The sequence below is a fragment of the Pholis gunnellus genome (genome assembly GCF_910591455.1).
Source record: "Pholis gunnellus genome assembly, chromosome: 9".
NCBI classification, from domain to species: Eukaryota; Metazoa; Chordata; class Actinopteri; order Perciformes; family Pholidae; genus Pholis; species Pholis gunnellus.
Window position 1 is genome coordinate 5,025,556 of NC_136535.1, and position 133,062 is coordinate 5,158,617.

The following is a 133,062-nucleotide window of genomic DNA, read 5'->3' on the forward strand; positions in this document are numbered from 1 at the left end:
ATTTGTTGTTTATTCTCTAATGTTTTTTAGAATATGCAAAGTCCAAGCAAGTGGGCCAATATAAACCATCCGGAGGTGGAGGCCGTTAGGCAGGGCATACAGCTGCTCACTGTAAGTTTTAAAGGTGGTGGTGTTTGTGTTGTTAGTATTCATCTGATTGCTCTGCAGTTGTGCACAATGTAAATAATTGTAATGCAATGTAAATGTTGGAATTTCATATCCTCATGTCACATGTATGACAATGCTAATAGTTATTGTGTTCATATTAAGTTATGTAGCTACAGAGTGGTAATTATCTCATTAACTTTTTAAGCAGAGAAGCCCAACCAGGGACAGGGAAAGTACGTATTCATTTAATATATTAATATTGATGTGTACGTTTGTTGTTTTGTAATTGCAGTACAAAGCGAATGATCCTGTTGTGCCGCGCCAGGATGTCCACGCTGGTCTGGTCGAGGTTGGAGGCCAGATGATGGACGTCCTGGTGCGGCATGTCCGTATAAGCCGGGCGGAGGAGCAGAAGGTGGTCCTGCTGCGGAGGGAGCTGGCCAACAGAAAAAGAGAGCTGACAGCTCTGAAGGGGAAGATGGCCAGCTTCCTCCAGCAGCAGGAAATTGAGCAGAGCCTCGCCTGCTTCAAAGCAGATGGTAAGTGTTAATCTTTTTGCTGTACTTTGATTGTTGTCACAGTATGACTGTCACTGAGGGAATGACTAATAAAGTACACCATTTGGCAGGATTTTCCACTCTGGATGTTAATTTTACAATTATTAGGATAGTAAATTGAAGCAGTCTTCAAGTATTGAACTCAAAGCTGGCTTAACCATGTCATATGATATGTTACTTCAGCAGTCTGTAACAAGAAATGAATACGGTAGCAGTAAAAAAAAGTGATGATGAACAGGAATGCACATTATAAACACAAGTGAATAACATTGGGTCTCAATTTTGCACATTGGGTGTGTGAATTGGGCTGATAAGATGGTTTGTCTCAATATATATTTTTCTGTTTGATTGCATTATTAAATAATTAACATGAAAAAAGCAACGCCATATTTAATATGTTTGTATTTTGTTGGACATATGTGCAGATGTGGTTCACGCCAGTACGCAGACTGGGGAGGAGGAGATGACAGAGGAGGAGATGGTGGTGGAGAGCTCCAGTTCACTTTAGTTTCATTTATTTTTGTTAATGGTTTTTTGTTCATTTTAAATAAAACTTGTTCATTTGGTTCATGTGTTTTTTTCTTTTCTATTAGGGAACACTTTTGAGAGTATGTGTTTAGTTGTAATTTAGATAGATAAGGGAGGGAGTAACATGTATAGAGAGTTACCTTTTTATATACTATGGATATTATATATTCTAAATAAGAGACCGATGTCATCCCAAAGCTAGCTATGTCCAGAAATCCACAATTGAGATGCAATTTCCCTTCATATTGAGAAATACCAGCAAATAGTGCTTTTGGCTGCAAGAATCACATGTGTTGACAGTAAATACAGCACATATGAAGACAAAACATGTTATAACATAAAGTATTATTGATTATCCGCAGTGTGACTTTAAAAAAAAAGTTAAATATCAGCTCAGTGACAAGGTTCAGGAAGTCCATTTTAAATCATACAATACATTGTTATTGTCACTTCATACTGAAATGTATTTACATTGTTAGGTACTTGAGTTCAACACAATTTATTTTATGTTCTGTAATATTAGGCATCCACGGGGACGTCACAAAGACTATGTCGTACTTGCTATACGCAGTCTATAGTTGTGACTTATAAGTCAAAGTGTTGCTGGGATGACGTGAAGGTTATTTAACTATTATTAAATCACTCGATTATGTGTACAAAAAAAAGTACTCTTATTTTGACAACTTCCGCCCAATCAGGAAATGAATGTTAATTCCTGAACTTGTTGCGTGAAGGTCACGTTGCTTGCTATCGCTGCTCCAAAAGTATGACGTTTTCATAAATGGAGCTATCTACACTTTAGGTTATTTAACTATTATTAAATCACTCGATTATGTGTACAAAAAAAAGTACTCTTATTTTGACAACTTCCGCCCAACTTGTTGCGTGAAGGTCACGTTGACTATAAATATCACGTGGTTGTGTTTCGCCTCGTCTTTTACGTTTTGTAAAAGACTCGGAGAGACAGTTTGAATTCGAATTCCGATTTGAGTTTGAATTGAGAGACAGAGACACATACAAACCCACATACACACCCACATACACGGAGTAAGAGAGAGAGAGAGAGATTTTTCAAGGACGCAGTGCGAGTTTCAACTCAAGGTGAGTGCTTTTTTAAACTGTTTTAACTGTGATAAAGGGGACCAGAAGTAGCCGTGCTAGCTTGTTAGCATGCTAATGTCAGTATCTGCTACATAATGTGATGTTACTTGTGAATATGCTGCTGCTGTGTGTGTCTTTGAATGCTGTTAAGATAACGGTAGTTGCTATCACAGGTCTGTTAATTACTCGGCAGTCAGAGGAGAACTAGTAAGCGAGTAACACAATGCTAACGTTCGCTAATCGTAGCTAATAAAGCTAAGAGCTAACGTAGCTAATAACTGGCAGCATGAGTGAGCGTTTCTGTTCTAAATCATGAAGGTTATCACTAATTATAATATTTGTTTTTAATAGTAATTAGACGCTATCAGGGGACATTAACGTTAGCTGTTAGCAGCAGGTGTGTCGCTGCATTACATAATTGCTTGACCGTTATCTTTTTAAATAATGCTTCGAGCCCGCGTCAGACAAAGGCGCGCTGTGATGACGCGGCGTATTTTTTTATGAATGTTATAAAGATATTTATATAATTATAATGTTTGTTTTTTTCATCATTGTTTTAATTGTGCTGTAGGAGAAGGGCATAAACCACAAAGTAATTAGATGCTATCAGGGGAAATTGACGTTAGCTGTTAGCAGCACGTGTGTCGCTGCAGTGCATGACTGTTATATTTTTAAATAAGGCTCCAGACAAAGGCGCGCTGTGATGACGCTAACGTTAATGTTACTCAGCGCTCAGAGGAGAGATAGTTAACGTTAGCTGTTAGCAGCAGGTGCTTAGCTGCAGTAACATAAAGCGTTTCTGTGCAAAGGCATGATGTTTATATTTTTAAATGCTTTGAGTGTGAAAGCAACGGCTGTCAGACAAAGGCGTGCTGTGTGTGTATGTATATATATATATATGTATATGTATATATGTGTGTGTGTGTGTGTGTGTGTGTGTGTGTGTGTGTGTATATATATAATCTTTTTTTTTTTTTTTTTTCTGTGTTGTTAGAATGGGCAAGAAACCACAAAGTGTGCCATCAGTATTTCTGAGCTTCTGCCTAGCATGCTGATTGTCTATATAAAAAGGCTCAATGCCCTAACTGAGTTATTGTTTAATTATAGTTGATGGAATCGTAGGCCAAAAGTGTCTCATAATGTAATAATTGATGTTCCACCTAATTTTAGATGCCGCGCGGAAAGTCATACCGCAGTTCAGAGGCAGCAAAGCTGAGGATGGGGGAGCAACGTCGTGTCAGCTTGCCTCGTCAGCAGCTTGGCAATGCCAGTTTTGCACGTATGTATATCAACCATTTTTCTGATACATTTTTTCTTTCTATGTATTGTTGTGTACGATTGTAAAAAATGTTTTCCTCTTTTGTACAGTTTTCCTAATAAGTAGATGTGTAATTGTTTATGCAATGAATGATTGTAAAGATACATTCGGTTAACTTAGTCTTTTTGTTTGTTTATAAATAGGCTGTGGTACTGGTAAACGCCACACCGTCGTGCCATGGCCAATTTCCCCCTTAACTGGGAAACAACGGAAGTTGGTCATTCTAGACCAGTCTCCAGACAAGAAGGTAGTGTGGTCTTAGAATTTATCAACAAACTACTTGATGTAGAAGAGTTTGTAATTTGTATTCTCAAAATGTCCTTTCTTATTTTCCAGCTTGTACTTGTCATTGGAGCCTCCCATCTGCGGGCTATTGCAGATGGGTTCGTGAAGATGCCAGAGGGAGAAATCGCCTTTGGTGTCCTGTCGATGCCGGGGGTCTGCGCTGCTCAGATTAAGACCGAGGTAGAGAACGCTACTCTGTCTCGGACGCCTGATGCAGTGTTTGTTTGTGCCCCTAGCAATTATTTGACTGCTTCAAGGACCATCGACGAGGCAGGGGCGGACTTTGGCAAACTCCTTGCCAGCGTCTGCTACCGCTGGCCTAACGTAAGCATATTTTTTTATTTTATTTTTTTATTAGTTTTTGTGTGTTTGGTAATATAAATAGTTTATTTGAATGAGCTGCTGTACTATAATGTGCGAAATGTAATAAAAAAATCTGATTTATTAAAATCAAACTTTGGTTTTGTGTAGGTTTTTGTTCTGGACTTTCCACTGCGTCTGAACGTGGACAAGGCCTACCAAGACGCCATGCGACAAGAGTTCCATCGCGTGGCGGCACGTAGGGGTATGTTTATCAACACAATTATATGTATAAAGAGTCATACCTTGTTAGGTAAACCGATTAAATACATGTCAAAATGTTAATTTGTTTTGTAATTTACAAAAAAAGAGTGACAATATGTTGTAAAAAAAGTAAAATAAAATATATACGTATGGATATTGAAATGATTATTTATGTTTTTTTTTAAAGGTGTGAAGTACTTTGCTACGGCTGACCAATTTCCATTGGATGACCTCAAACTGTGGTCCAGAGATGGCGTAAGTATATGCTGTTGTGAAATGGCAAATGGAAATGTTTCATATACACTTCTCTGTATTTGATATGACAGTAGATGTATATTGAGATCAAAGTATGTGTTTTATAAATTAACTTGTAAGTACTTTTTGCAGATTCACCTGAGCGATACTTATGGGATGCCGATACTGGTGCAGTTGCTGTTCAACCACGCTTCTGATGTAAGACTATCTGTAAATACTGTGTCTTAGTTTAGTGAAATTTATGTTTCCTTGCTTTAATTCTTGTGTTTATATGATGTGTATGTATGTAGGTATAGTTTATTTATTCTGTATGTGGTGCATGTTGTTACTGTGTATATAGACAGCTATATAACAAATTCATATTATTGTTCTTATTATTAGCAAGTCAAGACACCCCCAGCACCAGAACCTAAGCCACAGGTTATTCCCAGGCCATCTCTGCCAAGAATCAAACCACAAATTGTTGTGACGGGAGAGGTCATCGCACCACGTCGACGCGATCCCTCTGAATGGACGCTTGTTGGACAGGACAGGAAGGTAATGGCTTGCACACTTTAATTGGTTGGTTAAGACTTTTTGAAGAAGGGAAAGAGTTGATGTTAGTAATGGTCAAAGGGTAGCTATTTGTGAAATATAAACTATGCTATTTGTCATTACAGAGGAACCAATCTGGGCAACTTGAGCCATCATGTGGTGCACCCAAAAGGAGGATGTTTCAGCTTCAGGTTTGTTATGTTTGTATGGTGTTTCGATTTAAATAATGTTTATTGGTTATACCAGTATGGTTTGCTTTTTGACGAGAGAAATTGACAGCATTATTCCTTTTTCATGTTTATTTTGCAGGACTGTTCCATCCCGCTAACCCCTGTCAGGTTTAGCAGCGCCCTGTTGGTTGAGACTGAGTTAGGTTGTAGTTTGCCTCAAAAGACTGTTCAGCCAACACTTGGCTGCTCCAACAGTCAGAGAGGTGAAAAGGGTAATGTTTCACAGGGAACGTGTAAATTAAAGCAGGTAACAATGAGTGCTGTTAAACTAGCGACTACGTTTGGCTCTAATTGGATTCAAAATAATGCTAAGACAATACTTGGCTGCTCCAACAGCAGAGGGGAAAAGCGTAAGGTTTCAACGGGAGCTTGTAATTTAAAGAAGGTAAAAACAAGTGGTACTGCAGTTGATTCAGACGTCATATTTGTCAGTGATGTCACAAGTAAAACATTGCAGTTTGATCCCCTTCGTAAGGACGTTGCACAAGCGCTGTGCACACTGTTGAAGGTAGAGTCGGAGAAAGTAGATTCAGTATCTACAAATGTTGGTGTGTTAGGGGCACCATGTATGAAGGACAAAATTGTTGGTGATGGAAACTGTTTCTTTAGAGCAGTCAGTCATGCTGTGTGTGGTACACAGAAGTATCACAGAAAAATTAGATTTGCTGTGGTTAAGCAATTAGAAAGGAATGCTCAGGCATATAAGACTTTTTTGAGAAGTGAGTATTCCTCAATGGCAGATTACCTCCGTATGTCAAAGATGCACTTTGTTGGCAGTTGGGCAACAGAAATGGAGATTCAAGCAGCAGCAGATTTTTTAGGAGTCGATATTTTCACATATCATAATGATCGCTGGCTTGAATATAGTTGCACAAGCACGAAGTTGTCCAATCAGGGAGTGTATTTGGAAAATTGCAATGGTAACCATTATGAGACGGTTGTTTGTGTTCAACAACCTGAAATGCAGAGTTGTTATGGTTACTGCAAAGTCAACGCTTCTTGTTCTGTAGGGTACAATATTAGACAGAAAAGAGGTGGTAGTTTAAAGAGTCCGAGTCCAGTTGCAACTGCAAGTAGTGTGGTTGAATTAATAGATGATGATGATGTAGTACACCAGCCTAGTACGCAGTCTACAATAAACATAGTCGCGTTCAAATTTAATCCCTTGAGCACTGAATTAGCGAAAACACTCTGCAGTAAGTGTAAATTAGACTTTGAAAAGCAAGATGTAAAAGGACCAACAGTGTCTGGGTCTTTAGGTGCTGTTTGTAAGACACAAAAAATTGTAGAGGATGAAAATAGTTTCTTTAGAGCAGTAGCTGAAGTTATCAGTGGCTCTCAGAAGAGTCATCGTAAAATTAGACTTGCAGTCGTTAAGTTTATGGAGAGTCACAGTGAAGAACACTTTAAATTAGTGGGAAAGGGATATTCTTCCTTAGCAGACTATATTAATAAGACAAAGATTAAGTATGTTGGCAATTGTGCCACAAACATAGAAATTCAGGCGACAGCAAATGCATTTGGAGTAGACATATTTACATACAGTGGCGGAAGATGGATCAGATACAGTAACAGTACAATGTTGTCAAATGAAGGTATATACTTGAGACATTGCGAAAATAATCATTTTGAGCCAGTGGTTTGTGTCAAACATGTAGATAAACAAATTTGCTTTGATTTGTGCAAAATAGGTAATTCATTTGAGACCAAACGTAGAAGTGTAGATAAATGTACTGAGAAGGGCACTTCAAACGAGAATACACAGAGTGGTGCAACTATCTGCAGCCCAAGTAGTAGGCATTCACAATATTGTAAAAGGAGACGAAATGTCCTAATGAAAATGCATTATAAGAAAAGCATAATTTACCAGCAAAAGGTTAGGGATGCGTCTGTAAAAAAGTATGCAGATGTAGATTATCGAGAGAAAGTAAAAGTTGGTGTCAAGATAAGGTATTGTAATGACGCAGACTACAAACACATGATAATTGCAAGTAGTCAGTTAAGATACCATGGGAATACATTACATAAGCAGATGAGAAAGGCTTTCAGTCAACGTAAATATAAATTGAATGTCTTGCACAAGGATAAAGTAAAGGAAAATGTATTAAAGAAGTATCATGAAAATGATTTGTATAAGCAAAAACTAAAGAAAAACAGTATAAAGAAATATCGTGACAATATGTTGCATAGAGACAAACTTAGAGCATTCAGTACATTCAAATATAGGGAGAATTTGTTGCATAGATCCAATGTAAAAGCTCTGAGTAAGGGAAAGTATCATAGAAATCCAGTGTACAAGAAACGTGTTAACGCTGGTAAAAAATTAAAGAGGCAAGAAAGGAAACAAAAGAGTGAGCAGTTTGATTTTGTTATGGAGCAGTTTTTGGCTAAAGTAGAAAGTGGACCTGTTTTTGTTTGTTGTGTCTGCAATCGATTGTTGTTTAGACATCAGGTGTTGAATTGTAAAAAACACGATTATGGTAAGCGTAAAGACATTGGTTTAATAGCGAAGAAATGCATCACGGAAAATTATTTACACAGATGTAATGATGATTGTGAAGTACCGTGCAAATTGCAGGATATGGGTAGAGGGCAGCTTTGGATCTGTCACACCTGTCACTCTAAAATTAAAAGAGGTGTAATGCCACCTGAATGTGTACTGAACAATATGGCAGTACATCCCATTCCACCAGAACTGGCTTGTTTGAATAGCTTAGAACAGCATTTGATAGCTTTGCACATACCGTTTATGAAAATGTTAGCATTACCTAAAGGAGGTCAAAACGGAGTACATGGACCAGTGATGTGTGTTCCAGCCAATGTTGTTCAAACTAGTAATTTGCTTCCTCGTTCAGAAATAGACGGTTCTCTGTTGCGTGTAAAATTAAAGCGTAAGTTAACATACAAAGGTCATTACGAGTATCAATTTGTTGATACTATGCACATTAGAGAGGCATTGCAATATTTAAAAAATACAAATATGCATTATAAAGATATAGAATGTAATGAAGTTTGGCTGAATGAGTTCTGTAGGGAAGAAGACGATGTTATAGAAAATACCACGATTCCAATCCACAAAGTAATGCAACTTCTACAGATTCTGCCACCAATTCAAATCCCCAAATTAATCAAACTCCTCCAGTTACTGCCACCGATTCAAATCCAAAAAGTAATGAAACTCCTCCAGTTACTGCCACCGATTCAAATCCCCAAATTAATGCAACTTCTACAGATACTGCCACCAATTCAAATCCCCAAAGTAATGAAATTTCTCCAGATACTGCTGAAGATGAGCAGTTATATGATAGGCAACAGCATTGCATGCATCAGGACACAGCAGAGGTTAACATTATCCCGTTATTTAAACCTAAGACTTTTAAATGCAGATGGAAGGTTTGGTCAAAATGTAGAATACATCTTTCATGCACAGTATTTGTCAGAGGTGCAACAAGTAGTGTCGAGTGTTTCTATAGCATTACGAAAAGGGAAAGCAGGTTTTACATCTGAAAGACTTGATGGTGATGTGCTGAAAGATCCGGAATCTTTAAATAAGTTGTTGCAGTTTGATCAGGGGTTCCGTTTCCTTAAACCTATTAGAGGTACCCCATCTTTTTGGCAGGGAGCACAGCATGACCTCTTAGCTTGTGTGCGTCAGCTTGGTATCCCTACGTGGTTTTGTTCTTTTTCTTCTGCAGATTTGCGTTGGACAAACCTTCTCAATAGCATTTTAAAACTGGAAGGTAGAACACAGACTGTAGAAGCTTTAGAATGGGCAGATCGGTGTGAACTGTTGCGCCGTAATCCTGTCACTGCGGCAAGGATGTTTGATTTTAGATGCCATTGTTTTTTGAGAGTAGTACTTATGTCTCCATCACAACCAATTTGAAAGATAGTTGACTATTTTTATCGTGTAGAATTTCAACAGCGCAGTTCGCCTCATGTTCATTGTCTATTCTGGATTGAGAATGCACCTCAAATTGATAAAAATACAGATGAAAAGGTAACTGAATTTATTGATAAATATGTCACATGTGAATTACCATCAGACGATGACCCCTTAAGGGACATCTGTACAAAAACATTCTAAAAGACATTCAAAAACGTGTAAGAAAAATAACAGTTTGTCGGTTTAACTTTCCCAGGCCAGCATCCACTCGTACCTTTATATGTCGTTGCGCTGATGAGTGTGAAAAGGAATGTACATGTAATTTGACACCGTGTAGATGTGAAAAGCAAGAACCGAGTTTAGCTGATAAAGTGAAGAAGAAGGAATGGGCAAGAGAGATTATGTACGCTATTAAAATGGCTCTGTCAGATGAGACTGCTAGTTTTGGTAGTGTGGAGCAATTGTGTGATAGTTTATGGATAGATCAAACTCTCTTTGAGGCTGCATACAGATGTATTGGCAGAAAAACACATGTATTAAAGAGAGAGATTGAGGAAGTATGGACAAAAAAAACTCAACTGACAGCGTGTTTTCATGGCAGTCCGACGATCTGGATAAAGTTGTAGTTTCAGGCGACAACTTGTATTCTTCTTTGTTTGAGAGCAACTCCATCAGTTGCGGGTCCAACCTGCTTTGTGTTCCAGATCTGCCCACAGAGGCCGTAATCGATGGACACAAGTATGAGTTTGCATATGGTGACCATGTTGCCGGAGATGTTGATGTGGTTGAGGGAGAGTTTATTAAGGCAGGTGCGCACACCACTTTAAAAAAAAGGATTAGAAAAGATGTGCATAGACTATGACACATGCTTTCTGACATTGAATGGCAATACATGTGCCATCATTGGTCAACAGGGAAAATACGCAGTGGTTGACTCCCATGCACGCAATGCACTTGGGATGGTAGATAATAGAGGACGAAGTGTTGTTGTGTATTTTAGTTGCCTTGAACATGTGTTTAATCACATATGCAAATTCGCAACAATATTGAAGCAATCTCAAAAGCAATTTGAGATTGCTGGAGTTCTCGTCATTCACAACGACCCAGCTGAAAACAGGCAATTGTCCTTTGGGCAGAAAGTCGCTGTTGTAACAGAGACTGAGTTAGGTTGTAGTTTGCCTCAAAAGACTGTTCAGCCAACAGAGAGTCCTACCAACATTACACTCTGCAGATACATACAACATTCAACCTCCTTCACAAACAGATTAATGGCCACTTTCAATATGAAAGGAGGTGGTCATAAGAAAAAGAGGGCCTTCAGGGAAACTGAAGTCTACGTCGTTGTTAAAGGTAATATATGTTCTAATATGAAAAATACATTTAATGAATGGTTGTACAGTCAAAGTCTCTCATTTCATGATCTACTATATTCAATAATGCTATTCTCCTAATTTTATAGAGGCTGTCATACGGTCCGACCAAAGTGCCACAGAGTCAGCAGTTGACAGAGCCATGGCAGACCATCTCAAACAGGCTCCTGGGAGGTCCGGTGGGGGTGGCTTTTGAAGAAAAAAACACGTTATGTTTACCCCACACTGGGAGCTAGCTGATTTCAGCAGAAAATAGTTTTATTTCCATAGTTGTTCAGCTGTAATATGTTATTGTGCTTTTATTTAATAAATATAATTCTTGTTATTTTTATATTGTTCATTAATAGATCCAAATGTTAATATATTGTATAAAAGAAAGTATCATGAAAATCCAGAGTACAAGGAACATTTGAAAGCTGGTAACAAATTGAAGAGGCAAGAAAGTAAAATAAATAGTGAGCAGTTTAATTTTGTTATGGAGCAGTTTTTGATAAAAGTAGAAAATGGGCCACATTTTGTCTGTAGTGTCTGCAATAGATTGTTGTTGAGACAGGTGTTGCATTGTAAAAAAGAGGATTATGGTAAGCATAAAAAAATAGGTTTAATAGCAAATAAATATATTACAGATAACTATTTACATAGATGTGATAATGATTGTCAAGTACCGTGCAAATGGCAGGATATGGGTAGAGGGCAGCTTTGGATCGGTCACACCTGTCACTCTAAAATTAAAAGAGGTGTAATGCCACCTGAATGTGTACTGAACAATATGGCAGTACATCCCATTCCACCAGAACTGGCTTGTTTGAATAGCTTAGAACAGCATTTGATAGCTTTGCACATACCGTTTATGAAAATGTTAGCATTACCTAAAGGAGGTCAAAACGGAGTACATGGACCAGTGATGTGTGTTCCAGCCAATGTTGTTCAAACTAGTAATTTGCTTCCTCGTTCAGAAATAGACGGTTCTCTGTTGCGTGTAAAATTAAAGCGTAAGTTAACATACAAAGGTCATTACGAGTATCAATTTGTTGATACTATGCACATTAGAGAGGCATTGCAATATTTAAAAAATACAAATATGCATTATAAAGATATAGAATGTAATGAAGTTTGGCTGAATGAGTTCTGTAGGGAAGAAGACGATGTTATAGAAAATACCACGATTCCAATCCACAAAGTAATGCAACCTCTCCAGATACTGCCACCGATTCAAATCCCCAAAGTAATGAAATTTCTCCAGATACTGCTGAAGATGAGCAGTTACATGATAGGCAACGGCATTGCATGCATCAGGACACAGCAGAGGTTAACATTATCCCGTTATTTAAACCTAAGACTTTTAAATGCAGATGGAAGGTTTGGTCCTTACCTCCTTATCCCTCACTCCCTACCAGATATTGTGACAAATTAAGTGTTTGAATTGATAGTTAATAGCTAATTCTTAACATGCATTAGCAGTCATCCTTTTAATCTGTTGGAACGCTACGTCGACGCACATGTTTGTTGAAGAATTGGTATCCAGTGCCTGAAATCCGTGTTGATAAAATATAATCATTAATGTTGTGTGTTATTGATTTGTTGTTTATTCTCTAATGTTTTTTAGAATATGCAAAGTCCAAGCAAGTGGGCCAATATAAACCATCCGGAGGTGGAGGCCGTTAGGCAGGGCATACAGCTGCTCACTGTAAGTTTTAAAGGTGGTGGTGTTTGTGTTGTTAGTATTCATCTGATTGCTCTGCAGTTGTGCACAATGTAAATAATTGTAATGCAATGTAAATGTTGGAATTTCATATCCTCATGTCACATGTATGACAATGCTAATAGTTATTGTGTTCATATTAAGTTATGTAGCTACAGAGTGGTAATTATCTTATTAACTTTTTAAGCAGAGAAGCCCAACCAGGGACAGGGAAATTACTTATTCATTTAATATAAAAAAATGAGCCTGGCTAGAAATGCTACAGTATATGCAACACATTTGTATTATGTTATTGTTATCTGTATGTTTTTTTTTAACAAACCTACGTTGTTTGATGTGTTTTTTCCCTTCCCTCTAGTTGTACTTGTATAAAGTCCTCATTCATGTTCTACGATTGATGTGTACGTTTGTTGATTTGTAATTGCAGTACAAAGCGAATGATCCCGTTGTGCCGCGCCAGGATGTCCACGCTGGTCTGGTCGAGGTTGGAGGCCAGATGATGGACGTCCTGGTGCGGCATGTCCGTATAAGCCGGGCGGAGGAACAGAAAGTGGTCCTGCTGCGGAGGGAGCTGGCCAACAGAAAGAGAGAGCTGACAGCTCTGAAGGGGAAGATGACCAGCTTCCTCCAGCAGCAGGAAATAGAGCAGAGCCTCGCCTGCTTCAAAGCAGATGGTAAGTGTTAATCTTTTTGCTGTACTTTGATTGTTGTCACAGTATGACTGTCACTGAGGGAATGACTAATAAAGTACACCATTTGGCAGGATTTTCCACTCTGGATGTTAATTTTACAATTATTAGGATAGTAAATTTAAGCAGTCTTCAAGTATTGAACTCAAAGCTGGCTTAACCATGTCATATGATATGTTACTTCAGCAGTCTGTAACAAGAAATGAATATGGGAGCAGTAAAAAAAAGTGATGATGAACAGGAATGCACATTATAAACACAAGTGAATAACATTGGGTCTCAATTTTGCACATTGGGTGTGTGAATTGGGCTGATAAGATGGTTTGTCTCAATATATATTTTTCTGTTTGATTGCATTATTAAATAATTAACATGAAAAAAGCAACGCCATATTTAATATGTTTGTATTTTGTTGGACATATGTGCAGATGTGGGTCACGCCAGCACCCAGACAGAGGAGGAGGTGACTCTGTCAGGATTGGAGATGGTGGTGGAGAGCGCCAGTTCCGTTTAGTTTTATTTATTTTAGTTTTATTTTAGTTGTTAATGTTTTTTGTTCATTTTAAATAAAAGTTGTTGATTTGGTTCATGTGTTTTTTTCTTTTCTATTAGGGAACACTTTTGAGAGTATGTGTTTAGTTGTAATTTAGATAGATAAGGGAGGGAGTAACATGTATAGAGAGTTACCTTTTTATATACTATCAGATGTATGTAATGAAGCCAAGAGCTTTCCTGTATTGTTTCCACAGGGATGCAGTACTTACCTTGATGATAGGCAGCAGAGGTTAACATTGTCCCGTTATTTAAACCTAAGACTTTTAAATGCAGATGGCAGGTTTGGTCAAAATGTAGAATACATATTTTATGCACAGTATATGTCAGAGGTGCAACAAGTAGTGTCGAGTGTTTCTATAGCATTACGAAAAGGGAAAGCAGGTTTTACATCTGAAAGACTTGATGGTGATGTGCTGAAAGATCCGGAATCTTTAAAGAAGTTGTTGCAGTTTGATCAGGGGTTCCGTTTCCTTAAACCTATTAGAGGTACCCCATCTTTTTGGCAGGGAGCACAGCATGATCTCTTAGCTTGTGTGCATCAGCTTGGTATCCCTACGTGGTTTTGTTCTTTTTCTTCTGCAGATTTGCGTTGGACAAACCTTCTCAATAGCATTTTAAAACTGGAAGGTAGAACACAGACTGTAGAAGCTTTAGAATGGGCAGATCGGTGTGAACTGTTGCGCCGTAATCCTGTCACTGCGGCAAGGATGTTTGATTTCAGATGGCATTGTTTTTTGAGAGTAGTACTTATGTCTCCATCACAACCAATTGGAAAGATAGTTGACTATTTTTATCGTGTAGAATTTCAACAGCGCGGTTCGCCTCATGTGCATTGTCTATTCTGGATTGAGAATGCACCTCAAATTGATAAAAATACAGATGAAGAGGTAACTGAATTTATTGATAAATATGTCACATGTGAATTACCATCAGACGACGACCCCTTAAGGGACATTGTGACATCTGTACAAAAACATTCTAAAAGACATTCCAAAACGTGTAAGAAACATAACACAGTTTGTCGGTTTAACTTTCCCAGGCCAGCATCCACTCGTACCTTTATATGTCGTTGCGATGAGGAGTGTGAAAAGGAATGTACATGTAATTTGACACCGTGTGTATGTAAAAAGCAAGAACCGAGTTTAGCTGATAAAGTGAGGAAGAAGGAACGGGCAAGAGAGATTATGTACGCTATTAAAATGGCTCTGTCAGGTGAGACTGCTAGTTTTGGTAGTGTGGAGCAATTGTTTGATAGTTTAGGGATAGATCAAACTCTCTTTGAGGCTGCATACAGATGTATTGGCAGAAAAACACATGTTGTACTAAAGAGAGAGATTGAGGAAGTATGGATTAATCAATATAGCAGTTCTTTGTTAAAATGCTGGAATGCCAACATGGACATTCAGTATGTAGAGAATCCATATGCTTGCATTGTATATATTATTTCATACATGTCAAAGTCGGAAAAGGAGATGGGATTATTGTTAGGGAACGCACATAGAGAAGCATCCAAACAGGGCAATGTCGACGCAAAGGATGCAATGAAAAAATTAGGAGCTGCTTACTTACATAACCGAGAGATTTGTGCTCAAGAGGCTGCGTATAGAGTGACAAATATGCGCCTTAAGGAATGTTCACGGAAGGTTCAGTTTGTGCCAACAGGGGACAATGTTGTGAAAATCAGTTTGCCTTTAAGTGTGTTAAAACAAAAGGCAAACTCAAATAGTCTTACCACAGAGGACATGTGGATGACTAGTTTTGCGGACCGTTATAGGAGTCGGCCAAATGACGCTGATTTTAATGATATGTGTATGGCAATGTTTGCATCACAATATCGAGTTTTGTCGAAAAGTCAAGAGTCAAAGAATAGCATTAAGCTACAGAATAATTTAGGTTTCGTTGTAAAAAGAACGAGAACACAACCGGCAGTAGTGCGTTATGCTCAGTTTTCGAAGACAAAAAGTCCTGAAAATTTTTATCGTAGTAATTTGCAGATGTTTTTGCCCCATCGTGTTGAGGAAGAGTTAAAACCAGCAACTTGTGAATCATTTGAAGACTTTTACATGACTGGTCATGTTAGATGGAATGATGGATCCAGACCGTCGGTGAAGTCAGTAGTTGACCATAACAAAGGTTTGTTTGAAGTTGATGCAGAGGAATTGGCTACTGTGCAACAGTCTGTTGATAACCATGGCATTTTAGAAGATGCGTGGGCTGAACTGTGCCCAGAACAGGAATTGGAGCGTCTAGAATGCGAACAAGAGCGCAAAGAGACTGAAAAAGCAGATGACGAGCACATAGAAAGTATTCCTGATCTTTCAGTTAGTCATCAACAAGTTGGACATTTGGAGAAGACTAATAACATTATGTGCAGAGGTGAAGGTTTAAAATTAATTAGGTCACTAAATGAATCTCAAATGTCTATATTTAATGAGGTAAGACAATGGTGCCTAAACAAGATAAATGGAAAAAATCCAGACCCAATTCATGTTTTTATAACGGGTGGTGCAGGGACAGGAAAGAGTCATTTAATTCGAGCGCTACAATATGAAACAACAAGGTTACTGTCAACATTGTGTCGTCACCCTGAGGAAATGACTGTATTGTTAACTGCTCCGACTGGCATTGCAGCATACAATTTACATTGTGCAACAATCCATTCGACATTTAGCATTGGCATAGATACCAAATTACCATACACACCTTTAGGTGAGGAAAAAATAAATAGTCTGCGTGCCCAATATAGTAATCTGCAAATTTTAATTGTTGATGAAATATCCATGGTCGATCATAAATTGATGGGATATATTCATGGCAGATTACGGCAAATCAAACAAAGTGGGAATTTTTCCCCATTCGGTAATGTCAGTGTAATTGCTGTTGGAGATTTTTTCCAGTTACCTCCAGTAAAAGGGAAGCCACTGTATGTTGACGACGTAGGCGTTAATCTGTGGAGTAGCTTATTTAGCGTTGTTGAATTAACGACTATTGTTCGGCAGAAAGATGCTGTGTTTGCAGGGCTATTAAATAGGTTGAGGACCCGTTCAAAGGGAACTAAATTGCAGGCTAGTGACATAGATTTGTTGAAGAAATGTGAAACTGGTGAAGAGAATTCATCGCTCCACATTTTTCCCACAAATGCTCAAGTCAATTGTCATAATTTTGAGCAGTTAATGAAAACATGTCCCGAATATGTAGAAATTGATGCTCAGGATTATGGTCGTAATAAGTCAACAGGTCATTTGGAGTTAAAAGACGGCCATCACAGCAAAGTCTATAACACATGTTTAGCTGAGAAACTGGTTCTGGGGGTAAATTCGCGTGTAATGTTAATTAAAAATGTGGATGTGCTGGATGGACTTGTTAACGGGGTCTGTGGCACAGTGACACATGTAGTTCATTCAGCAGGTAGTAAGTTTCCTAAAACTGTGTATGTTGAATTTGATGACGAGCAAGTTGGCGCACAAAGGAGGAAACAATCTATATATGCCTTAAGCACTTTACAGACCTCTACGCCTATTGTTGCAGAAGAGGATAGGGTCAATAGCAAAGGTGGATTGCGTCGGCAATTTCCACTTAAATTGGCTTGGGCTTGTACAGTTTACAAGGTACAAGGAATTACGGTTGATAGAGCTGTGGTGTCACTGAAGAAGATTTTTACTGCAGGACAGGCCTATGTAGCATTAAGCCGTGTTACAAATTTATCGGGGTTAATAATTCGTGACTTTAAAGATGAGGTAATCTACTGTAGAGATAACATTCAGCAGGCAATTCAGTGCATGCCACCTTTTCTCAGTGACACTAGGACAGTTCAGAAAGCAGGCACACACAGTTTTACTGTGTTTTTGATGAATGTGCAAAGTTTGCCCCGCCATGTTGCAGATCTGATGATATGTACACAGCATTTGCAGCCTAACTGTATTGCTGTTACTGAAACCTGGCTCTCTCCTACTTACTCGTTGGACTCGGTCAACATTAATGGTTATTCATTTGATAGTGGTCCCAGAAGTTCATCTTACAACAGCAACAACCCCACATTGGTTGCTTTGCAAGACCAACAACATGGTGGTGTTGGCATGTATAGTGCAGACAGTTTGACATACAACATTGTAAAAGTACCAGATATAAATTTAGAGTGTTTAGTGTACAACTGTATCACGTACAACATGGTGATAGCAGTAATTTACATGGGAAGCATGGGAAGTTTGGTACTGTTTGGAACAAGTCCAGCTGAGTTCCATCAGCTTGTTTGATGGGGAATCACTTAAAGTAGCTGCCCGCTACGGCTAAGCCCTTCAATCAAACGTAAAGCTTCTGATAACTTTTAATCACAACGGTGTTAAGATTGTACTGACAAAATTTTAAGTGGATCTGACAAAGTACCTAGGAGGAGTTCGTTAAAGTATATCGCCTATAAGTTGTCCAAAATCAAGGGAAAATTCACACATAAATAAAAATGGCCAACTTCCGGTACGGTTTAGAGCAGGGGTCACTAATTGGTGGACCGCAGTCCGGGTCTGGACCAAGACGCCGTTGTATCCGTACCCAGGACCTAAACCCGATAGAGAATTGAGAATTATAAAATGTTGACCGAGCGCCTCCATTTTAACCGGCGCAGCTTTTCTAGCCTTTACGGTACTTGTTCAGTGGTGCAAATCACATTACGTGATGCAGCGCAGCCAATCAAATATGGGTATTCTGACAAGTTTCCTGGGTGAGATGGATGCACACGCACGCACGCACGCACGCACGCACGCACGCACGCACGCACGTGACGCACATGACGTTTTCCAAAGAGAAAAGTGGTCAGAGACCAGAGCCTTTAACCAATAATGAACAGACTCTTATATGTTAATTCTTCCCACGGACAGTTTAAAACCAGTAGGTCTCACATGTTCTCAGAGACCGTTATGATTAATAAAAGCGGTAATATGAAGCGACACTATGAGACAGAGCATAACTCTTTTGAGCAAACGCACCCACTCACATCTGAAATGAAGACACAAAAAATAAACCTAAGAGCCCAACACATTAGTTCACTGTCCAATGATGTTAACAGAGAGAATAGAGCTGAAACAAGTGGTTTAATAACCACAGATAAAGTCCATGCACACTAATTTCTCTCATAACAAGATGAGAAAAATATAATATTGTGGCTTTTTTGATTGACATCACTTCACACCTGAATGAACTGAATTTAAAGCTGCAGGGCAATTCAGTGAAATACATTTTTCTAAAATTAAGTACTTTATTTTAAGATGCACATATTTCAAAAGCTTTCTGTTATGTCAGTTATTCTTTAAGCCATTATTTTTACTTGAAATGAGAACATGTATGTATGTATTATTTATAATCCATCCAGTTAAATTTGAAAACTGGGAATAATAATTGTTAAAATATAATTGATGTGTACTTTCTTTATTTGATTTGACAGTTGTTGACTACACAGAGACGTTACTACTGCTAGGCTTCTTGAGATAGAGATATATATGGCACTATATAGTGCAAGTTAGATATTATTGTAATGTTCCGGAGCTTTGCCAGAGGAGATTTCCTCAATCTGGACCTTTTGGAATTTTAATTGAATACTTGTGTTCTAAACGCTATAAGATATGAACAAGCATTTGATAATTTTGGTAATCTATATCCAATAATGATCCACAGCAAATTTGGTAGCAATCGGACACAGCGTGTAGGAGGAGTTTGCAAAAATGTGTTTTTCACTGAATTCAAAATGGTGGAACATATTCTTAGGCAGAGTTTAGGGGTCTGAGAGGCTTTTTTGTAGAGATAGCGGAGCTGGACAGGTGTGTCGAATTTGAATCAAATTGGACAGAGTGGCCGAGGGGCGTTGCCGGTCCAACTTGTAGGGGGCGCTAGAGAGCCATTTTTATACAGGCTAATATGCAATCTATATTAGATGGCTATTTTCACCAGGCTTGACAAGTTCCACCAGCCGCCACTGCTCAGAGTATTGACTGGCACTTGACAGAGAAGCAGTGCCATATACTGAGTAAGCATAGTCATGGGCATATAACTGATGGAGACAGTGCCTTTCGCATACTGCATCATAATCGCCATCTACCACTGACAAGCGTTCATTGACTATCTTCATACGGTCTTTCGTCACAGTCTCACATGCATCAATCTTACGTCTCAACTCAGTGGATGGTGTGACATGCTCTCTTATTTCACTGTAGGCTCTGACATCATCCATTCCCTCTTCAATGTTGTCTGCTGTAGACAATTCTTTACATTTTCTTTGGATGTTCTGATTTTAATTTTCCATTGATCATTCAGGTTTATGAGTCTTTTCTTTTTTACTCAGTTCCTCCTGTTGGTAGGCAAGCATGTTCTCTGTTTGCACACTATGACGTTCTGATCGACGAGCAGCTCATTGTTTTTCCTTACATTCAATTTCCTCCTTTAATTCTTGCTTCGACATGACTTCATAATCCTCCAGATGTAGTAAGCCTCTAATTTCTTGAATTTCCGTTTGTAGCTTATGTATCTGATCCTTTATGGCATCCATTTTGAACGTAGTTTCCTTACCGCCTCTGTTGACCATCACGCTAGGTGCTGCAACTCACTGCTCTATGGCCTGCCGTCTTTGTTCCACGAGTAGCAGGGTGTAGCAGGTGAAGCTCTTACTGTAGCATATCCCTCCGAAAGATGGTCCGACACTTGACTGATGATTGTACAAGTTATTTCTAAATCCCACAAACGACGTAGGAGCTGTGTACAAAGCACAAAGCAACAATTATGTGTTAGCATTTCCTTCTTGTTAGCATTACTGTAGCCTACACACAGAGCCGTTACGCTAGTTACTTATGCTACTTAAAAACCACCGTTTTTAGTTTTTAGTATTACTGTCATTAGTTATTAGTTATTAAAACATTAACCAACCTTATAGCTCTTTGGGGGGGACTAATACCGTAACCGTTTCTATATGTTCACGACCATCATGTTCTCCGTACTTTACTCTCTCTCTTCGCGCGCACTGTTCTACTTCCGTTTTTACTCTGAGAGACACCTTCAAAATAAAAGCATTTCGTCTTAAAACAGGAAAGACATAACAAATGTGAGAAACAGGCAAAAACATGTAACAAAGGCAACAAATTGATTGCTAAACACAGGTTACTTACATACAGCGCTGCGGATCTAGCTCTCTCTCTCACACATCAAATTTACTTTAAAATCAACACTTGTGGTGACGTTCGTGGTTGCCCCACCAACCTGTGTTTCAGAAGCGGAGCGCTCGCGGGCGCCACCCGCGAAAATCACGAGATCCCGCGATAATCTGTAACAACTACGGATTTATAAAGAGAACAACAAACACATAAAATGTTACTTTACCTGTTTTTTGAGAATTGTTAAAGCTTAGATATTTAATCTTCAATGTTTGCGGTCAAAGCAAAATATAAGAGGAAGAGAAGTGTAGAAGAAGAGTAACGGCACTACAAGCATAAACCCGACCCGTGGGCTCTCGCACGCCCCCTTTATTTAAAAAATGGTACTGTTTGCCTCCCCTCTGTGCTTCTTCGCTGCGGTTTAATATCCGATCAGCAAGCCTAAATATGTTCTACACTGGCGGCTGGTGCATAATGTTCTAGGTAGGGCTGTGCCACATCCAATCAATTTCAGCAAACATCCCAGTATGATTTCATGCAAAAAAAAGTAAGGTATCAAACACGCATTACTTCTTTGCAGTTAAATATTTAACTTTATTCCAACATGAAAAAAAGCAGTAAATAACACTCCATTGATATCCGGCTGTCGGGGAGGCCGACTTCTTAGCCTGAAATTAGTGATACGACGGTGGCTAGTGTATTAAATTATCCTGGCTTTTGCTTCCCTAAGCCGGCTGAGACGGTCTTGCGTGTAGATTGTGTGTGGGGGGGGGGGGGGGGGCGTTTGTTACCTCCCAGTGAGCATTTTTCCGTTGAAAAGACGTTCAGAATTGGTTCAAAAGTGAAAGTTTTTTCGCATCGTTTATTCCGTCAGCTCATTCACTTCACTCATCAACTCAGTCAGAGCTGCTCAAATCGTGGCATGTCTCCAGACTTATCGTCTCCTACAAAAATAAACAGAGTCCGTGCGCATGCGTGTTGCAGCCGAAAACACAGACACGTATTTTGCATGAACATACAAGACAGAATGTGCTCTTCTCTCATTACGACGTCCTGGGAGCTTCTTGTTGACAGGACAGAGTCTATAGTTCCATATTCATGACGTTTTATATGAAACATTAAATGAGTTGAAATCACGTCTTCCTGTAGACCACATATCAACGGCCAGCGTAATATCATTTTGGAGAAATACGTTTAAAGTAACCAAAATCGCGTCTCTTTCAACCTACAACTGAACAAACCATCAATATTTTAAAAGAAATTGGTGTTTTGTGACACGTTGATATTGTAACCGTAATTTAGCCGGGTGAAATGACGGTGAAAATAGGTCTAAGACGTTCAGACCCGATTTCAACGCGATTTAAACCAAATATCAACGTTGAAATCCGGGTTCGTGCTCACTGGCCTAGCTCAGAGGTCACTGAACAAGCTGTCTTCGTTACCGGTTACGCAGCGAGGCTGTACACCTTTTCAGAGTGACAGCTGTATTCCCTTATTATTAAATAAAATCCACCTTTTGATAACAGCGTTTAAGCAGTGGTGGAAGAAGTCTTTCAGATTTTTTTCAATAGTAAAAGTAGCAATATAACCATGTAAAAATATGAATATATCATAATTAATTTGTTGATTTATATTTTGTCAAATTAATCGACTCGCCAAAGTAACTGAAGCGGTCAGTCAAATGGAGTGGAGTAAAAAAGTACAATATTTGCCTCGATGATGTGGTGAAGTAGAAGTATAAAGTTGAATTAAAAGGGAAATATTTAGGTACAACTTTGACATACTTGTACTATACTTAAGTAAAATACATTCCACCAATGTTTACAAGTAAAAGTGAGTTAAACTTTTTAGTAAAACGGATTTAAAACTATTAAAAGTAAACAAATATTCAGTGGAGAAATAGGACCAGTGTGATTACATTTAACAATGAGGCTCAGAGGCAGAGCGGGTCCTACAATCAGAAAATCGGCGGTTGGCTTATTATTTTATTCCGATCTTTTGTATGTCTTAATCTGTTAAGTAATTAGTTACTAAAGCTCTCAAATGTAGTGGAGTAGAAGTGCATTACAAAAAAATACACTCAAGTAAATTACAAGTATCTCAAATCTGTAATTAAGAACAGCACTTGAGAAAAGGGAGCACATTTTTACCAACATAGATGATTCTATTTAAGGTTCTTGGCTGTAGTTTACAGTCAAATCTACCGTTTTCTGTTTTTGAGATTTAGTTAAAAGCCTTTACGGCACAATAACGTGATCTTCCTGTTTCAGAGCTGCGCTGACGAGGAGAGAAGCTCCTGTTTCTGGGAAGATGAAACATTCACTGCTCACCTACAGAAGGAGCCGCTCCTCCCACGTACGAGCTTCTGCTTCAACAACTTTTAGCTTAAGAATGCAAACAGGATACAACTGTACACAATATTCAAATGATAAAAGGCACTAAGAACTGGTTTGAAATAAAAACAATTTTTTTTTCTTTTTTTAGGATAGTTGGCAGCTTGAGGGTTTATTTGTAGAAAATATCAGACGTCTGAGGGCAAACAAAATCACAATATGACACACAATACGATATATTCATCAAATGCTACAACTGTAAAATACAAGTCTACTCCTTATACCGAGCATGTTGAGGCACAATCTGTTACAAGTCATAAAATCAAACTCATATCTGACACAATACTAGTGTTTTAAATGCATTTCTATAGATAGCATGAACAAGCTGTCGCTACTTAAAAAACAAACATCTACTGCTTTTATTAGAATCCGTTTGTAATCACATTCTATTTCCTAATTGGTTTTAATTATAATAAAAAGGACAAACCAAACTGCTTTTTTTTTTGTTTAGCTCACTTCGTGTTTCCTCTGTAGTAAACACGTTCAGGCTAGCACCAAACATGTGATCGATCGCCTCACGCTGGGGTATAGGGAGCGCTGGATAAGGTAAACCCCGCCCACCTGGCACCACAGGAAGATTAAAACAAACGCCACGAGTAATTTGGAGGCCATAACACGGTAATAACAGTTCAGAGTGTATAAGAATAAGAATAACAGTAAAAATATGCCACTGAAATAAACGCTGCCACTGATATATATTTTTTTTTTTTGAGAAGTAATTTGAAAGAAAACACAAAATGGCAGTGGGATTGAAAAAAAAAAATGTCATACTTGAAGGAAGTTAAAGCAGAGCATTATGGGAGTTCCTGCGCGTCATGCCTAAATAATGACACATACTAACACTAATTAAATGTGATCAAATTAAAAAGGTGTGATGAATTTCATTTAGCTGCACAGAGAAATATTTCCAGATTTGTCTCACAGAATATTTTTTAAAACATATTTTTAGCACCACCTGCTGGTTTCTCACATTGAATCAGAGCTTACGTTTAAAATGTAGAGGGAAAACAAGCGACTGGGTTAAAGAAAGCAAACTGCAGCACCTCCCATCTGCTTTACAACCTGTCATCAGTTCTCACTTGGACCTTTCTTGCTTCAGCTACAAAAGCGTCGAGGTCACGACGGACCTCAAAGCGTGGTTACACAATGTGCGTCAGTCTATATTTGCGTCCGGCGATTTGAGCGCAGAAGTCGGGGCGACTCTTGATTGGAAAAGCAGCTCTTTCAAGTCATGAGCATTAGAGGCGGCAACAGGTCAGGTGGACGAGGTGTGAATATGTCCCTCATCAGAGCTGTAAGAGAGAGCGACACAAAGGCGTTAGAGGAGTGATGGTGGCCTCTTTGTTAACCTGCAGAGGGCGTCTGATTCGCAAAAGATTTTGCGCGATATGGCCCTATAAAAACTCAGTTACACCTGATTTTAACATTCCAATTTGGATTAGTTAAAATCCATTACCACCCTACAAGGCCAAATCCCCCCAAATGGCCTGAGCAACTGCCCCCCCCCCCCCCCCCCCCCCCCCCCCCCCGCATTGACCATAAGAGGTTAAATTCCCAGGTAAATAAAATCACTCACATTCTTTAGAAAATAAATATAGAAGTAAAAGAGATGCAAATAAGTAAAGTATGTCGTAAAATGGATTAAACGTTATAGTCATAAGATTCATACTATAGAGTGTCATGGTATAGTTAGCCATAAAAAAGTAACTAGCCGCCTTATTACCGCCTCGCAGTAATATGCATCCACCAACAAGTCAAGTTGCAGTTTACATCAACGAATGTCCAAAACTTAATTGTTTCATCCTGTGAGACATTTATGTGAAATTGTCATAAACAGTATGTAAGTCCCTCAGTTACGGCCCAAAAAACTAATGAGTTCATCCTCGAGCTGAGGTCTTTGGTGCCAAATTATTAAAAAAAGATTGAAAAAGTAAATAAAAAGTCATAACTGTGCGGCCCTCAGGAACATTTTGTTCGGCCCCTGAACTTAACAATGGTTTTCATTTTAAAGGTTTCTCTGTAACTGTGTGTGTGTGTGTGTGTTAATCTTACCTGCAGTATCACAGAGTCCCTGTGTGCCTCCTAAAACAGGGTCTCCGTCTGTGAGCAGATGACTTCGCCCTTCAGCACTTGGGTCCAGGAACAGATCTGATCGGTCGGTTTCCTCCAGACAGCTCTGAAGATGCAGAATGAAGAAAGGTGAGGAGGAGCTTTGTTTGATAAAACTGTCAAATCTTGAAGAAATCAGATTCTATCTCTACACCGTAGGCACAGCTATGGGATTTTGGGGTTAACGGTCTTGCTCAAGGACACATCAACATGCAACTAGCAAAGCTGGAGCCGGGGATCAAACTGCCGATCCTCTGATTGAAGCACAGCCCAGCTATCCACTTAGCCACAGTCGCCCCACAGAGATGAAATTGTTTTAAGAGCAATTTCTTTTTAAAGATAACGTTGAATCAAATGAATTTATTTAATTTCTCTCTACTCTAAAAACGTCAGACTTATAAATTCCATCCATCAACTCAAATAAATGACTTTGCTTCCTTTTTCAGAAAGTTTCACTTGTTCCAGGTAAAATGAATTGAATCTTCCTTCTCTTTCATTCTCTAAAGCGCTTTATAAACTTTCTCAAAAAAAGGTGCCAGTAAGCTTCTTTTTATCACTCACCAGAAGTCTGTGGCCGAGAAGAAGTTCCTCTTCTATTGAGGAAGGGTCTTGTTTCTGTCTCTTGTCCTGAATCATCAGCTGGGAAGGCGTCTCCTCATCCGGGTTATGAGCCCTAAAAGAGAGACAGGGAGATTGTAAACCGTGAGACCTTCTTTTAAATGCAGGATTTTTTTAGACTTGCATTATAAAGTTTGTACAACCTGCATTTAAGTAAATAAGTTGCTAATGTAAGAATTTATCCCAAAGTACAGCTGAGGTCAGAGGTGTGGCGTCAAGTCACAAATTTGATGACGTTAGACTTGACGAAAAAAAAATAAAAGACTTGTCATGGACTCAAAGACCAAAGACTTGTGGCTTCACTTGGACTTGAGCCTTTTGATTTGAAAATACTTGATACCTTCCTCAAAGCTAAAAAAAAGCATGATATTTAAAAATATTGCGCAACGAATCAATTCATTTCCTGAATCAATAAAAGTAAACACTATTCATTCACACGGAATTTCCAGGAACTTTTTTTGCGATAAAGTTCAGTCACACTTGTTTTACCAAACACTTGTTTTTTAAAGAAAACACTCATGATATAGTATTACTCTGTTGTTAAAATGGAATTACATTTGGTGCAGAGCGCATTATGACTTGTTTGGAACTTTTTAGTCTTGACTCGGGACTTGAGTGCAAACACTTAAGACTTACTTGTGACTTGCAAAACAATGACTTGGTCCCACCCTCTGGCTGAGGCTGACATAATAACCTTCATTGTAGAAGTGAGCCTGCTAAACTGAGTCTGACACGTCCTCATTTGTCCTACAGTGGCCACCGTACAGAGGATAAACCCTTTTGATTTAGATAACAACATAGTATCATCTGTGACAAACTTTACATTTTGTGTCCGTTAGATAGAAAAGTCTGATTATCGTAAAGTTGTCATACAGGTTTTTGTTTTTTCTTCCAATTACTAATACACTACAATGACACATTATGCACAATTATTGGAACTGTTTCGAGTGTTTCATTTTGCAAAAGAGCCGAGGTTGTCTGCTGCTTGTGTGTGCGTGCGGATGTGAGAATTGTGTGTAGTGTTTGGACAAAAGGAGCCCTGTCGTGCTTGAAGCAATTTGTCCCATTTATGATCTACGAGATAAAGTCTACTTATGACACGCTGCGTAGAGAAAGCTTGCGATCTCATGTGTGATACGAATTATTGCAGCATTAGTACTAAATGCGTATTATCATTTTGTGGCAAAAGGTATGTTTGTTTATCTCATTTATTTTGGAGTGAAACACTTGACATGCAAATGTCTGACATTTCATGAAGGCTGCTCACAAATAAATCAAATATGCTCATATTTCTGCAGCTCCACTTGTCATCAGTCCCGCTTTGGAAACATATTTTTTTATTTCATAAAAAGTGTATTTTCCCCAAAATATTATAAAACAATGAATAGATTTCCACAAAATCAATTTAGAAATGTTTGACGAATTAATAAAAGCTTGTGCACAGACACATTTGAGATTGGACGGACAGATGTTGCATCTTTTCCTGTATAATCTATTGTTGCATACTTTGCACAAAACATCTGTTTCCCCTCTTTCTCTTCAGCACATATCTAATTTTCTAAAATTTTTGAAAATGTGAGTGTACGGAGGGAAGTAGCCCATCATACCGTTTCCTGCTCCCTGTGACTGCAGATGTCCCAGCTGAGGGCTCGGACGAAGACGACGACGGAGGTGTGTCGGCTTCCTCCGGCAGACTGCTGACGACGGTCAGCTGGAAGTCGTCCATAGAGATATATGGAGCCAACATTTCCAGATCCATCACCTCCATCTACACAGAAGAGAGAGAGAGAGAAAACATTAGGTAACATTTAGTTGTCCACAAACAACTGAAAAAGTTTTCCTTTTTCCAAATACATTTTAAGGCCCAAGCATCAATTATATTTACAGCTGTCTACACTGGTTTTTAGTTTTTACAGCCATCAGATATTCACACTATCTGATGGATTGTTGATAGTTTAAAGTCATCTTTATCATGATCTTACACGCCAGATGTTTAACGCTCTTTGTTTTTGACCAATTTCCACAAAATAACTACAAGTAAGAGAGTCACATTCTTGACAAATTCATGTCCCAGTTGTGGCGTATGCAGGTCACAATATGATTCCACTGTCATGAAGTAAACAGACCGATTTGTAGAAGTAGCTGTTCAAAGTAATGTGAACAGCTACACAGTGTGTGTTGTCATCATCTGACTTTAAACCCTGAGATTGGAATTTTAGATGTTTTAAAAACAAGATTTTCACCTTTTTTATAATGAAAATAAAAGCTTACAATACTACCCTTGTGACGGCCCCACTGGTTTGGTTGAGCAGCAGAAATCATGTGTTGGCAGATCTCCTCTCACCCCAGACCTTTGCTGTGTCTTTTGGTTGATTTTCTTTGTATTCACAGCACAACACCCATGCAACCACACTTCCACTCCCTACACTACTGACTTTACAGATTTGTCCCTTCCATTTATTTGACCTATATTTACTTACTTTTTGATTAATAAATCACTTTATTCGTTAAGTATACCCGTGTGTCTCCCGTCAGCCAGGCTGTGGCAGAAGACATAAGCGGAGACAAAAAACCTGGTCTTCTGAGAGAAGAGTGTTTTCTGCTGTTACCTCCAGTGGTTCCTCTTTCTTCTGACCGTCCTCTGACCAAACAGCGAAGAACTTCTCCACCTTGCTGGTGTCCGTCACCTCCTCCTTACAGGGGCTCTAAAGGAAGGTCGACACAGAACGAACAAAGAGAGGGAATATATCTGCATCAGTAAAATATGACACCTGGGTATTTAATATGTAATGTGTGTAATATTCTGTAAACTGCTTTGTTTTTGTTCGTGCCAATGAAGCTGAAGCTGAATTGAATTGAGTTAACTGTTAAATCAGACAGAGAAACTTATACTTTCAAAGTTTTAAAAAGATGTAGGGCTCGTATTTACCAACTCAACATCAGGTGGGGAGGCCGGTGATGACGGTGATGATGATGAAGGTGGAGTTATAAGGCCCAAGATGGGTGAGAGGAGCTGTCGCAGCTGTGGAGTGCACAGGTCCTGAGGGTGGTCCGGCACTGAGTCTGGACTGGGCAGACTGGTGAACGACAGCGCAACAAAATCTGACAGAGACAGAAAACACAAAGAGACTCTTAAATAAAAGCAAAAAATATGTTTTTAATCCAAGACACATTACTTGGACACGTTGGTTTCTAAATAAATGGCTGCAAAACTTAACATGTTCCCATCAGCCTCAGCTGTACTTTGTGGTTCCGTTCTAATTAGCAAATGTTAGAATGTTAACACAAAGGTAGTGAACATGGTAGACATTAAAACTTCCCAACGGCTTTTGGGCTGCATTCTTTAACTATCCGGCACCTTCCCGCAGGTTTGTGGGGAGGTGTCGATGTGTCTATCTGTGCTTCAGAGCGTAACCGCTGTGAAACAATCAGAAAGTAACGTTTTATTCTTCTGATTCACGGCTTCGTTCCCACCAACACCGGTCCCTCTCTCCATTCAGGGGGTGAATTCTAAACGCTGTGTTTACAAACAGCAACCTTCTGCATGTTATAGTAAAATATTAGCATGTTAGCATTCTATTGTTAGCAGTATAAAAAAATTCATAAAATTCAGTGTAAGAAATAATTCAATAAAAGACAGCAGCAAAAAAGCGAATTTGTTCCAGATGCAGTATATGCAGCTTTTCCGTGTTTAGTTTGGACTCCGACCTGAGAGGTCTGGATGGTTCATGATAAAGCAAAAGATCAGAAATACTAACCAACTATAGTAATTTGATATAAGTTCTTTGACAGACAGGAAGCAAAAGAATGTCAAACATGCCACTGAGTGTACATTTTACAAGATACTATAGCTAGTTCCCATTATAGGTAGATCATGAAATAATCTAATATATATAAATATTTGTATAAATATAAATGTCTGTGGTGTGTCTCACCTCCTGTCAGTGGGACGATGGCGTTTCCGGCCTCTGGAGCCAACTGGAGAAGCTCCTCCGGCAGCTCCTTCACTTTGAAGAAGAGCTCTTCAGCGCTGTCGGGATTCGAACCTGCGGCCTCAGTCTGACTGGAGCTGGCGAGATGCTCACCGTCCGGGTCAGAGTCGCTGATGTCGGAAGCCTCACAATCCTCTGGCGCGATCACCGGCGCGTGGGGCTCGGCTTCAGGCGGCCGGCCACAACGGGTCTGCTCCACGGAGAAGACGAGGTCCGGCTGCTCCACGGCACTGAAGGAGAAGAGGACCATGTCGGAGGTGAAGAAGGAGTAGGAGAGGGAGTTTACTGCATCCCTCCCCACGTCTACTGTTACCGTAGACTCAATGTGACATGAGTTTAATACTTTTTAAAGCACCTGAGAATATAGTTGAGGCAGACGACGGCCTCGGGCTGCGACGTCCTGCTGCTGTAGAGGACGGTGGCCTGAGTCTCCGCCCACACAAAGCCGCCGCCGCTTGCCAGGAAACGGTAGTGTCTGGTGCTCACCTGACCTTTGGACAGCACTACAGCAGACAGGGACACAAACAAAGAAATAAGACATTGGTATGAAAAACAAGGTACATTCATGAAGGACCAGAAGATGGTAGCATTGACTAAAACCCTGCCTCTGTGTGCGCGGACTCACTCTCTGTCCGGTTTGTTTACAGAAGTTATAACATATTTGTGCAAATGTCATGTTCTGACTTCCACATAAAATGGTACAAATTCTTCTTTGGACTTCAATAATGTACAATCCATGAAACAAAAGGATTAAGACACCAAAATATAGTGAACAATATACTGCTTCTCTTACAGAGGCTCCTGGAAATGGAGACACATGGTTCAACATCTATAAGTAATAATTAAGAAGTACGTCTACATGCTTATATATATATATATATATATATATATATATATATATATAACATTAATACTGTTTTCAGGTAGTTTTTAAAGACTTGTATATTCAAAGAACAAAATATAAACAAACATAAATAATCACTATTAGTATTGGTTGTAGTTGTATTTAAATGTACAGTATGTCTTCTTTTCGGGTACAACACACACACACACATTGAAACTCACGTGTGTGCAGGCTCTTGTTGACGTGAACAGAGTCGAGCGCGTGATGAAACTCGTAGGCTGAGCGGCCAATCAGATCTTCAGGTTTGTATCCCACCAACTCGATCACCCTGGAAACCGGAAGATAAAAAAACAGAAGAAATAAAATCCAAAATAAAGGTTCAGGAATTTATTTTCCTCTCTCTGTCATGTGAAAAAAACTCCCTTTTCTCTTGCTTCCCATCCACAGGGAGGTCAAAGGTCAGGCTCAGTCACGGGACTCAGAGTTGGTCCTACCTGCCCTCGCAGTGTGTGAAGTGCAGGTCCATGCTGTGGCGGGTGAGGAAGGTGTGCGTGTCCAGGGGGAACTCCACACTGGACGGGTGAGGGATGGGCTCACACAGCAGGGTCATCACTCTGCCCGCAGGAGGCGACACGGAGCCGCCGCCCAGCTGACGGATGTGACCCGTGCAGTGGAGAACCTGCAGAACATGAGAGCGAAGATTAAAAGGTCCCATCCAGGCACATTCAAAGTATGTAAAAAATACAAATCATTTTGTTTAACATGGTTTTCCCACATAACGAGTAAAAAAAAAGAAAAATTTGAAAACTCTTTCTCATTGGTAAATTCTCGATTTTGCTTCGCCCCGCCCACCACTGCTGTTCGTGCTAGCTTTGATCATTTAATGTCCATTTAATGCAGAGGCTTACATTTAAATATCCAAGCTGTGTGGCTCTGCAAAGCATGCCCGTCACTCTCTTATTTATTTTCTATTGTTTTAGAAGTTCACCAGGCTAACATTGATTGAGAAGTCTTTGTTTTTAATCATCGGAGTGATACTTGAGTCCTGAAGCTGAAGTCTTCAGGCTGTAGCATTTGGATAGAATTGGATGCTTCCAGAACTTTTTCATTTCAAAGAAAACATTCCTCTCTGCTGTTACACACTAGCTGTTTGGCTTTGTGTGTCCATAGTAGCACTGCACCTTCCAGGCAGCAGACTTGATGTTGACGGTGCGCCCCCTGCTGGTCAGAGTGCTCTTCATCCGCAGGAAGAAGTTCCTCTCACTCGGCCGTTTTGCCAACGGCTTCTTACAGGAACCTGAAAGCAGCATGATGACAAAGCTAACGCAGCTAGCTCACAGAAGGTTATCAACTTCAATGTTTATCATCCATAAAAAAAAAAGTCTGAACTATGGAGAGAACTTTCTTGGACAAAGACGTGGTTTAACATTAACACAGGTCTAAGCTTTATGTTGACAAGTCCAGTTTGGTTCCCGGGAAGAACACCTGGAATGCCGTCTGTTTGAAGGATTTCTGTTGTTTATAATAAATAGAGGTCTGACCTGGACGTGGAGTCAGCAGGTCTCTGAGCTCCTCCTGATCACAGGGATGAACGAAGTCATAGATACTCTGACCCAGCAGCTCCAGCTGTAAACAACAGTGTCAAACCAGTTTGAGGTTGGAAAACCAGCTGAAATGGAAATACTATTCATGATACTACAATGTATGTTATGCATGTATTTCATGTACAAACATGTATGACTGCTGTCTTGGTTAAAAGGTTCATCTGTGCTCATTTTTCTTTACTGAACAATTCACCGTGGTGCTGATAAATGAATCAAATCTACATGAATTGTAGATTGAATTGAATCAGCCTGTCAGATGCTGTTGAATCCCTGCTGAGGGAGCTGAATCTGGTTCAGTGTTGGGTTAAACCAGTTCAGCTCCACAGCACGTTTCACTCCGTGTTCCTGTTTACAATTTACTTATCGTGACCAAGTTGTGTTTCAAAAGACAAACCTGATCCCAAACAGAGCTGAGAATAGATTGGAGGCTTGTCTTTTGGCGCGGGTTACTCAGAGTAAGTCACGTACCCTCCTAGAGGCTTACAGTAAAAACTCAAATTAAAGAAACATGTCATACCGACTACCATTAATCTCCTATTCTATTCTAATTAAGTTTGATAATTTGATTCTACTTTATTCATTTAGTGTTGATTTCATACTGTTTAAATAACATTACTGTACTTTTATTATATTTATTATATTTTTTATCATTTTATTGTCTCAAATTGTTAAATTTCCAAATTGCTATCGTCTTTTCTGTTGATTTCACTTAATCCATCTTATTTCTGGCCCAACAGTCATCTGTGAAGCGCTTTGAACTGCACTCACTTGTATAAAAGATTAGATTTAACATCTAATGTAATCAATTCTAGAAAAATCTAAAAGGAAAAAAACAAAACATTTATAGGGTATCGATCGAGTTCCAATAAATGTACTGAATTGTTATTGATGAACCTAATGGTGTAAAATACCAGATCGCTGTACCTGTGTGATGCCGATGTGTGTGCTGATGTTTTCTGTCAGGTAGATCATGTCTCCCTCCTCGGTCATCACCATGATGAAGCCGGCCAGCGCCTGAGGATAGAAAGAATCCATTGGATCCTCTTCCTTCTCCTCCTCCTCCTCCTCCTCCTTCTTCTCCACCTTCTCCTCCTCCTCCTCCTCCTCTTCAGACTCCTCTCTCTGATTCTCACCTGCAGTAAAGAACCACCAGGTGATTATTACAGACAGAACAGCTTTGGTTCAAACTTCCACTGCCTGTAGGATTTAACGAACCAGACTGCTTTACTGTAACTCTGCGTCATTTGTGTTTATTTGTGTTACTCTTAAGGTTAACCTATTCTCCAGTCATTGGACACAATGTTGTCATATTTTTGGACCTCATAAATAAACCCTAAGTATAAAAAATGCATTAACAGTGAAAAATAAAATACAATTCTTCCAGTGAGGATGTTTTCTGGTCTGACCACAGCTATCAGCAGCACCACTCTGCCAAATCCTGATGCATTTTTCATGTTTGTCGCCTGAATAATAATATAAATTCAGAGTCGTCCCTTTATTATTGATGACTTTATTCCTCTGCTCTCACACCTGAGAGAGCAAAACAGCACCGAGCCGACTCATAGCGCCAGAATAACACACTGACAGAAGGAAAAACCCAAATGCTGAGCGTGCAAAGTGTCAGAGAGCTGTTGCTCCTGTGATGCTGTACGGATTTCACTATTGAACATTTGGACATTGCCATCGCTGAGCCATGCAACAACAACATTTTTTTCATTTTGAATGAAATCAGCATTTTGTGCCGACATACAGTACAAACATTATATACTATAGGTGGCATTTGTATCATGACAAAACAAAAACTCAACAATAAAAAAGAAAACTGGGGAGCGTTCAGGTTCCTTCGGGACAGACGACCATCTGAAGACGTGCTTCTTACCGGGTCGGAGGAGGAGGTGGTGCATCCGCAGGAAGCTGAGGGCGACTCTCATGATGGCGGATTTGTCCAGGTGGGTGCAGACTCGACGCGGAAGCGGCAGAGTATTGGCCAGCTCGTAGAACACCTCCGTCTCCTGACCCCGCCTACATCGGGCCGCATCACGAGAACGCAGCTTCCTCTGCTCCGAACTGGTGCTACGGGAGGAAGAAGGAGAGAGGAGATTAAACAGGGAGGGAGAAGGGGGAAAGGAGGAGGACGATAGATGGGGAGGAAGGAGATATATGAGGAGGAAGGAGATAGAAGGGGAGGAAGGAGATATATGAGGAGGAAGGCGATAGAAGGGGAGGAAGGAGATATATGAGGAGGAAGGAGATAGAAGGGGAGGAAGGAGATATATGAGGAGGAAGGAGATAGAAGGGGAGGAAGGAGATATATGAGGAGGAAGGAGATAGAAGGGGAGGAAGGAGATATATGAGGAGGAAGGAGATAGAAGGGGAGGAAGGAGATATATGAGAAGGAAGGAGATAGAAGGGGAGGAAGGAGATATATGAGAAGGAAGGAGATAGAAGGGGAGGAAGGAGATACAGGGTGGAAGAAGGGGGAAGGAGGAGGACGAAAGATGGGGAGGAAGGGGGGAAGAAGCAGATAGATAGGGAAGAAGAAGGGGGAAGGAGGAAAGAGAGACGGGGGAGGAGGAGGAGGAAGGATATATATGGAGAGGAGGGAGGAGGAAAGGGGGAAGGAGATAGACGGGTTGGAATGAGGATGAGAAAGAGGCTAATTAAACATTCAATCTTAAACCCTGGAGTCCTGCTGCTGAGCCAATCTCAGTTTTTCTCCACATCATAATTTAAGCTGTATTATTGATCTGTGGATATTGAGAGGCACCACAACAATGAAACACTGATCTTCATTAGAATTCTAATACATTTATTTTCAAAAATACATATCTAACACCTCAAAAACATGAACCACCAGAGAACAGAGACCATCTGAATCAAATGATAGTCCTCTTTCAGCTCGACCGTGTTGCCTTTCAAAGTCTCGCTCTGGCATCTTTGACTTGAGTCTCAAAATCGTGAACCCTCTGCCGTTCATCTCTGGTGTTTTTAAAAGCGGGGTGAGACGTCATGACCAGAGAGTTCAGCTCCAAGGACATTCCTGGATGTTTTTTGTTTTTTTTTCCAAAGTGGGAACAGAGCTGAAGGCAAAAACAGGGAAACATGTCCCAAAGTGAAGGGAACAGAATGTTGTTTATTTCAGATACCGGGAGACCGTCCAGATCCTCCCTTGCTCCCTCCCCCTCTCTCTTCATCCATCCCATGAAAAACATGTGCTGACAAGACAAAAGGAGGCTTTCATTTCTCTCTCATTCACACACACACAACAAACACACAGTGGGTGGAGATCACACTCCCCTTGAAACAAACTCACACACAACTAACTTCAGATAAGGTGTATTGATCCCCAGGACAAAAATAAGTACAGGTTAACAGTGAAAATATAATAGTGAAATTAATAATAAGAGGTTTGTTAAACTAAAATAGGGATAGTAGTAGAGCAATTTAAAACAACATGAAGTGATTAATAGCCTATATTAAAAGGAAAATGCGCACATTTTCTACCTTATCTCTACCAATCTGAGTTTATAGTGTGAAGAACGCCTGCGGTTGTTGCATTTGACACTACGGTCATTGGCCGGATTACAAATAACGATGAGACTTCATATAGAGGGAATCAACAATCCTACAGAGTGGTGAACAGAGAACAAGCTACTTCTAAACGTCAGTGAAACCAAGGAGCTGATTGTCGATTTAAAAAAAAAGGAGGCAAAGAAACACTACTGTCTACATCAATGGAGCTGAGGTGGAGCAAGTTCACAGCTTTAAGTTCCTGGGAATCAGCATCACACACAACCTGAAATGGTTCGGACACACCTCCCTCCTGGTGAAGAAAGCTCATAAACGGCTGTACTTCAGAAGGAAACTTCAGAAGGTAAAATTCTTAAGAAAAGCAACATGAGCACTCTGACTGGAAACCCAAAACTGACCCGTTTGTTCAGCTGAACAACTGACTCGACCATCACCTGTTGTTGGGGGTCCTCTCAGGTTATGTATGTGCGGGCGTTCCTCCCACGTGGTGGAAGCAGTGAGTCCACTCCCACGGCTATTTCCAGCTTCAGTGTTTCCATTAAACACTGCCGGTTGTGGCTTCAAAATGTCTCTTAGCCCAAAATGTGCATCCAAATATGGACGTCAACGTGAGCAGTCACACAGCATCGAACGAAAATGGTAAAAACTACATTTGTAGGCAGATTAATCACTAGAATACAAGGGTAGCTCACTTAATTACAGATTTATGTATTCCTATTCTTTAACTTTGTCCTCTCAGGCCACCATACACTCTCACTGGGAAACCAAATAGATCTGCACCAAATGTGTGGATGAACACAGCAGTTTAACAGCTTGTTGAGAGGCAGATTCACATGAAGCCAAACAAGAAGTATCGTGTATTTACATGCTGTGTTAGAATTAGGTGTTAGAATATAAAGTAATTAGCCCTTTAAAATGTTGCATTTTACACTTAATCATTCTACAAAACTACACTGCTGCATCTTTAAGCTTTCACTATTTAACAAAAGAAGTGTCACAGAGCTAAGAGGAACTAAATATAGGCCATTTTTGGAAGAAGTATTAAAACAAAAGTCACATGACATATAGATGAATATGAACTCATTCCAGCTGCCTCATTGTGTTTGTTGGACACAATACAAAATGATATAGCATGAAATATGAGTGAATCCATGAAGCAAACAATCTGTGATTACACTAATGATCAGCATGAGGCACGAACAACGGCTGCTGTGGACTTTTGAACTATAGTAACAACACAATACACTATAATCAGATATCCCAGCTAAATAATGCAGGGAAGTGGAAAGAATATCATGAAAATATATCTGAAATAATGATTACTTCCCAATGAGAAGCACAAATAAACCACAACCTATATTGCAACATGTGTAATTACACCATGATTCCCAGAAGTAGAAGATGTACTCAGATATGGTACTTATTTCTTCAGCATAAAAATACACCCAAAGTACTCATTAGGCAGAATGATCCATTTAAGAATAATGCATTATAAGATTGGATCATACATATTTACGCATCAATGTGTTCATAACGGAGCTGAGACGTGAAAGCGACATGAATGAAACGTCCAAAACACTAAATCTAAATCAGATGTTGTCACGACGTCGCACGGATCATAACGCACAGTGTGGGTCATGTTCACAGCCGCTGGTGGGGGTTGCAAAGGCTCACTGGGACTCGGAAAGTTGCAGTGAACACAAAAGACAACACGGAAATACACAGACATGGAATATGCATTCGAATAAATTGGTCTCACCGTTTGACCACGACGGTCTCCTCTTTCTCCTCCATGTTCGCTCTGACAGCTAAGCACCGAGACTCTGCTCTATATTGTTGTTTCTGTTTATCCAGACAGGACAACAGGGTCGATATCAAACCCTCAGCTGTGTCAAGCTTTCACCTGCAAGGAAACGCCGTTTCCGGTCATATTCAAAAAAATAAAAGTCTAATTGATAGCACAAGAATCGATTTTAAGATGATTGTTCTTAATATTTACTCCCTAGCTATTTGGCCGTGGTGGAATGTAAAGAAGTACATTTACTTAAATACTGTATTTAGTAGCCGACCCAGGCTATCTGAGGGACAAGGGCGAAAAAAATATAAAAGGGCACCAGCGCAACAAGTTTCCTAGCATGTAGGTCAGACAATGTGGCACTGCATCACATTTATTCATTTAAGGGCACCATTGGTAACTATACACTATATCATGTTTTCTCTTCTGAAAGGGAACACTAGAGGACACTATATCATGTTTTCTCCACTAGAAGGGCACTCTAAATGGCACCTCATCATCTTGTCTCCATTGGAAGGAAACCATAGAGGGCACATTCCTTCCCAAACTTATATATTTTTTCCATTTTAATTAAACTTGTAAATTAGTGTAAATTAACCTCAAACAAAAAAGTGAACATCCAAAATCATATTTTAAACTTTAAAATATAATAAAAAAAGTACTTTTGTATGTTCAAGGAAATAATATTTATCTAATTAAACTGTATTTACTTTTTATGTTTTTGTTCAATAATATGTTTAGGTACCTTATCTTTTAAATTCGATATATTTACGTGTCATATTCTATTAATCATATTTTATTTAACTTTTTTTACACATTAAAATTGAGCAAGAATTGTGCTGAATGACTGTTTGTTCACAATCTTCAATAAAGAGGGGAGAGATGGAAAAAGTAGGCCATAAGATCACAGAAGGATTTTGCCCCCTGACGGAGCATTTATTTATGTTTTTAAATGTTGGTTTCCGGTGGTAATGTTTGTTTGTAGCTTGACGCATTCACGGACCTGAACCGGCGTCTTGACGTATACGCTCCGTGTCAGAGGCACGTCGACATGTTTTTTGGCTAAGAGGGTCGTTTTCTCTAAAATAAAAAAACGTGGTGGAGGGTGGAACTTGGTGAGCATAGACTGTATTTAGGGACCCAATCCCAATCTCCACACGCACGGACTGCACAATCCGTGAGGGTTTAAGCGTTTAAGGCTTTAGGGGGGATTGGCCAAATCCCAATGTCTCCCCTTACGGACTCACGGACTTTGAGGCGCGCTCCCGCGAAGTCCGTGAGGGTTTAGGGCTGTCCCGTTGTCAAATCATCGAGTGTTTGAGGGCTCTCTCGCAGACATTTTGAGCCCTTAATGAACCCTTTCCGCAAGTCAGCATGGTATGCTGATTTATCCTAAGGGAATTACCCACAAATCATTGCAATGTTGACGTTAAACACGGGGTAACCAGTGGACGCATGGAGACGTAAAAAAAAAAGGTAAACAAAGGACGGCTCACGTGTGTTCAGCCTGGAGTATTACATTTACACAGAAACATTAAGGGTTAAAGATGGAACAAAAAATAAACATGAAATCAGAGAATATTTATTTATTTATTCATTAAATATTAGATTTTGTCATTGAAGCTGTTTTGACAAAAACGAGTAAATAGATTATATGAAATGACTTCTCATCTTGTGAGTAAAGAGCCTGGAAGACATTCAAATCAGTGAGTACAAAGTATAAAATAAATACACACAGTACATCATATTTGTTGTCGTTTTCATGGTAACGTGATATGTTGCAGCAAGGTGCTGTCCCATTCCTATTTACACCATCTCAAGCCCTCACAGCCTCTCACACTCAACCACTTACCAGGTGACGTCAGTAAGTCCTTGAGGGTTCAGGGTTTGAGGGTTTAGGGGGGACATTGGGATTTGGCCATTGTGTCGTTATCTTCCTCCACGGATGCAGAGAAGCCGTGAAGCTGACTGTGTTTAACTGTAGCGCCCTCTATCGATCACCTTCAGTATGTCTGTCAAACTACTACTGAACTGGTACATGACGTATTTAATCAATTTACTTTTATTTTTACTATGTATTGTTTCTTCTCTTCTGGGATCCACTCATGTCTGCTATGAGAATGTATCTTTATCTTTGCTGAAATGAATGTACTGTATGAACTTTGTTTAATCACACTCATGCAAGTTTCAAGTCAATTTATTTTAGTACTGAAGGGAAATGGAAACCAATGGAGCCAAGTACTGTTCTGAAGTACAAATTTGTCATTTGGGTATTCCCATTTTTTCTCTCATTATCAATCATACTGATGTTGAACTGGTATAACGTCATGAGGATATACATTACAGGACACACACAACTGTTTCAGGTTTTAATAACAGATCTTCAGATACAAACTGGACACAGTGACGTCATTCTGCCGTTATAACTTGTGTAAAGTGTGTGAAAAGCGTGTGTGTGTGTGTGTGTGAGAGAGAGAGAGAGTGTTTGTGCATGTGGTATGGTGGAAATAGAGAATGCATATTTCAAACATACACAAACAAACATGGAGAAATAAGAAACAAGAAAAGCTTCAATAAAGTGTCTTGTTTCAGTCTGAAATGTCATAAAAGTGAACATCATACATGGAATGATGTTTGTTCCCTTGGTAATGAGTTGTTTTGTGTGCAAAAAGACATTCAGAGCTTTATTTTTGTTAAATGTGGTCGTCTCATTTGCCGTCCTGTCTGGAGGCACACAGGTGTGTGGAGGGGCTTTGGTTCAGTTCATTGTGAGTTCTTCAAACAGCCCCCTGAGACGTAATCCTAAATGCTTCCACAGCCAAATGAAAACCATCACCTTCCATTTATTTACTCTGTTCTTTACCTTCACCTCCGGCTTTGACAGAATGAAGCACACAATTCAAACATAACCTGGTTGTTTTTCAAAGCTCAGAAAGCAATAACATCCTCGGATGAGAAACTTGAAAGCACTTTTAACAGACTGCATCTTTTATTTGTTTGAAATAGTGAGTGTTCAAGTAGGCTTTGGAAATTAAATCTTGTCCCGCAGGATGGTATTTAATGAATCTGTTAACATTTGTCAAGGTCAACTTTATTAATTGGACTTTTCTGGCCCATTGAGCGATCCAGCCTCTGACCACCTTCATTGTTATTAATGATTTCAGCTGAGGCTAAGCGGAGCTGTACACCCGGTCGATTCTCTCCATGACTCACCCACAGGAACGTTTGTTTGATGGGCATAAACATGTCAAATAGTGAAGGGACTTTTGGTGGAGATGATGTGCTCCAAAAACAAAAAGAATACAAGTGCGACATACGAGCACACAAGGGTTGTGTTTCACATCTGCTTCCATTTTAGCCCTTCACGTCAGCAGCAGGACCATAACTCCTCTCGTGCCCGAGTGCAGGACTCACAAACCTGGTATCTTTTGTTCAAATCCTGATTATGTTTATGTACATTCAAATTTGAAAATACACATAATGTACTTGGATGTATTGTAGAGCTAAAGAAGAGGACTGTGATCAGAAAAACAATAAATGGAAAAACGCGATGGCGGCTGGTGCTCAGAGTGGGTCGTCCTTTAACCACAAGGTTGGCGGTTCAATCCCCGGCTCCTACTCTCCACATGTCAAAGCGTCCTTCAGCGAGACACTGAACCACAAGTTGCTCCTCAGCCCACTACTGCTAGATGCTTCGGATGATGTATCATGTATGTCACATTCATGTGTGTATGACGACTGTAATAAAGTTTAAGTTTCATGAGAAGAGGAGCACAAAGAGAAGATAACTCACTTTGAGTTTGGAAGGTTTGGCATGCTGTATGAATACTAATATACGGACTTTAATGCAGTCAGGAACTCATTTGCATTCACACACACACAGCTAATGTGAACAAATGCATTCCTGACCACCTGTGGGTGAGGCCTGAGACATTAAATCAAGTTGTGTTCACACACGTAATTATCCGCTCGTGATCCGAATGCATCTTCAAAAGTTACTAAACTCCAGAGTTCTGGCTGAAGTGCATCTTCCCTGGATATTTAATCTCATGAAAGTATCATGAAGTTTTTAGTCATTTAGGGGCTGACTTAGCTAGCTAGCTTGCTAATTCCACCATTATTTAGCCGGACTTTACCAATATCAAATTCAGGTTCATGACAGCAGTTACCCTTTAAATCCCTAGCAGTAGAGTGTTGGTTGGTGACAGCTGCCTCTATATAGACTGCAGCAGGGATGATGTACTTTTTGTAGGCCAACCAGGAAGTTAGTATCACACTGGTTCCCTCAACAAAAGCCAGAAAGATTTTGGATTATATAAAATAAGCTTTTGTGGCAAACAAACGTTTATGATACTTTCACGCTTTGTTTAGCAAGATAACCTTCACGAATGAACACCACTTTTATGACGTCTGGTAGTCTCATTTAGCCACTTGTTAGCAACCGCATTTTGTAAAAGCTTCACAATTCACAAGAGGGGTGTTTACGGACGTATTTTATTTTGTTGAACAAAAAGTTAAAATCTCTTAAACTTGTGTTAATCAAGTAAATTATTAAATTATTTCAGGTTTCTAACCAAAAACCCATTAAAAACATCAACATTGATTTCAAGGCGAGGGAACCAGATGTGCAAAAATGATGCAGCATTCTATACCTCACCTCCCGACAGCTAAAATCAATTGCAACAGCACTTCTAATGACACATATACATTGGCTTTCAGCATAACAAAGTGGTTTGGGGGTTTAGTTACTCTTACAACTGTGAACCAGACCTCAACATCAGAAGCTGCACAACGTCTCTCAGGGTTCACTTCAATACTTTAGAAGAAAGGTCGATATTTTGGGGTGAATTATTCCTTGAACAGATCTATTTTTCCCCGTCATGATGAAGCATTCCTTTAGCCTTTAAGTCGAGATCGAGGCCCATGAGCTCATTCGAGACACTCTGCTGTTGCTATGACAATGACGACCAGTGAATATGGGCTGTGAGGAAACCTGGCGGTTTTGTCTGCTGCTACGAGGGTATAACCTTGGCTTCTGCAGTGCTGGAAGTTGCTCTGCTATTTATAGGATGAATTGTCAGAGAGGTAACTCCATAACTCATAAAAATGCTGATAAAAATACTGCCGGCTTGCTGCACTGTGAGCCTCCAATTCTATAATACATGTAAGATCGTAGTTTGTAGCCAAAAACACAAAGCAGACAGATCCTCAGAAACACCTCGACACACGACTTAGAGGTGGACGGAAATAGTTCGGCGTGCAGGTGTGTTGATTATCAGCCAGGTTTTTGAATTCAAACCTTTTCCAAAATTGAAAAACGAACCAATTATTCGTTATTCGACGTGCTTTTTCAATTCCACTTATCGATTCCTGACTCCATCACGATGTGGCAGACGGGAGTGTCAGAAGAAGAGAGTATGGATTCAATGAAATGAAAATGATTTCATGCAGGAGGAAGTCTGTAGCGTGCTTCCTGAATATGTATTCACAGTTTTGTGTTTGAGTTGAGGTTTAATTTTCCCCCAGTGATTCAAAAGATGTCGTGCTCATTGACGGCTGTGGTTTTGGAAAAAAATTGAAAAAGTTCCACAGAAATGGACACAAGACGACAAGTGAACTCCCGTGCTCGCGGCTCTACTTGGGCACAGTGTGGTGCTTTGAGCTAAATGCTAATGTTTACCATGTTTATCATCCTAGTTCAGCATGTTAGCGTGCTAACATTTGCTAGCGGAGACTGATGGGGATGCCATTAGTTTTGCAGGCATTCGTTCATAAACCAAAATATTGAACTACCTAAAGGTGCGTTCACACCAAACGCAACGCACCTTAAGTCACCAAAGTCAGAAGAGTTCATCCTCTGGGAATCACGAATGTCCGTACAAAATGGCCGACAGACAGACATTGCTATCCCTTGCCTCTAGCGTGGCTGGAAAAACTCTTGACTTGGGAAAGACACTAAAAACGTGAACCGCTCCTAACAACTACCACTGCAGGTTCTACGTGGAGGGAGCAGAACAACAGCAGCTCTCAAAGAGGAATCAGCCGACACAGGAACACAACCTCAGGCAACAATGAAGGAAAAAGCCAAATGGACAGTCTGTTTATAATGCTTCAAAATCAGTTTACCTTTTGCACGTCCAACCTCAGCAAAAACAAATGTAAAACTGCAAACAATAAAGTTATAAAAGAATATGTAGGTTTTTTTATTTCACCTTTTAATCACAAATTGGCAGGTTTACGGCAGGCAACGCAAAAATATGCTAAAAAAACAAACAGAGGTGGTGTTTGCGCCCAACACAATTTGGTTACTTAAATAACATGTCAGGAATCTGACAAAGATTTTTGATATTCGATAAGCAGAATCAAAATTGACAAAAAGAGGAAAGAAAATCTGAATCTTGACAAAGGACATGTATCCTCTGCAGCAGAGACACCCAGTGAATGGTGGGGAGCCGTTTCTGCAGAGCTCAGATCAGACAATAACGCCCCTTGTGTCTCTCGTCGGGCGGCTCACGATGAACTGTATGTGCAAATTCTTGCAAGAGGCCATTGAGGTGCAACAGGGATGAAGATACAGTATATGTGATGCTACACCATGAGCGTGTGTGTTTTACGTGAGTGTGTGTTTGTGTGTGTGTGTGGAGCCGTTTTAACGTTCAGAATGTGCAAGAGTGTGTTTGTTTGATGCCGTTTGTCCACACACACACGATCACGATGTTGAGGGGAATCGGTATTATTCAGACCCGTGAGCTGGGATCAGTCGGCTGAAATGTACAGCTCGCAGCCTCTCTGTGCTCCACTCGGGTCAGCCGCCTCCAAAAAGGTCACGCTGGACCCAAAAAGAGCTTCCGCCAGCTTGCTTTTCAGGGACAAACTGGAGGAAACTCTTATCACACGAAATAAAAAGACATTGACATCTTCAAGTTCCCTAAAACAGCAGACATTCTTTTTTTTTTTTAGCTGTGGTTGCTATGTACAATAGAAGGATCTTCATATATTAATATTCTTCATCTTTCCCATTTGTTGTTCTTCGCTTCCTTGCCGTGAAGTCATTGTTCCCATACACGTTTGTCCTTTTTATGTATTTATAGAGTATTTCCAGTATTTACATTATAAATAAAATAAATAACTTAAATACAATGGCCGTGGCTTTTGCTGTGTCTTTCGCATGAAGGGGAGATCGGGAGGGATTGGACGACGCTGCTCGCTGCTTGTTGCTTCAGATCTGCAGACGGGTTAGGATATCTGTGTGTTGGATGCCGTCTTTCTGGGGGGGGGGGGGACTTAAACTTTCACTGTGGCACGAGGTGGGAAACTCTCCCTGAAGTACAGTGTGGCTCCGTTCTACTGCTGTTCACCATATCTACAACATCAGGAATCAGACATTTCAAATGTTTCACTACAGTAAAAAGTGCTCCATCACCCCCTCTCTCTTTCAAAACTGCACTCAAACCCACCTTTAAAAAAGGATGGGGGCTCCACCTGTTTAATCAGGACACCATTTAGTTTTAGTCGGGTATTTTGGCTTAGAAAGAAAATCATCTTTGTATTTGATGAACAAATGATTGTGCGGAATAGTAATAGAATCTGTGGATCTTAATGTTGCTAACAAGAGGAATGACTCATTACAATTTGGAACAAAATAGTTCCTGTGTGGGGCAGATACGTTTTAAATACATGATATGGCCAAAGGTATGTGGACACCTGAACGTCACACCTATAAGTGATAGTTGGACATCTCATTCCAAAACCATGAGCATTACTCTGCTGCTATAATCAGCCTCTATAACCACGCTGCAGGGATTCAGTTACAAGAGCATTACTGAGGTGAAAAAGTGATCAGGTCTGGAGTTTTAAATGGGGTTGAGGTCTGTGAAGGTCAGTCAAGTTCTTCCACCACACACTGGTGGGAGAACCATTTCTTTAAGCACTTGTGAATTTTCAAAAGACAGGAAACCCCAAAATGTCAAGATGGAAAAACACTGTTGTTTGAAACATAATTGTGTGCAGTAGTAGTTAAGATCACAGGAACAAAGGGGCGTTACCAAAACAATAAAAAAATCCCAGACCAAAGTGGTGTCCACATACTTTCGGCTAGCTACCAGAACCTAGTCTAAGCAGAGCTAAAGGGCTAACTAGCTGATATGCTAGCTAACATCTTTGCTTAGTTGTTCCCAAGACTGCCAGCTAACTTCTAAAGTCTACCTGAAGACTTCATAAATCTGATGTGATGTTAGTTTTGGTGATTCAGGAAGTGTTTCCCACCGAGCTGGCCGCCGTGAGAGTGAAATCAGCAGGGATCATGGTTTGGGTCGTGGCAGGTACAGAGGCTCATACTGACGGTGTAATACTGCAGTGGGCTTCTCCTACAGCTATACCACCGTGCCGCTCGGAGAGTTGCCGTTCTGTGCTGTCAGGTTCTGATCAGAGAGACAAAACATGAAGGAAAGTTAGACACTGATGACAATCAGTGAAGAAAGATAAAAAAGAACACTGCTGTTCAGGAAAAGAGAGGTGACCATTTCCTGCGCTCTGAAATATCCTCCACATAAAACACTCAAAACAAATCTGACCTGCAACGAAAAAAAAACATGTTTGCAGAATATCACTGAAATTCTGAACTTTAAAATCATATCAAACAGACCAAGTATGTAGAAATGCTGATATGAAACTCATGTTTTGGTTAAGAAACGTCTAGATTTAACGCCAAGTGAGCAGCTGCTTGGATTTTGATGCGTTTCTATGCATGCTGTTATGGTAACGTTATCTATATTTGGAGCATTCAAAAAGAACAAAGACAGACTCACATTTCAGCATTGATCTATCACATTTTATATACCAAATAAAAACGTTTGCAAAGAAGTCCTATATTTGATCAGTTTCCATAACAGGTTTGCTGAGACAATGCAGGGAATTTCTGCTCAAAAATGTTCCTGGCTATTGTGTGAGCTTTCAACGGCCCCACAATGCACTGCCTCTGGGTGCCTTGAGGCAGGCCGGCAGTCTTAATTTGTTTTCAGGCGAGAAAATATCCATTTATATTCCAAATATATGGTCAATTTATCCAAATAACTAAAATAATCCCTTTTAGTGAATTTGCTGCGATCGTTTTCAGAAATGTGACGGAGCTGCTGTTGGGGTGCCTTGAAACCGTGCCGTCGCTTGAGCCTACTTCAGTGTCTGCTGGTAAAATGATACTTAATCGTTCATTTAGTAGACAGTATGAAACACATACTGACTATGTAGTATGCAGTACGTTCGTATGCGATTTCGAACACGGTTTGTGCTTTTGGCCGCAGAGCAGCATGCAAGAAAAGATGTTTTGAGAAAGTGTGTGTCACCGCAACCACGAGAGGTCCTCGAGCATAGAGCAATAACTGAGTAACTGCAGTTTGGGGCGGCAGTATGTGAGATTAGCTGCGAACAGACACAGAGGTGCACAGTCACTCACTCACAAACTCAGCTACACATACGACCATCTCTACATCATCATGTTTCCCTATTAACTGACATTTCATTGACTCAACAATAAATCAACAAATATTGAAAAAAGGTTGATCGGAGACTTACCGCCTTCCCCGGCCGCGCCCAGGTGCATATGAGACCCTCTTGGCAGGCTGTGATGATGCAGTCGTCCATGAACACCAGGACAGTCAGCCTCTCATGTGCAATCTTCTTGCACACCAGCGGCTCCAACAGTGGCACCTCGTACATGCGCGGGCACAGCGTGGTGCCCAGGACCTTGGCGGCGTCCAGCCTGTTGCTCCTCGGCGCCACGTTGATCTTGTCGTTGCTCTTGCTGATGTTGCCCAGGCTGTGGTACCTCTTGTGCTCCTTCTCCACCCCACTGCTGCAGCCGGACTTGTCCGACTTGCGCTCCTGGAGCGACAGCGTGGCGAAGCGGCCGATGCTGAACGGCGTGCTGTTCCCTCCGACAGCGCTCCCTCCACCTCCTCCGCCTCCCCCGCTGCCCTCCGTGGCGCTTTGGCCCTTGGAGGCGTTTGCCACGGCAGGGTGGGGCAAAGAGTTGGAGCGGGAGAGGGAGCGAGGAAGTGGTAAGGGGAGCGTCGGTGGGTTGTCGCCGCCGGTGTTAGTGTTAGGCGGGTGGTGGTGCCCCTCAACCGTTCCACTTCCTCCGACAACTGAGGTGCTGTTGACCCCTCCGCTGCCAGAGTTGGACAGCGATGGTCCAAAAGTGTTAGTGAAGGCGCGGGACAGCGGCAGGCGTGGGTATAACACGTCATCCGTCAAGTCCCACAGACAGAACTGGGTATCTTGCCCCACCGAGCCAAAACGGTACGTGACCGACGCCGAACCGCCTCCTTTAGAGCTGTGCCGAGAAAGACGCGACAACGTGCTGCTTGTTCGGACCCGGCCAAAGTGCATGGAGTTATTTGGCGGCCCCTGGTGGAGGTCCTCCTCGCTGCCGCTTAGCTCCATAGGCTCCTCGTCTTCCAGGGAAGTCGTGAAGGGGTCGAACGCCACCACGTTGACCCAGGACTTGTGGCCGTGACCTCTTGCGACCACGCGGCTCTCTGCGAACGACCAGACGGTAACCAGGTCGTCCTCTCCGCCCGTGGCAAGATACTTCCCGTCTGGGCTCCACGACACGCACAGCAGCCCGCCGAAGTAGCTCTTCATCACCCCCTGCAGCTCCATCGAGTCAAAGTGGAAGACGCGCAGGCAGCCGTCCTGGCCCACGCACGCCACATGCACGCCGTCCGGGGAGAACGCAAACTCGTTGAGGCCCCCGTCGCCCACGGCCCACCGCAGCAATGGGTTGCGCGGCGTCTTGGTCTTGCAGGCGTAGACGGCGAAGCCCTCTCCCTGCCGCAGCAGAGAGTACTGCGGGGCCGCAGTGCCGCACGGATGGTCCACGTTGTAGAGGTAGAGGTGGCCACTGGCATGGGAGGCCAGGAACAGGTTCTCAGACTTGGGGAGCCATTTGAGACACGTCACCTTGGATTTGTCTATCAACCTCTGGAAAACAGTAAGGAGGTGGAGGAAGGAGAGTTTGCAAGGAAAATTGGGAGAGACGGAACGATGGAAGAGGAGATGGGATGAGCAATGGGGGAATGGGAAGAGATGCGTAAAAATGGCGATATTAGAAATACTTTGATTTGATTGGGCTTTTATGTTGACACTATGTATAAAGTATTGAGAGAAGCATAAACAGCAATTAAGAAACAAGCTGCAGCAGAGACAGACTGGAACCGGCAGAGACAGAAAACCAGAGGGGGGGAAGATGAGGAAAGAAAAACAGCAAATCCCACGGAGTTGAACAGATTCGGGAGACACCCAAACACAAAGTCTGCCTGCATGCAGTCGTGCACACACACATCCCTAATCTCCTAAATTTAATTGGGAATCCCATTAAAGAGAATCCCATTAAAAACAGTAAGAGGCAGTTCAGGAGACGCAATAAAAGAATGTGAAAGGGACAACTCTGAAGTCATTGCAGCATCCAAACTACGACAAAGAAAGTCAATACAAAAAAGACAAATTACTTCCATTGTATCGTAGCGAACTTTAATAATTGTGACGACAAACAGCTGCGAACTCCCTTGCCACTTGAACAACAGAGAGGGGAAACAGGCAAATACAGTACCTCCTCATTGAAGAGTTTACTGGTTTCCTTCTTAATGGGGTCGAGGTACTGGACCTGTCCGGCCGAGAAACCCACGATGAGGGCTACGCTCTCCGCCGTGGCGGAATACTGGTTGAAGTCGTGACATGTCGGCTGAGTCCCCTTGTAGATCCTCTTGTCTATCGGCTTACTGAGGTCTACAGCCTGCAGATGAGACGGAAAGGAGAATAAAGAGAACCATGATGCAGAGTGAAGGTTCACAAGAGTTTCAGGGACATTAAGGGGTCGTTCAAAATCTGTTCCACAGTTACAAACATCTGCTGACAATGTGTCTTACATTCATGAGCCCATTTGTCATTTGTTCATTTCTATTTCTACAGACGATTGCCAAGCGTGAATGAGAAAAAGGTACCATTGAGATATTTCTATGGCAGCTACAGCAGAATCACATTCTTCAATGCTGAACATCAGGTTTTGGCTTCAGAACGAAGGTGCAAAGGATTTGTTTCAAACGACATTCAACAACCAAACAGGGGAAAAAAATTCCTTGAGCAAGATTCAGAGACGCTGACGTTTCTTTCCACCTCTAAACACCAGGAAGCAACATGGCTGCAGGAGTATTTCCAGACTGGAAAACACTCGCGCTATTCAGAATCAGGTGTGACCTTTCAGTGGGCTGTGGCTGGTAACACCTGATCTCTGAGAGCTTGCTAAAGTCATTCTGAATTACACTGCAGTCCTTGCTGTCAAGATCTAAATCTACCCCGTATCTGTAAATGTAGGTATTGGTCTGTGCTTGGTATCGGCACATACCTTGAGTTTAGGTATTGGGAGTCAGACACAGGACAGGAAAAACATATCGGAGCATTCCTGCTGTAAAACGGATACCGTGGCCGGAACAGAGTAGCGATCCAATCCGATGTTTAATTGACAAGCTGAATGCCTCAATGTGTGGAAGTGAGAGGGATCATTCATTTTAGGTGGAAGTCAACACCGGGCCTGACTTAAATTTTGTAAAATAAAATGTAACAAGTTAATAGAAATAGATTTACTGAATTGTTTCCTATATTTTTTAAATAGTGCACCAGCAACCTGGTGAAACATCTTGAAAACGTACAGGATTTACGATTAATGGAGCAACAAAATAATCAATACTTAAACAGGAATTAAAATTCCACTATATAATGTATATAAAATAGAATTGAATCGAATAAATCGGCCCCCAACATCTTGAGACGGCCCAATATTGGTCTTGCTGCATCTCTCGTACAAACGTTAAAAACAACATCCCCTCTCAAGGTTCTTTGATATTAAACCCATGACATTTTGAGGATGCCGAGTACAAATGACATGTGCCGCTGCCTTAAATCTGGCTATATGCGTCTTCAGTCTGTTGCAGCATGTGAATGTTTTAGCATGTGATTTCCTGCAGAAATCACGTGAGACAAATCAAAGACATAAAAAGACACAAATTCCTGCCAAATGAACTCAATTTATTGTGAAATAAATTAATGTGCAGTGAAAGAGAGGCCATGACGTTTTTAAATAGGTAGTCGGCTACAAACATGTTCCCCTTGTTGATCCATGTATATGTAAAAGGGGGGGGGGGGGGGGGGGGCTTTTACATCTGTCCTCCAGTTCCTCCTTAAAGAAAATCCTCATTAAGAAGCAAAAGACTCCTTGGTGAATGCTAGCAATGCTAAAAACAAGCCGCGTGGGTAGAAACTGGAGGACAAATGCAGATAGGACTCTCTTTGTCAGGCAAGTATGTATGAAAGGAAAACATTTTTGTCACCAAATGCATCACCAAAACAAATTGGCAATAATGTGTTATGAATCAGTTTTCTTCTTTCCGTCAATAAAAACTATTTCAGTAGTGAAAAAAAGGTATATTTCAGACACCAAATGTTTTGTTTACCTTTGAAATAGTTCTGAAGAGTAAAAAGATTCAAACTTCCATTTAGCTGACGTCCCCTCAGTGTTACATGACAGGAGAGAATACTGTTGAACTTGGATGTAGTCTTCAGTGATCCTCCGTCATTACTGAACTGGGCTCTACATGTTGAGTGGGTCTGTCTCTCTGTGGGCCCTCTGCAGTCTACTCAGTGGTTAGACTGAAGAGGTTTAAACTGGGATTAGTTCAGCTGATGTTCAACAGTGCTAACTCTAGACTAACCTTCTGTTTCTACTGTGAAGTTTGAAGAAGAGCTTTGATAAAGCAACACGTTGCCTGTTGATATTCCAGCTTGTTCTAAACACTTGACACTGAAACAGGAAGCTCTTCCTGTTTAAATCTGCTCACATTTTGATGTTAAGCTTCCAGTTTGTTTCTCCAACGACTGATTTATTCTGTTCTTATTCAGCTGCTGCTCAGAGGATCTTTGTCTCTTTCTGTTGACAGTCTGACTGAACCGTTTTGTCAGAGTTTTGTTCTCCAAAACAAAACCACATCGATCAGTAAAGAGGACTTTCTACAAGATAAAAGCATGAAAGACCATTCAGACGTATAGATAGTCATCCTCTCAGACATCTGACTGGACACAATCAAGCTTTGGAAGCAGAAGATTAATAACTTCTGATCGGCAGTGGACGTCATCTACTTTATGAGCGGACAGGGAGACAGTGTGTATATCAACAGTGTCTCTGTAAACCATCTGCTGGTAACTGATTAGTCTTGTGATGTCTCTCTTCAGCATCAGTGCATTTACTCCAAACAGAAACTGTGGGATCTTAGGGGGCCAGTGGCAGAAGAAGTATTCAGATATTTTGCTGAAGTACAAGTACTAATACACCACACTGTGAAAATACTCCACTACAAGAAAGAAGCTGTTCATATGAACATTCAGAATGCAGTAGAGAGAATAAACAGCCTTTATGAATGGAGTGGAGGAGTCAGAGGCTTACAGTGTATTTCGTGCTGCATCCGTCTGCATGATGCACCATTCACTGTCCATTCACAAAAAATGATCACGTCGCATTACATGACAAGTACAGATGTAATATGTGCATGGTTGCATACACTGTGCAGCACGAGCAGCTAAACAAGAGCCTCGGTTTTAAAAGAGATGATGAAAAAAAGAGCTAACAGCAGAGCAGGCTAGCAGGCTAAGCTAACCTTGACCACCCGATCTGTCATTCTGGCTGTAAAGGAGGTGGAGGAGGAGGAGGAGGAGGAGGAGAACGGGCTCACCTTCTTGATGTTGGTGTACGTGTAGAAATACAGCTCCCTGCCGATGTTGAAGCACACCCGCTCCGACTCCTCGCCCGGGTCTTCGGGCTGCAGCTTGACCATCGAGACCCGGACCGGCGGCAGGAAGCCCGCTGGAGAGGAGTTAGCCGCGGCGTTGGACGAAGAGGAGGCAGCGGCAGCGGCGGCGGCAGCTGCGGCCGCGGCAGCACCGGGCCCCTGCAGCAGCCCGACCCCTCCGCCCGGTATCGCACCGGGTCCAGCCCCGGGGCCCAGCGTGGCTCCGGAGGAAGGACCCCGCGCCAGCCCGCCCCGCTGCTGCGAGTCCGAGAGGGTGAGCAGTTTGTAGAAACCCTCTCTGGTCCGGAACTGGGATTTAATCTCATTGATATCCTTCAGAGCGCCGCCATCTCCGGCCATTTTTAGTACAAACAAGCCGCACAGGAAACTGAGATTGTGACCTGGAAATAATCACTACAATATTTTTTTTTAAAGTAGCCTACTACAATAAAAACGGGAGAGGCGAAGCAGAGCAACCGAGATCAGCTAGGCTTGACCAGCACACCCGGTCTGCGCCAGTGCATTTTACACCATTACCAGCGACCATATCGCTGCTCCCTGGTAAACAAACCCCGAGAGGAAGCCCTTCTGAGCCGGTGTAAGCATCATCCTCGACCAGGTCTCTGCCTCTGTTCATCCAGTGTGCGTAAAGAACGTGATGATGCATCGACTGCTGCTACTGGCCCGGCCTGGCACTGCGCAGCCTCCCACTGTGTGTGTGTGTGGGTGTGTGTGGTGTGTGTGTGTGTGTGTGGGGGGGGGGGGGGGGGGGGGGGGGGAAGCATCCGGCCATGGACAGGGTTCATTTACCCCTCATTTAACCTCTATAAACACCCAACAGCACCACCTTTAAGATATGTTGTCTCAGAAAAAAATAGCAACATGATGTTGGTAACTAACCCAATTAGTTCCAGTGAAAACCACGTATCTCCAGATGTGAGGATGTTTAATGTTTTTGATAACCTCAAGAATTCTTAAGCATCCTTAATGTATTGAGAACATTATTCTACTTCTTAAATACATTATTTTTTAAATCCTCTCAGGTCAGATGGAAAATGCATCTTTGCAAAGTGAGTAGTTGAAATAGTAGTAGTTACTTGGGTGTAACTCCAGTTCTAAGAGGCGCGTACAGTGCCCTCTAATGGGCTTTGCTATAGAGTGGTGCAGGGGCGAGGAATTTTGTAGGCTGACCCCGGAAGTTAGCTTTGCACTGGTTGCCTTATCAGCAGATTGATAGGGATGCTGATGCTACCTGAAAAGGACAAAAAGTCCCCGGACCCCCACCAAGTGGGCCAAGCTGCGAGTGGCACCTATGGTTCGGCCGCTGTTAATGGCTAATGCCTGGGCAAGTCCGGAGGAGCGAGACACCCTGAGCGATGCCGGCGTAACATCGGGCGTACAAGCTAGCTGTTGTACGCGACGGCTTGTACAGGTGGGACAAACCCTAAATTGGGCCTTGAGTAAAAATGATCTTTTTCAGGGTGCCCAGGCCGTGCCTCGGAGTGTAAACCAATAGCGAGTTTAAATAGAACAGTGTTGCTCATGACAAGTGGATTTAGAGATAAGTGGTTCTTACAGGACAACAACGCTACAAACTGAATATTTTACTGCAAAATAAGTTTATATGGTTGATTTTTGGATCCTCTCCAAACACACATGAGACTCAATATTTAGAGCCCAACATTGTGGTTCAATAATGATGGAGGGTCACTGAAAACAAATTCTACATCCAATTCAACAGAATTCTCCCGTCATGTAACACTGTGGGGACGTCCACTAAATGGAAGTTTGAATCATTTCATTCTTCAAAACTACTTCAAATGTGAATAAAACATTTGGTGTCTAAATTATGCAGTTTTTTAAATAATTGTGTTAAAGGAAAGAAGAAAAACATAACAGCTGATTGCAAATTTTTCAACGGTAGTATACATGCCTGGAAGTAGACCAATCCCCCAAAACGTCATTTATACGTACCAAAGACTGTTAACTAATCATAAAAGTAGGTTATTTGACTTTTAACTTTAGCCTCTAACTTCAAACAGACAAATACAATGGGGCAATGTAAACACAGTGGGTATAATGTTCACGCTTTATTAACACTTAACGCTCCAAGATCAGTACAGCTCACCTCACGTTGTGTTCTTTGACTTTATTACAATGTAACGGCAGTGAGAAGTGTGTATCTTGAACGCTGGCATACAAACCACACAGCAAGAGTCCATCCACGCATTTGCTGGAAGACATCCACAATATTTCAGTCCCTGCAGGAGAAAGTAGATACTCCTCTTTAGTGTTAGAGGAGGACCTTCCTTCTCTGTTCATTTTAGGGTTTTCTCAGCTGTCTGGATTCTGGAAGTTGTTCTGGATCACACAAATCAGCATAAATAAGAGCAGACACCCTCAGATTGAAGGCCTCAACACAACTTTCCTCTTTGGTAAGTTCGAATTTCGCAACATCCTGCCATCAATTAACCCTAATATCTCCTCTCCTCGCATTAGAAAATAAAATACTGTGGCATCCACGCCTGTCAGGGGTAATGATGACAGATGAAAGTCCTGCGTGGAGGCATTCATATACGAGTGGGAGTTTCCCCATGATGCCCTCACGCCAGCAGACTGGAGAGTCAGGTCAGCATGAGATAGTTCTCGGCAATTTCCAGGACGTACAGGTTGGACAGCCCCGACTGGTCCTCGGTCTGACGCGTCTCCAGGACGACCATCCTGCAGTGAGAAGGTCAGGGAGGTCAGAGGAGGTCGAGCAACGGATACAGAGAAGTTCAAACCCGCATGAACTCAATGGAAATCTCAATGTAAGTCGTGAATGGATAGGGTCGCATATGTTCATGCAAATCCAGAATATATTGTTATATTCAGAAGTCGGTTTGGTCCAGACTGAAATATCAACGACTATTTGATGGAAGTCCATGACATTTTGTGTAAAAATACTCAAGTAAGAGTTACAAGTAAGAGTGAATGGTTTCATCAATGGCCAATGTTCTGTAAGGAATACAAAGACCTACGAAAGTAGAAACAAGTAAAAGTCCTGCATTGGTACTCAAGTAAAAGTATCAGCATCAAAATATTCTAAAAGTACTAAGAGTAAAAGTACTTATTATGCAATATGGCCAATTTCAAAATCATATATTTTATTACTGAGTTATAACTAGTGATACATTAATGTCTTCGTCACTTTAAGCTGGTAAAGGTAGAAATTATTTTAACTATTTTATATACTGCTGGGTAGTTATTTATATAATATCACATCATCATTTAGAGTTGATTTGTATTTTCTAGTAATAATCTCAATCTGCAAAGTAACTAACATTATCCAACAAAATGGAGCGGAGTAAAAAGTACGATCAGAGTACGTAGAAGTATAAAGTAGCATAAAATGGAAGTAACGGTACCTCAAAATTGTTCTTTAGTACAGTACTTAAGTAGCTATATCTGGTTACTTTCCACCACTGTAATCAGCCAATGCTAGCATGCTAAAATGCCAAACTATGATTGTGAACATGATAAACATTACACCTGCGTAACATTGCCATGTTAGCATGCCGATGTTAGCATTTAGCTTGTAGCGTCACTGTGCCTAAGTAAAGCAGCTCAGAGTTGCTAGCATGACTGTAGACTCTTATTGTTGGATATTGGGGAAAAACATATCAGACTGAAGAGTGAAGAGTTTTACATTCCCTAATTGTTTGAGATAAACAGAAGCAGAACAGACAAATAAAAAAGCTCCAACTGAAGAAACTAACTAAAGAAAACGAAGCGACCGCACACCAACACCACGGCAGGGAGTGAAGACATGCCGTACCTGTCGGACTGCACCAGTCTGTAGATCTTTCTGTGGTCGGTGGTTTCCTCCAGCACATCAGTGAAACCTTGTCCTCTCCTCTGCCAGCCGTGACGCCACACTGCCAGCAGCGTGTCCTCAAAATACACTGGACAGACACACAGAGTCAATGCTGAGCTTCAATCACCTACAATATAAACCATCACTGGTCAGTGGTGGTGGAAGATGTATTCAGACCCTTTATGGAAGTATAAGTACTAATAGCACATTGTGGAAATACTCCACTACAACTAAAAGTCCTGTATTCAAAACCTTACTTAAGTAAAAGTATGTACCAGCAAAATGTACTGATAGTACAGTAAAATGTTCCCTGTCAGTGTTTTACTGTTATACATGATGTTTCTGGATTGATATCACGGCTGCATTGATGTGTATGTTAGTTTAATCTACATCAATGCATTATATTCTATTAGATCATCATATGTTTGTAGCGTCTCGTCACGTATCTCTAAAAAAGATAAATAGTCCTGTTTTCAGCTTTGTGACGATGCATTTTCCAGCTGATCCAAGAGGCTTTTTAAAGAGTTATTCAGATGAAGAAGTAGGAGGATTTTCTCAACACATAAAGGAACACTTCATCCTTCAGTTTATCACAAACACTCAGTATCAACATCAACATCTGGAGATACTGGCTTTTCACTGGACAGGACGGGGATGAAAAACTGTCATCTGAAAAGTAACTTAAGTACAATATGTACCTCTGAGATGTAGTGGAGTAGAAGTATGATGAAATGGAAATACTGAAAGTACCTTGAATTTGTACTTCAGTACAGCACTTGACTGGTACTGTTAAGTCACTGGATGTTCTCACCTATAGACTCGATAGCATGAGAGAAGGTGGTGTCTCGTGTCGGAGGCCTGTTGCTCTTCAGCTCCCCCTTCAGACTGACTATATGTACCGACTCTGTGGAGGAGAGAGGGTTTGTGTTGGAATGGCACAGACAGTAGCAGTAGAACTAGACAGAACATAATGTAGAGTATCATCATAATTATGGGCAGTTGTTTTAGTTGTAGTTTCGACATCTTCACCCTCAGAGGGAAACTAAACCCTGAATCCCTAGACAGTGTTAAGTTGCCTGTTGAAGAAAAACATCCTTTTCACCTTGATATCACATCATACATCTATTAAGGAAAAAATACCTACAGAATAACATTTTTGGGGGTATTTTCCATAATCAAGATCTTATTTCTCTATTGTAAAATATATATATATATATATACAGTTATGTGTACAGGAAGTAAAACAGTAAGGTAAAGTTACGAGAAGCTGCTGCAGAAATTCGACCCAGTGAAATCACAATAGATACAATAATACCATGATATAACAGATACATACAGATATTTGTGTTATTTATCTGAAAAATATTCTGTATCGTAAATACTTAGATATTAATGACAAACTTTAACGCAATGACTTACTTTCTATGAGGACGAGCAGTGAGCTACTGCTTAACTGGTTTACTTGAACTACATCTGGGCAAGGTCTCTCTGTAAGAACACACACACACACACATTCATTGTTATCATTGTTGTGTATTTGTGACCGTTGTAGAGCCATTTCACTTATTTTCTCATCCTGACATTTGGCTTGTTTTATTGATACACTATGGTTTACTTTGAAAAAATGTTTTTATTGTTTTTGACTTCAGTAAGAATAGCAACCGCTTTGTGGAAGCTAACGGGGATCCAAAATATAGAATGAAGAACAAACAGACACAGTACCAACGGCACCAACAACATGAAATGAAGAAGCTCAGCAGAGAATTCAGATCAATGTGCTGTGTCATTTTGTCTTCAATAATATGATGGAAAAAGGAATACTAATACAATAAATTAACTAATATTTATATTTTCATCAAGATCTTGACAACTTTCTTCTTTGCTAACTTATGTTTTGAAGAACTCTGATTTTGGCGCCAACAACTGATGTTTAACTCATTAAATGAAATTATTCCTGGCACATAGAAATGTGTACGTAGCTAAAATACAGAGATTAGATTATGGTAGATTATGAAAGAATAATAGCCTTACAGCCAACACACTGAGGTAAAAAGAGACATTTAAAGGATTCATTAAATGCAGGACATGTGTTGCTTTTCTAAGTTTTATAATGGACGTAATAATGCAGCTTCAACCTACCCAGGCCAGAGTTGGTGAACCAGGATGTGTTGGAGTTGAGGTTGATGTATTCTACAATGACGGGCATGTTGGGGCTGGATCCCAGAGAGACGCCGATGCACACCAGCGGGTACTCCTGCTGGGGCACCGTCACCATCTCGAACACCCGCAGAGGGTTGGGCAGGGGGAAGTCAAAATTCTGCGTGCATGAGAGAGGAAAGGCAAGGGTTTAATTTTCTTTTAAATATCTTTTTGTGGTTTTACATCTCATGCAGGGCAGCAAGCAAAGCAGACAGGTTAAGTGTTTTGGTCAAGGGCACAGTATGGTGCAGAACAGAGGGCCTGTTCTCAAAACCATAGCCATTATATGGTCAAAGGTCGATAGCTAACTCTTAAATATAATAGTGACCATAAAATGCTTTATTCCACTGCCAGCAGTCGTTTTATTAGCAGTCAGTGTTAACAGCCCAATAAAAATAGTGAAAACTAAGAGACAAAGATAGGCTCAGGGTATCACACAATGCATCATATCAACTTGCACATATCATTGTTGTATTTTTCATAATGAATTCACAGGTTTTACTTCAAAACATTTTGAACTTTACAGGAAGAGAAAAGGCTGAGATTGTGATCGTACGGTGAAGCTGATAGGTCAACGTGCTGCAAATACAAAAGAATACAATAAAATACCGTAAAAACACAACCAAATACCATAAAAACACAACTAAATACAGAAAAAGTACTTAAATACTGTAAAAACACAACCAAATACAGAACAACACAACTAAACACAGAAAAACACAAACAAATACAGAACAACACAACTAGACACAGAAAAACACAAACAAATACCGTTAAAACACAACCAAATACAGAAAAACACAAACAAATACAGAATAACACAACTAAACACAGAAAAACACAAACAAACAAGAAGAAGCACCGCACGGTTAATACATGTTAATGGCTGGACCTTTATGATACTCTAATTTTACAAATTAGTAGTGAGATCAGTGGTGCAAGACGTAGCAATACCATGTTATAAAAATACTCAATTGCAAACAAAAGTCCTACATTCAAAATTCCACTGCCGTAAAAGTAAAAAATTATTGGCATCAAAATGTACTTAAAGTACCAAAAGTAGTGGATTGAAAAATGAAAATGTTCAGACTCGAGTCACAAATTTGATGGAGTTAGACTCGACTTGATAAAAAATCAAAAAAGACTTGTGACTTCACTTGGACTTGAGACTTTTGACTTTAAAATACTTGTTAGCTTCCCCCCCACGCCCAAAGATAAAAAAATATGTTGTTTAAAAAATGTGCCACCACCAATTACCTGAATTAACTAACGTTAACACAATTCATTCCCAGCAAGTCAACACGTAAACCTCCAGATTCACTTTGTATGAAACAATCCGACAGCACACAATCAAGTTACGAGAGAGAATCATGAGTAACTATTGTTACGTTCCTGAGTGCCAGTTTGAAAAAATGGTGCCAAAGATAATTTATTTTGTGTACAAAAAGTATGCAGTGAAAAAAGAAATGAAAAAAAGATTTGCAGTATACAGAACGTGTGGGTCAAAAACGATAGACCGAGGCGAACTCAAACTTAAAGTTTAGGACTTGGGACTTGTGACTCGCAAAAACAAAGACTTGGTCCAACCTCTGCAATATTTCCCTCTGAGATGTGATGGAGTAGAAGTATGGAGTTGCATAAAACTGAAATACTTAAGTACAAATACCTCAAAATTGTTCTTAAGTACAATACTTGAGTAAATATACTTAGTTACTTTCCACCACTGAGTGAAATACAACCTGCTAACATTGAAAAGGCTCACGTTTTGTCTTTTCTTGGACTCTACAGAGATAACTCTGATGTCACAGAGTAGAGAGTACAGAAGACATATTAATGATCAAAGGTTTAACACACGTACCTTAATGAGCATGAACTTGTGCATCGGCTCGTACCACTGCAGCAGGATTACGCTGGACTCCAGACCACAGCACAGGAACACGCAGCCTCGCTGCATGTTATCTGCTGCAGGAGAATAGTTTTTGGTTGGCTCTCTCTCTGAAACCAATTGACACAATCTGAAGTACAGGAATCTGCCTCAATTATTCACCTCAACTGCAGAGGGCACCGGGCTCTTATTTTGAAGCAGGCTTATATTAGAGACAGGACTTTATTTATTGCTCTGTATTTCGTCATAAATTAGTATGAAGCCTACTTCTTTTATGATCTGCTCCTGTTTTCCTCGTAACATTTCTGTTTGTTGCTTTTGCTGCTAATATCAGCTCAACACTTCCTGTAGACGTGTCAAATTAAAAGCCCTGTAGCATGTACATCCACAATGACTGAAATAGGAGAGTAACAATTTAGATGAGTGATCAAGAAACGCAAAGTGTTGAAAATAACATGATTGTATTGTTGAATTTATGTCTCCGCTGGTTACATGCATAGTGTCTTTTCAAAATAAACTTCCGACGTAGGTTTACTTAGTTTTTAGGCTTACTACTCGGTTAGGCTTTGGAAAAGATTGTGGTTTGAGTTGAAAAAGTCGGCTCAATTTGTTACATAAAATACGTACGCTTGTTACGTGACTTGTGTCTGAAGCATTACTTAAATACGTAAGTCACGTAACAAAAGTAAGGTCAAATAAGTCAATGTTGACTTGATTTCACATGGGACATGAATAGTTGTCTCCTAGGTGAAAGTCTGATTGTTTGACCCACCCATCCTCTCCCTACATGGACTGTCCCGCTTTTTATAGCACATCAGTTGCTCTGACCTTTGAGTGACAGTTGAAAGCCCGGTGTGTCTCAAAAGAAACTAAAGGGTGCCTCGGTGTGTCGGCAACAGACGCCGAGGGGCCACTGACCAAGCTAATGTAATTGATGAGTTGTTTATTTGACTACCAGCCTTTATGTGAGAAAACACAGTAATTTAAATCCTCAAAATAGCGTGCAGCTAATTTTCAAAAGGGGCTAATAACCAACGACCAAATGTCAAAATATGTAAAACCACATTAACAGACAATTAAACAATCAAACACAATTTCCGTTGTTGCCATGATTCAGTATTTTATCTCACCAACTGAGCAGGTCTTGCAGCCTTTGGTGTCTGGTATTTTACACGTCACTGCACATTTCCTGAAGACAAAATATATACTTTATGTATAATACATTTTTTAACTAGCATGAACAAATGTGGGGTTTTATTATTTGGGGGTGGGGGGGGTTCATTTCTCATCCAACGAGAGAGAGATTCCCGTGTTACCTTGGTAACAGCCTGTGAGTCGATAAGGAAACCATCCTCTGGTCCCTCCGAGCCTGTTCGTACAACTCCTTCAGTGAATGAGAGTGGAGCTGTGAGGATTTACCTGTAAACACACGATCCGACACAGTGGAAGCGTATTTCATCACAGAGTGGAACACAAGTGGATGAACAAACGCTCACATTCAGAACTGTGGAGAGTTTAGAGACTCAACCGCCTGACTTGGCATTAAATCCAAGTATAGTATTATAAAGACTATTTGTTTTAATGAACACTTTCCTCTCTGTGCTCTGAAAACTCTTGTTGTCGGGCCCAATCCCTGATGTTTGGCTCGACAAATTAAATATTTTTTGTTGTGTTTAAAAGTACAATTTATTGGTAGATTATGAAAGAATAAACATTTTAAAGCCAATACATTGAGGTAGAAAGAGATATCTAAAGAATGAACTAAAGTAATTCATTTTTTAAGTAACTGTAGCTAAGTCAGTTAGCAGTTGCTTTAAGAGTTAAAGCAGAAAGAAATCATCTGAGCAGTATTATTAAAACATGTCCGTTGCTTTGTTGGTAATATGTTCCCAAGACATTTTTTACATGAAGCTTTCAGAGAACAGAGCCACACAACTAAACGAGGATCCAAGCCTTATTTCATTTACCTGATACAGACATGAGGACGTTATTGATGGTGTAGACCCAGGTACACTTCCCCGGATACAGCTGAAAGACAGAGAGGAGACGTTCATCCGGTCACTGCTTCCTGTGTCTCTTTCAAAAGCACTTTGATTGATTTTCTTGCTTTTTGTTGCAACATTTCTCTGATCAAGTGCACCTCATTACCTCATTAATCTGTCAGAGCAGTGGTAGAAGACTTAGGAGTGTCAGTGTTTTACTATTATGTATTTCTGGATTAATATTACTGCTGCATTAATGTGTATGTCACTGCTGTAGATGTTTTTAACCTCTTTATATCCTGTTGGTTATTTTAATCTACATCAATGCATCATATTCTGTAAGATCATCATATTTGTAGCGTCTCTGTCCTGTGAGAACCTCGTATCTCTAAAAAAGATAAACAGTCCTGTTTTCAGCTTTGTGACGATGCATTTTCCAGCTGATCCAAGAGGCTTTTTAAAGAGTTTATTTAGCTGAAGAAGTGGGAGGATTTTCTGAACACACAAAGTGACACTTCATCCTTCAGTATATAACAAACGTTCAACGTCAACACATCATCTGGAGATACGCGGTTTTCACTGGAGAGGAGAGGGATGAAAAACAGTAATCTGCAGAGTAAGTAAAGCTGTCAGACAAATGGAGTAGAAAAAACTACAATTATCTAGAGATGAAGTGGAGTAGAAGTGTGAAGTAGCATGGAAATACTGAAGTAAAAAACAAGTACTTCAAATGTGAACTTAAGTAACAAAAAGGAACAAAAGCTTGTCCACACATCATTACCAAAAACTAAACCAGAGCCCCTTTTTGCCAGTAATGTTGGGGCTCACCTTAATCTACTCACAGCCCACCTGTTGTTTACAGCCCACAGATTGTAAAACTCTGAAGTCGCTCTGTGTATTAATTAGATAAAAGTCCTACCAGCTCCATCGTGGCCTCGGAGCCGCTCAGGTTAAGGGTGTAGATCCCTTCCTCTGCCCCCAGGATCAGGTGCTGGTCTGACGGGGAGAGGAGACACAGGCTGGTCAGACGTATGGAGCAGAAGTCTGATTAGATGAGAGGGAGCTGAGGATGTACTGTGAGCTCTGCTGGATGGATGATACAACCTTTGGTAGCTTGGTTTTCCCACGTCGTGGAGCAGTTTATTTTAAGAGGGCAGCCATGGAAGATCTTTTTAAAGTAGACCTGGAACAAATAAACACACACAGTATGAATACTTTTTAGTGGTAAAAGTCAATGAGGTTATCAGTTTTATGATAAATGCCTTCAAAGGAGAGACATTGAGATGTGTAATGTCTGCACAGCACGCATATACTGAACAAAATGTGATTATGTGTTATTTCTTCATATAGAAGCTTTTAGACAAAATAATAATAAATAAATAATAAACAAACAAATACATACATGAATAAATAAATAAGAAATGTGAAAACTAAAAGAAGAACAGATATAAGTTATACAAGGACAACTAGAGTAAATAAATGACAAGGTAAAGGGACAGTAGTGTTATTAAAAGCAGCTTCTGTGTTTATGTAATCTGTGTACACCAGACTAATACATTATATGATTAAATAATGGTACTTAGTGTTTGTCTGATTTAATATAAAGATTTTTATGAATATAATATCGACTATGACATATATATAGAAGTTAAATAATAAGACAATGTATTACAATATGGTACATTATGATGTATTTATGTAAAATAGGATATGAGATATATCATAAGGTAATACAAACAAAAATGTATGTTTGAAATATAGTTAAAAGGGTAACAAAGCATACGTGATAATCATAATAATAATGAAATATTTAGGGTTGGATGTAAAAAGTCAGAATTTTTCCAAATGCCATAAACTCAACATACTATTATAAATATAAGCCTGCTGGGTTTAAATGGTGGACAGTTTCTCTCCACACAGTGGAGGTGATTCAAAGAGAGAACTTCTGGAGAAGAACCAACAGAAACTCACGGGTGGTTTCTTCATGACGGGGCTGACACACTCAGCAGGCTCCTGAGAACAAAAACCAAAAGCTCATCATGAGTGGGAAGGAGAGGAGATGTAGCCGGAGCTGGGCTTTAATCCCCGGCTCCTCCTCATTGTAGTGCAGTAAAAAGCACAGTATAGTATAAAGTGCCACGAAAAGAAAAGACTCACGTAAAGTACAAGTACTTCAAATTTGTACATAAACACAGTGCTTGAATAAATGCAAAGGCACTCTGAGGCACAGTGTTACCTTTAATGGAGGTTTCTGCCTGGGTCTGATTTTAGGGGGGAGCTCAGGAGGAAGGAGGTCTGCCGGGTTTTCAATCAACTGGACAGGAAAGGATATAGGGTCTGGATCACACGCACGCACACACACACGCACACACACACACACACACACACACACATTGAAATAAACAATAACACAATAAACCATTTGTTTCTCGACTCTTGTGTGAGTGAATGTGAGGATGATCTGGACAAACTAGAAAGGTGCACTCCGTAGAGTGCAGATCTCCGCCAGGTGTGTCGTGTCAGACGTGTTTTCTCAATATAATCTATGCAGATGTCTGCACTGGCTCTGTGCAGGCGTGCGTCTCGCCATCGGAACCGCAACCAAAGGCTACTTTTAAGGCGACTTTATGAAGGTTTAAGAGCAGCAGCTGGAGACCAGAGATGCACTCAGCTGTGACACTAGCAGCCCCGACTAGAGATCATCCGTGGACAGACACAGAGGAGCAAGAAGTACTCAGATCCTTCAGTGTAGTACTAATACCACACTGTTAAAATTCTTGCATTCACAACCTTATTTAGGTAAATGGGAGTATTATCAGCCAAATGTACTCAAAGCACCAACAGTAAAAGCACTTTCAATCCTTAAGTTGATAAGAAAATTTGAAATTCTAAATTACCACATTTGGAGATTTTTATTGGACAGGAAGGAGATACACATGTGTGAGCTGTAGTACGAAAAAAGTACAAAATAGCATGAAATGGTAATACTCAAGTAAAGTACCTTAAATGTGTACTTAAGTACATTGGACTTAGTTACACTCCACCACTGTAGAAAAGATATAAAACATAAACGCTCCTTTCTGCTGGATGAAATTTAATTACATTTTTTTCTTTTATTATTGTGAATACAAACAAAGTTCCCCACTAAATTGTGTATCATATTTCATACTTCAGTCCATCAGTCCAGTATAACGGCGAGGCAGCTCACCTGAGAGTCGTGAGGGTCGTGGTTGGAGCGTTGGTCGAACGTGCGTCCCACTGGAGGTCCTGGTGAGAGGGACGGGGGGGAGCAGCGAGCAGAGCTTCCTCACCCGCTCGTCCTCCCCCGCCATGCTTTCCTCTGAGCTGCTCCGGGTTTTAGGCTGCACACATGGAAACATACCGACATGTTGACCGTCTTCCTCTAACGGTGTAAACTGCCTCTCATCCGTAACTAGGTACAATGACGGAGCAGGAAGGGACTCGACGTGTTACACGGAACTAAGCATGTGACCCACAATGCAACTGTGATGATGCTATTTTCACATCTTCTGCTGTCGTATGAGTACATGCTGTCAGTCATGCTTGAGCTCTTCTATTCTGATCTATATCTAGACCTTGGACACAATTTTCATCAAACAGTGGTATAATTATGACATTTCTAAGTAACGTGATAAAATGTACAAACTGTCAACTGAGTTATACTTTCAAATATACACAATAAACCGCTGATCGTTTATCAAATATCTATCACCAGTGGTGGAATGGAATGAAGTGAATCTACTATAAGTACGTCACTTAAGTACATATTTGAGGTACTTGAATTCTTCTTGAGTATTTCCGTTCAATGCAACTTTATACTTCTACTCCACTACATCACAGAGGTAAATATTGTAATTTTTACTTCCACTACATTTGTCTGACAGCTTTAGTTACTTTTCAGATGACTGTCTTTCATCCCCTTCCAGTAAAATGCAACATCCACATTAATGCAGCAGTGATATTAATCCAGACACTTCATATATGAATGTAAAACACTGGAACACCTTATATTGCACTTTTACTTTTGATACTTTAAGTACTTTACCTAATAACACTTGCATACTTTTACTTAAGTAAGGTGCAGAATTTGTACTTGTAGTGGAGTATTTCACAGTGTGGTGTTAGTACTTTTACTTAAGTAAAGGGTCTGAGTACTTTTTCCACTACTGTCTATTAGTAAAAAAAAAAAATCGATGTTATCTCCAGCAATACTTGTTAACACCTGATATCTAAAATGTCAGCCTTTACATGAATGTACTACAATCCAATGATCATGATATTAACAGGCAATAACTTTTTTAAGAACAAATCATTTCCGTGATGTTTTTCCGTGTAAATAATAAGGCTTTGGCTTTAAATACAGCCCCGTCACCGTAACAAACACACACACAAAACCATGTCAGTTATTTCTCAATAATCACCTTCGGCGGGAGTGGAGGTGGAGTTTCATAGGCTGGCATTATGCGACTGTCGGCAGAGAGAGCGCTGATTCAGTCTGGTGCGTTCATGGTAAATACACATTAATACACACGTGAGTTTGTGTTTTATTCAGACTGACCTGGTGGCTGGTATCGTCGGGCTGAGGAGGACAAAAGAAAGAGACAAATTGTTAATGCAATCTGTTTTAATTATATGAAGCAAAAAAAAACATAAGGAAGTGACTGCTGGCTTTAACAACTTACTAAATAAGAAGATTTTCAGTGGTGGAATGTGAGAAAGTACATTTAGAAGTAACTACTGCAGAATTGTGAGCTACATGTACTTCTACTCCACGACTTTTAAAAGGCAAATATTCTACTTCTTACTCCACTATGTTTTTTTATGATAATTTTTGTTACTTTGTAGCTTTAGATAATAATACAAAATATAAATCAGCTACTTAAATATGATGTATTATTATAGATTAAACTAGCCAGCAGGATATGAAGTAATTCAAATTATTTCCACCTTTAACTTTAAAGTGACACATTAATGCATCACTAATCATAATCTTACATAATGAGTACTTTCGCCTTTGGTATTTGAAGTATATTTTCATGCTGATACTTTCGTACTCAAGTGAGATTTTGAATGCAGGAATTTCACTTATAGCAGAGTATTGCACTATTATTACTAGTATTGCAGTATTACACTGTAGTATTGCTATTTTTACTGAAGCAAATGATCTGAGTACTCGCACTGAGTACACCATGAGGGCACCTGTCAAGTATTTAACTCCAAACAGTTTCATTCAGTCAACCATAGTATCATTCACACGCTGTGGTATTCAGTTAAACGTGGTTTTGATGTTTTCTTACACGCCCACATCGTCATAGTCGTCGTCTGTGTCCTGATCCCTGAGACAGAAAAGAGAGGTTTAATATTGTAAACAGATATTTCATGTTTTAAACTTTTGTCTGTGACGTGTCTTTTACCCCAATGGACTCTTGCTACTGCCGGTGGATCCAAGTGAAGGACTTAACTGAATAAAACACATAAAAGAGGTTACAGCCAATGAGGACAAACTTACAGATGTATAAAACAACCCAACACTCCTCCATTTGTCGTGTTAAATTAATGTTTTTTGTTGCTGTGATAAATTCAATAAATATAGTAAATATAATATGTCCCCCTGTACATAGATACATACAAATATATGTAGTAAGTTGCAAGTATGTAAGACATACATGATGCATGTGTGTATAGATGTATATCTAAGAAGTACTACTGTACTACCAATATGTTATAAACTTACTGTAGCGGTGGGCGATTCGTTCTTCATCGGCCTCTGAGTGTAAATCTGTTCCACTGAGGGACCACAAGCACAAATATTTAACACAATGACACTTTTTACATCAACATGTACTCAGTGGTGTACAGTAACGAAGTAGAAATACTTCGTTACTGTACTTAAGTAGTTTTTTTGGATATCTGTACTTTACTTTACTATTTATATTTCTGTTGACTTTTACTTTTACTTCACTACATTTTGCAAAGAAAACTGATACTTTGACTCCGATACATTTCCCCTGAAACCTTCGTTACTCGCTACAAAATAAAATCTATCTTTAGAAAAAAAATGAATCATGAGACCAACGTCGGGGACTGTGGTGGAACACAGACTGCAAGCAGGTTTGGTGAATCAGTGGACCTAGCTTGCAAGTTAAATCATTGGTTAATCATGTTATTACGCAATTGCAAATAACTGCTCTCAAAGCCGCGGTAAAGCATATTTTCTTCAGCAACTAAAGAGTCAAATTTCAAAATTTCCATTTCACATGTTATGAAACCATAGATAGTTCAAGCAAATGGCTTAAAACTCACCATCGTGCCAAAGAATGTGATATATTTGACCTACTGAGTTTCGTCATCGTTAAAGTAAAAGAGTGTCTTCTTACTGCTGGTGGCAGAGTTTGTCCTCCCTGCCTGGTTGTGTTTGTTGACAGACTGGATCCTCCTCAGAGATCCAGGCAGCGTCACCTTAAATCAACAAGAACACACATGGTTCACTCCGTCAGGGTCTGTTATCTCGGCTGTGATAGACACCCTGACCACCAGTTGGAAAAAAATATACATATTTTGAAGTTTTACTTTCAAGCGTAAAGTTGAGTTCAACACACCAAAAAAACAACGACAGTAATGAACTGTTTTCCTCATCTATAATGAATTAATTACGGTGGAATTATGATTCACCAGACTGATAATATCTAGTATCAAGAGCGTCATCTCATATCAAATAAAGTGTGAATATGGTCAAGACCTCCATCTCGTCGTCCTCCGTCAGCAGGCAGGACTTGTGTTTCTCAGGGTGTTTACACTTCTCCAGCAGGTCCAGCGTCAGCTCCCGATTCAGGCACTGCTGGGTCAAAAAGCTGTTCTGCAGAGAGAGGACGAGGTAGAGAGGAGGCACAGGAGGCAAAGGGTGGAGACGGAGACAACATAAACGGTGAGTGAGCTGCAGTTGATGAAAACTATAAGCAGCAGGTCGGAGATGAAGGCCAGCTCAGACCAGATCAAGTACAGAAAAAGACTGGATGACAGTCCGACAGTAGTTTTTTATGCAAGAAAGAGCTGTGGTCAAATAACTCGGGGGGGGGACACTGACATATAATCACCTTTTAAAGGCACAATGATCAGGATTTTCCTGAATATGTCACAAACAAAAATAATCCCTCATAATCATCACTTATGATCCACTGGAGGTTCATGGTGGTGCCTGTATCTGCGGAGAATCCACTGGAGGTTCATGGTGGTGCCTGTATCTGCGGAGACTCTGGACATTTCTGGGCATCAACCTCTAAAAAATGCTGTAAACAAGCACCCGAGAGGAAGCTTCAAAAGTGTCGGACACAAAATAAATGCTAATAAAGCAAGGCAAGAGTTAATCTGGGGTTGGTTTAATCTGCCTCCACATGCGCTCCGCCCACAAAAGTACGTCTTCATGTGTATTAACATTAAAAGTTGCCTATACATTCACAATAGGCTAGTTAATTTGATTCAGAAGTGACGGCATGTAAAGCTGAACTGGAGCAGTACTGACTGAGAGCAACTTGGAGGCGCTGGGTCTCTTCTTCGGGTTCCTCACCAGCATGGCCTTTACAAAGTTATAAAACGTGGAGGACCTGCAGACAGGACATATGTTGGTAGCAGGAGCACATATAATCTTGAAATACTTATGCACACATATAATGGATGATTGTATTAAGCGTAGATTAATCTGTTGATATTATTGATGTCATTGCTGTTGGCCTGTACAGACTCAAAGTTTCTTTATCTAACTTTCTTCAGATTTAAATATTTCATATGTGTAAAAAAAAGAGAAGCTTTTCACAGCTTTAAATATAAATGAACAGCAACAGCTTGATAGATACTGTAGTGACCATGTGCCTCCATGGTTTAATGATTAAATATAATGTGTTTTCATTTACCATTTAGACTTGTCCTTCAGTTTGGGAGGCTGGTAGCCGCTCTTGGACATGAGAAACAGGACTCTGCAGGACAAAAACACAGTCCATGACAATCTGTGTGTGTCTGTATTTATGTCCATGAATGTCACATACTTATACATAGGCCTGATCCATCCTATAATAGATTCAATTTGTAAGGTGAAGGTGGGTGAGGCCGTGTCTTTCAGTGTGGCTTTACCGCAGCGGGTGGACGTCAAACATCGGCGGCTGCAGCTCCGCCAGCTCGATGGCTGTGATGCCCACAGACCAGATGTCGCAGCGTTCATCGTAGCCGCCTTTAATCTCCACCGCTGCCACCTCCGGAGCCATCCTGAGGACAGGAGGGAAACAGCAACAAGTGACATTTGTGCCACAGATTCGGTGCAGCAAGAAACTCGAGTTATACTACATCCAGCTGCTGCCTGGGAAAAGAAACAGCGAACGATGAAAGAAGAGGAAGCTCATTATGAAGTGAAACAATTCTGCTTCCCTCCCCGCAGCCACCTGCAGTTATTTTGCCCTTAAATGTTTAGATGCGGGTGTTTTACAGGACCTGTGACGTTCAAAGCTGTAGGGAGACTGATCTCCGGGCGTTAACCTCACCAATACGGCGTCCCGATAAAGGACATCCGCCGAGCCAGAGTGGCAGTGATCTGAGCCGAGATCCCAAAGTCAGCTACACAACAGAGGGAACAAAAGAAAAGTATAAACAGAATATCTTCTCATTCAATTTTACACAAAAATCAAGACAGCTTTCTGTATTTCTTATTGAGTTTCAAGCAAGTTTCAAGCACTGACACATGTCTCAAGTGCATAAACACACTTTCTTTTTTCTCAAAAAAAGGAAAGGAAGGTTTTTTTTTTTTAAATTTGTATTAATGGTTGTGTTTTCAATGCATGCGGGAATACCTAACAAGATTATTCCTCCCATTCTGGATTGAATTGTAAAAGTGTTGTATTCATGGGGAAATCCCATCAGGAAAATTCATTCTAAGAATTTTGCTTGTGAATGAAACATTTAGCAGCCGAATATCAAATGTTGGATTCCAACCACCACAAAATACATTCTCAACAAGCGGGAAACGCATTTTAAGCACTTAACTAACACCCAAATGAGACAGCGTAAATGTGTCAATCAGCTATAGCAGCTATATAGTGACTCATCTTAACCACACTAGTGCAGCGCAGAGCAAAAGGTTGCAAACATCCACCTACCCAGCTTGACCTCGCCCCAGTCGTTGATGAGGATGTTGGCACCCTAGATGCAAAAGAGGGCGAGAGAAACATCAACACAGACACGACCAGACACACATCTTATCATTACCCACTCAGTGATCTTTACTGAACCCACGCAGGATGGAAAGCCTGTTGAGTCTGAGTACAATAAAAGTCCATGTGATGGGCTGATTGCTGGAGTGTGCTTCTCTTCATCATCTGTTGCCTTTAGTATGTCAGAAGTAATCAGATTCTTTACTGAAGTAAAAGTAAAAGTCCTGCATTTAAAACATTACTTAAGTAAAACAGGATTTTTTAAGATAGAGGATAATACAGCAAAAGATGGTTCAATTACAAATATAAGGATTAGTTGAGTATTCAGGAATACATACAGGTGGAAGCCTAATCGATAACACAGTCTTGTTTCCATCTTAATCTCCACTGCACTTTGAATCGACTGTAGTCTAACGTGCATTTAACACAAACAAATTGAAGAGTTAACAAAATAAAAGTCACCTTGATGTCTCTGTGGATTTTCTTCTGTGCATGCAGGTAGTCCAGACCCTGGTCACACACACACACACACACACACACACACACACACACACACACACACACACACACACACACACACACACACACACAGTGAGCATCAAAAATGAAAACTGAATTTGTTACCAAAATAAAAGCTTTTACTTATACATTTCACCTATTAAACACACTGCAGTCATAGAGAGCAAACAAAGAATAAAGGGAACAAATTGTGGGAATGTGTTTTTTTCCCTTGAAAATGACTATCAACAGCATCAGATAATTAAGAATAAAACCTCAGTTAATAATTTTAAAAGTGTGACTTTACCTGCAGCATCTCCCTGCAGATGTATGCGATCTGTGGCTCAGCCAGAGGACCGGTCCCTGTGGGACACGATTTACTTGTAATAATGGACAGTGCAGTTCATGAACACGGTTAATTACAAAGGCTTCGTAATGTGTATTTACAGGCTGACTTTAATTTGGTTTACCTTATCAGAACTGAGGACTGCAAGTTTTAGTTCAGACTAAAAGGAGTATTTCTCACTTTTGTAAATTTGGATGTGAAAACATTTTACTCTAGAGAGGCTAACCTGTAACCTGTTACTCCACAGTGAATAATGACGTGAGGTCCAGTATGACCAAATGATCTAAACATCCTGATCTGACAACATTATTGCACCTGCACTGTGTGTTTTAAGTGTCCACTGCATTGTTAATTCCCCAAATAAAACTGTGTATTCACAGTGTCCCTCAGGGGCGGAGTGGGGGCGTGGCTTCTGGGGCTCTATCCATCTATTATCTTTCTTACACGGGGCCGGGGACATGGGGCAGCAGGGTATTCCAGACGTCCCTCTCCCCAGCAACCTTTTCCAGCTCTTTCTGGCTAACCCCCCGGGTTACCCCGGGGCCCTTTTACCAGCTGGAGGTGCCTGGAAAACCTCTAAAGGGAGGCCTCCCTCAGCTGGCCCTTTTCAACGGGGGATCCACCCCCCCCCCCCCCCCCCCCCCCACACACACACACACACACACACACACACACACCTTATCTTATCTCATTTTAAAATTGAAACAAATGTATTTGTTGATTATATCTTGTATAACTAATCTAGTAACAAAGTAACAAAATTATCGAACAAATATAGTGGAGTAAAAAGTACAATATTTTCTCTGAACTGTTGTGAAGTAGAAATTAAAAGTTGCAGAAAACACTCAAGTAAAGTGGAAGTACCTACAAATTCTAATAATATAAAATAAACTTAGAGAGGCAGTTTCAAATACTAGTCACACACACACACACACACACACACACACACACACACACACTCACCATGGTAGATATCCTGCAGGGAGCCTCCTCCACAGAACTCCATACAGATCCACAGTTTATTATCTCTGCAGACAGAAGACGAGTGAATCAAGTGTACGTGAGACTGATGAAGAGAGCGAGAGGGAGCACCGACAGACACACAGCTCACCGTATGTAGCTGCCAAAATAAGCCACTATGTTGGGGTGTTGGCAGCTCTTCACTATGACGATCTCCTGCTGGATGACAGAAAAATCATCATCTGTGGAACCGGACAAGAGAGAGAGAGAGAGAGAGAGAGAGGGGATATGATATTTATTACTTTCATCACATTACATACGAACACAGTCGGTGCACACGCTACATGCTATTAGCTGGTTGTGTGACCAAGTGAAGGTAACTTTGGACAACAGTGTCTGCTAAATAAATGTACCGTGTACAGATAGAGCACCAGCTGATATGACCAGTTAGCATATTAGCATGGTAAGACCTCTGAAAAGCTCACAGTATAACAGGCTAATAGATAATCATTAGCTTCAATTATCACTGACGCAGTGGTGGCATGTATCTCAGTACATCCACTCAAGTACTGTACTTAAATACCCATTCAAGGTACTTGAGTGGTTCCATTTTTTTGGAGGAAAAAGGACAATATTTCCCTCTGAGATGTAATGGAATAGAAGATTATTTTTATAGCACTATTCATACATGTCGTCAATTCAAATAAAATGCAAGAAGTTAAAAGTGGTATTAAAAGAAAAGACTCAAGTAAAGTACAAGCACCTCAAATGTGTACTTAAGTACAGTACTTGGGTAAATATACTAGGCTGGGAATATGCTCATTACCTTTGTGCAGGTGCACAAACATTTAAATGAAACTTCTCACCTGCTTCCATCTTGATGACCTTGATGGCTGCCAGCTCTCCGTTCTGCTTGTTACGGGACTGAACACACAAAAAGAAACATATTCAGGCTATCATTTTTATAACCTGCTGGGTAGCTTAATCTATAATAATACTCATAATCATATTTCATTAGTTGATTTATATTCTATATTTTGAATCAGAATGTGCAAAGTAACTAAAGTTATCAAAATAAATGTGGTGTAAAATGTACATTTGCTTCCAAAATGTCGTGAAGTAAAAGTATAAAGTAGCAAAACATTGAAATACTCAAGTTGAAGTACCTCAAGCAAGTACAGTGCTTGAATAAAAGTACTTAGTTGTATTCCACAACTAGTCATGTGACGACAGAACTTTATAAATTGTTGAGCGCCAGCAGAGCTTCATTTGCATGTTTTCTGTCCAGATCAGTAGAGTGAGACAAACATCCTACCGCACCACTCTGTGGCATTACAGACACACAAATACTCACACAAACACACACACACACAAACAGCAGACAAACATATACACACACACGCTGACCTTTAAAAGTGTGATACGAGAAAATGGTGGCACTTCTCTTTGCTTATTTGCACTATTCATGAACAGAAACCACAAAGAGAACTACCTACACACAGAAATATAGTTTAAATGGGTCCAAGCAGCAACTGGACCACTGTATTGTACTCCAGATGTTATTAGGCCAGAGGACCATTGTGATTAAAAAAGGTCTCTTTTACAAGGGTAATACAGTATATATAAATATATATATATATATATATATAGAGAGAGAGAGAGAGAGAGAGAGAGAGACACTTTATGTCAAACAGAAAAGCTGCAGACAAACAACTACCAAAATATTCTGTTGTTAAAATTATGTGTTTATAATGTTGTAAGTAAAATTGCTGTACTCAATAAGAACCCCATAGAGTTCTTACATTATTATCTAAAGGGCCACATAATAAGAATTTATCGTTAGGGAACTCTCAGGAACACTTGATACGTTATAAACATACCTTTAATACCCGTAGCGCTGTGTAATTCTAGATCTAAGCACTCATAAATAATGCTTTATAACAATAATCATAACTATATTTATAACAATTATAAAGCATTTAACAATGACTTATAAGGTCAAGGATCATATAACTTAATAACTGCACTGAATTGTTTTGGTTTTGAAAGGAATATAATGCTTTATTATCACTGTTATAATGCATTATAGTGTGATTATAAGTTACTCTGAGTGGTCATTGTTTGCTTTAAGTAAAGTAAAAAATATATCAAATCTTTGCAAGAACAACACAGAAGACATTTTGAAATTAATTTTCACTTTACTCAATGACCACTTACAGTAACTTATAATCACATCAAAATGCATTATAAATATGATGGTAATTGTAATACACTATGATCCTGAGTCAGTGAGTGACCAGTAATTATTAGGTATAATGACACCTAGTAAGTCATAAAATGCTCTATAATATGTTAAGAATATTATCATAAAGAATTATGAATATTTATGAGTGTCTACAACTATAATAATACTGTGCGATACATTGATTAAAATGCATTATAATTATGTTGATGATATAATAAACAATATTAAACAATTACAGTTAAACAACCCTTTAACCAGGAAGATAAAGAATAAATCATTGGACACAAAGGCTAGAGTGAAAGGAGAAGAATGGTGGTAAATAAGTACTGCACTTAAACACAATTTTGATGTACCAGTACTGCACTTAGTATTTTTATTTGATGCTTGAATCTTTGAAATGTACTTTTTACTCCACTGTCTAATTGATACCTTAAATTAATTTTGCAGATACAGATTATAATACAAATATAAATCAACCAATAAATTATGATTTATTATTATAAATTGAAGTAAATTAGCTGCACCTTTACCAGCTGTAACATTAAAGGGCTATTCATGAATCAATAACTACAATAGAGTAATATAACATATATTATAGATATTAAGGACCATTCTGTGTAATGAGTCATTTTAGTTTTTAGGTATATTTTGAATGCAGGACTTTTACTTCGAGTATTTCTACACGTTGGTATTGATGCTTTTATCAAAGTAAAAAGATGTGAATACTTCTTCCACCACTGCATATACCAGACTGTAGTTTGGAAATGTCTGCCTGCCTACTTCACTGAGAGGAAATACCCGCTCTCATGATGTCACTCGTCAAATACAAACACAGTCAGAAGTGTACTCGGTCAGCGAGGGCAGTACAGGTAGTAAACACAGACACAGGAAACTCCAATGCCTCAGAGAGGGATTTTTAAAAAGCATGACACATGGATATATGAGCAATAATCTCTGATTGTATTATGACTACAATCAAAAGATAAACTGCTTCGTAATGAATGTAATTCTACGTGTCTTCCCCTGTCGTCGCTGAGCCCATATAACAAATCAACTTTGTTGTCACATATTTCATGAAATGAGCAGGACATCGTTAGCGTGTGCGTTAAGACATTCATTAAACGAGGAGCACATTTTCCCCCAAAACAAAAAAGGGAAGAAGGTAGGCGGTAGCCACCTCCGCTGTCAAAGCGCTGCTTTTATTTTGTAGGAAACTGTAATGGAAGCTGACACTCCTTAATGTGAAGTCTGTTGATGTCAGGGGGGTTTGGGTTTGACGTCGAAAAGGCACGATGGAAAGTCGGGGCGTTGTGGTCGCGGTGGAGGGCGGTCGTCGTCAATTGGCTCACATTTAAGACAGACAGCTTTATTTTCAGCGGACGCTTTCCTAATTAACCAACAGCTAACGCTACCGTTCCACTAACTAACCTTAAAGGGTCAGTTACATGCAACACTTTCCTCTCGTGGTACTTAGGCATGCGGGGTAGATTGCTTTGTTGTGCTCATGGCTTTCATGTATTACATTCATCAATGTGTCCTTCCAGAAAGATTCAGGTTAATACGCAGACCTGTTCCAGTTTTCACTGGAACTACTTTTGACTGAAGAAGTCCTAACACTGTTAGCTACGTCAGCACTGTTAGCTTCTATTAAAAACTGGCCAATAATTCAGTCCAGTGTTCAATACTGGCCTGAATAATCCCAAACTCAAAAATATCAGGTAAAGGCATCAGGAAATTGGCAACTTGAGGAACTGGTAGAGGAACAGCTGCGTTCCAAAATCGCATATTTTTTCTTTTAGTTCATACTGCAGCTGCCTTTACTAAGTACATACTGTTTCATGAGGCATTCATTTCAGTGGGGGCATACTACAGCCTCTTATTGTGGTTTCCTTGAACTTTGACTCTCTTGCTCATTTATTCACTGCGCAAAGGATTTGGGGTCACAATAGCCAGAAAAGCATCATGGCTTGCGTACTGCAAAATGCTACCTGAGGTAGTAGAACCTCCGGGTATTTTTGGCATACTGCATTTGACATACTATGTTTTGGGACATACTAAATATTTTTCTGGCATACTTAATAGTATGAGCCCAGACTCTAGATAGAGGGTTTTTTACGTGACCTGAAGGCCACTGTAGTTCTCTACACGCCGGTGAAACTGCAGTAACTTGAGCCGCAGGGTGCCAAATCGTGGTGCCGCCAGGCGCCAACTGACTTCCGTTGCTCCATTACTGCGGTTTTGCAATCGACGACTCAAGCTACCAAAATCTTGGAAAGGGGAGGATTCAGTTGGTTGCAATTTGATCTGCAACCACACCGATAGATGGCACTAAATCCCACACACTGTCCCTTTAACCGTGAACCTGACCAAAGTTGCTTTACCTGCCCGAATTTAAAGCTGCATTAAGCAATTGTTGACCAGAAATGCTAAGCTTTTAGCAAGCTTTTACCTACTAGCACAGCAGACACAGAGCAACATTAAAGTCAGAGTTGTGTTTGGTTTTGGTTGTTTCAGGTCAGCTCAAGTAAACTCAATTATATTTGTACAGCCCGATGGCACAAATTCGCCTCAAGGGCTTTATAATCTGTACAGCATCAGACACCAACTGGATAAGGAGAAAAGTCAGTCCAATTTTCACTGGCCTAACTCCAACAACACCTGACAAAAATATCTGGCTCATTAGCTCCATTTTCTTAACCAGTGACTTGTATGCTTTGTATTCTTTACAGTTCTTTGCGAACGTTCGGCTTGTCTGGGCTTGAAACAGCTGTCCACAGTGAGAGTCACACTCGACCTAGATTACTGTATGTGAGCTGCCCTCACAAAGAACACAAAGAAATGTTCATCTTCAAAAAGGTTCACGAAACAGTGTTGACAGAAAGAGGTGTTTTCTGTGAGTACTTGAAGATCACCAGAGGCTGTAATCTGCACAGGACTCAAGTAACAGTCTGATGTCTTCTGGGAAATGTGTTTCCCAGGAAGTTCAGTCATGTTTATTGTCAGAGAGCAGAGTTCATGTACCAGTAAAGTACCTTACTACACAACATTGTTGGTTGGTTCACAGCAGGTATACAATCTCTTCTGGGAAGCACCAGAAGCTGTGTACTCACATGTGGAGTACAGTCGAGACAAACAAAAAGCGTTTAGCAGTTGAGGGGTAAGATAGTGAAAGCAACAATGACGATGGAAACTCCACTCAATTGAAAGAACTGTGTGTTAGTGTGTCAGTGTGTGTGTGTGTGACATCAGAGAGGTCACTGAGAGGAAAGACGCCCCACAAGTAAACAACCAAACACTCACAAGCTGGACGTCACAGCGGAAGCCGCAGTGACGTTTCTATCTTGAAGTGTGCTTTTTCTAGTTTCGGGGGTCTTTTCTTTCACTGACCTCTGTGACAACACACACACACACACACACACACACACACACACACACACACACACACACACACACACACACAGAAGATAATAAGTAGTATCATGATACTTTTGTTGACAATAAAACTAGCAGGTTTGATCATGCCTACAAACCACCCCAACAAGAAACAAGAAAGGAGATAAGATTAGACAAACCTTTATTGATCCCCAGATGTTTGTGCAGGTTGGACGGGACATTAATGGAGCAAGGCTGATGTTTGTTCTGGTTAGACGGGGCAATAGACGAGCGAGGCTGATGTCTGTGCTGATTGGATGATGCAAATGTTGAGCGAGGTTGATGTTTGTGCTGATTGGACGGGGCAATAGTTGAGCGAGGCTGATGTTTGTTCTCATTGGACGGGGCAATAGTTGAGTGATTCAGATGTTTGTGCTGATTGGACGAGGTAATAGTTGAGCGAGGCTGATGTTGACATTCCAACAGAGAGACAGTAGTCTCAGTGGTGTCTAATGAAGAAGTGGACCTTGCTTGCTTCCTTAACAATAAATCACTAAGTTGTGACCTCTTGATACAAAAGGTCACAGGGAGAAAGTGATTGACTGACGACAGACACCAGATAAGTTTCCACTCAAGAAATCTCATCACTTTCTTTTTTTACACCTCGGACAATTCAGCTTTGTATTGTAGCTAAAGTAAAGGCACATCCAATCATTGATTTGTTCATATATTGAAGCAAAGCTAAACACACCGACACACAGATATTAAATTGATGATCCATTATTCATTTGACTGCAGGTTTACTTTAAATGAGATTATTCCTTTAAAACATTTTTATCTCACAACACAAGTACAACTAAAGCATATGCTCTCCCATGAAAACACACACACACACACACACACACACACACGCTGTTGTTTGCAATTAGTTTGATTTTCTTAGCATCATAAATGATCTCTCTTCCTCATTTTTGTGTTAAAGTTAAATCAACACCAACCAGAAATTCAAGCACATGTCATTGTCAAACACACATGTGCAAGCACACACACACACACACACACACGCACACACACACACACACACAAACACGCACGTACGAAAACACACCATTTCAGCAGAAACCTGACACAGTTAAGTTGACTCTGCAGGCAGGTTCTCTTTTATCTCACTTCTTCATTTTCTTTCGCCTCTGAGGTTGCACACACAAAACACAGGTGCAGCCCACAGCATCTGTGAGGCCTGAAACCAGAGTTGCAACGTGTTGAACAGCAACTCCAACTGCAGCTTAGTAGCACAAGCCACATCTGATAAGGAGACTCAGGCTTTTACTGTAACAAGGAGGAACACCCTGATACGATCGGATGCAGAGTTTCAGTCAGTTCGGTCAAGTCTGAGTCCCTTCCTGATGTCAAAATAGGTGCAACCGACAAGACTTTGTTGAACACATCAAAAAAGTGACAAAAAGTGATCGTCTGCTTGTGATCAAATATGCCGAATGTTTGTGTTTGTATTAACTGGCTCAAGAGTACGACAGGGTTAGAGCACAATGCATCAGGGCAATGATGACATTCCGTGGATGTTTTTTTAGAGAGTGACGCTACTGTGAGTCGTTTGCTCAAGGACACGGGGTTCCTGTGGGTCATGACCTTGATTCATATGTGGGGAGGGGGTTCCAACAAATAAACTAAACCGAGTGCAGTGACAGGTAAGATATTGAAACACAAATGACTTTCAGAAGGTTTCTGTTTGCCTTAATCATCTGACTCTCGTATTATCAAAACACAAACGAAGACCAGACCAAGAACATAAGACGAAAGTGACTGAAGAAGATGGATGATGATGAATAAAATGATGAACACATGATATAAAGGTTAGCCCATCAGGAAGCTCTCAGAAGTCTGTTTTTTAAAAAGATAAAAGACGCCCTTTGTGTTAGACATATGTGCGTCTCTGTAACTAACCACTGACCACAGTGATGCGTTCAGGGTCATTGAGCAGCATTTGAGAGGAAAAGGTAGGCATTTATCAGCTAACATTTCATAACTGTTAGGTCAGCCGACTTTTAGGTCGTTTTTAGCCAGGTGGCGGCTTGGCTCTTGAGTTGGCGATGATCTAACGGTAGGTCAACCACTTTGGTCTAGACTGAAATATGTCAACAACTATTGGATGGATTGCCATAGAATTTTGTACACTTTCACGGTCCCCAGAGGATTTTCTTCTAGTGCCACCATGAGATTTTTTTTTTTGTCAAATTATATTATTGAATTATAACTATTGGATGGATTGTCATGAGATTTTGTACAGATGGTCCCCTCAGAACATTTTTGATAACTACTGTAATAATTCAGTTTGCACTATTAAAGGATGCAAATGTGGTCCCGTGGAAATTAGCTGTCCTCAAGCTGAGGAGCACCTAGTTTAGGCTACATGCTGCTGGAATACTGAATTGTAATAATTAATTTCATCTACCGCCATCATCGGGTCAACAATTTTTAGTTCAATGTAATCCGTCAAATACTTTGGTTTATGACCAAGTTTCTGCAAAACTAATCCCATTCCCATCAGCCTCAGCTGTACTTTGTGTTTAGTGCTAATTAGCATGAACTTAGTAAACCCTAGCAAAAAAGTATTTTACTGTATATTTGGTTCCTGAAATAAATCATAGGTTAATAGTTAATCACCCCGTGTGCAGTTTTGGGCTCGGGGACGGCGTGTTTCCAGCTTCCGCTAATTACATGCTTACAGTCTCTTTTCAAAATAAACTTCCAATGTAGGTTCACTTAGTTTCAAGGTTTACATATGCAACAAAACTACTTGTAAAGGCTTAGGAGAGGATTGTGGTTTGGGTCAAAATAAGTGCTTTGTTACATAAAATAACTACGTTCTAAGGAAGTTACATTACAAACGTCAATGACTTGGTTTCACACGAGACACGAACAGCGGTGTACTGGGTGAAGGTCTTTGTTTTTTTGTTTTGATGTCAGCAACTCTGTATAAACTATGAAAGAGTTCTCTATTGTGCATACTGGCCATTCACAAGTTTCACAGTTTGCTTTGAAGTTGAGCTCAAGATATTTCTTTCATTTACATACAGTTGGGCTTATTTTGTGAAAGAATCGTGATTGTAGTCCTCCACCAACCAATCAAGTACCATTTCACATATATGTTTTTCCAAAATCATCACTTCATCATTTTATCCTATTAGACATTTGTGTGAAATTGTCATAAATAGCATTCTTGAGTTATGGCCAAATAAGGTTTTGTTTTGTGACTTTTGCCCACAAAATTCAGATCAGTTTATACTTGTGTGCCAGTGGACATTTGTGCCAAATTTGAAGAAATCTCCTCCCGGCGTTCCTGGGATATAGCATTCACGAGAATGGACCAGACACAATGCCTCCGGCCACGGCTGTCAAAGAGTATTTCTCTTTGTAAGTATATCCATATTGTTAATTGCTTGATATGATAGACCTGTTTTAATCAAATGACCAAACCACACTCTATTCAAGAAATAATGCTCCGGTAGTATTGGTTACTGCACAGGCACCCTTTGCTGTGTGTTGCTGTTCAACAGGTAAAACCAGCTACTGTTTCCAGCACATGGAGTGGACAGGGAGGGCGTGTGCGGCAGAAAATGTTGTTTGTTTGCATGCCACCATGTGTGCTACTTAGTCAAATGAAAATAAATTTAAAAATGAACTAGTTGATGTACAGTTGCTTCTATTTTCTTTTTCTTGATTATTTTTTGATTTCATAACTTTTTGTATAATCTTGTGTTAAAGAGGTGACTGAGGCTAAATGAAGCGACACTGTATATACATGACTCCGTGTTGCTGGTTGGTATGACACATTAGTGATTCATTAATATTGAATTCATAAAAGTTTAGGCATTTTTTGATCTTGATCTTTTTACATATACTCCTTTTCTTTCCTTTCGCTTCCTGCACACATAGCAAAATGCAATTTCCATCACATTTTTTCACAAATAAACCTGAGTAGTTAAAGCCACCATAGTTCAAATGTCCTGGTTAGGATGAACCAAACAAAAATGCAGCCAGTTGTACTTAACAAATCTGACTAATTCAGTGCAGTTACCACATCCTTGTCTCTGACTGTCTACTCCTCTGGCTGATCCTTGTGAGGAAGTGTCCTCCCTCCTTCTACAACTTAAGGATGAAAACCGCTTCCAGCTGCTTCACCATTTCAAACCGGCATTTTGTATCTGGAGTGGCTACCAACCTATTATCATATAAAATAACCCTGTCAGTTTCTTGTGTGCTGCCTAGATCAGAATTTTTTTTTTTTTTCAGATTTGGCTCCCCCTCATATGTAACACTGAGCTCATTAAAATATATCACCACCATCTGAGCGTCTCCCCCCACGGCTCGAGAACCTTTGCAAACATGCACCATATTTTGCTCACAAGCCAATCGCAGCAGACTGAGCTTTTCTTCCGGGAGGGGAGCTTATAGAGGCAGGCGCTACAACGGAGCGTTTCAGACAGAGTACCAGTAAAAGTCTAAATATTGTCAGCAAAATGTTTTCAAAGTAAAAGTATTGATAGTGCAGTAAAACGTTCCCAGTCAGTATTTTACTATTATATATGATGTTTCTGGATTAATATAACTGCTGCATTAATGTGTATGTTGCATTGTACTGCTGTAAATGTTTTTAACTCCTCTATCTACTGATGGTTAGATTAATCTACATCAATGCATCATATTCTATAAGATCATCACATGTTTGTATGATGTCCTGTGAGAACCTCGTATCTCTAAAAAGATAAACAGTCCTGTTTTCAGCTTTGTGACGATACATTTTCCAGCTGATCCAAGAGGTAAAGACTTATTCAGATGAAGAAGTACGAGGGTTTTCTCAACACATAAAGGAACACTGCTCAATTTATTACAAACTTTCAACGTCAACACATATGACACATGATTCTCAAGTACCTCAAATTTGTACTTAAGTACAGCACTTCAGTTACTGTTCTTATTTGCATTCCACCACTGATCTCTTTCATGGTCACTACACACACACACACACACACACACACACACACACACACACACACACACACACACACACACACAAGCAAAGGGCCTACTTTCTCACTGCTCCTGATGATGCAAAAGCACTGCATTTGCAGACTGACCTCCGCTAAACTATGAGTGTAGCCACACGTAGGCGAAAACATGTACTAGGGCGCAAGTGCATGTGTGATCATATCTGTGAGTGGCTGAGTGTGTGTGTGTGTGTGTGTGTGTGTGTGTGTCCATATGTTGAGGAAGAACAGCTATGCAAATCTCCCTCTCACTCTCTATAAAACAGAACAGCAGGGTTGGCTGACCCGTTTAGAGGAAGTGTGCTCGCTCTACAGATAACCTGCTTTGCATCAGCAACATTCACTGTGGAACCGTTTGAGCTCAGCAGAGATTAGCATGTAGCGTGATTCTGTAACGCACCAACATTGTCAAAAATATCCAGAGATGTGCTGCAGACCGCCACTCTGCCAAAACAGCCATACTGGTTTGTAATATGTCTCTGATATAATAAAATACTACAAATCAATACCAGCTAATTATTTAGATTTGGGGGTAATATCAGCAATGACCAGCAAACATTTTAAAAGATTTAAATACTTAACATAAATACCTCAGCTCAGTGTGGGGATTTTAAGCACTGAAGTAATGTAACTAAATCAAACCCAACATTTTTCTAAAATAATCACTAACCAGTCTAAGAGGCCGACACCTAAACAAGATAATCATCCAGGTGGCAACCTCCGGTTCTGCAAAGTGAAGCCGATGCGGAAGAGTCTTAAATGACTCTACTTCTCACTTGATTTATTACCTCAGTGAACATTGTGAACATAGTTTCATAGTCTTCTTCAATACAGCATGATGTTCATTTAGTAAGTGATGGTCCATTTAGAGTCAAATAGACCATAAAGCAGGGTGTGCTTTAGGGCGGGCTTACTGTGATTGACAGGTCACTGCCACTACCAGAGGCGTGCACGGCGTCACTATGTCACTTCTCCGCATTCCAAACATGGTAACTTCAGTTCATTGGTTGCAGCATGGCAACGGACGTAATCCAAGATGGCGACAGCAAAATTGCAGTCCACAAACCAATGGGTGACGTCATGATGACTACGTCCACTACTTATGCACAGTCTGTGGTATTATCCAATGAATGAGACTAAAAGCCTTCAGCCATGTTAGCAGCCCCAAGGTGCATGCTTGCAGGTTAACATTAGTGTCAATGTGCTGCGTTCCAGACAACTCGGAGGTCAGAACTTTTTTGACACACAATTAAACTCTCAGCAGGGCCGCCTCTACATTTCTTTTGGGCATTTTTAACGTTTTCCTGAATCACCTTTGTGCAGAGAAGATCACTTTTAGAGATGCTTACCATAACATATATGGACATCAGTTTACAGGCAGGACAGGTTCTGCTATATTATTGTAGCTATTATTTAAATGAAATACAGGCAAATATATTTAACGTTGCCCTTTAGTTTACATTTACAATGTGCCGCTCCGTTGTTATTTGACGTCAGACAGCTGGTTCTTCATGAAGTCGGGGTGGACGGATCTGCCCTGAGTTCACAAGTGGGAACTCCGGAGACGAAACACACATGCATCGTAGCTTCATAGAGAGACGTCACTTATGCAACTTTCAGGTGTGTAGTCTTTCATATTACGTATTCTCAGTCTTATACTTCAACAGTTTTACGACAAAATGATGTGCACAAGAATGTTTTCAATTGGCAAACATCATATGTGTAGTTCATGGCACAATTCAAACGGGATCAAAAAACGATTTGTCTCTCGCCGTTGACTACCGCACATGGTCTTTTCCAAAGTAAATTCCCAGGGTGGTCCATCAGAAGGGGTGGGACTTCTCCTCTCTATTGTTGTTAACTCACTTAATGCAATGTTTATTCAATAGTTAGCGTACATTAAAAAGCTGAAATGAAAGTATAGTAGTGTAAGGTTGGACATTTTCAAATTCTGAGTTGTCTGGAAAAGAGCATTATTGTGTTAGCATGCTATTAGCATTAGACCCAGAAGAGCTAATGCTGGTGGAAATTCATTCTGGCAACATCGTTTTTTAGGTATTCTGGCCTCAACTAAAGTACGACTACTGAGTGGATATTTCATTAATAGAGGACAATAAATGTCAGTACCAGGATAGTACCATGTTAAGTTTCACAAGTATCATAGTACATAACTAAAAAGACTGTCACCACAAATCTTAAATCTATTTCAAATCTGGATTTGTGCTTTTAAATAACGTTTGGTTTGAAAGAAAAAAAAGAAAGAAAAGAAAGACATTCAAATGGACCATGAATCCATCAGACTAAAGATCCACAATAAGACATTCTTCAATGTGTTTTTTTCTGTGGTATTACTTACATACAGTGTCACCTTGTCCCATGTACAGCTGTGTATGAAGACATAGTGCCCTGGTGACTGTTACACTGTGGTACTATGGTGCATTTTTTGCACCGTGCCAATCGTCTGTATCATGGCACAATGTTTGTGTCTTGGCCATCACCATCCTGCATTATGGTGTAGAAGTATAAAGTTGCATAAAATGGAAATTGTCAAGTAAAGTACAACCTAAACATTTTACTGAGTACAGTCCTTGAGTAAATGTACTGTACAACTGTTCTAACACTGCTGGCTTTGCACTGCTAATGCTCAGGGTTAAACTCCCATCAATGAGTCCTACCTTTGGTCATTTTGTTGTTCATGTCTCTTTACTACTGTTCTGTGAATGGACGCCTGTTGGTCAGTGACTGACTGAGTAGAGTCATTCACTAACACAGCTAGTAGAAAGGAGGGAAACACTGATGATTTATAACAGCCTGCACTGCATCACCTTTTCCATACATGATACATCAGGTGTGACTATCTTTGTGGAAAGTACCAGAGAATCCTGAGAAGACTGTGGCCACATGTTCACTTTACTGTCCCTGATTATGGGCAAACAGAGGGTTCAGTTCAACTTCAACACTGAGCACTATTTAAAAAGGAGAATGCGTTCGTTATGTGAAATGTATTTGGATCATATACAATATTTATATTTTAACTTTGACACTCGATCTTCAACTGTTTCTGCTCAGCAACAAGGAACTAATGTTCTGTGATGGTGCATGACAAAAATAGAGTGGTATTAAATCAAATATTACGTGTGTGTTTTAATGACTTGTGGGGACTTGCGTTTACACAGTCTCATTGCGGGGACTTGCCTTTCTTATGGGGACAAATGCACGTCCCCATAATGTAAATCATTACATTTTGGGGTGAAGACTTGGTTTAAGGTTAGTGTAAGGTTGGGTTATGTAAAGGTTAATGGAAGGGTTGGGGTTAGGGAAGTAGCAGCGTTATGGTTAGGATAGGTGAAGTCTCCAGGAAATGAATGTCAGTCAATGTAATGTCCCCAAAAGTCCGTTTTCATTCAACATCTAGACTCACGCATTACAGCAGCTCACTTTTCACTTGATCAGTGACATAACAAAAATAAACTTAAACATTAGAATTTGCATGTTCAATAAAAAGCCTATCTTTCAAGAGAGACCTTGACAATCCAAAATCCCAGCTGTGAGTAAAACAAAAGAGGAAACATTGACTAGAATACAAATAAAGAAAATCAGTCTGACTGTATGACGCCGTATCGAAGCTGATTCATCTTACAGACAGATTGTCCTTTAAATACTAAAGGTCCTAAAATACTTTAAAACAGGTGAAAATAAGAAATTGGCTCCAGAAGAGAAGCTCAACGACACTCTGAAGACATTTGACTACAATCAACCGTGAGCTATTGACATGAATACTTTCGCTTCTTGTAAAACCACTTCCTCCTGCATTCAACCAATGTCTCTAATATCAATCACACCTATATTTCCTTCTAAACTCAACAAAAAATTCCCAGGGAGTGCGACAAAAACATATTAACATATACGTACATCTGCTCGAGGTCTGTACCTAAGTACGATATTGATGGTACTTTATACTTCTACTCCACTACATATTGGAGGTAAATATACTTTTTACTCCACTACATGCACTTTTTAACTTTAGATACTTTCCAGATTCGGATTAAAAATACGAAATTAGAACTAATAAATGATAATGTATTGTTATCGATTAAACTACCAAGCAGTATTGTGTACCTTTACCAGCTGTAACATTAAAGTGATCAACACATTAGAGTGTGAGTGTTTTTACTTTTAAATATATTTTACACCGTAGTATTGTTACTTGTACTTCAGTGAAAGACCTGAACACTTCCTCCACCAGTGGTAAAGTGTGTATTGTAGAGTACACTGTGAAGAACAGATAACTGAGCAACATGTAAAGTAGGCAGAAGTAAGACACACTTGACTTGCCAGCAGTCACTGAGGCAAGCATCCCCTTCATACTAATACATTTACCCAGCCTTAAAATTCTACTTCATCTTAAAATAAAACACTGTCTCTGTCTCAGTCAGCAGCAGCACAGGAGTTTAAAAGCAGCGGCTGGAGGCTCTGACCTTGTAAACGTCCCCGTAGGTTCCTCCTCCGACCCTCTGCAGCATCTCAAAATCATCCTGAGGGTTCCTGGTGGATATATCCAGCGCTGCCCTGTGTTGGAAATTCATTTTGTGCTTTGATGTTGCTAATATTCCTCCTCAGGCATGTCACAAACACTCTACTCACAGGCAACGAAACGGACTAAACTCAGAAGTGAGCGACTCAGAAAACACACTTGGCCGTCTGTCGTGTGTCGTTAGGCTGCCGTTTCACACTCACACACACACACATTCTCACCTTCCTGTTTCTGAGTCTCAGCCTGCTATCGATCCTCCCTACCTCTGACACTCCCTCCCTCCCTCCCTCTCACACCTTCCTCTCTTCTCACTCAAACACACAGCTTTTTCACAGCTCTTTAGCATTATCCAGTTTTGTTTCCTGTTGGGTGTGTGTGTGCATAACAGCAACAGAGACACTTTTATGTCAGTGTGTGTAGTAGTGTGTGTGTTCTTGTGTTTCTGTGCTTGTGGGGAACACCAAGATAATTTTGATGATCTTTCAAGATGAGGGAAATTGTGTCAGTTATCAGTTTTTAAAGAGCTATTGTGGATGGAGTTAAGATTTGGATGAAAGGTTAAGACGCTCTAAACAGCAATAGAAAGATCTTTGTGTAGCATAGAGGAAGCTTTTATCTGACTAACCAAATACCAACCACTCCTTACATACCATCTCAGAGCTGGGTCACAGGTGCACACTGCTTGTTTTTGACAGTCTCGGACTTAAGAGTAAGAGGGCTTCAACGGCTTGGGATGCCCCATGTCTCGTCTATCTTTGGCAGCCATATGGCGGCTGCTACAGTACTTATAACCTTGGGAACTATTTTTTCTATTGTGTCACTAGTCCATGATTTTGTGAATGTATTCTACAGCACCTTTAATATTTATGTCCTTGTATCGTTATTCTTTATGTGGACATTTAAAAATTGTTAAAACGTTGTCTATGTACTGTATGCGTGGCTTGTAGCTGATAAATTGCAGTTGTACTGCTTGGGTTTTTTTCAGCGTAAGTTTCAGTCTTGGCTTCACGCCCACTGAAATATGTGTGTGTGTGTGTGTGTGTGTGTGTGTGTGTGTGTTGCAGCTCTGCAAGACGAGTCACTCGTGCTCGGAGCTCCCTGTCAGCTTCCTGTTCAGAAGCAGATAAATAAGGGGCACCCTTTACATCCTGTTAAGTTAAAATCACTTCATCAGCTGTATGTCTGGTACTGAATATGCTTTATTAATTGTTGGAATGCTGTTAACAATATTTGTCTTTTGCCTTTGACTCCACAATTTTCACTCTTCATATATATTTTTTTGATCTTGAAGTAGCTAATCGTGTCGTTGTCGTACACAAGTGACTGTGGAATCCCACAGATTTACACATTTGCAGAAAATCACTTAATTGAGAGGAAAAACCCACTTTCTGCTCCATAGAGATCAATGTTAAATCTGACCACTCATTTCTCAAAGAAAGCAGACGGTACCAGTTTTGTATATTGTGCTGGAGCTCACATTTTTAACACCACAAACATAAAAAACACATCAGCGCGTTCGGCAGAGTCTTATCTTTCTCACGGTATCCATATTTTATTGAGTAGTCTCATGGTTTTGGTATAAAGGGCATATGTTCGACAGGTAGTTTTGTTGAAAATCGCTGTTCACTCTAATCTCTCACACAGGTGCTGCAATCACCAACCAGTGCACCCAAGCACACAGGTGTTTCTATGAGCTCGTTAGTGATGTTTATAAACATACAGAGGCACTGAGACACACGCGCATACATGACTTGGAGATATGTATGTTAAAGTTAAAACCTCCTCAAGACAGAACCTCGAGGTCTGATAACAAAGCAGGACCCTCCTTATATATATCTAGTATTTCCATACTGTAGGAAAATATAATTATAATATATTAAAAATATAAAGGTTCAAGTACTTTATAGTTGAGAGCCTACTTTTAATAGGCTATATTTAAACATCCAATATAAATGTGTTCGCTTGGAGCTGGTTGATATGAATTTGTGATAAGAATTATTTGATAAAAGACATATAATAATATGATAAAACATTATAGTAAGTCAGGCAGTAATTTGAATGTATTTATAATGACTAGATGAACTGAGTCGGTACAGTACTGTCGTCTACCTGATCCATTAGAAAGTGTGTATCATTACAGTAAAAAACAGCATCTTCTACAATGTTTATAATGATGATATGAATCATATTTATGATAATATGAATTAGTTTTATTAGTTTTTTGTTTCAGTGAGGGAGTGTTCCCTGGTCAGAGCCGATCGAAGTTTAGCTAGCTTAAAACGTATCTTTTAAGCTAGCTAAACGTTATCTTAGCTAACGTTTTAAATGTCTCGACACTAAAACACATAAAAACCACTCAAAGTGTTTAAATCTCACGTTTTCCATAGTGGAAGTCAGTTGTGTTTCTTCTTTCAGTCTCTGTGAGTCTGTAGTTGTTCTCGAGATGTACCAAATCGTCTGTAGAAGTGAAACTTTGCAACAAATCGTCGAGAAAGTTGAAAAAACACTGTTTCTTGACCATCTGAGGCGTTGTTTATGTTTAAATGATCATCGTATATGAATGATGCACTGAGATGTAACCTAGCAACGATGGAATCTTTCACGTCCATTTTGTTTTCACAGTCACGTCTATATATAATTAATTGTTTAATATTTACATATTATGTATGCATAATTAAATACTATATTCGTTTTTATGACAGTATTTTATTATTGTTATCCTGTTTCTTTATTCTTCCTTATATTATATTTCTTCTGTACGTTTTTTCAAAGGCTTCTGCTCCTTCATATTTTAAGCTACAGAAACCGTTCAAATATCAAAATGTTCAGCTCGTTAAGGACACGTGTGCTATGTCTCTTCATATTTCTAATCTTTAAACCTTTTGAATTATTAAGCTTTTTGCAATGTGTTGTTTGAATTGGATATCTATTTTCAGCAATGTTTTTGCAATTCATTTCAGCTTTCAGCATTCCAACGCATTTTCAGCAGGAAATGCATTTTCTAGTTGTTTACTGTATTTGAATCATTTATACTTACAGGTGTAAGACATGAGAATGGCCTGAGAGGCCATGGTGACATGCTGGCACTTCTTAAAGCACTGCAGCAGTTCACTTCAGGAATTTAATCTGTTGTTCCTGACACCCTAACATATAATTAAATCATATTACAAACATGATTAATTCACTATCTGTGAGAGGACACACAGACAGAAGGACATTTAAAAAGAGCTGTGACAGCAATAGAATAGTTTGCAAGACTAAGAGTCCGCAGCCTCTGTTAGGCCGGGTTGTGTTCAACTAGAACTAGTTAGTTAGCCGGGTCATCAGAAATCAAAAGTGTTGTTCCGGCGAGATATTGTTTAAATATTGGGAATAACAGCGCACATTTTCAGACTCTCATAGCACTCATTTGTTGACACAGTACTGCAAAGAATTAAAACAATTCATCCCTCCATTGACTTTGTCTTGCGTGAGGGTGCCTCATTGTCACTTTCGTCTGCTAGCAACCAACAGAAAAAATTACTAAAAGCTGCTGTGTGGTGGAATGCACTACCAACTGGGTAAAGAACCCAGAACTAAGTTTTTATAAGCTCCTAAACGGAAAAGCTGAGCCTTCAATATGACAAAAGTGAAGCATCAGCAGTAAGAATGGGAAAACGCTAAAGTTACGTTAAAACATTTTAGACAGTATGCAACTTGTTTTATAGTGCAATGTGGATAAATCATAAAGCCCAGCAGTATCGTGTTTGCAAGTGCAACTACAGCAACTTATGCTAACACATAGCTAATATTAGCTTACTAACAGCTTACTTCATCATTTTAATCATCACCCATGATTTAGTTATCAACTGCACCCCAGTAGAAAGGGTACAGGGTACTAAAATAATCCTTTGACATGCTTAAATCTGATGTTAGCAACAGGCATATTGTTAGCATTTCAGCCCTTGGTTGCATACAGTAGTGCGGCACTCCCATCGAAGGATGCAGCTGGGGAATGGTATCATGAGGTTTTTTCTCAGTGGATCGATAGCAACAAAGACGTGTTGCTGAAGTCCTGGCAGGCAAGCAGGCAGTTGGAGGGTGCCAGATTTTAGAGCTTGACCAAAAGCTGAGTTGGCCAGACTCCCACCATCGCTGGTTCTTCCGTAGCCCCAGACATCAATCAGCCGGAAACAATATTGCGCATCCACAACTGTCAGGATAACTAATGAGAAGGTTCCCTTTTAGTTGAAGAACTGGGATCCTGAATTAGCAGGGGCTTTGAGGACAACATGCTTTCCATCCAGTGCTCCACAGCAGAGAGGAAAACACTCCTCAAACTTCACAGCAGTTAACCTCCACTCCTCTCTGGTGGGCATAGCCATGAAGTCCTCCACAAGGCACTCCCAAATAGCTGTGGCAACATCTGGGACAATATTGGAGACAGTGGAGACCCCAACACGGAAGCTGTTTGCAATGGTCCTAAATGTGTCACGGGAGTTCAGGACAGGTTCCAATAGCAACCACAAGAAAGGAATCAGTTACAGAACAGACTTTATTTTTGACAGTGGACTAGTTCAGGTAGGCTCATCCAAGCTGGGAGGTATGCACGTCTCCGTGCTCCACCCCGGGTTGCGTGGGTTCGGACCGAACGGCGGAGGACCGGTTGAGGTGTCTGTCGGCAGTGTGGCCCCGTGGACCGACACCGGACAGATGGCAGGATCGACACTGGAAAGCAGGCAGGATCGACACTAGCTGCGTCTCAATTCAGCGGCTGCATCCTTCGGAGGCTGCATTTGTAGACCGGTTGTGTCACAGCGGCTGCGACTAGGCTGTCCCATTTCAAAGACTCCTTCAAATGCAGCCGACGAATGCAGCCTTCAGCTCCCAGATTCAGAGGACACAACTGATGTATCCTCCGCGGCCCACCATATCCCAAGATGCATTGCGTGCCGATGAAGATTGTATTTTATTCAACATGGCGAGTGAAGCCGGAGCCGGAGAAGCGGCATCATTCACTACATATGAACAGTAGTTGTGAAACAATACAGAGAGCTCATGGCTCAGTAGCACAATACGTGCTGGAGTAGTTACCGAGCAGGTAACACTGTCAAGAGATGTGGATATTATGGGATTAATCCCAGTGAGTAATAACATATGATGAATCCATTTCTGTGATGTATTGCAGAGCCCTGATGGAGCTGAAATGACAGTTTGGAAAAAATATCAATATTAGCAGAAAATTGGTATTTATGTGATGATTGTGTTGGCAAATGGGTCACAGTTGTTTGCAGATTTGGGAATTATCAGAAGCAAACTGTCTGTATTTGTTTGAATTAACATTTCAAGGAAAATGTATTTCCATCAAAGGGAATGGTGCATTATGGGAAATTGCATATTGATAAAAAGAAGCAATGGACCTAAAATATTTAGCGTCAATCATTAGAAGACCTCTCACATTTCAATCATCTCTTTTTCTCTGTTCATCATGTTTTCCTCATTATTTAATGGATTTTCTCATCTTTGGCAGAGACCAGATTCCTGCTGTATTTTCTGAGTCAAATTATGTTTTGTAGTTCCTGTAATCTGGACTTTATCACATCAATTGGCCAACAGGATCCTAAATCAAGGATCATATTCAGAGGGACGTCTGTGCTGTGTTTTTGTGAGATGATGTTTTATCCAAACTCTTGCATGAACATTTGTCTTCATAATATTACTAGAATAAAATAATATTAGATAGATAGATAGATACTTTATTCATCCCCAGGGGGAAATGTGTCTGTAGCAGCAAACGAAATAACACAGTAAAATAAAAGATATTAAGTATGGAAAATGCACAATTACAATACAATATCAAGCCATGCCATGTGTATATTTCTTCTTCATGTGGTTCATTTCTCAAAATGTTGGACTGTTACTCTACTATATATACTTCTCAATATGAAGCAACACTAAACAAAACAAGACACGTGTTTTGGACCATGAATGCAGCTTGTGGGTAAGAAGCACTGAGTGGCCAGAAAGAGGCTGATGTGATGTGATGTTTTGTGTTTCTCATGGAACACACTCCGTACAAATGGTTCCGTGCGACTAATCGTTCAAACGATTACTCTTAAGCTGCTCAAACTAAGATATACATTTGATATTGTCATACAGACATTAACAACTTGAAGGGTATGTTGTATTTAATATACCCATGTCCAGGTAGTTGTGTTGATTGTAAATCAGAATCAGCTTTATTGGCATGTATGCGTACGTTGCTCTCATCGTACATACATAGATTATATAAATAAACAAGAGAAATATAAAAACAAGGACGTTAAAGACAACAAAGTAGAACAGAGAAACTAAGCATAAACATTTACCATTTAACTACAATATAAATATATATTGAAGAATATATATGAGCATAAAGAACAACAACAATGACAATGGACAATGGATTCGGGATACTAGTGCAGAATGGTGGTAATAGTACAGTGGTGCAATAGTGCAAATAGTGCAAATGGAGGTGCAGCATGTCTGAATAATTGTTCATCAGAGTGACGGCCAGTGGAGAGAAGCTGTTCCTTTGGCGTACAGTGCTCGGTAGCGCCTCCCAGAGGGGAGGAGTTGGAACAGCTTGTGTCCAGGGTGTGAAGGGTCTGCAGTGATCTTTCCAGCCCGTTTCCTGACTTTGGAGGTGTACAAGTCCAGGATGGAGGGCAGGCTGGAACCAATCATTCTCTCTGCAGACCTGACAGTCTGTTGTAGTCTGTTTCTGTCCTGTTAGGTGGCCGATCCAAACCACACAGGAGTAATAGAAGAGCAAGAACAGACTGGATGATGGTGGAGTAAAACAGAATTGTTTATACAACATATTTTTAAATCAGTAGATTTAACCCCATAATTGATATCTCCAACTGTACAATACTGATATTTTAACTCTGACATTATTACTGCGTTTATTTATACTGCACATTTAAACCAATATTCTAATTTATCTTTTCTTGCATTTTTAAACACGTCATCATAATCCCAATTGTCAGCATTATTTGCACTGTTGTTAATGTATATATTGAAGTAAAGATAACTAACATATTTCTTATTTAGATGTTTCTATATGTATTTGTGTGCAGTGAAATGCACATATTTCCTAACATTCCTAGTGGGAGCAACAACCAAGAGTTTCCTTGCTGGAGAGACGTAAGTTCGTCCTGAAGCATGACGCTGTATTATGAGTTATATACCCTTTACTTTAAAGAAGGGTGCTTCATTCAGCCGGGAATGTGACGACAAACCAAGTTCACTCGTCGCGGAATGGGAGGGTTTAGGACAGACAGCGCTCCCTCGACTGTGCAAGTCCGTACACTTTCCGGTCCGCCTTGTGCGTCGCCCTTTCCGTTCCGACTCTTTTCTCCCTCCGCCTGGTACCTTTCTCCTCGGCGTCCCACGTGCGGATTTAATTCGGTTTGAGCCTTACAATTTGCTCTACAAGTTTGGACCAAATGTCGTCGCCTTTCGAGCAGGTGCGGGCGAGCGTGGTGAAGCTCCTGCGAGGAATCGACAGGTATGTACGATGCTCTTAACGAGTTGATGAGCCGGCGAACAAGCTAGCGATAGCTTAGCTGTTGGCTAATGTTTTAAGCTAACGTTTGCTGAGTTAAGTCAGTGGTGGTTAGTTCATTCACTCATTCATATGCTTTTTATTAAGTTCAGGGGTTATTGGTGTGCATCTCACGCCAATGTGAACGTGTTATTATTAGTAACGTTGTATGAACAGTATAACTGGAACAGCAGATATGAACAGCAGTTAGCTAACTCTGCTCAAATGATTTGCGAACATTTCCCCCATTAACATTTAAATCATATGAACCAGTGGTGGAAGTACATATAACTCGACTCACTTGATTTGATTCATTAAAATATATTAACCGTGTGGACATCCATATATCCATGTTTGTTTTGAATGAGAATTGAATGTCCGTATGGTCTTATAGTACACAATAAATTATCTCAATTTACAGGACAGTCTTCAAGAATTTTACTGTTACAGATCATTTTATTTAAAAAACAACTCTAAATAAATCGTCTTATATTGATGTTTGTAGTTAAAGTAGTAGGTTCATTGAAGTTGTTTATACTAACCAAAACATTGTTCGCACATTAACAAGTCCTGATGTGTAGAGTTGAGGCCCTCAAGACATATTGTGTATTCATAGCTGAACTAACTGCATTTAGGAATAACTTACCTCTAATGAAGCTGAGTAAACTAATGCTTTTTTGTACATTATACAGTTTTTCCTTTTTCTTCAGTGGTAAATCAATTGGCAAAGCAACAAATTAGGTCACACATTGCAACCTTTCGAAAATACATATTGTATATTTGAAAATGATAAATGACACAAGAAGACAACACAAATCTAAATCAAACTTGGCATCACAGGTTTCTGAAGCCCTGATGGTGCACCTTGTACCGGGCAGCGCTCAATGTGACTCCGCTCCAAAAGGGCTCCTGTCGTTAACAGAGGCTGACCTGGTTCATTTCTCCAGTGAGCCTTCCTTTTTAATTAAGAGTTCCATAGGTTTGCCAAGTAATGAGTCCTGAAATTAGAGAAAGGACTTTGGCGGAACGCCATGGCCACAAATAAATACGAGCTCACAAAAGACACAAGTGGGGAAAAATGTCTTGCAGAGAATTTTCAGCAGCAAAACACTTTAAATACCCGTGTATCTGTGCACCTGTTACAATGACCGCTTTGCAAAACATTTGACCAGATATGCTAAGGTACTGGATTTTCATCCACACTGGATTGAGGGGTAATGCTCTTGTCTTTCTTCACAGGTACAACCCAGAAAACCTCCCAACGCTGGAGCGCTACGTGGAGACGCAAGCTAAAGAGAACGCCTACGACCTGGAGGCCAACCTGGCGGTCCTGAAGCTGTAAGTCACAGCAGCCACCATTCAACACACAGGAACACCTGTTTAATCTGCCCGTCACTCAGAGAAGGCTCTAGAGTCTCATTTAAAACCATTGTGTGGACTGTCAAAGGAGCCAACATGGTGGGGAAATAATTAGGTTTCTACTTGGTTAATGTCTTGTTGGTAGTTTAGTTTTCTGTTGCTGTTAGGTTTTTCGTAGTTTTCCAGTGATTCTTGTTGACAAAAGAGAGGATAAAAATCAATTAAAAAGTTGTAGTAACATTTATGATACGAGGTCGGTTTATTACAAAAATCCATCTGTAATCTGGAACTGTTTCTGTTAGCAGTAGTCACTTAACGCCCCCGTGTTAAAAGTTACTTTGGCACTGCTGCTGTTATCGTACCGTTAAACCGTGGGCCAGCTGATGTTTAGTATTCACTTTCACGGCCATATATGAGTGAGCCCCACTGATGCAAAAATAACTCTGCCAGTTATTACCCTAACTGCATGTTACTCCAGTAATTACTTAAGTCAAGTGCTTTATTAACAATACAGATTCTGGTCGGGGGAGGGGTTGCTCTGCCATTCAATGATTCAAATAGTCTGAGTGTCACAGCAATCCTTTTGAATTTTGAGGTCCAGTGTTTTTCTGGAAACGGGGTCTATTATCTTGTTACATTTGTTTGTTTTTAAGAGGCTTGAATCCAATATTTAAATATTTATCAGACAAGTTTTTGTTATTCATTTTGGGTAAATTAGTTGGAATATAATTAGAAAATTGAAAAAAGAATGCTTAAAATATTAATAAATTAGTCATTAAATTAATCGATTAACCTTTTACATAATCATAAAAAAATAAGTTACATTCCCAGTTTCCACCGCAGACCAGGACAACAATGATGTCATTAAATCTGTTCCTCTGCAGGTACCAGTTCAACCCAGCTTACTTCCAGGTTCCGGTGACCTCACAGATCCTGCTGAAGGCCCTGACCAACCTGCCACACACCGACTTCACTCTGTGCAAGTGTATGATCGACCAGACACACGTATCCTTTTGGTGCCGTTTCATCATCCGATGTCATCTGTTGTAGGCTTTGTAGCTCCCATTCGCTAATACGTGACGGTTTTGCTGTCTCGCTGACGGGCTGAACACAGACCGATACGGTTGGGCTTTAAAGTCAAAGTGAAGTGCGGGTGGTGTTGGGTCAGGGAGACATCGAACTTTCTGGCATGCCCCAGATTCTGGGTGACTGTGGCAGAGTGGATAGCAGGGCCATCCTGCAATCAGAGGATTGGTGGTTCGATCCCCGGCTCAGGCTCCACTAGTCGCATGTCAATGTGTCCTTGAGCAAAGCAAGACATTTAACCCCAAATTGCTCCCGTAGCTGTGCCTATGGTGTATAGATAGATACTGAATTGTAAGTCGCTTTGGATAAAAGCGTCTGCTAAATGACTGTAATGTATTTTAATGTTATTATTTTTAATTTATTTTGTGAAGCCGTATTTATTCACATTTAAGACGCGTTTTACAAAGATATGAGAAAGTCTTCACATGAAGTAGCCATGTCTATCAAGTGTTACCGGTGCCACTAAGTAGAAGAACGTTTAAATAGATCCAGGCCTGGGGGGGGGGGGGTCCTGTCCTCTGTCTCTGGGTTGGGAGGTGTTTCCTTGACTACAGTGTCGCAGCAAGAGGAGCGTCCCATCAGACAGATCCTCTACCTGGGGAACCTGCTGGAGACGTGTCACTTCCAGAGCTTCTGGGTACGTCGCACACAACAGTTAAATGATACTATAGAACAGGGGTCACTAATAGGCGGGCAACGATCCGAATCTGGACCCAGGCGCCGTTGGATCCGGAGCCTGGACTTAAAACCGATTTAACTGATAATTATTACATTTGGACGGAGCGCTTCTATTTTAACTGGCGCAGCTTTTCTAGCCTTTACGGTACTCGTTCAGCGGTCCAGGAAACACACCGACCAATTACATGCGTTGAAAATCACGTCACATGATGCTGCTCAGCCAATCAAATATGTGTATTCTGATAAACGTCCCGAATCGAGGGAGATTTACACACACGGGCGATACACAGATGGGCGACAGACGAGTCGTCGTAGAATAATGCGCGAGTCACAAGTTATTTCACATGACGTTCTCCGAAAAGTGGTCAGAGAGAGCAGAGCCTTTATCTAAGAATGGACAGACTCTTATAGGTTAATTCGCAACTCTTTTTAGCAAATGTACCCACTCGAAAAATAAACAACCTAAGAGCCCAATATGATCAGAATCCTAACGCATGAATTCACTGACCAACAATGATGTAAACAGAGGAATAGAGATGAAAGAAGTGGTTTTAATAATCACAGTTATAGACCCTGCACACACACACTTATCTTATTAGAAGATGAGGGAAATATGATGTCATTGTTTTCTTGGGTGACATCACTTCACACCTGAATTAACTGAATTTTAAGTTGCAGGACAATTCAGTGACTTTATTTTAAGAGTCGCATTTTTTAAAAGCTTTCTGTTTTGTATTTTATTCTTTAATCCAGCCCTTATTATACTTGAAACATTTATTTATTTCAGTTCAATTTGACAATAAATATTGTTGAGATTATATTATTTCTTCATATATTTGACAGTCAGTTGTTTGACGACATACAGACGTAAATGCAACTGTAGACTACTTCAATATATATATATATATATATATATATATATATATATATATATATATATATATATATATATATATATATATATATATATATAAATATATCACAGCTTACATGTTTGAATACCCCAGCTATAGAGAGACGTAGTAACAATATTAGGTAGAGAGATTGCACACAATTTCATAAATTATTTGAAGATTATCAAGAAGCTGTAATGCTTTATTGTTCCAATAAGATATCTGAATTAATTTTAAGGGGAAACTTGGTGTTGGGACTTTAAGTGGAATGCCAGAAACAATATTCAATGTGCTTAATTCAGAGTTTATCATGACTGATGGATTGCCTCCATGCGGCTCTCAACATGGCGACGGCTGAGCAGGCATCTAGCAGCTATTGTGCTAGCAGTACCGTTCTACATCACTCTTTATAGATCGAAGAACACGTCAATAACAAGATTTGATTATGACACAAACGTAACCGTGCCTATGTTGCATATTTGTGTCTTATTTTGAATTCTTTTGCCAGAATTCAGAGATGAGAAATGAAAAAGAACACATTTGACTAAAAGTGCTGACATTGTTGTTTTTCATTATTTTGAACTGCAGGTTGCTGCTCATTTATTTTGTGCACTGTGTGCCCTCTCGCGTGCTTGTGGGGACAGAAATGGATCAGGCTTTATAAATGCATAATAATCCATCACCAAACACTCTCTCGTCCTCGTTCTGAGGCCTTTTTCTTCTCCTCTTTTCCAAACTTGTCCTCTCTGTCTCCTTTTAATGGTGTCCTCTTCCTCGTCCTTCCTGACAGACGAGTCTGGAGGAGAACAGAGAGCTCATCGACGGCATTACCGGTTTCGAGGACTCCGTTCGCAAGTGTGAGTGTCGTCCTGTGACTCAGTGCACATTAAGCTCTTACAGTAATTAATCTGTGGAAGTTAACGGAAAACGAGCACACAAAGGCTGAAAAGATCCATATTGAACTTGTGTAAACATGATTAGCATCGTCTTGTTTATTTCATTCTTCTTTCTCTCCAGTCATCTGCCATGTAGTGGGCATCACCTACCAGACCATCGAGCACCGGTTACTGGCTGAGATGCTGGGAGACCCGCTGGGTAAGAAGTGAAGAGATACACAGAGCTGCCAGAGAGGTTCAATGAACCAAACCTAGAATCCAAGTTAAACGCAAAAACCTCCCATTTGTCAACCTCTGCTGGTACAGACACGCAGGTGAAGGTGTGGATGAACAAGTACGGCTGGACGGAGAACGAGGAAGGACAAATCTTCGTCTTCAGCCAAGAGGAGAGCGTCAAGCCCAAGAACATTGTGGAGAAGATCGACTTTGAGAGTGAGTGCTGCCGCCCATTCATGAATAGTAATATAACATACCAGAAAGGGAGTCAAATATGGTGACAAAAACTACAGTATGCATCGCATTGACTTGTGCGGGCTCTTTGGGTGAACTAGCTGTAAAGTGTGTACCACTAAAGGGCTGGTCCATCTGAAAACGCCCACTCAGCTGTTTGGCAAAAAAGCACCAAAGTAAAGAATTACGAACGCACTCGCTGAGTCAGCGTTTTGAAATAACTGCCAGGGTTAGTTCTGTTGTCAGTACTCTGTCTGCGGCTCCAAACAGGGTGAGGGTGTTGACCACCGTCTAGATTACTAGATGCAATACTACTGACTATAGATGAGGATAAATGTGTGTGTGTGTGTGTGTAGCGGCGTCTTTATGCAAAAACCAGTCAGTTGGCGTAGGAAAGGATTTTTCGAAGGACTTGAGCAAAATTTGAATGTCTGGATTTCAATAAATAAGGAGCGCCACTGGAAAGCTGAAGAGTGAAATATAAACCAAAAATATTGGAGACTGCACTTAATTCCACATGACTAGTTGCACTTGTCTCTTTTTTCCGGCTGGGTTGACTCCTTGTGTCTGATTTAGTTAATGACCAGACCTCATTTTCATTTGGCACATTTGTGTTCTCCTGCCTCACGTTTACAGCTGGAGCAATGATGTACCTCACTTGTGTGTTTAGGAGCACGTTTACAAGTTGTTATACACGTATGAAACTGTTGACAGGCTGTTTGTGACCTTTACTGTTCATAATGAATGAGCAACATATCACCATCAATACACATTTCACATTGAGTGAATGACTTGTTTCTGTTAATGACTGTAACTTAACGGTTTATATTTTTCCTCTCTTTCCACACATCTTCTCTCTGTTTTTCTATTCACAGGTGTATCCAGCATCATGGCTACATCTCAGTGATGCAAACGCGTGTATACACACACACACACACACACACACACACATTTGATAAGACGGATTCAACCAGGTCATTTTATTTTTCATAATCACTTTTTTTTTTCTCAATAAAAGTAATTTATCCCGTACAGCTTGTGTCTGACGTTGGTTCTTTGTGCTGCTCTCTGAACCTTCTTGAAACCTGTTTAGTTGCCTCATTAACCGATGTTTGCCAGCTTTTCCCACAAATCATTTGGATTTCCTTGTTGATCCAAATCATATCAGGGTGTTGGCTGCACTCTGTAAGTAAGCAGAAAATAAAAACCCGACATGAATCTGGGCTTAAAGCGGCTGCTGAGTCATCATGTTAGACGTTTGATTCATCCTTTTTATTCTCAGAAATGGGCCATGGATCCTTGCAATAAGAACATTTGAAGGTCAGGTCCTTAACACAAAAAGGTTTTGGTGGAAAAGTTGTTTTTAATATCAAATTCCCCTAAAAGTAGTTCCAAGGAGAGCTGATTCCACACAGCTGACAGCTGTTGCACCACATGTGGATTTAACTCTGGGTACCACCTAACAGACCATTCCCTATCAGCGATATACACTCACCGGCCACTTTATTAGGCACACCTGCTCAATTGCTTAACACAAATGGCTAATCAGCCAATCACATAGCAACAACTCAATGCATTTAGGCATCTAGTGGTGAAGAGGACTTGCTGAAGTTCAAACCGAGCATCAGAAAGGGGATTGAAGTGACTTTGAACATGGTTGTTGGTGCCAGACGGGCTGGTCTGAGTATTTCAAAAACTACTGATCTACTGGGATTTTCACGCACAACCATCTGGGTTTACAGAGACTGGTCCGAAAAAGAGAAAATATCCAGTGAGCGGCAGTTGTGTGGATGTTAATGCCTTGTTGATGTCAGAGGGCAATGGGCAGAGTGGTTGGAGATGATAGAAAGGCAACAGTAACTCAAATAACCACTCGTTACAACAAAGGTATGCAGAACACCATCTCTGAATGCACAACACATGGAACCTTGAAGCAGATGGGCTACAGCAGCAGAAGACCACACCGGGTAACACTCCTGTCAGCTAACAGGAAACTGAGGCTACAATTTACACAGGCTCACCAACATGTAACAATAGAAGATTGGAAAAACCTGATCTGATGGGTCTCGATTTCAGCTGTGACATTCAGAATTTAGCGTAAACAACATGAAAGCATGGATCCATCATGCCTCGTAGACCGCATCATGGCTGTGCAGCTGACAAATCTGCAATCTGCGTGATGCTATCATGTCAATATGGACCAAATCTGTGAGGAATGTTTGCAACACCTTGTTGAATCTATGCTACCAAGAATTAAGGCAGTTCTGAAGGCAATAGGGGTCCAACCCGGTACTAGCAAGGTGTACCTAATAAAGTGGCCCGTGAGTGTATGTCGGGCCCAGATTGTTGAATGACTTATAGACAATAAGTATGTCATCAAAAACAATTCTATATGTCACTGGATTTAAGAATCTGTTCTCTTTTCTTTGTCAGTATCCTCGTTAATAATAATAATAATCATAATCCATCAATCAAAAAAAGGAAATGAAATACAATATTACACATGTGATGGGATCCGCTTCTGTTTCTGCTGTTTTTTGCTTTGGGGACAAATTCCTGGAGCTAAACTTGGTGTGACGTTTTACAGGTTTTTATCTGAAATGGATCCTTTTGAAAAAACACCAAAAAGATCTTAGCACTTAAATGTTCATGAGAAGCTCCAGGTCACAGGTTGTGGAGAAAGGTTTGATATCAAATGACCCCAGTTATGATGAATAAGTATGACCAGGGGCGGACTGGCGATAGGGGATACCGGGGAAATCCCCGGTGGGCCGACGGGGGTTGGGCTAGTCCAATACCGGTCCACCACCTCTATCACCAACCGGCCCTCCCTCTGACATCGCCGGCCCCGATATATTCTATGCATGATCACAGAAAACGTTAAATTTACTCTAATACCTAATATCAGCATTCACTGACTGAACTTTATACTACTCCTCCCGATCTGTATTCACACTCATGGTTTCCATCTTCTTTACTCATCTAATCTCTTCCGTCAGTCTAACTTTGTTTTAGGTGTTATTAAATGTTAATCACTCTAGCCCAGTGGGTCCCCAACCTTTTTTGCGCCACGGACCGGCTTCATGTAAGACAATATTTTCATATTTTATGTGTTGTAATCCTAATAGTAAGCCATAATTATAAGATAGTAACTCATCATTTTGATACTAAGTCATTATATTGAGTTTCTCATTATATTGAATTACAGGATCTTTATTTATATCACAGTGGCGGAAATGGGCTTCCGTACCCTCTCTTCTACCAATGATAATGTTATTTTCGTGTGAAAATAGGTGGACAAAATCTCTCAATACAGTAGCCTACCTACCATATATGTAAATATACTTCGACTGTAAACTTCAGCTCCACCCTCTCTCGCCTCGCGCTCAGGTGAGCATCTACCTATGTAGCGTGCCTTGGTTTGGGCGTGGCTTCTGAGTGTTATCTTCTTTAAGTGAAGGGCAGAAAGTCGAAAGCTCAGTTTCAGAGAGCGCGTGTCTGCTTTTCCGACATGAATAAGTCGCTGAGTGTGTCGTCCGAAGGCTCCGTCCCGGAGGACGACGTGGACTCGGTCTGCTCCGACGAGCTGCTCGGCTCTCAGTCCCGCAGCTGGCTGGCGGACCTCTTGACGACCGGGCCCGCGTCGCCGGAGAGCGAGGACGTGATCACGGTCGGCCGGGACGGGCTGTTCGTGGACTACAACTTCCCCCTGGGAGAGCTGGAGATGCAGGCCGGGGTCAAGTGGAAACGACCAAAGGTAAAGAAAGAGATGGAGGCTAAACCTTCTGTACCTCTTCTGCTGTGGTGGAATGTATCCAAGTACATGTACTTTTGAGCAGCTTTTTGTACTTTACTTGACTATTTCTACTTTCCACTAGGCCTATATTTTGGAGGCAAATATTGTAGTTTTTACTGAACTATATGTATTTTTGATACCTTTTAGTTCCTTTGCAGATTCAAATAAAAATGTTGCATTAAATATTACAGACTTCGATACTTTAAGTATATTTTAAACCCTCTGCTTCTGTACTTTACTTACGTTTTTTTTTCTTAACTTTTTTTTTATATGTAAAAACATCCACTGTCTTTTTTTCTTTTTTCTTCTTTTAAATGATTAGAATAAAAGTAAGACAATATTAGTGGCACAATGTACATTTCCGGTATCTAGGCCTTCTTATTTGCATGTGTCAACAGAGAGATGTGTTGATGCATTGACATGTAAACAGCATTTGAATGGTTGCATTTGATATGATGAAGTACTATTCTGTACTTTACGCCTCGTAATTCTCAATTCAGGTAAAACCCTGTTAAGTACACCAACACTGAGTATATACTACATTGTTGGAGCGTGGTGGAAAGTAACTTAGTACATTAACTGGACTGTACTGTACTTTAAAGGGCCAGTGTGTGGCATCCCGAGGAACTATTGTCAGAATTGGAATAAATACTCATACTCATAACGTTGCTCACGCCCATCCTAGCTGTTTATCTGTCTTATCTAATAGAAACTATTTTAGAAAAGTTTATTTGGGATAACAGGCTTAGCTTAGGCCACTGTATACATAGGCAGTCATGCATTTAGCTAACATTGACAGAGTTATAAAAAATCCACATTGGCTGCTTTATAATTTGCAAACATATACATTGTCTGATCAACTTGGTGTAGGACTCGTTGTTGCTTGTCATTTTCAAAGTATTATGTTGAGCTAGTCCGTTGCTCGTTCAGTTCAGTGTCCTCAACCTGGCAACCAATCGTGAGCTTGAATCTTGGGAGGAGGGGCGTGGGGAGACAGGGGGGAGTCTAGCCATCAATTTCATGTTGTCCCCTTAACCCAGGCGGCAACCTCCGCTGAGACCAGTGCGGAAGTGTCTTAAAACTTGCATTCTCTCTACTGACCAGCGGGGGAGCCTCCGGGCCGATTGTATGGACGTCTATGAGGAAATGACTCTACTTCTCTCTTGATTTATTACCTCAGTAAACATTGTAAACATGAGTTTATGGTCTCAATCTCTAGTTTCAAGTCTTCTTCAATACAGCATGATGTTCATTTAGTAAACGATGGTCCATTTAGAGTCAAATAGACCATAAATTAAAACAGAGTATGCTTTAGGGCGGGCTTACTAACTCGAGGCTTCATAACGTCAGTCCACAAACCAATTGAGTGACGTCACAATGACTACGTCCACTTCTACGATCTATGGTCACGCTGCTTGATGCCATCAAATCCTAAGCACTGTGACTTTAAGCATAATTCTGCCGTTCTTGAACTTTACTTGAGTATTTCCATTTTATGCTACTTTGTACTTCTACACCTTTAATATTGACTGACAAAACTGAAAGCTTAAAGTCATACTTTATTTTGTCATCGAGTGAAGGCTTCCTTATTACAAATATACGGTATTCTTTGTCCTTTTTGATTCTATAGGGAGAAACTCTATGTGCAATATACCATAAAGCACCAAAGCAAACAACTAGCATTTCATGGTTGAAGTTACTATAAGGAACAAACCACGCAGGATGAAAACATCCTCACATAAAGTACTAATACACTCACTTTTGCAGTATAACTCTGTACTGTAGTGATCAGTCCGAATGAACTTGAGGCTCACTATTAAGCCTTAAAGCAGGGGTGGCCAACCAGTCAAAGACCAAGAGCCACATTTTTTACTGTGTTACCGCAAAGAGCCACATCATACACATGGGCACACATGAACATCACCCTATCCCTTCCTCACACACACATACCTTTGCTCAGCCAGATTTATTGTAAATGTCACACACCAACATGATAATGACAGAAATTGACTCCTAAGACCACAGGCCAGTCATTTTCAACAATGAACATTGTGTACACTGTCTCACACAGACAAACTCTCAGTTCAACCAAGTCCACAAACAAAAATATAATAATTTACAATAGTGTTTTTCTTTTACTATGCATGTTACTTAGTGGGACTTCTGGCATTCCTTGCCTTGAACAATCCTCTTCAAATCTGGCTTGTATTCCGTTGTTGCCACTCGGAGCAATTCTTTCACATGGGTGTCAGTCAGAACAGATCGATGCTTTGATTTCACGTGTTTCAGGGTAGAAAACACAGACTCGCAGACGTATGTTGACCCAAACATTGACAGTATCTTAAGCGCAGCCCGTTTGACATTGGGGTATTTTTTCATTGGCACACTTTTCCAGAACTCAATGGTCCCGTCCCTTAAAGCAGGTTTGAGTTGGTCCTCCTCACAAAGATCGATCATCTCCAACTCAGCCGCAGCCTCATCTGTGACTAGCGGGGCTTTCAAACAGTCCGTCTCGGCGTTAAATGGGTCGACGAGGAACGTAATCTGTGGCCGCACATGCGCGTTTGACGAAAATACCGTATTTAACTCAAGCGAAGCGAACACGCACATTAAAAAAACACAAATACAAACTTCGATATGAACGTAAGAGCCGCATGAAACCGGGCAAAGAGCCGCATGCGGCTCGGGAGCCGCGGGTTGGCCACCCCTGCCTTAAAGCAATATAACACCAACACTGTAGTCGACCCCTCAGAGGTGTACAAATACACACACTTTATGCCTTGTTTAGGAATGTTGCAGCAAGTTTAATAGCAGGCTTTTTTAAAGGTAAATACTGTGGGTAAATGCAGAGTGTTGGAGCTCCTAGAAAACTGACGTAACAGTCTCATAAAATCCCATTTATTATCAGTGAGTCACACCGGGATCACCTGACATAGCATTTATGAATACCAGTTAAGAGTCCTGTTCCGAATGTAAACCTGTGGGGGTTTTATGCTCCAGTGTCCTAACTGGGGAAGCTACCTCAGTTATTTAATATTGTTCAATACATGACAGAGGAAAAATTGCAGATGGGTGCGTTTCAAACCAATCACATGGAGGTATAATAAAGACAAACAAAGGCCTGCAGGGCAACGTGAGGGAAAGGAAGATGTTAGCCCAGTGTTGTCCATCAATATACTGTAGTGGTAGAAGTACTCAGATCCTTCACTTAAGGGTTCACTATACAACATTCAGAGCATTGATATATATCTCTGTAAAGATATAGTGGAGTAATGTCTACCTGAGCAGTAATCTACTGAGTAATCTGGGCCTCTCCACGCTTTGTTTACATATGCGGCCCGGCGGCGCATGCTTTTAGTGCATGTTCCTGCACGAACGGCCACGGCTCTCATGCGGCGGGTTACAGCCAACTATGCCGTCCCGTCCGACGGCGTCATTGTGGAAAGCGTAGCGCCCGTCCTCCTGTAACCCCCTCAGGTAAACACTGTGAGCTGTCAGCACTGTCGTCTGCACCGTTAGCGCCGTTAGCTGCAAGCCGCTGGCTCAGTCGTCACCATGTTGACAGCTACGTATATGTATGCTCTGAATTTGCGTTTCTGATACCACACTGACAAAATACTCCTCTACAAGTCCTGCATTCAAAATGGTACGAAGTAAAAGTATGTAAGTTTTATCAGCTAAATGTACTAAAAGTACTTAAAGTAAAAGTAATAATGGTGCAACTAAATGTTCTCTGTCAGTGTTTTACTAATATATGATGTTTCTGGATTCACATCACTGCTGCATTCATGTGTATGTTGCATTTGAACTCCTTTATATCCTGATGGTTAGTTTAATCTACATCAATGCATCAGATTCTATTAGATCATCACATGTTTATAGCGTCTCTGTCCTGTGAGAACCTCGTATCTCTGAAAAGATAAACAGTCCTGTTTTCAGCTTTGTGACGATGCATTTTCCAGCTGATCCAAGAGGCTTTTTAAGGAGTTTATTCAGTAGGAGGAAGTACGAGGGTTTTCATAAACACATAAAGGAACACCTTATCCTTCCGTTTATCACAAACATTCAACATCAACACATCTGGAGATAAGTGGTTTTCACGGGGAGGAAAAACATCTGAAAAGTAACTAAAGCTGCCAGTTAAATGTAGCGGAGTTAAAAGTATGAAATGGAAATACTCAAAGTACAAGCACTTCATATTTGTTCTTAAATATACCGAAATGTACCTTCTCTTCTCACAAATGAGGGCAGGACTCGGTCTGCTCATGTCATTAAACCGGACCTTTGTTGAGTAAATATGTCCACATGAAATAAAAGCAGCTCTCTCTCTCTCTGCAGCGGTGGTAGAAGAAGGCAATTGGCAGTTTTTACGCGGCTGAATGTTTTATTAAAGAGCAGGAAGATGTTTTCCAGTATTTTCCAGACTGTGTAATATTGTGTTCAATCAGTAGGTTTCTCTATCTTCTATTTGTCCTTGGGGTGAACAAAACAACAAGAACGCCTCAAAACTGGTCCGTCTCATCCACAGCTGGCAGGTGTGCCTTTAATCTTAACGCACACATGACAGATCGTTTATTGTTGTCAAATGTTATTAAATACAGATTTAAATCTATGATTTCTCAAAAGAACAAAAGATATGTCAGTGTTTAGAAAGAAAGTTATTAGGCTGTATAATGGCGTACTCATCATTCGTCGAGTGTTTGATGTGCTATCTTCTCTTTGTGAAGACTTACCACATCTTGGCACGAGTCCATCTGCTTACCTAACATGAAATGACATTCAAAGACAAACACCAGAAGTTTGTCAATCATGTTCTATATGTCGGAGTCGTAGTTTGATCTTTTGACATCAGAATCTTCGTCTCCAGGATTCACATCAATCCGGTTCAACTAGTACTGTGGACTGTCACACACACACACACACACACACACATATCAATTTAGATTGTACTGCACACATCATCATCGCCCTCTTCAGCGTTTATATAGGTCACCCGTTCATAATGGAACAATCGCCGATGTATCTCTGTCACTTCTGTTTTGTGTCGCCTCCACAAAGTACGATCACGCAAAAGGTGTCCCTGAAGTATCTATTATATGTATGAGCTAATCTACGATGAGTGTAATGATAATAATAATAATAATACACTTTATTCATAGAGCACTATGAACTCCTAGATAAACTAATAAACTACTAGAACACAAAACAAGGTGCTTTATGGTTGAACCAGTAACAAAAACAGTTCAGGACTGCTACAGCAATATAAAAATCAAATGGAATGGAAATATTTTCCATATTTAAAGATTATTTTCTTTTCATTTGATAGTACAGCCAATAGACAGGAAAGGTGAGAGAAAAATCGGCCCTTTATTTTCTATTTCCTCCTCTCTTGAACTTGCCTTGCCTTCCATGTGTTCCCTGCAGGCCTAAAGCGTCGTGTATGCAGGCTGTTGTTGGATACACAAACACGTGCCGTCGTCATCGAGCCTCGTGATGACAGAGCAGCTCAGGTCAACCTGCGATAGGCTGCATTCAAAACACACTCAGTTACAAGTTTGTTACTGTAACTATCGCAGTCTTGTGAGAAGGTTTCCCTGAGGGGGCTAGTTCATGCTGCTGTTTCTGATTTGTTTTTGTTAACTCGAGAATATCAGATCTTCTCCCGTCTTCTCCCGTTTCCTCCCGCTCCTCCTCCTCTGTTTTATTTTTTGTTCAACCAGTCATCAAACTCCTCTCTGTTTCCAGGAGCTCTGTTCGTCGCCTCAGTTCATCGTAAACGGAGCCACGCACCTGGACGTCCGCCAGGGAAAGCTCAGTAAGTAGACGGCCGCTGTGGTGTTACACAACACAGTCTGTTAGACACGACGAGTCCACAAAAACACGAGGCACACTCTCCCCACAAGACAGTGGAGTAAAAAGAAACGTTTTTAACGTTGAATTGCATAATGAATGGTGATATATTTATTGGTGGTCTTTAAAAAGGTCATGTGAGTTTACCGTCCAGTACTTTTTAATTGTTTCGTCTTGTTTGTATGTGACATGGGTACGACTCGTACTTCATGTCCTGCCAATAAAATAAATATTTGGTACAGGCTGCCAACAAGAACAAACATGAAAGTTTACAACTGTTTACATCCGGTAGTGGATTGCTTTTGACTGGTCCACTTCATTAGATTTATCTACCAGTGGTTAATCATTATATATACACGTAGTGGTGGTGTAACGGATCATTCAACTCACGGTTCGGATCGTACTCCGGATCAGAGTCACGGATCTGATCAGCACAAAGAAAAGGGAGCGAATATAACTTTTAGAGATCACATTCACGTTCATTCAGTTTTTGCCGCTGGTACTAATTGCCGATCATTGATGATCCATATTGACAGATACAGATCCCATTGTTGTTTGATTATAGCAGCTGGTCTACATCCACATGATTTATTTCTTTGTCCAAAAAATCATTCCAACCACTCTGAAGTCTGTAAACCATCAAACATTCTAAATGTTATACTTTGACTTTGTTTTACTAGCTTTAAAAAAAAAAAAATGTTTTCCATAAAAACACAATTTAAATGATAAGGAAATAAAAGATAGTTTTTATATGAATTAAAACAAATCTTGTCAAATGTCCTTTTAATAACTTTTTATTTATTTATAGTATTTATTCAAGTTTCTCATCAACAATACAGTTTACGAGATTACATGTGAACACTTCATTATAACGGTATAATTTACCTTCGCCCAATTCTCATTTTCACTGAACAGAGCCTGAACGCATCACAATGTAACTGAACTGAACCTGTTGCTGTTAGCGGTGGTGCTAACGTTCACTAGCTCTCTACTTGTCAATTTAATAAACACTGATTGGTTGTTTACATTATCAGAGATTGGTGACTAGAAAAACAATAAATGTCGATGTCCTGATCACATATTTTACTGAACATTGGCGGATAACTAATTATAATGATAAGAAAAATGTTATTTCACACTGTGATGGTTAACTGTGTAATTAATCCGTGGTTCCCATACGTGACTTTGACATGGAGGAGCCGGGCATCGAAACCCGCTGATGGAAGACCCGCTCTACCATCGCGAGCGACCCGTTTTCGCTTGTGTTTTCGTGAAAAAACGTAGTTTGAAGACCTCATCTGGGATTCCAAGTGAAAGATCTTGAAGAGTCCCGATTACAAAACGGCAAGCTGTGTTGTGTGAACAGTACAGTGAACTGCACAGTGTGAGCTTGGTTTTAACTTTTATTTGTTCAGCTTTGCCGTCAACTGTTCTTATTGTCTATTAACTGTACATTGAGAGGGGTGCAAAAACCGGAGTCAAATTCCTTGTTTGTGCACGCATACTTGGCCAATAAAGCTGATTCTGATTCACATTTGTCTCCCAAATAAATACAAAGTGGTCATGTGATATTTTCTGACTGCATGCACCATGAATCAATCTAGCTAGTGCACAATGAATCATGGGAAACTGAGGTTCCACAGAGGATGCACCTGTTGTGTCAAAAGACATCTGCGTATTGTGGAGCCTCTAAAGTGGAAACTTACAAAACAGTTCATGGCACTCTGTGGTGAAGTGCAGTCTTTAAATGACTCACCCTCCTGATAACCTGACCTACCTGTCAAACCTCCTTTTTCCTTCAGATGATTGCTGGTTGCTCTCTGCCATCGCGTCTCTCTCCGTGCATCGCGTCCTGCTCAAGAAGGTCGTGCCTCTAGAACAGAGTTTCCAAGACGGATACAAGGGTTTCTTCTCCTTCTGGGTAAATAGCTGAACGTTACCCAACATGCTCCTGTTTGTGCAGCACGGATGAATGTCAGTCTCCAGAAGCCGACATTTAAAGTCCCAGTGGAGCTGAAGTTCGAGCGTCTTTAGCTCCTCAACGTATTTCTTAGTGAAACATATATATTTCAGCAGTGTACAGTCACGGAACGGATTCAAATCAAATCCTTCGCATTGGATAGGATCAGTAAAAAGTAGTCGGGCTTAGAGTACGATACGGAGCAACAGAAGACTGTTAGTTCCACACACACCTCCATCCCCTGTTGTTAGATCAGGAGGATGGAGGGAGATGAAAGGGCAACTTTGCCGTTGTTTTAACCGGCTCTGTGTCACATTACATGCAGATTGAACGGCGCCCGGTTTACCTCAATGACCATGTCAGTGGCCAGCAAAACTCTGCTGGCCCTTTGGCGTCATCCGGCGGACGTTCATCTGCATGTACTGCCCGCGCTGCAGTGATAGAGCCGGTTACAAAATTGGCAAAGTTTCCCTTGAATGAGTTTAACTGAAACCACATTGATTTGGAAATGAAAAATATTTGCCCCCTCATATCCAAATACACATCGCCTCTAAGTCGCCTGAAGGATGAATTTTTTGAGTGCAGGATGAGTCAACAAACATTTGAAACTCTTTAACAGAAGAGAAAACCTTTTTACTGGTATTTTTTACACATATTTAGCTTACAAACCACAGATAAATGAGCAATTAACACAGGGACACAGTTTAAACTGGGAACATTTATTTTTGTTTCACTGGAACGTGTGTTGTAGTGTGATACAGACATGGGGTTTAAAATAATCAAGGACAGTGACAAAAAGAAACTTTTTAATCTTTCTTTTCTTTTGTTGACAAAATAATGTAGCTTTCATCAAGAAAGTCAGCATGATAGATTTTGGAAAGTGTTTGAAATTGAAATATTATTTGTATGGCCTTTGTAAACGTGATGAAAGCAGGCCACTTATGATGACCCCCCCCCCCCCCCCTCTCTCTCACTGTAGTTTTGGCAGTACGGTCAGTGGGAGGAAGTGAGGATTGACGACTTGTTGCCGACTCATAACAACAATCTGATCTACCTCAGCTCCCCACAGAGACAGGAGTTCTGGAGCTCCCTGCTGGAGAAGGCCTACGCCAAGTGAGTTTCTGTCAATCTGTGTGTGTGTGTGTGTGTGTGTGTGTGTGTGTGTGTGTGTGTCATGAAGAAATCGTTACCTCATTTGGATGCAAAATGAGATCAACCTTCTCTTAATTAGAATGTGAGAGTAATACCTTCGCTAATTCTCGCCCGCCAACACAGACTGGCCAATGGTAGCGTAGCATCGGCCACCTATGACCAGGGTCATTATCACACACTAGACTCACATGCAGTCGTTTCAGATGTTCTTCCTCTTCAGGCTGGTTTAGTGGATTTACAGTTTGTTGTGTCATAGTGAAGGAGATATACGTTTCTAAAAAGTTGCGTTTCTATGTAAAAACCTGTGGCGCTAACATTAGCAGAGTGCATTACACATCATGAACTTGCGTTAGCACTCCTATGCTACGCCAGCTACTGAAGCTATACATGCTGTTATAAATACCTACCGGCCTTTACAGGATCAGTGTTCCTTCATTTCATTGTCTTCTGTCTGGATCTCCAGGTGATGTGGTGGTTCACTTTAACACAGTGATCTGTAGCTTTAGCTTCTATCTTTTTAACCTTTTTTCACTGCTGAATCACTTGGACATCCTGGATAATATTCATTAAACGCATACTGCAGACCCTTCTGTCTGCTTCTCTCTGAAATAGCTTTTTACGTTTTTCCAGAAAATGAGATCATATTTCTTCAGGGAGTGCAGTTAGTGACGGTGTGGGCTCTATAGCTCTCACACCTATCGGAGTAGCAGGCGGGTGGCGGGGGCTTAGTGAAGGGTCAGTTGCACCTTGAAAAGATATTTCATTTCTAAACCAAGGGGGAAAAGAGTTCATTATTTTTGTGAACTCTTTGACATTTTGTTGTCGATCAGGCCAGAAATAATCACTTGTACACAAGAAATGTAATGTGCAGAGTGCTTATCATTTATTCTCACAAGGGGATTCATCAATTTCAATGTAATGAGCCGGTGACACTTCTCTGTTAAAATATGTAATATATTTATTGTTTTAACAACAATAATACAATGTTTAGCAGGTCTCTCCTTAAATTTGTGACATCCTGAAGTCCTTCTCTTCCTACTTTTCCCTCTATGCTACCAGATGGAATTCAAACATACTGGAAAGTACATCCTCAATACTGGAACAGATTTACCAATTTCTAGGAATTAAACTCTCTTTGTTCGCCTATATTCACCTGTCATGTTTTCTTAGAGAAAACATTTCTCTCACAAGCCTTTTTATTCCTAATAAGACCTTGTTTTTCCAGTTATTTCCCTGTTTGTTTACCACCTGGAATCTATCTGATGTTTCTTTGTCCTCACTGTGTCTTTTGTCCCAGGCTGAAAGGTGGCTACAGAGCTCTGGACATGGGCTTCCCTCACGAGGCCATGGTGGATATGACGGGCGGGGTGGCTGAGGTTTTGAAAATCTCCTCGCTGCCTCGAGACCTGCCGGCCTTCCTCAGACACCTGCTGGCTAAAGGAGCGCTCATCAACTGTGCCAACTGCCAGGTACGGGGAGGAGGTTAGCGGTGGCGTGGAAGCTGGAGGAATCGACTTGTTGCATCTAGTTTAAATCTCCGGAAGCCGCTGAGAAACTGTCCTGACAGCCGGTTGATGGATGTGTTGTTTGTTTTCCCCTCAGGGTCCTTTGGAGAAACGGGATGAACTGGGGATCATGTTCAGACATGCCTACTCTCTGACTGCAGTAGAAGAGGTAATTAACTATGGCCATTAACATTCCTATTTTGGAGAGCCTCGCTTGACTTTAAGCAAAATAACGTCCAAAATATTATTATTATACTATGTATAAAAACAATATTGGTAGCAGCATGCTTTGGATAAAAAAAGTCTGATCACAACAAAAGACGCATGTGTGCACTTCAGAGAGGAAGAGAGGAACTCCTTCTACTGAGGCTACAAGTTCTGAACTCAACGGAAATGTAAGTGGAGGATTTGCATGCATTCATGTTGGCCCGTTCTCTCTGTGTTTGTCCTCCTCCACCAGGTGAACACGGCACACGGCACCAAGGATTTAGTACGGCTCCTCAACCCCTGGGGCAACACAGAGTGGGAGGGGCCCTGGAGCGACCTGAAAGGGTGAGTATTCACACATTCACCTTTTCAATTTATTTGAAGAGGAATCACATTTTTCCCTCTAAAGCTATGCCACATTTTCTGTTTGTGTGCATTTGCATTTGTCTGCCTGTCTCAGTCCAAGTTTTATATATATACATATACAGTATATATATATAGTTGTAATTGTTTGATGCATCAATAACTATAATCCAGTAATCTAATATATATTATTCTGAAATGCGCCATCCTGCAAGATGTGTACTTTTACACATCATGCAGGATGTGCTTTAAGTACATTTTACTATTTAACATTTATTATTAGCACTGTTGGCTCTCAACTGTCGCCATGTTGAGAGCCGTATGGAGGCAATCCCTCAATCACCACTGAAAATATGAATAAAATAATAAATAAAGAATAAAAGAATCTAAACATAGGAATACAACATTATGTAAAGTAAAATATAAAGTAAGCAATAGACTGGTAGCCTAGTGAGTAATAGTAAAATGTGTAAACTGTAATGTAATATTTATATACGTATTGAGAACAGTTGTAGAGTATATGCATATAAATACATACACTGTACACATTGTTTCTCACGCTTGTCACCTTTTCTCCGTCTGCCTTTCTTTGTCACAGTTCCTCAAATCTGGCGTGAAATTTCAAAATCTGACAATAATTATGCATATTAACTGATGTCATAGCTTCATTTATCTGTATTTACAGATAATACTTAAATATGTCTCAAAAAGACAAATATCATCATACTTCACATATTGAAATACATATTGACCTGTTTTGCTTTTTGGCGTATGTATGAAAGTCTCCTCTCTCTACTTGTGTGTGTGTGTCGCTCTGTCTCTGTGCAGTCCAGAGTGGACGATAGTGAGCGTGGAGGAGCAGAAAAGGCTGCAAAGAGTGAGACGGGAGGACGGGGAATTCTGGTGAGTTTGTGCATCTGAGCGTGCTCTCTGTGACGTGTAACACAACACTCTGACATGCGAGGCGTAACCGCAACGCGAACAATGAGGGAAAACAAGTCGGCTTATCCACTGCCTTGTCACACGCACGTGTGCTTTTTATTCTCATTTGTCAAAAAAAGCATGCAATGAGGCGTGGTGCTGCCACGGTTACCAGCTCTCCTCCTGTCAATTTAAACACTGATTGGTTGTTTACAATGTAACATTATCAGAGACGAGAAAAGCATAAATTCTGATGTCCTGATCGTACATTTTACTGAATAATATTTACTGAATATTAGAAAAGAAAGCCACCATATTTGGAGCGCGAAGGAGTTCTATCAAATAAGAGGAGCCGCATACCTGTCAATCACAGTAGCCCCGCCCTAAAGCATCCTCTGCTTTATGGTCTGTTTGACTCTAAATGGACCATCATTTACTAAATGAACATCATGCTGTATTGAAGAAGACTTGAAACTAGAGATTGAGACCATAACTCATGTTTACAATGTTTACTGAGGTAATAAATCAAGAGAGAAGTAGAGTCATTTTCTCATAGACTTCTATACAACCAGAGGAGTCGCCCCCTGCTGGCCATCACGAGGCATCTATAACTGGCCTATTTCTCTCTCCATCAGGATGTCGGTGTCAGACTTCCGACAGCACTTTGAGACGATGGAGGTGTGTCACCTGACTAACGCCCTCAGTAAACCAGGGTCCACCGTGCTGCCGTGGTGCTGCGTAATGCATCATGGGAACTGGGTGCCAGGCATCTCGGCGGGAGGCGCCGTCCAATGGGGTAAGAAGACACATGGCATCTGACAACTAACTCCAGCACATTTACAGTGTTGATAAACCTTTTCATAATAACAGAACTAAAATGTTTTATCTGAGCCAGGTAATTGTGTTTGACCTGTTTTTTTGTTCAAACAGACCTCGGGCGCTTATTTGCACAGCAGCATTTGTTTGAAAATGTAAAGCCTGTGGTATCTTACCTTGTGTGTACAGTGCTGGAGTCATAACCCTCCCTCCTCCTTTTTTTAAGCCCCGGCCACTGAGGTGTGTTTGTGTATGTATTAGTTGCAGACTCATCATGCTCAGACAAGTTCATTGGTCTGGTAACAAATTGGTGCCACACTGTGTTTGATCACTGTAACTTCTCTTCAGTCACTGACGATGACAATCTTGCAGGTGAAAGTGAGAATCTAAGACATGATATAGTGTTGAAGTTAAAGTATTAAATTAAATAATCTATATGTGGTAGAACGGTGAAATCGAGGCATGGCAGCTGTCTTACTTCACATGTGTGAGTGTCAGAGTGAGGAGCTTTATTGTCTGTTCAACCTAAGATGTTCCAGGAGGTTTGCTGTCCTATGACTGCGCTACAGTAGGGAGCAATGGGCTGCCCATGACAGGTACCCGGGGAGCAGTTAGGAGTTCAGCGTCTTGCTCAGGATCGAACCTCCGACCTTGTGGTCACCGGATGACCCGCTGTACCCAGTGAGCCACTGTCGTATCAGTATCAGATTCAAAACAATGTCCTGACTTAAGAGCTTCATTTGCAACATGAAGATACTGTGTAAATGTCGGTCAGTTCGTTGTTTTCCAGGCAGATGTACGCTGATCTCGTAGAATGAGATGGAATTAACCATGTTGAACATTTCTAGTTAAAGTAGCATTATGTCAACTTTAAGATCCGTTTTGATCGTTCCGCAGCCCACCAAGTGTTAGCGTGACTCTGACTGAGTATGAGTCAATGGCCGTCCACGCGAAGAGCCTTGCTTGTCTTAATTTACTCCTACATGCATGTTGTATCAATCTAAAATCAGTGAGTAGAAAGGTGAAAGGCAGTTGAAGCATTTTGTGGTGATCAGCTGTTCTCATAGTGAGAAACGAAGGAGGGAAATAGTTCACACTGCTGTACTGCTGAGGAACGCAGTATAAAGTGTAGTACTACTAACAAAGTGTGTGTGTTCCAGGTTTGTTCTGGCAGAACCCTCAGTACTACTTCACCCTGTTGGAGGTAGACAGCGGCACAGCTAAGAAGACCTGCTCCTTTGTTTTGGCTCTGATGCAGAAACACAAGAGGCGTAGCGGCGTTAACCTGGCTATAGCCCTGCATATTTACCCGGTACACACACACACACACACACACACACACACACACACACACACACACAGACACGACACACATGTCAGTTATTAATTGATTTAATTATCACAGAAGTATTTTACAGGTGCAGTTATTCTGCAGGTCAAGATATTACATTTTAAATGTTAAATTGATACTTGATAAACCAGTGGTTTCCAAACTTTTTTACTTGCAAACTCTTACATAGAATGAAACGTGTAGTCAGGACTCCTTGTCATGCCTCAGTTGTCGATGGGACAAATATTAAGATCAAAGGAAAGCCAAAAACCAAGAACAGATTTATGTATCACAAGTTTGGTTTTTCTTCTTTCCCCTCCCATTAATCATCTCACGAGTGACTGCTGGCTTGAGCGCAGTGTGATGAGTGATGTGTCTCCTTCACAAACACAACAAATTCAGATTCATCGCAGAGAATTTCAGTTTCTTACTTAACCACTGTAATCTCGTAAATGTACCACTTTTCTCTGAATATGACACCCCTGCCCAAGCAGCGTATTCATTTGTTTTGAAGCTAGAATGTCTCTAATACCTCGTGCTCAGAGATGGGCAAAAATACATCAAAAATGTATTTTGATGCAAAATACCCCCCAAATAAATGTATTACAACAAAATACAAAATACTGGTGCCAGAAAATGTAACAAAATACATGTATTTTGTATTTAAAATATAGGAAATACTTTTTACTGGATTTTCCATTTTCTCACAATGTGGTATAGCAGAGCATTCAGGTTTATATAATGTACATAAAGCTCTGGTGAACCCCACAAACAGGAAGAACAGTCACAGACTGTCAGTGTAACTAAGCAAAGCTATTAAAAGACAACAACTTTATTAATGGAACTTAACAGCCCATAAACTTTGGCTTTGTATCAACAAGAAAATATTCATCACATATGACATACAAGCTCCCAATCTCCCTCTTCCTATAGCTAGCTACTCGACTGATAAGCTAACTTGCTAAACACTGGCTATGCACTAGCCTAGACAGCATGCTAGCATCATTAGCATGTTGGCATCGATCGCTAGCTTGATATTATAACCATCACCATGTATATACAATAGGCTATGTAGCCAGACCCAGACACAAGTTATACATCAAGCTAGTTGACATCTGTCACACTCAGATACAATATTTAACTTGACAGATAATCCGTTGAACTTGAAGATCTGAAGACTGAACTCGTGAACTGTTTTTTTAAATTTTTAATCGGCCCTATCAAATACAAATGACAAAATACTCTAAAGTAATTGAAATACGTATTTCAAATACAAGTAATAGAAATACTGCCCATCTCTGCTCGTGCTGCATAAGAGCTTGGATAGCATGAGGCTTTCAATCTAAAGGTCCAGGGTCGAGTCTCTGTTCAGGGAGACACGTTTCACAGTGAGAGACACAGTAGTTTGTGTATCCACGTGTTCTCAGTGTTTGCTTTCCCTCCAGGCCCAGCCTAAGAACACACACCTGTCCCCAGAGGACCTGAAAGTGCTCCATCCGGTCCTCTGCAGCCCCAACTACACCTCGCGCCGGGAGGTGGTGCTCCGCGGCTCCCTCCCGCCGGGCCGCTACATCATCGTCCCTTCGACCCACGAGGCCAATCAGGCGGGAGCGTTCCTCCTCCGGGTGCTGACGGAGCAGGGCAATGCTGCCACGTGAGTCACGGATCAATCTGTTTCAGACAGAGTTTAGAAAGTAAAAAACAAAAAAAAGATACCCATCAGACACCTTTAAACCGTCTGTTTCAAGTTTGAAAAGGTGAAGAGGCAAAAATACGACCTGAGATTAAGAAACATCAGAGGGCTCTTAATCATAAGAGTGATGGTTTTAATGTTGTTGTTTTTTCCCAGTCCAGCCGGCAAACCGCCACTCGACAACGCTCCATTGAAAGAGGTATGAGACAAATCAGTCACTAAACAAATACTCAGTGGAGTGGGCTCCAGCTACATTCACCATTGATGGAGATAAAAGTCCCAGAAGCTTTTATGTGAGACAGTGTCCGCGATGCCAGGATAGCTCAGTTGGGGTTTAAGTGTGTTCACAAATGTGATGGCTGTTGAGGAGCAGTCGTACATTATTTTTTCTACTGTGACAGACTGTAGTTGAAGCCTGGATATCTTTAGCTCAGTCGGTAGAGCATCAGACTTTTAATCTGAGGGTCCAGGGTTCAAGTCCCTGTTCAGGCGACAGCAATTTTAGAAAGCTAGTACATGGCAGGACAGTGTTTCTGCAATTCTATCTTAGAATGTACAGTATAAAAATGTACAGTACACATATATAATATTATATGTATCTACATATGGTCTGCAGATACTAACAAGAAAGCTGCATTGCTTCTGTCTTCACATCAGTCACTGTTCCTCAATTCCGTGTCACGTCCAAGCGTAGCACAGAAAGAAAATATAATAGCTGCTCACACAGCTGCATAGATTCATTTCTAGAATAGAAATGACGGAAAGTAAGAGCTCAGAAAATCTCCCACAAAGCATTAAATATGACAATCAAGCTGTTCACCATTTAGTATTGTTTGTTTTAAAGCTTACGCTGCTGACTGATTTCCCTGTTATAGTTTTAAAACCAATATCGCCTGAACAGGGACTTGAACCCTGGACCCTCAGATTAAAAGTCTGATGCTCTGCCGTCTGAGCTATCCAGGCTCTTCTTGCTAAATGTAACACTGCAACAAATCTTTTCCAAAAATCTCTATCTCTGCGCAAACTCAATACTTTCAAAACTATTGATGTTTGAAAACCTCTTGTTAGTGTTTCTCACACGTTGAGTTTTCTGAACTTTTACATCGACAATGTATCAAGGTAAGAATAAAACGTGGGAATACGTGCAAAATATTGTCACTTGAGAGTGTATTTAGTATATTTAAGCAACGTATTTTTAAAGGAGATACACATAAAGAAAACTTCAATATGTGGTTGAAAGGTTGTACAGGAGGCATGTGTTTGAGTCCTGTTTCTGAATGGAGGCTCTGTGTTTTCTTCTTGCAGCTTTCATTTCCTCACCAGGCTGCTCTTCCTTCACTTAAATCAACCAAACAGCTGTTCAAGAAGCACTGCAACAAGGTGAGATATCTGCTTTATTTCGCTGCGTCATCATCGCTTTCATTTGGGTAACTTCGCTGTTCTACAGCCTGGACCCTATTGTCCCATGTTATTATGTTCAGACTGCAGGCAAATCTAATTTAAGAAACAAATCATTTAAGACCGACGGTTCGCATTGTTATTGGCAAGTAATTTGGATGTGTGTGCAGACAGCAAGCTATCTGCATGGGTTGCTGTGGTAACAATGTAGTCGATAGTAACTACGTAGCTACGCTGATGATGCAACCTTCTAATGTGGAGACATTCACCTTCTCGCACTGTCTGGCTGTGGTGCAGAACTCTTCTATTGTCCAAATCCGATTGCATTCCTACAAATGTTGTTTGGCTCAGATTAATTAAAAATTAAAGTTATGTTTCCAGACTTTATAAAAGCAATTTGTGTATGCCAAAGGACAACAATAAAAAAAAGAAGAATGGGTCCAGTGTTGAACGAGAGTAACCAATAGACGCAAAATGAGCAGCTAGGGTGATTGCGCATCAAACTAGAAGTGCTTGTTTTTAGAAAAAAAGGGGTCGAGGTTAAAAAGATGTTTAAGTTGCTTTTCACAACATTTCCATATTTTGCTTCTTCATAATAAAAGCTTCCAATTATCTAAAGAATGGGGGACTTTTATTGTGAAGAATTTATAGGGAACAAAATGGTTCTATTACCGTATTACATCCGCTCCTTTTAACACATCCGTTGCTTTTAAATGTCATCGACTCAAGACAAGCGCATCGTCAGTTAAAGACGCACCTCGGGCTGACTCGTCCGAGTCAAGCCAAGGTGGCACATGAGGAAGGCAGATTGTCCCCCACACAGTTTAGACAACCGCAATATTTAATTTAAAAGATGTTTTCTGAGCTTCTTGGCACAGATCTGAAGAAAGTGCCTTAAACTTGCATCCTCTCTACTGACCAGCAGGGGGCGACTCCTCTGATCGCAGGAAGAAGTCCCATTTTATAGAAGTTGATGAGAAATTTAACCGACTTCTCTCTTGATTTATTACCTCAGTAAACATTGTAAACATGGGTTTATGGTCTCAATCTCTAGTTTCAAGCATACAGCATGATGTTCATTTAGTAAATGATGGTCCATTTAGAGTCAAACAGACCATAAAGCGGAGTATCATTTAGGGCGGGGCTACACAGTGATTGACAGGTCGCTTCCGCTACCAGAGTCGTACACGACGTCTCTACGTCAATCCCCCGCAGTCCAAATATGGCCACTTATGTTCACTGGTTGCAAAAAAAACCAAGATGGCGCCAAAATACCGAACTCGCATCTTCTAAACCGCAGTCCACAAATCAATGGGGTGACATCACGACGACTACTATCACTTCTTATATTGCAGTCCAATATAGAAGTAAGTCAACCCCACCCTTCTGCTGCTCCCAGCAGTTTCATACCAATGCAATGACTGATGTGTGTGTTGCACTGACATGTTTGTCTTGTGTAGTGACTGTTTCCTGCTTTGTGTCATCTGAAGGGGCTTTGCAAACCATTGCACCTCTACAACCTGCTGACCGAGGTCATACAGGCAGGAGGTCAGTGGCGATCATCTGTCTCACTTGTTTTCTCTCTTTTCACTTCCAACAGTAATTAGTTGTAACGCCCTTAAGGATTGTTACACGTCATACTCAATGTTTTTTGCGTGCAAAGCAGCAGTGAAGGATTTTCACGGGAACAGCAAAGCAAAATAAGGTCTACAGTGGTCCTTCGTCTGGGACCATGACAGACATCTACAGCTGCTGAAAACAGAGCTGGTTGGTTTGGAGCATTCCGTTCCTTTAGTTTCACCTGCTGAGCTCAAACAAAATCTGTATCTTTTAATCTTAAAACAAATAGAGAATCTAAGACATAAAACATAAAATAGTGCAGATGTTATAATATAGGAAATATAATATATATACTATTTAATTAGAATAGAATATAAACGATGATACTGTGGGTACACTGGTGTACAGTAGTTATAAAATGAATAATCTGTAATATAGATAGGATTTAATACATACATATATATATATATATATATATATATGTTTACTGTGGTGTGTTCGGGTAGTAGTAGAAGTAGGTAAAACGTATGTTTTGTTTTTGATCTTTTTACAACAACATATTCATGAGGTGTATAAAATGATTCTTTTTTCCAGTAGGTCACCACACTAAATAGTCAGTGAATCAGCCAATTGACCGGAGTTATTTTTGTACTCAAAGGGGCCAGTGTGTGTGTGTGTGATCTGGCGCCATCTAGTGGCGAGGTTGCAGATTTCAACCAACTGAAACTTCTCATCCCTATCTAGAGCCCGTGTTTGTCCATTCTGGGCTACTGTAGAAACATGGGACATGAAGAGAAGAGAAGGATGTGCATCACAGCTTCCTTTTTAACAAAAGAACATTTCTGTGCTTTTTTTTTTTATTTTTGCGATAAACTGATAGAACTATTGCATGTCTATGAAACACAGTGGTGTTTGGTTTCACCACTGTTGGTCCAACAGCCACCTCTACTGAAACCGACCGATTAACATAACAATCTACAATGCATGCATGTTAAAGTGTCCACTAACGGTCTCACTTGTTGTGCTCAGTGTTGGCCGGCAGTGAGAAGTACTTGGCCCTGGAGCACTGCAAGAGCCTGGTGGTCCTCATGGACGTATCCTTGAAAAGTAACATCATGTCCATCACCTGTATCATATCTGTCATTATCTATCACAAGACTGAGTCTCACAGACTGAGAGCTGACATTCTCTTTGTTCAACAAACATTTCTCCTGTTTCTCTCTGAATTCCCTTTTACTTCTACCTACCCTCTCAATATATGTCAAGTTCAGAGAACTGAGCATGTGAGAAACACTAAAGCAGGTGTGTCAAACTCATTTAATCGGGGAGGAACTCCGCCGTGCGCGATATAGAGAGCGGAGGATAATTATAAATTATATCAAGTCTGACTTTTACATTTTTTTTTTTTACTTTTTTTTATTTTGCTGGCGGATTCGCGGGCCACATAAAATGACGTGGCGGGCCGGATTCGGCCCGCGGGCCGGGTGTTTGCCACCCCTGCACTAAAGAGAGCTTTTAAAACATCAGTAGATGTATGAAGACTGTTGGAGAGCAATTGTATTGTGATTATTTACTATTACCACAATAATACCTTTGAAATAGCTCAGACAGCAGAGCGTCAGACTTCTAATCCGAGGGTCCAGGTTTCAAGTTCCTGTTCAGGCGAGACATGTTTTAAAACACCAGAAGCAGACAACAATAATAAGTAAATCATTCATCTAATATGGCCTGTGTTTAATTACATGTAGTCTAAATGGTAAACGATAAGAGTTTCATACTAATAAGCAGAAGAATAAAGAATAAAAGAAAGAATCCGATGCAAGTACGTTTCCACATATACACCATCATAAACTCACAGAACGTAGTCTGTAAACTACAACCAGCCTACAAATCTGATTTAACAGGATGTAACTCTCTCTGTGACTTCCTGTCTGTTCTTTAAAGGATGCTGGAAACTGACAGACTTGACAGCATTCTGCCGCCTGATCCACTATCCAGATGAGGGCCGGTTCATCTCAAACGAGCCTTATTCTTTGTGTGCATTCTTTGTGCATCGTTGGACAACGGTGTACTACTATATTTATGTGTAACATTTGGACATGAGATGGAATTGAGGAACACTTACTTCTGTCAGCTCCAAGGAAACTTAAAACCTGTCTCGCCTGAGCATCAACTTGAACCCTGGAACCTCACATTAAGAGCCATGTAGTTATGATATTTTAGCAGTTAGAAGAAAGAATTACAGTGAACTATTACTCCTCTACAGTTCCTCTACATCTGTGAATATTAACAAACATATACATAAAGTAAAGTACGTGTGCACTTTGTTATTTGTTATCTACCTGATGAAACATCTTGGTGACAGCTGCTGTTCTGCAAAAAAGCGCTCACTATTATTTTGTCCATCCCCTTTATACCAACGAGGGCCGGCTAAATAACAGAAAGGCCTCTGTGTGTAAAGCAAAGCATCACAAACTGCAGCCCACAAAATAATCCTTCTTTCTTTAACGTCTGTCATTTTCGTCACACCGTTGTCTGTCTAATTTGTCCCCCGTTTGTCTGACTGACATAAAATAAAAGAAAGAGAAAAGGGAAGTCACTGTTGAGGCTCGATGGCATTTGTCTGGTTTCATGTCCTTGACCTCGGGGCTTTCTTCAGACACAAAACAACGCTCGGCTGAACTGGCTGGACTTCCAGTGTCTGTGGGACAAGATCAGGAGGTGGACGGTGAGATTATCACTTTTGTTATTTAGCTTTGCAAAATGATCAACCGTTTCATACCAGACAGACCAAAACATATTCATCACGTTTCTAGAGTATATAAATGATTAGCAACATTTTACATCATTATAATGTTCTGTGCATATGTAATAAATACCTATTATCTGTCAAATGAAACGACAGTTTGTTGGGGTTTTAATTGAAGGACTTGGGCCAGTTAGAGAGCAGATGTTGGCTCGTTCATTGATGCTGCTGAGAACCATCATCAAACTTGCTCCATGTGTTCATCAGTTGGACAAAATCCTTCTCTTCAGAAATGGAGCTATTGTTAAGCCTTTTTGTGATGAGACGGGGTGTCGTGTTTTTCAGGACATCTTCCTGATGTTTGACAAGAACAAAACACAACACCTGGAGTACAAAGAGGTGGCCCCCGCTCTGAGGAAAGCAGGTAGGACTGAGGACACACAGCCACACCAATACAGTTAGTGCATTCCTCAGTCAATGTGTAAAACCAGTACAGATGTGAACTGTTCAGGTTCCAGAGCGGTCAGAAAACAACCCGTGTGTGACCAGCAGGGGGAGCCAGACCACCTCTCTGTACCTCTTCAACAGCTAAAATCAGTCATACTTTATGCTTCATTTAGGATATGTTTAGCCTTACACATTTACAACAGCCTGCTGTATAACCGCACACACACAAAGTACATTTGATCTACTGTACTCAAACACAACTTTGACTTACTTTATACTTGTATTTGTCACTCCACCACATTTAGCATCTTTAGTTACTTTTCTGATCAACATTTTACGTAGAAAACAAGATATAGTTAAGGGTTACATTGATATCACTGTTATAGTAATAATAATCCGATCTAATAGGATATGATACGGTATCATTGTAAAGACCTTTACTTTTGCTATTTTAAGTACTTTTACTTTTGTAATACTTACTTAACCTTTTGAATGCCGGACTTGCAGCGCTGCCTGTACACATGTGGATTTGAATCCGTCTAAATGTTTGTTTGTCGCTGCACCTGTCAAACGATGGAGGATTCATTCTGACCCGCCTTTGGTTTGTCCCGTGTGTCTCGTGGCTCCAGGCATCATGGTGGACGATCTGATGATGCAGCTGGTCGGACTGAGGTACACGGAGCCGGACGTGACCATCAGTTACCCCGGCTTCCTGTACCTGCTGATGAAGCTGGAGAGCACGATCCGTAAGGGAGGGACATGGAGGAAGAGGGTTCTGAAACATTTACACAGATAGAAGAGCTTCTCCAAACACCTGCCACTACAGGCGGGAAAACGTTTCAATGTTTCCCATCTTAGTTCAAACGCTTCTCTAATATTCGCTGTCCTCTTTTTTTGCAGACAAATTCCAAGCGTACGACGTGGTGGGGATGGGAAGCATAACTGTGAGCTACAGACAGGTACGGGCATTCGTTAGGACTCCTTCCTCTTCATCTGCTTTATGTACTATGAAAGAAATACAAACATGGAGGTGGCAGCTGTGGTATTTATCAATACTTTTAAAGTGACTTTAATATCTACTGTACATGGCAGTTTGGTTATTAAAGCTGTCAAACATGACGGTAAACGATACAAAGTTCAGATTCAGCTGTTATCTTGGTGTTTTTCTTCTTTACTTCATTAATGACTATTTTAACAGATAAATACTGTATAATTCAGACGCCAAATGTTTAATTTAGGTTTGCAATAGTTTTGAAGAATGAATGGTGCATCTGGGCTCTACATGTTGAGTGGGTCTGTCTCTCTGTGGGACCTGAAGAGGTTTAAACTGGGATTAGTTCAGCTGATGTTCAACAGTGCTAACTCTAGACTAACCTTCTGTTTCTACTGTGAAGTTTGAAGAAGAGCTTTGATAAAGCAACACGTTGCCTGTTGATATTCCAGCTTGTTCTAAACACTTGACACTGAAACAGGAAGCTCTTCCTGTTTGAAATCTGCTCACATTTTGATGTTAAGTTTCCAGTTTGTTTCTCCAACGACTGATTTATTCTGTTCTTATTCAGCTGCTGCTCAGAGGATCTTTGTCTCTTTCTGTTGTCAGTCTGACTGAACCGTTGTTCAGAGTTCTGTTCTCCATGTACTAAACAAAACCTTCTACAAACCTATAGCTAAAATAATGAAAGGCAATTCAGACATAGAGTCGTCCTCTCAGACATCAATCGAGCTTTGTGGCAGGAGATTCATCACTGAACGGTTGTGTAGATATCACTGTTTGCCATTAAACCAGGTGAGTTTAAACTAAACGTGTTCTGCTCTCTGATTGGTTCCAGTGGCTCCAGATGACCATGTACAACTGACCTGGGGCCACTCGGACGGATTCATCAGGATTTGCTTCGTCTAGTCTCCCTTTTCTGATTGTACACGTATGAAAGTAGACGCACAGCTCGCTGATAGAAACGTGTAGCAAACCGAGACTTCACCTGCCATTCCTGTCTCCTCCCGTATGTCGTCATCATGTAGTCAAACAGTAACAACGGAAACATCTTCCAGAATGCTCTTCAGCCATGGAAACATCCGGGGTCAAAGGTCAAAGCTGTGAGGGAAAAGGGTTTATGATTCACTGTGTCGGTGGCACCTCAATGACTTAATGAATGAAACCTTTACGGTGTCTTCCCCCCCCCACACCCTCCTCCTGTCTAATATGGGAATGACCTGCAGTGTAAAATGATTACCTTTAACTATGTTAAACACTAACACTGATGCATGGTCCCATTATTGGTATGGAAGATTTCAAATGCCAGCTTTAAAACATTCTAAACAAAGAGATAAAGTGAATTACGATAAACTAACCCCTGAAAGGCGAGACACTTTTGAAAAACATAGTTTTTAATGCACTGGTCAATTCTGAGACTTTGGGCTATTTTGCTTCCTTAACATGTTTTGTTTCAGACTAGTGGAAAGAAAACTGTTACTACTTTGTCTATTTGTGTCTGTAGATTTCTCCTCAATCCACCATCTACCATTAGATGATGCCTCATTTGCATATTTAAACATAACCTTTTAGAAAACTTGTAATGCAAACAAATAATTGTTTTAATGTCAGTAAACCACTGGGGAAGTTTCTTGTTGATAATAGGATTTCATTTTCTGACTGGGGATGAATAAAGTATCTCTCTGCCCGCCTGCAGTGTCTCCCTTATGACCATTATTGTGTGTATTACTTTAATGCCAACAAGTCTATTAATTGATTAATAATTAAGTTGACTCATCATTTCACTGTCCTCCATTATGCATTTCTTTTTCTCCATTTTTTGATTGTGACGCCTTAAAGCAGTAAAGTGATGAATACAAACGGATCCGTTCATCTGACGTGTACTTGATTGTAAAACGATGTACAGAGGTTTGGAACTCATTACTTCCGTTTAGGCTTTTGTTGCAGCGTCACGCTGCGTGAATAAAGAATAAAGGAGTCAAAGCAACCAGGAAGTAATATAAAAAGGACTACAAAGAGACCAAACAGCTGCAAAGACTCACAATGACTGTGAAACAACCACACAAAGAAACACAAACATCAGCTACAAAGAGACGAGGAAAAAACAAAGAAGCAAAACACAACTACAAAATGGGCCAAACGAACAAAACCGAAATAAAAGGAACTACAAAAAGACCAAAATATTTACAAAGAGACACAAAAAACAACTGCAAAGAGACCGAATGACCACAGAGACACACTAAACTGTGTTTTTAGAGATACGTGGTTCTCACAGGACCATGTGATGATCTTCTAGAATATATATATTGATGTAGATTAAACTAACCCACAGGACATATAGGAGTTAAACACATATACAGCAGTAAAATACAACATTCACATTAATGCAGCAGTGACATTAATCCAGAAACATAGAAAACACTGAGGGAGCGTTACACTGCACTATCAGTACTATTACTATTACTTACCAGATACATTTAGCTGATAATACCTGCATGCTTTTACATTCGTGGTGCTTCTGAGTATTTACGTCGAGCTGGTTTCTTTGGTCTTGTCAGTTTTGTTTCCATGATTCGACAAATGTACACCGGATCTTTGTGTGCGAGTCTGGTTATGAAGAACTTCTCTGTGACTTCTCTACATTCTCTGCATGTGTGTGAACGACCTGACCACAGGAGATATTTTGAGAAACGGCCCTCTATTCTTTGCTGATGTCTGGTATGTGTAAATATCCGTCCTCCAGCACCATTCTTTAAAGCGAGAACAGTCAGAGTTACAAATACCAGAGTGTGTGTGTGTGTGTGTGTGTGTGTAACTGATGGAACATGTTTAATGCAGAGTGTTTTTACTGTGTTATACTCCTGTTGTTTTAGGATTGCAATGTGAAAGTTCGCCCTAACGACACACTGTCTCTCTGTCACTCCTCGGAGTGCTTTATTGGAATGAATATGAGACGACTAAACTTGCCTCCTTTGTGTGATCTCACAGGAACTTATGTGGATGAAAATAAAAGCCATCGCCCCTCTACGCTCCGAGTAACGGACTGCGTGGGCTCAACCACCGGATGGCAAACGCGAGACAAATATAACCCCAAAGGCTCAGCTGACCCCAAAAACAAAGAACTACAAACACTCTCAAAATTCAATGTATGAACAAATCTACAACGGTGGCAGCCAGTACAAGAACAAAAAAAGCTAAATCATATTTTTTCACTTACCTCGACTGCAGTCTCTGAAATATCTGTTGCACCTCAGATCAATGCCGGAGAATCACTAACGTTTCTAGAGAAACCAGTTCTTTAGGAGAGAGAAAACGGTTTCCACAAAACAGATAAAACATTCATTTGTCTAGTTTTTTAATGAGATATGTTGTCATTCTTTGAAAGATTATATAAAAATGTGTTATAATGGGAAATATTGCTGTACGATCATATTAATCATGTTGTTTGTAGGACATATGAATAAACTGAGGACTATGAGAATGTGTCGCTTGCAAACACAAAACACTGGCTGAGTTTTTGTGCCTCAGCATTCATATCAGCAGCTCCGATGTAAACATCACCGGCTACGTTTGGAACTCTACTTGTCTTTGTTCAGTTCAAAAACATTCCATTCAGAAGTGGCTCCTTCCTGCTAATGAGCCAGCTGACCAATCACAGAGCTGTTGGTAGCCGAGCTGCACTATATGGCATCACATGACGACATCAGAGCTGAGGCAGGGTCCTGCTGCAGTCTATATGCCGCTCTGGGCCGCGGTGACGCTAATGGGCCGGGACAGCCTGAGCATGACCTACTTCTGTAGGTGGCTCCTGCAGGCGGGGGGGCAGACAGCTACGCTCCAAATCAGCCAGAGCCTCCGTGTAATGGATGATACCGTGGATCAGGCGTCTCTGTTTTATGAGTGTCAGTCCTCTGGGTCAGTGGCTCTCGAGAGGTTTGGATCTTGACCTCTTGATGGTTCACCGGCTGGACATGAATCAACCACTAAAAATTGATTTCTCCCTTTCAGCTTGTTTCATTTTTTCCCCCTATCAGCGGAGGCTGAGACACTGGACGCTATTACAGTACACATTACATTCAAATTAAAGAGCACCTTCTTGCCCTGCATCATCTGGTGATGCTCAGAGAATTCACAAACAAACACTGGTGGACTCAGAGGGGCGGTACCCCCATGTTTGACCAAACTGCAGCAAAGGTATCCTCCTGGATGCACACATGGTAGATACATTTGAAATAAGAAGTGCCCCCTAGGAGCCCCTTCCAGTGGAGAAAACATCATGACATGCCCTTTAAGATGCCCTACCAGTGGAGAAAACTTCATGACGTGCCCTTTAAGATGCCCTTCTAGTGGAGAAAACATCATGACATGCCCTTTAAGATGCCCTACCAGTGGAGAAAACTTCATGAAGTCCTTTAAGATGCCCTTCCAGTGGATAAAACATCATGACATGTCCTTTAAGATGCCCTACCAGTGGAGAAAACTTCATGACGTGCCCTTTAAGATGCCCTTCCAGTGGAGAAAACATCATGACGTGCCCTTTAAGATGCCCTTCTACTGGAGAAAACATCATGACATGCCCTTTAAGATGCCCTTCCAGTGGGGAAAACATCATGAAGTTCCCTTAAAGGTTGCCCTTCCAGTGGAAAAAAAAACATGATAAAGGTCCCCTTTGGATGCCCTTTCAGTGGGTAAAAAGTGATGAAGCACC

The 133,062-nt window shown here is 40.5% G+C and overlaps 5 protein-coding genes across 7 annotated transcripts; 2 read left to right on the forward strand and 3 right to left on the reverse strand.

Moving 5' to 3' along the window:
* Positions 1-23,293: 23,293 nt before the first annotated feature.
* On the reverse strand, positions 23,294-37,798 carry hif1al (hypoxia inducible factor 1 subunit alpha, like). Of its 2 annotated transcripts, XM_079166618.1 has the most exons (15): positions 37,663-37,798; positions 34,252-34,445; positions 33,297-33,505; positions 32,310-32,394; positions 31,950-32,065; positions 31,263-31,447; positions 30,990-31,096; positions 30,280-30,427; positions 29,868-30,154; positions 28,862-29,034; positions 28,542-28,637; positions 27,540-27,700; positions 25,876-25,987; positions 25,258-25,381; positions 23,294-24,497 (listed from the first exon to the last, which is right to left on the reverse strand). In XM_079166618.1, exons 1-15 carry the CDS (start codon positions 37,695-37,697, stop codon positions 24,430-24,432), a joined length of 2,100 nt encoding a protein of 699 aa, XP_079022744.1. In that variant the 5' UTR covers positions 37,698-37,798; the 3' UTR covers positions 23,294-24,429. The 2 variants fall into 2 exon arrangements, with proteins under 2 accessions (XP_079022744.1, XP_079022745.1); XM_079166619.1 differs by lacking the exon at positions 37,663-37,798 and having other exon boundaries at positions 33,297-33,386; positions 34,252-34,393.
* Positions 37,799-43,992: 6,194 nt separating this feature from the next.
* LOC306701109 (WD repeat-containing protein 20) lies at positions 43,993-52,907 on the reverse strand. The gene is made up of 4 exons (XM_079166356.1): positions 52,476-52,907; positions 49,307-49,489; positions 47,269-48,678; positions 43,993-46,118 (listed from the first exon to the last, which is right to left on the reverse strand). The coding sequence occupies exons 1-4, from the start codon at positions 52,890-52,892 to the stop codon at positions 46,071-46,073; spliced, it is 2,058 nt and encodes a 685-aa protein (XP_079022482.1). The 5' UTR covers positions 52,893-52,907; the 3' UTR covers positions 43,993-46,070.
* Positions 52,908-54,608: 1,701 nt separating this feature from the next.
* map4k1 (mitogen-activated protein kinase kinase kinase kinase 1) lies at positions 54,609-88,886 on the reverse strand. The gene is made up of 32 exons (XM_079166031.1): positions 88,635-88,886; positions 74,340-74,397; positions 73,625-73,715; positions 73,477-73,541; positions 72,475-72,530; positions 72,132-72,179; positions 71,616-71,658; positions 71,004-71,076; positions 70,600-70,731; positions 70,383-70,445; positions 69,995-70,076; positions 69,215-69,331; positions 68,853-68,934; positions 68,210-68,262; positions 67,890-67,936; positions 67,773-67,811; positions 67,034-67,054; positions 66,897-66,942; positions 65,663-65,816; positions 64,691-64,791; positions 64,426-64,467; positions 63,559-63,637; positions 63,374-63,450; positions 62,440-62,500; positions 61,789-61,891; positions 61,603-61,661; positions 60,446-60,549; positions 58,528-58,705; positions 57,808-57,876; positions 57,200-57,292; positions 56,350-56,476; positions 54,609-55,253 (listed from the first exon to the last, which is right to left on the reverse strand). Exons 1-32 carry the CDS (start codon positions 88,740-88,742, stop codon positions 55,157-55,159), a joined length of 2,568 nt encoding a protein of 855 aa, XP_079022157.1. The 5' UTR covers positions 88,743-88,886; the 3' UTR covers positions 54,609-55,156.
* A 7,176-nt stretch (positions 88,887-96,062) lies between these two features.
* eif3k (eukaryotic translation initiation factor 3, subunit K) lies at positions 96,063-102,645 on the forward strand. 2 transcript variants are annotated; one of them, XM_079165641.1, is made up of 8 exons: positions 96,063-96,221; positions 97,497-97,595; positions 98,501-98,621; positions 99,262-99,339; positions 101,064-101,130; positions 101,291-101,368; positions 101,476-101,601; positions 102,495-102,645. In XM_079165641.1, exons 1-8 carry the CDS (start codon positions 96,160-96,162, stop codon positions 102,524-102,526), a joined length of 663 nt encoding a protein of 220 aa, XP_079021767.1. In that variant the 5' UTR covers positions 96,063-96,159; the 3' UTR covers positions 102,527-102,645. The 2 variants fall into 2 exon arrangements, with proteins under 2 accessions (XP_079021767.1, XP_079021768.1); XM_079165642.1 differs by having other exon boundaries at positions 99,265-99,339.
* Positions 102,646-105,070: 2,425 nt separating this feature from the next.
* Positions 105,071-130,216, forward strand: LOC306701013 (calpain-9). Its single transcript, XM_079166218.1, has 20 exons — positions 105,071-105,376; positions 111,161-111,230; positions 113,068-113,186; positions 114,205-114,338; positions 115,675-115,846; positions 115,980-116,051; positions 116,343-116,434; positions 117,281-117,355; positions 118,009-118,169; positions 119,350-119,501; positions 120,965-121,173; positions 121,369-121,411; positions 122,518-122,592; positions 124,101-124,158; positions 125,200-125,264; positions 126,830-126,898; positions 127,262-127,340; positions 127,993-128,109; positions 128,264-128,322; positions 129,193-130,216. Exons 1-20 carry the CDS (start codon positions 105,131-105,133, stop codon positions 129,217-129,219), a joined length of 2,094 nt encoding a protein of 697 aa, XP_079022344.1. The 5' UTR covers positions 105,071-105,130; the 3' UTR covers positions 129,220-130,216.
* Positions 130,217-133,062: the final 2,846 nt, after the last annotated feature.

Excerpts from the sequence above, each read along its gene's own strand:
- hif1al (XM_079166618.1), bottom strand. The coding sequence starts at position 37,697 with ATGGAGGAGAAAGAGGAGACCGTCGTGGTCAAACG. Across the intron at positions 30,428-30,989 it reads CAACAAGAGCCTGCACACAC|TGCTGTCCAAAGGTCAGGTG; the intron begins GTGAGTTTCAAT and ends TGTCTGCTGTAG. Across the intron at positions 29,035-29,867 it reads CATCGTCCCACTGACAGGAG|ATTTTGTTGCGCTGTCGTTC; the intron begins GTGAGACACACC and ends TGTCTCTGTCAG.
- LOC306701109 (XM_079166356.1), bottom strand. The coding sequence starts at position 52,892 with ATGGCCGGAGATGGCGGCGCTCTGAAGGATATCAATGAGATTAAATCC. Across the intron at positions 49,490-52,475 it reads CGTACACCAACATCAAGAAG|GCTGTAGACCTCAGTAAGCC; the intron begins GTGAGCCCGTTC and ends TCTCATCTGCAG. Across the intron at positions 46,119-47,268 it reads GGGCGCGGCCGGGGAAGGCG|AACCTGACAGCACAGAACGG; the intron begins GTAAGTCTCCGA and ends CTCTCTGATCAG.
- map4k1 (XM_079166031.1), bottom strand. The coding sequence starts at position 88,742 with ATGAATTTCCAACACAGGGCAGCGCTGGATATATCCACCAGGAACCCT. Across the intron at positions 67,812-67,889 it reads AGTAGCAAGAGTCCATTGGG|GGATCAGGACACAGACGACG; the intron begins GTAAAAGACACG and ends TTTCTGTCTCAG. Across the intron at positions 61,892-62,439 it reads CGTCCTCATGTCTGTATCAG|GTAAATCCTCACAGCTCCAC; the intron begins GTAAATGAAATA and ends GTGTGTTTACAG.
- eif3k (XM_079165641.1), top strand. The coding sequence starts at position 96,160 with ATGTCGTCGCCTTTCGAGCAGGTGCGGGCGAGCGTGGTGAAGCTCCTG. Across the intron at positions 99,340-101,063 it reads GTCACTTCCAGAGCTTCTGG|ACGAGTCTGGAGGAGAACAG; the intron begins GTACGTCGCACA and ends CCTTCCTGACAG. Across the intron at positions 101,602-102,494 it reads GGAGAAGATCGACTTTGAGA|GTGTATCCAGCATCATGGCT; the intron begins GTGAGTGCTGCC and ends TTCTATTCACAG.
- LOC306701013 (XM_079166218.1), top strand. The coding sequence starts at position 105,131 with ATGAATAAGTCGCTGAGTGTGTCGTCCGAAGGCTCCGTCCCGGAGGAC. Across the intron at positions 116,435-117,280 it reads CCCTGGAGCGACCTGAAAGG|TCCAGAGTGGACGATAGTGA; the intron begins GTGAGTATTCAC and ends GTCTCTGTGCAG. Across the intron at positions 121,412-122,517 it reads ACAACGCTCCATTGAAAGAG|CTTTCATTTCCTCACCAGGC; the intron begins GTATGAGACAAA and ends TTCTTCTTGCAG.